The sequence below is a fragment of the Tursiops truncatus genome, chromosome 15 (genome assembly GCF_011762595.2).
Source record: "Tursiops truncatus isolate mTurTru1 chromosome 15, mTurTru1.mat.Y, whole genome shotgun sequence".
Taxonomy (NCBI): domain Eukaryota; kingdom Metazoa; phylum Chordata; class Mammalia; order Artiodactyla; family Delphinidae; genus Tursiops; species Tursiops truncatus.
The window spans coordinates 21,076,325-21,187,858 of record NC_047048.1 but is presented as its reverse complement, the minus strand read 5'-3'; the positions used below and the strand labels follow the sequence as shown (position 1 = coordinate 21,187,858).

The window sequence follows — 111,534 nt, the reverse complement described above, 5'->3', positions numbered from 1 at the left end:
CTCAACACTTTTCAAATGGTAGAGTTGTGGTGTTTGAGAATACATTGGCCGTCATTTTTATACTCAGCAGAACAAAAAAGTTTTCCCTGCCTTTGATTTTGCCACCTTGTTTTTATTATTTATTATTTATAAGGTGGCTGTGACTGATCATAAAGCCCTACTGGTTTTGGCATGTTTGTTATAGAAAAAGTAGAAAATACCGACAGGTGTAAAGAAGAAAATGCAAGTAGGTTTTACCTGTATCATAATCTTAGAGCACCACTGTTAACGTTTTGGTATATGCCCTTCTAGACTTTTTTACATCCATATATGTACCCACACATACACATTTACAAATTAACATTAAAATTTTTGACAATAAAAAGATACTTTTATTCTTCCGAGATAAATCATGTGAAACTCATAGACACCTATTTTCTAAATCAAAAATTGACAAAGGATGGAAGACATTTTCTATCATTTAGTGCTTGAGAGCAAGATTCTTGTTTAAAGGATTAAACCAGGAGCCTGGGGATAAAAGGATGTTTTTGAGGATGCTGATAAATATTATAACTATTTTTAAAATAAATTTATTTATTTTATCGTTTTTGGCTGCCTTGAGTCTCCGTTGCTGTGCGCAGGCCTTCTCTAGTTGCGGCAAGCGGGGTCTACTCTTCGTCGCGGTGTGCGGGCTTCTCATGGCGGTGGCTTCTCTTGTTGCGGAGCACGGGCTCTAGGCACGCAGGCTTCAGTAGTTGTCGTTCTCCGGCTCTAGAGTGCAGGCTCAGTAGTTGTGGCGAACGGGCTTAGTTGCTCCGTGGCATGTGGGATCTTCCCCGATCAGGGATCGAACCTGTGTCCCCTTCATTGGCAGGCAGATTCTTAATCACTGCGCCACCAGAGAAGCCCCACAACTATTTATAAATAATATAAATATTACATTAAAACCATCAGATGAGCAACAGAGCAGTACAGTTGGCCATTTCTGGAGAGGATGTCTAATTTTGCCACTGACAAAGTAATTTTGCATTACACAAAGTAATTTTGCATTACACATTTTAAAAAAGTTATTTTAAAAAAAATTTCAGGCATTGAGATGTATTTCATTAAATGTAAAGGATTGCAAGGAAATTTCTAGAGTTCACAATTATATTTTCATTAGAAAAGACAGTTATTCATCATTTCACCATGAAAACCTGACACTTCAATGTATTTCCTTTCTGTTTTAATACAAGTGCATATAACATATATTACTTCATATTTGGCTTTTTTGGGATATAAAGTGATTTCCCTGTGTTTCTGTTGTACAGTCTTTATTATACCCATTTAAATAGCTGTATAACCCACGAAATTGATGTAGCATAGTTCACATAACCATTTCCTTAATGGTGAACTCAAGTTGGATCTTTTCCTACCGCCCCCCACCCCTTCTTTCTGTATTTATATGTAATGCTGCTGCAGTAAATATTTTGGTGCACAAACTTTTTTACTTCTGAGCATTTTTTTCTCCTTATATAAATTTGGCCATGTTTACTGACCTAGGGGTCTGAATATCTTTACGGTTCTTCTTCCCCTTTCCCTTCCTCTTCTTCCTTTTCATCTTCTTCTTCTTTTAAAAACCTTTTTATTACAGAAAATTCCAAGCTCACGAAAAAGAAGAAAACAGGTAACAATAACCCCTGCTCAGGCTGCAGCAAGTATCAACACAGGACCAGTTTGTTTCACCCAGATTCCTGCCACTCCTTGGTCCCCGTTATTTCCACGTAAATCCCAGACATCATATTTCAGGTTTGCAAATATATATCTGCAAAAGATAAGGACTCTTTAAAAAGAGCCATACTGCAATTGTCACCCCTAAAAAACCTAACCATTAAACATCCAGCGACTACATTGCTGCAGTTGTCCTATCATTTTTAAAATAGTTTGTTTGAATTCAGATCCAAATAAAGTCGCTACATTGTAATTGGTGGATGTGTTTGGAGAGCCCTTCAGCCTCTTTCCTCGCTGCTGTCTCGGAGAGGGGCGAGGGAGAGCGCGTTTCCGCCTGCGTCTTGCACGCTTCGGGATTGTGACCCCCGCTGCGCTCGGTGCCCGGGTTTCCACTCGGGCAGCCGCCGCCGGGAGGTGGGCGCGGTTCCCACCGCCCGCGCGCTGGACTCAGAGCGGCCAAGCGGGGCACCGCAGGTGAGGCGCGGGCGGCCGGGGAGGACCCCGCGGGGCCGGGCGCAGGGACGCGGGCGGGCGCAGCTCAGGCGCTGGGGTCGCGCGGGGGCCAGGAGCTCGACGCGGGCCCGGTGCAGGAAAGGGGCACAAGGTGTGCGTGGGGCGGCGGGTGACAGACAAAGGAGAGGGGGCAAATGGCGGATTCAGCGGCTTTAAGGGCTCGCGGGGGCGACGGCGTCATGGGAGGGAGTGGGGAGGAAATTTCCAAGACAGGGATCCGAAGGCACTTAATAATAGTAAGAAGAAGAAAATGATAATACCAGGAGCAACAACAATAGCATCAGTAATAATAATAGCTACTATTCATCGAGTGTTTATATGTCCCACGCTGGGCTCAGGTTTTTTAACGTATTTTACATATAAGGAAAGTTCTTTGCATAGTTTACATATTTTATCTCATGGCTGTTGCGAGCAAGAAATGAGAGTATTCAGGAAGAGCATAGTACTGACTCTGCATTGCATAAATTGATGAACTTTAAAAATGTTTATACAATCTTTCGGAGGGAGGTACTATTGGCATCCCCATGGGACAGAGGAGGAAATGCAAGCTCAGAGAGGTCAAGGAATTTGTTGAAGAGCACACAGCTAGTAATGGGTGGTTTAAATGAAAACGGGGGCTTCTATCCCTGAGGTGGCACCTCCCACCTGGAGTTTTAGATTCAGAGTTACTGAGCAGAGGCTGGAGAGCAGAGCCAGTATGTGCTTGGAATCATTTAGGTCTGGGTTTGGGACCTGGCCCTGCCACCTACCAGCTGTGTGACCTCGGGCAGGTCACTGGACCTTTTAGAACCCGTTTCCTCGTCTGTGAAATAGAAATAACAGTAATATTTGCCTCAAAGATTCTGCAAGGACTGAGAGAGGCAGTGTGCATAGAGGGGCACGTGCTTTGTTCTCTCTCATTCAACGGTTGCTACAATTATGATTACTAGGGAGTCCCGCCATTTGCTTGCTCTGTGACCTCTGCATGTCCACTGAACTCATCTCTGAGACCAAGTAAAGTAAACCTTCAGGGCTGGTGGATTGGGTAAATGAATTGGTCCGGCAGATGGAAGATGCCCAGTGAGACCAGCATCCTCCTGTCTCTTCTTTTATCACAGAATCCCAGGCCTTCCATTTTGCTCTCCTGAGACTAAAAGAGAGGAAGGGGAATGACTGTCCAGAGTCTCGCTATCAGTGACAGAGCTGGGACCGGCACTTAGGCCTCATGCCTGTAGTCCAGAGAGCTCCTATTCCCTTGAGTTCTACAACCCTTGTGAGCCGGGCAGTTCTAATGCCATGGTTTGAAATAAAATCCAAATCCAGTTCAAATAGCCTGGTATTCTACAAACCAGACAAGTTAGCCCACTTTGCATTCATAGTAATGAAAATAGTCTTGTGGGTTTTTTTTGTTTTGTTTTTTTATTATTATTATTATTTTTTTGCGGTACGCGGGCCTCTCACTGTTGTGGCCTCTCCCGTGGCGGAGCACAGGCTCCGGACGTGCAGGCTCAGCGGCCATGGCTCACGGGCCCAGCCGCTCCGCGGCATGTGGGATCTTCCCGGACCGGCTCACGAACCCGTGTCCCCTGCATCAGCAGGCGGACTCTCAACCACTGCGCTACCAGGGAAGCCCTTGTGTTTCTTTTGATTTTTGTTTCTGGGAGAAAATCTCCAAGATAGTGTCTGTAGGTCCGTATGTATGTGTCCATGATTCAGACCTTAAATGGAGCTGCTTTGCAGACAGTAAAACTTCATGTACTTTTGAATTGTTGGTTTGTGTCTGGGATGGGATGCCCCAGCGTTGGGGGAACCTCCTAGCATCTTTGCAAGTTTCATGGAAGATGAAATGTCTCTCACCCCTTGGGTGACCAGCTCATCCTGTTTTGCCTGCACCTTTCTGGGTTTTAAAGCTGAACCCTCCCTGCTCATCCAAAAGCACGAAGTTTTTTAGGAAACCATGTTCATTTCAGGTTTGTGGTTATTGTTGCTGGTTTCATTTTGAGTTCCTTCAAAGCAGTCCTTGGTTGCCTGATTTTCACCTATCTGCTGGGAGAGGGCCTTTAGGTGGGAAGAGGGGCGGGGTGCGTGGAGAAAACTATCGACCCCCAAATCGCTGTTGCCCAGCTCAGTCCTTTTAATCCTCTTGGCCGAGCTCCTGAAAGAGAGTGACCCGAAGGGCTTTTAATTAAAACCAAATCCCATCCTGGCGATGGGCTGGGGTTTCGTTGGAACGAAGACTTTATGTGCAGCAGAAAGTGGGGCATCTGTTTCAGTAATTGTAAACCCCTTGTATAGTTAATAGGGAGACTGTAGCAATAAGCACAAGAAGCCTCATTGTCTGGGAAACTGGAGAATTGTGAATGAGGCCAATGCCCCAGGGCAGCTGACCAAAGGGAAGGGAGAAAAAAGGGCCAAAGGTTCCCCAAAGTCCCCAAACCAGTAAGAGTTATTATGAGAGTTGAACATACCAGCCTGCGGGGTGGGATTGATGGAGCAGAATGTGTCTACAAAGTGCTTTGGGATCAGGTTCGCTCAAAACCTGTTAGAATGCGCTGCTTTTGGTGTCTGAGGGTTTCAAAAGTTTCAGTTTGTTTTTGCCCTGGGCGGTCAAGTGAGCATACCTGTTTCCAAAGTTGGTTGAGAAGTCCCCTTGGGGGATAAAGAATCTATTTGCATAACAAGCCAGGCAATAGCAGGGGAATCTGTATTAGAGGGTGCTGGGGCGCCTATAATCTCAAGAAACCATGGGTGTGCATTATGGTGCAAGTTCCCAAGGGGGTGGCATCCTGTGACTGAAGTGAGCCTGGGAGTCAGGCACCACCCTCACCTGTTTTCCTACCAGTCCTCTGGCCACTCCTCTCAGCCCCCTTTCCCAGTTCCTCCTTATCTCTCCACTTTCTTTTATGAAAAAACACAGTATCTCTCTCTTTTTTTTAATTTTAAATTTTATTTATTTATTTATTTTTGGCTGTGTTGGGTCTTCACTGCCGCTCGCGGGCTTTCTCTAGTTGCAGCAAGCGGGGGCTACTCTTCGTTGCAGCGCGCAGGCTTCTCATTGCGGCGGCTTCTCTTGTTGTGGAGCACGGGCTGTAGTCACACAGGCTTCAGTAGTTGCAGCACTTGGGCTCAGTAGTTGTGGCTTGCGGGTTCTAGAGCACAGGCTCAGTAATTGTGCATGGACTTAGTTGCTCCGTAGCATGTGGGATCTTCCCGGACCAGGGCTCGAACCCGTGTCCCCGGCATTGGCAGGTGGATTCTTAACCACTGCACCACCAGGGAAGCCCCAAAAAACAGTCTTTTTTGTTTTGTGTTTTCTTTAAAAAAATCATTTATGTGGAAAATTTCAAGCCCATATAAAGATAGACACAAGAATATAATGGGCCTTATGTACCCATCACCCAGCTTCAGTTGTCAACTTGTTTCATCCATCCCTATTTCCTCCCTCCTGTATTATGTTGAAGCCATCTCAAATGTCACATTTCTTCTGTAAATATATGAGTGTAGCTCTAAAAGTGGGCTTGGCAAACTTATTCAGTAAAGGAACAGAGAGTAAATATTTTCGGCTTCATGGGCCACACAGCCTCTGTTGCAACGTCCCAGCTCTGCCGTTGTAGTGTGCAAGCAGCCGTAGACGCTCCTTAAATGAATGAAATGGCTGTAGTCCAATAAAACTGTATTTATGGACACTAACGTTTAAATTTCAAACATGAAATTTTCACGTGTCAAGGAATGCCGTTCTTTTGATTTTTCGAAACTTTAAAAATGTAAAAACCATTTTTAGCTCACGAGCCACACAGAACCAGGTAGCCTTTGAATTTGGCCCTTGGCTTGTAGTTTGCGAGCCCCTTGTAGGAGGTCATCGAGAGGACGTGACCGCCTGTTGACCCTGGAGCTGGACTTGGGAATCAGAGCCTCCTCACCCCTCCCCCATCCTTGGAACGTACATTCTGCTCACTATTCCCACAGTGGGAGCGTTTTCAAGGACGCAGCCTTGAGAGAGCAGTGTGTTCTTGAGATGGTCTGGACAGTATACATGACTGAGCTCCATTAAGGCCTCTATAAACTTCTATATTCTGGGGGGCGGGGGTGGGGATCTTGCGGCCCCTCAAGACAAGCTTACTGTATAGCACAGGGAACTCTACTCAGTATTCTGTAATAACCTTTATGAGAACAGAATCTGAAAAAGAGTGGCTATATGTGTATGTATAACTGAATCACTTGGCTGTACACCTGAAACTAACACAACATTGTAAATCAACTCTACAATATAAAATAAAAATTAAATTAACAAAACAAAACAAAAAATCCCTCATTAAAATATGTAACGGCAACAACAACAAAGACAGGCATTGTAAGTAGGTTTCCTTGCTTATTACACCTGTCCCCTACCAATCTTCCTCAGTCTCCCCTTACCCTCCCTGTATGGGGGCTAGCGTGTGAACCAACATCCCTCCTTTAAAAGATAAGTACTCCTTTAAAAATATAACCACATTTATGTTATCAACAGTATTTCTTTAAAATCTTAAGATAACCACTCGAGGTGCAAATTTCCCCAGTTGTCCCACAGTCTTTGTTTTTTACGGTTTGCTTGAATCAAGATGCAAATAAAGTCTGTATGCTACAAGTAATTGTTATATCTCTTAAGTTTTTCAAGTTCGTCCGTGTGTGTGTGTGTCTGTGTCTATTTCTGTCTGTCTCTTTGCAGTATATTTGCTGAAGAAACTAGGTGGTTTATTCTGGGGAGTCTCCTACAGTTTTGAGTTTGCTGGTTGCACCTGGTCTACCCAACATTTTAACAAAGGAATGCTTGGGTCTCAGTCCTTGAAACTTAGCCACGTCTCCCTACGCTCACTTTCTTGGTGATCTCATCCAGTGTCCTGGGTTCAAGTATATGCTGACTGCTCTGCATAGATAGCTCCAGTCTGGAGCTCTCCCCTAACTGCAGGCTCAAACACCAAACTGCCTACTTGCTTTCTCCACTCGAACAATTAATAGTCTTCTCCAGCTTAGCTTGTCCACATCTGAGCTCCAGGGCCTCTCCCCCAAACCTGCAACTCCTACGGTTTTTCCCATTTCCCACCTCTCTAGATGCTCAGGCCCAAATCCTTGGAGGTTCTGTGACTTCTCTGTCTTTTATTCCTCACATTCGGTCTATTGGCTGCACCTTCAAAATACCCGCAACCACATCTCACCGCCCTTACTGCCATCGGTGACTAAGTCATCATCATCATCATCTCTTACTGCTCTCTCTGCTTTAGCTGTTGCCCCCCTTCAGGTTATTCTCAACACAGCAGTTGGTTTTATGGAGCCAGTTTTTTAAAAGTCAGAGCACAGCTCTTACTCTTGTGCTAGTATCACTTCAGTGGCTCCCATCTCCCTCCAAGTAAAAGTCAAGTTGCTAATGATGACTTAACCTCATCTACTGCTCTCATCCTCTTGTGATTTATTGCATATGTAAATTGCATTCCTAATGTCAAGGCCTTTGCACTTCTGATTCCCTTTTTCTGGAACATTCTTTCTCCAGACTTTCCCATGAGTTGAATTTTGAAAACATCAGTCTGGCTTATTTGTTTATTTAATAAACCCATATGTAGAGCTTTCTTCATGCCAAGCATTGTTCTAAATGATTTACTTCATTAACTCATTTTATCCTCATATGACACTATGAGGTAGGTACCATTTATTAACCGCATCTTACAGATGAGGAAATGGAAGCACAGAGAGATTCAGTAACTTGTCCAACATCACACAGCTACTAAGTAGCAGAGATGAGATTCAATCCAGGCAGTCCTGCTCCACAGTCCATGCTTCTCCTTTCTCTTTTGAAATCAGCTTCTGTGAGGTATAATTTATATTACAATAAAATGCATCCATTTAAAGTGTAGAGTTTGATGAGATTCAATAAAGGTATGTACCTGTGTAACAACCACCAAAATCAAGGTATAGAAATGTCGCCCCCAAAGTTCCCTTGTGTTCTTTTGCAGTAAATTCCTCCCACTGCACCCAGTAGAGTCCCAGGCAACTTATTTGTTTTCTGTCACTGTAGATTATTTTGCCTATCATGGAGTTTCCTATAAATGAAATCATGCCATATGTACTCTTTTGTGATTGGCTTCTTTTGTTTGGCATAATGTTTTTGAGGTTCATCCATGTTGGTGCATAAATCAGTTTATTCCTTTTCCTGAGTTTTTTTTTTTTATCTTCCATGTCTCTCCTTTACATGTTTATCCTTTTCTCTACTTTCCTGAACTTACAGAATATATTTATAAGAGTCATCCGGTCAACTGATTTGATCTTCTGTGTCATTTCTGGATCTCTTTCTGTGGACTGGGTTTTTTTCTATGGTAACCAGCCATATATTCAATTTTTAATTGGATGCTGGACATTTTGGATTCACATTTCTGGGTGTTGTGACACTCCTTTAAATATTGTTGGGTTTTGTTCTAGGATGCAGTCTAGTTATTTAGAATCAACTTGATTCTTCCAAGACTTGCTTTTAAGCTTTGTTAGGGTAGGTCCAGGGCAGACTTTAGGGCTAATTCAGCCTATTACTGAGGCAGTACTTCACTGAGAACTGTCCTTGATGCTCCGTGTATTTGGAGGTTTTCCACTGGTAGTTGGGAATTACTCTCCACCCTGGATGAACTCCAGGGATTGCTCTGCTTATTACTGGTGGTTCTTTCTTCAGCTTCAGGTGGTTTCTTACATGTATAGGCATAGACAGACCAATATTCAGCCAAAGACTCAAGGGACCCTTGTTCAAATCTCTAGAACTTTCTCTCTGTGCAAATCCCTCCTCAAGTAGTCTTCCCTGTGGATTCTAGTTGCCTTGGTTTCCCTAAACCCCTACTCTGTCTCCTCAGCTCTGTTGGGATTCTCCTTCTGGTGCTGTGGTCTAGAGACCCCAGGCAGCGAGCAGGGGCACTTACAGAAAAACCTCAGCTTTCCCTCCTAAGTAAGGAAAACCCCAGTTCTCCCCCTCCTTCTTTGTTCTCTTCCTATAAGCCTTTTACCTGTGTGTCTCCTTTACTACTCACTCAAGACACTCAACACAGAACACATCACTTCTGACCCTCCTGGTCACCAAACGTATGGAGGATTTTCCTTACGCCAAGTGATTCTGTGACACCAGCTGGGTGTCCTACAATTCAACTTAACTCTGACACTGTCTACCTGGAGGTAGCCTCAGGTCCCACAGGTTAAGGGCTCAGTCCCTCAAGACGTCTCCCATCCCACTTCAGACACCAATCTCAAGTAGCAGGTCTCCAAGTTACCCACAACTTCTGTCTGATTTGGCTACAAATCAAGGTTCCCATGACCACCTCCTCGGGTTCAATTAATTTGCTAGAGCAGCTCACAGAACTCAGGGAAACATTTACTTACATTTACCAGTTTATTAAAGGATATGATAAAAGATGCAGGTGAATAGCCAGATGAGGAGACACATAAGATGAGGTCTGGGAGGGTCTCAGGTCTCAGGAGCATCTGTCCCCAGGGAGTTGGGGTGTGTCACCCCCCTGATGTGAATGTGTTCGTCAACCTGGAAGCACCCTGAAACCCCTATTATTGGAGGCTTCCTCACATAGGCATAATTAGCTATTAACTCCATTCTCAGCCCTCTCCCCTCTCTGGAAGATGGGAGGGTGGGGCTGAAAATCCCAAGCTTCTAATCATGGCTTGGTCTCTCTGGTGACCAGTCTCCATCCAAGAGCACACCCAGAGTTGCCTCCTTAGAACAAGAGGGCTTCCCTGGTGGTGCAATGGTTGAGAGTCCGCCTGCCGATGCAGGGGACACGGGTTCGTGCCCCGGTCCGGGAAGATCCCACATGCCGCGGAGTGGCTGGGCCCGTGAGCCATGGCCGCTGAGCCTGCGCGTCCAGAGCCTGTGCTCCGCAACGGGAGAGGCCACAGCAGTGAGAGGCCCGCGTACCGCAAAAAAAAAAAAAAAAAAAAAAAAGAACAAGAGATACTCCTAGTGCTCTTTTCAAAAAAATTTTTATTGGGGTATAGTTGATTTATAATGTTGTGTTAGTTTCAGGTGTATAACAAAGTGAATCTGTTATGCATATACATATATCCGCTCTTTTTTAGATTCGTTTCCCATGTAGGCCATTACAGAGTATTGAGTAGAATTCCCTGTGCTATACAGTAGACTCTTATTAGTTATCTATTTTATGTATAGTAGTGTGTAAATGTCAGTCCCAGTCTTCCAGTTTATCCCTCCCTCACCTTATCCCCTGGTAACCATAAGTTTATGTTCTACATCTGTAACTCTATTTGTTTTGTTTTGTTTTTAAATTCATTTTATTTATTTTTGGCTGCGTTGTGTCTTCGTTGCTGCCTCTAGTTGTGGTGAGCAGTGGCTACTCTTTGTTGTGGTGCGCGGGCTTCTCATTGCGGTGACTTCTCTTGCTGTGGAGCATGGGCTCTAGAGGGCAGGCTCAGTAGTTGTGGCTCACGGGCTTAGTTGCTCTGTGGCATATGGGATCTTCCTGGACCAGGGCTCGAACCCGTGTCCCCTGCGTTGGCAGGCAGATTCTTAACCACTGTGCTACCAGGGAAGTCCCTCTATTTCTGTTTTGTAGATAAGTTCATTTGTAACCTTTTTTTGTAGAGTCCACATATAAGCGATATCATATGATATTTGTCTTTCTCTCTCTGACTTACTTCACTCAGTATGACAATCTCTAGGTCCATCCATGTTGCTGCAAATGGCATTATTTCATTCTTTTTTATGGCTGAGTAATATTCCATTGCATGTATGTACCACATCTTCTTTATCCTTTTCTTTGTTGATGGACATTTAGGTTGCGTCCATGTCCTGGCTATTGTGAAGAGTGCTGCTAAGAACATTGGGGTGCGTGTATATTTTCAAATTATGGTTTTCTCTGGATATATGTCCAGGAGTGGGATTGCTCGATCATATAGTAGCTCTATTTTTAGTTTTTTAAGGAAGCTTCATACTGTTCTCCAGAGTGGCTGTACCACTCCTAGTACTCTTATCACTTAAGAATTTACACGGGTTTAGGAGCCCTGTGTCAGTGATGGGTCAAAACCCAAATATTAGAACAAGAGATCCTCCTAGTGCTCTTATCATTTAGGAAATTACAAGGGACTTAGGGGCCCTGTTCCAGGAACTGGGGGCAGAAACCAATATATATTTTCTGTTATCTCACAGTTTCCCTTCTCTCAGGGATCTCAGTCTTGTCCTACCTGTTATCCAATGTCTGAAAACCTTTGTTTCATGTTTTGTTTGTTTTCTAATTGTTTAAGGCGAGAGAGTTTATCTACTGCCAATTACTCCGTCATAGCTGGAAGCAGAAGTCCAACTCATTCCTTATTTATTGATGAATGGTATTCCACTGAATGGATATACCGTATTTGTTTCACTTTTCATCTATTGTTGAACATTTGAGTTGTTTCCAGTTTTCGGAATGGAACTCTACAAACCTTTGTATGGACGTATGTTTTAACTACTCCTGGGTAAATACCTAGGGGCAGAATTCCTGGATCATAGAGTATTGTATACTTAACTTTATAAGACACGGCCAAACGGTTTTCCGGAGTGGCCGTATCAGCAACGTATAAGAGTTCATGCTGCGCCCCATCATCCTCAACACTTGGTGTTGTTAGTCTTTTTAACTTTTAGCCATTCTACTGTGTATGTAGTGAATTTGTTACCACATCAGACTGGGGTCCGCTTGCCCGCACGCAGCAAAGCCAATCTATTGACCCTGGGTTTTGGTGAAGGAAAGTGCAGCATTTATTGCAGGGCACCAAGCAAGGAGTCCAGGGAGCTAGTGCTCAAAAGGCCCCCCCCAATCCCCAGAGTCTTTCAGGGAAAGTTTTTTCAAGACAGGGTGAAGGAGGGGGGTTTGGGGTGTGTGATCAGCTCATGGACATGCTTCTGATTGGTTGGTGGTAATTGGGAGTCGACATCATTAACCTTCTGGTTATAACCGGTCTGTGGCCTACGTGCTTGTGGGCAACATAAGTTTACTTCTTCCACCTGGTGGGGGTTTCAGTATCTGCAAAACAACTCAAAGGACGTGGCTCAGAATATTATCCACAGTCCTGGAGGAGGAGCTAAAGGTCCTTGACTTTAATGGCTAAAGTATTATTATTTTGTCTTGCTTGACTGTTTTCCTTTTTATGCGTTTTCTCACTGCCCTGGTTAAATTTATTCTTTGGAACTTGGGGAAGGCCTAGGAGGCTAAAGTCTTTGTATAGACAAGAGGCAGGCGGAAGGGAGTGCGGGTCTGTTTTGGGAAGGCTCCATACGGTACGGCTCAGTTACAGTACCTCGTAAGGGTTCAGTTTGCATGTTCCTGGTAACTAATGATGTTGATAAGCTTTTATGTGCTTACTGGCCATAAATGTATTTTTTTTTTTTTTTTTTTTTTTGCGGTACGCGAGCCTCTCACTGCTGCGGCCTCTCCCGTTGCGGAGCACAGGCTCCGGATGCGCAGGCTCAGCGGCCATGGCTCACGGGTCCAGCCGCTCGGCGGCATGTGGGATCTTCCCGGACCGGGGCACGAACCTGTGTCCCATGCATTGGCAGGCGGACTCTCAACCACTGCGCCACCAGGGAAGCCCAAATGTATTTTTTTTTAAAATGAAGTTTAAGTTTATATTTTTTCCCTATTGGCTTGTTTATCTTCTACTTACTGAATTGTTAGAGTTCTTTTCATATTCTAGATATAAGTCCTTTGTCAGATATAACAGAATCCATGCTTTTAACTGCTGCTTTTTGTCTGATTGAGGGGAATGAGAGGTAGATGTCAGAATATAAACAGGCCATTGTAGAGTGAGGAGAGAGATGATTGTGTCTTATACTAGCATAGGGTTTAGATGGAGCAAAGTGGATGGAATTTAAAATTAAAAAAAAAAAAACACCTCAAGGAATTCTGGGTCTATTTTTTCCCCTTTTGTCTTCTGAATGTTCCTAAATATATTTACAGATACAACCTGAATCAAACCTGAATTTTTCTTTGCTTGAATTAACTACAGGGAGAATGTCTCAGGAACCTAGGACATACTCTCTTTTGCTGTTCCTTTTTCTGAGCCATGGAGTGGCAAGTCATGGAGTTCCAGATTCCCGGCAGGGTAAGTCCTGAGGGAGGAATCATCTGTCATGGTTCCACACATCTTAGAGAATGGAGTGGGGTTAGATCAATTTAGGTACATGATGCCGCAAAGTGTTTAGGGATGTGTGTGTGCCTGTGTGTGTGTGTACCCACGTAAGTGTAGAATTTTCAGGATCATTCTGAAAGGGTTTTTCAAACCAAGGTTTTTTCACACTGGCACATATGCTCACAAGTATAATTAAAATTCACTAAACATTTCCTTCACGAGTAACCTTTTCGGGGGCTCTTTTCTTAATACATATTTGTATTTTTGAGGGTCATCCAGTTCAATTCTATTTATACATTCAACGGCTTTGTTGCAGATTTGCCTCCTTTGTTGCAAAAAATGGCGGTGAGTATCCATTTTATTTTAAACAACATCCCCTGTACTGGAGCTGCCAACTTTTGGATGTTATACTCGACAATATCTCTTTGCCTTTTAGGAAGAAATAATAGATGGAAGCTACCTGAATGGTAATGTCCCTGCTGTCCCTGCTTGTTGCTTCTAAGAATTTCAAACAGAATGTGCCTATGATCTCTCTGGCATGATTCCTTTTTAAGTTGTCTTTTCATTTTATTTCCATTGTAGCCTTGCTGGATCTCATACAGTTTCAAAGGTAACTCATCCTAAAGGGGAGGGGAAGGGATGGAATAGATTTTTAATAAAAATTCTTAATGGAAGTCTCTTAACTATAGAAAGTAAAATGTACTCATTACAAAAAATATCACCCAATGAACAAGTGTTTTAGAATAGATACATTCGTTCAACACAAGTTTGGCCCCCTCTGCTCTAACATTTACTGACTGCTTACTGTGTAGCAGGTACTATTCTAAGTGCTTTTATGCATAGAAACACATGTCCTCTTCCCAAGCCTCCCCCTCCTCCCACCCAAGTAGGCCCTATTGTTACCCCATTGGACAGAATAATGAAACTGAGGCCCAGGGAGGTGATTTAAGGTCACACAGCTGGGAAATGGTGGAGCTGGGGTGTGTATCCGGCAGCCTGGCTCCAGGACTCACTGTTACTTTGCTCTCACTGTCACTTTATATTCTGTGTACAGGCTGGTGTTAGATACCAGGGATGTGGAGCAGGGCACTAGATAGTCTTATGGAAAGACAAATATGAACAGATAATTCTAATATAACAAGTACTATGAAGGAGAAATGGGAGCCTTGGGGCCCCATGACAGGAGCACTTAATTATACTAAAGTAGAAGATTCCCATAAACAGTCTTCTCCCCAAGGTAACTCCAGTTGATAGTTTTGGATACATTCTTTCAGGCTAAAATTTTTTATCTATCTATCTGTCTATCCATCTATCTATAAAAAATGTGACTATAAAAGGCCTTCTAACCGTTTAAGGCAGGAAGATTTATCTACTGCCAATCATTCCATCACAGCTAAAAGCAAAAGTCCACCTCACTCCCTTCGACCGGATGAGTGGCATTCCATTCCATACCATCTGTTTAACATTTCACCTGCTGTTGGATATTTGAGTTGTTTCCAATTTTGGGCTGTTATGAATGAAGTTGTGCATTTTCTATGTGTTGGTCAACGTTTTCAGCACTTTACATGTGTGAACAAATTTAATTCTCACAGTTGTTCGCTGTATTACATAGAAAGGGAAACCGAGGCACAGGAAAATTCAGTAAACTGCCTAAGGCCATACAGTTCAGTGGGAGAGCCAGGATTCAAACCCAGGTTTCGAGCCTACAGTCCTAACTGCGCTATTTCAGCCTCTCATGGTATACAAGGCATCTGTTTTTTAAACTTAATATAGTCAGGACACCTTTCCAAGTCAATCTGTTTGGATTATTAATCTGAGTGGATTGTTATGGGATTTAGCTTCAAATTGATCATTGTCTTTGAGAGACTGGTATGCAGGCTGATTCCTGGAATTGGAAACTCCCCCTCACTGTGCCAAGGAAACACATCTCCTACCTCTAAGCACAGAGTTCCTAGCATCCCGGCCCATCTTCATTGTCCTTTCTGAACCTCGGTCCCCTGATCACTCAGCTAGTAGGGGAACTGCTCATCCTAGGCGAGCCTGTCACCATGACCTTCTCCTGTCTGTCTTCAACTGAAGCTCCCATGTGTGGACGGCAGACCTGTCCCACAGAGTCGTGGCCTATCTGAATTCACGGAACGTTGCCTTCACCATCCCCAGCCTGCAGGTGTGTATCTGAGACCCGTCCCTATGTTCCCCTCTCAGTGCTCAGGGGTTGCAAAGTCAGAGAAGTGGGCTAGGTGGAGAGCTAGTCTTCACTTCCACAAAGGAACATGTTCTGTCCAGTGTTTTTAAGCTCCTTTGTCTCTCTTTCATTTTTCCACTTTTGATGGAGACATGGTGTATTAGAGCAGCAGTCCCCAACCTTTTTGGCACCAGGGACCGGTTTCATGGAAGACAGTTTTTCCATGGGTTGGGATCGAGGGGATGGTTTCGGGATGATTCAAGTGCATTACATCTATCGTGCACTTTATTTCTGTTATTATTACATTGTAATATATAATGAAGTAAGTATAGAACTCACCATAATGTTGACAGGAGGCGGAGCTCAGGCGGTAATGCGAGTGATGGGGAGCGGCTTGCCCGCCGCTCACCTCCTGCTGTGCGACTTGGTTCCTGTCGGGCCACAGATCGGTGGTGGTCCAAGGTCACGCACTGCTGTTAGAGTATAGGCTGAGCTACTCTAACAAAGAGACCATAGATTGCAGCAGCTCGAACAATTTAGTTTATTTCTATCTCATATAATAGTCCAGGGCTAGGTGGGAGGTCCAGAGAGGAGAGACAGCTCTACTTCAAAAGGCCATCGAGGGGCCTGGGTTCCTTCTGTCTTGTTGCTTTGTCATCATCTAAGGAGTGGTTGCCCACATGATTGAAACAGCACATCCATTCTCCAACCCAGAGAGGGTGTGGTGGGAAAGAGGAAGTGAAGGCTGAATAGCTTCTCTTTAAGGATGTGACCTGCAAGTTGCACACTTCTTCCTGCTCACGTTTCATTGGCTCACAGTCCACAGTCACATCTTACTGCAGAGGAGCAAGATGAGAGACCATGTACCCAGCTAAAACTTATGGGATTCTGTTCCTAAAATAATTACAAGAGAGTGGACCTTTGGGTATAATTATCAGTCTCCCAATCATGGGTCCAAGAAATATTTTTCTTCCCTTTTAACTCTACTAGAAGAAAAACAGTAGCACAAACATGTAAATGGATGGCAGTGGATATTTGCCTTGGGGAACAATAGGGCCTGGTGGGGACTGCGGTGAATTGGCCAGCACATGCCTCATTAGCATAATCGGTAGCCCAGGGCGTTTTGTTTTGCCTTTACCAATACACTGTGAATAGCACAGAAAATTGAGACAACATTCTTTCAGATTTCAAAGACTATTATTTGATTCAGCAAAGAAGTCATGTCATTGACGAATGAGGTTCTGACATATGTCTTTTTTTGTTTCGGTTTTTACTTACCTTATAGTGAAGATGAAAGTGTCAACCAACATTCATGTGAGAACGACACTCAGAACCCTGGTTGTTATCCATTTACCAGGAACCCGCTAGGTGGAGGTGGCTGGTGGCCTCATGGCATCTGCTTTCTTCGCCATGTTCATCTGTGCAATCTAAAGAGAAGTGATGCCTGCCCTTTCTCTCTAGCAGTAGGGTTTCTCATAAAATGTGTATATTTTAACCTGATTAGGAGCTATACTACCTCTCTTCCTATTTGTATATTCATTTAGTATCTACTTATCCAGCCTCTATTCTCTGCCAGGCACAGTTCTAGACACTGGAGACTCAGGAGAACAGGCGGTCACATTAGTACCCACGTGGGCCTTTCATTCTAAGGGGAGGGACATTGAGTAAACAATCATTGAACTCATTCAGGGCAGAGAATAATGGCTGGCACTTACTGAGAACACTTTACATCATCATTTACTCCTCATGACCTAGGATTCATTCTTACTTACATAGTAAGTTTGACTGTTGTTCCTACCTTTCAGCTGAGAAAACTGAGACCCAGAGATACTGTTGCCCATTTATCAAATAAAAATACAGGTTTCCCAGTTAAATTTGACTTGCAGATGATCAACGAATACATTTTTTTAGTGTAAGTATGTCCCATGCAATATTTGGGATATACTTACGCTAAAAAATTATTCGTTTATCTGCAAGTCAAATTTAACTGGGCATCTTGTATTTCATCTAACCATCCTAGTTAAGGAACTTGCCCGAGGCCGTACAACTAGTAAGTGGCAAGGTGGGGATTTGCACAAAGGTTATCTGGTGCTAGAGCTCACCTTTGTCCATGATGTCACACTATGCTGCCTTTCTAGAGCACCTCTATTTAAGGAAGATTTAGAAAAGAATTCCCCAGATAGCAGAGGAAATCTCTTTCAGGAGAGGCTGCTGGCCTCTGCCCCTCACCCTGGAGGGGGTGCCACGGGGAGTTCATGCTGCCTGAATTTTGCTCCTGTGCTGGGGGCTTGGAGCATGGGAGAGGGTTTGAGCAGTGCCCATCTGGAAGTAGTAAACTTTCCGGGTAGAGGCCAGCTTCCCTGGACTTGAAACCTCAATCACCTGCAGGGACCAGGCAGGCCATGGGGAAATCAGCTACCTGGAGGGTGGTGAGCCGGAAGAGTAATTACAGTGAGCAGCTGTCCCTCTGCCTGTTGATTATTACACAGAAGGGGACGTATGCCCAGCGTTGCCACATCTTTGTGGTTTCCAAGAAAAGTTGGAAATTTGGATTTTTGTGAGGAATTCCATGAATTTTAAACGTTAGCAGCTCATAAAAAATTTTGGAGCCAATTCAACCAAACGTGTGCAGGCTGCCAGCTTGCGGTCTCTGCAGGGAATTAGGTGGCCTGGCTGGGCTGCTGGCCGTGGTGCTGACCATGGGCTCCTGTCCTGTCCTCACTGACTCTCCTAACGTTCCGTATCCAGGCAGTCATGGAACACCACCTGGAACAATGTTTGTACCAGCCCTGGAAACTGCTGGAGGACCTGAGGGGAACCGACGCTCAGCAGTTCCGCACTGCCATGAAATGTCTCTTAGAAGACAAGAAGGACCGCTTGGTGAGGCTCTCTTGGCATCCTGGGAGCGGAGGACATCCAGGGCCAGTTGGTGTTTGTCGAGTTGAATGGAATTGAGCCTCACTCAGGCCTGGGCCCTTCTTTATCTCTTCCTCTCTCCTTCTCCTTCTGCAAACTCCCTGGGACCTAGGTTTCCTCTCGTACTTTCTCCAAAGTTCAGATGAAGAGCCTTATGAGTCATATGCTTATGAGTACTGAGAAATGAGGGGTACTGAGGAGTCCCAGCAGTTTGGCTTCATAAACATCCATGAATGATTACTGTGACCCAGGGGACACTGGATTCAGAGATGAAAGACTGTCTCTGCCCTCAAGGAGCTTATGGTCCAGGGAGACCAAAAAACAGGGACAGAAAATTTCCACAAAATGAGGTTGGTAATGTAAGAGCAAAGAAAAGGCCTCTGAGACCCAGAGAACCCTTGGAATCAGAAAGGTGAGGTGTAGAGGTGGTTTTTTTTTCAGAGGCAGTTGAGTGTGGAGCAGTGTTTTCCAAAGGGTATTGAACCATTTAAACATTTTAATAATCATAAACTTATTTTAATGTCTGTTATTAAAATGCACATCAAAACTGTGAGTTTGGTGGAAATGTAATGTTTCCTTTTGAAATGAATTTAAGTTTTAAAAAGAGTTTAAAGTAAAAATATGAACTAAATAATAGTAGGCAATGCAAAGATATGGCAAAAATGAGGATGGTGGTCTTTGAAAATGCTACTGATCTGTGTTTACTGTGTGTCGGGTATTATTTCCAGGGAACGATCAGCAAGCCGTTTCTGTAAAGGGCCGGAGAGTAAATATTTTAGGCTTTGCAGGCCATACAATCTCTGTCACCACTACTCACCTCTGCCGCTGTAGCATCAAAGCAGCCGTAGATGGCAGGTCAATGCATGGGTGTGGATGTGTTCCAATTAAACTTTATTTGCAGAAACAGACAGTGGGTCAGATTTGATCTGTGGGCCATATTTGCCAACACCGTTCTAAGGGTTTAACAAACCTGGACCTATTGAATTGTCTCCAGGACCTTCTGAAATGAGGATAAATAGACTCTTACCATTTCAATATTCAGATGAGGAAACAGGCTTGGAGAGGTTGAGTAAGTAACCTCGGGTTACACAGCTTGAAAGTGGCAGATCTGAGGTGGGAACCTGGGCTCCTGACTCTAGCTGTGAGCCCTCTGGCATCTGGTGAAGCCCGTGGGCTCCATCTCAGAATAATGTGTTAAAATACAATGGATGACAAAGGAAGCCAATTCTATTGAAATACATTTATCAAAATACATAAGACAAAGTTAAGGGTACAGTAATTTATGTGCTTCTTTAACACATCCAATAACAAGATTTAGTGGCGGGGCTAATAGTTTCTGTAATTTTGAGGAAGTGTTGAGTGTAAGTGAGATTTCAAGACATTTGCAGCAATGGTAGTGAGTTATGAAAGTTTGTGATTTCTAGTGATGACACATCAAAGGTTCTCCTGCCACCTTGCTGGCTTGCTGCCTACATTCATCCCTGAAGGAGATGCCAGGGACCAATTCCATGGCAGTGAAAAGGAGGTTGCAGTTTCCCCCCAGTGTTCACAGATGCCCTAATACTATCCGCCGACCCCTGCCCAATAACCCCTAAGTTACACTCTTAGCCGCTGCACTGTTTGGCCCCAACCGGGAATGACGTAAGTTAGGAAACACATGGGCGTGGTGAGAGGTGTGGGCTTGGACTCCATACACTTGTTTCAGATCCCAGCTTTGTGCAGGTTTGGCCTGGTTAACTAGTCTCTCTTTTGTTCTCATCACCTGTAATATTGAGTTAATTATAGCATGTAATGTTTGCTGAGTGTTCACTAGGTACCGGGCACTCTCCATTCATTATCTCCTTCAATTCTTATCTAGATCTAGGAGGTAGGCCCTGATTTTATCTTCATTCAAGAGGAAGAAACTGAGACTTTAAAAATATAAGTGATTTGCTCAGGGACATACACATGTAAGTGGAGGGCCTGGCATCTGAACCTAGGAATGTCTGACCCGCAGACCCATGGGGCTTAACCTATAGGACTGTTGTGAGAATTACAGGAGGTGATGCATGCTTGCTCCATGCTTGACACAGTGCCTGGAGTGTAGTCCATAGGCAGTAAATTGTGGTTGTTGTTTTCGGAGGGTGTGTTGGGTGAAGGACAGAGTCGTGTCCAGTCTGATTGTACCTACACCCTGTCAGTATTCCTGGGGTCTGTGGTTCAAAAGATTCATTCACTCGTTCATCCTAACAGGCTATTTCTCAATGTCTTCTAGGTACCAGGCATCCCACTAGGCACATGGCTTGGGCCCCAGCACTTTCCTGGCTCAACCTCAGCTACACACTGGAATCAGATGCCAGGGCTCCACCAGAGACCAGTTAAACCAGGCTCTATACAGTGGTGCTGGGGATCACCTCCCTAGTGATTCTGATGTGTAGCCAAGATTGAGATCCACTGGCTTGGAGGAAGGATAGGCCCATAAGCATCTCTAATGCATCATGGAGTTTGGTTCAAGATGCTGTTGGGAGCCCAGAGTGGAGGGAGATTTCGATTGACTTAAGTAGGACATCAGAGACGACTTCACCAATGAAATGACAACTGAGCTTGGCCTTAAAGGATCAACTGGATTTCTCTGGGAGAAGGAGGTGGAGAGGGGATACCAGTTAGAGCAAGGGCCTGGGGTGTGACAGTCATGGTGTATCTGGAGAATGACAAGGTGCCTAGTGTGGGTGAAGCAGGTGAAGGCCTTGACTTTGTTCTTTAGATGATGGAAAGGTCTAGAAGATTTGACATAGCAGCATGGTGTTTAACAGTGGTCCTGAATTTCACCACTGCTGCTAAGTGTGGTTTCTCCCAGTGTTTCCAAATCAAGAGGCAGCTCTCAAGACAAGCCTAAGTTCTATCATTCCTGTAGGAGCTGGATGACATCACTGTTGACTTGGGAGAGATTCGGAAACAAGCCTTGCAGAGCCCGGGCGTGAACCGCAGCCTGTTTCTCATCACGCTGGAGAGGTGTTTCCAGGTGCTGAACCCCCTGGAGTGTGTGGAGATCCTGGGCAGGGTGCTAAGGGGCTCCTCAGGCCACTTTCTCCAGCCGGATATCACGGAGAGGCTCCCCCGGGACCTGCGTGAAGATGCCTTCAAGAACCTGTGAGTGACCCCCTGCCCCCCCCGAGTCTGTCCTGAGAAGTCAAGGAGGTAACCCATGAGGGAGGGGAGAAGGCAGGTGGGGACAGGTTAATATTCGAGGTCAGTTTAGAGATGGTTTGATTAAAACAGAGTCTCTCAAATTTTAGTCATTCTGGTATCATCCTCACAATTTTTCCATACCTATATACCACCTGTATTATTATTAGTTCGTGTTTTTTAAAAATAGATTCATTCTATTTACTTAAAATATCTATTTTAAAAGTAAATATGGGACTTCCCTGGTGGCACAGTGGTTAAGAATCCGCCTGCCAATGCAGGAGACACGGGTCCGATCTCTGGTCCGGGAAGATCCCACATGCCGCGGAGCAGCTAAGCCTGTATCCCACAACTACTGGGCCTGTGCTCTAGAGCCCGCGAGCCACAACTACTGAGCCCACGTGCTGCAACTACTGAAGCCCACGTGCCTGTGCTCTGCAACAAGAGAAGCCACTGCAATGAGAATCTTGTGCACCACAGCAACGAGTAGCCCCTGCTCGCCGCAACTAGAGAAAGCCCGCACACAGCAACGAAGACCCAATGCAGCCAAAAATAAATAAATGAATTTATTTTTAAAAAAGTAAATATGATACACACTACTGTATATAAAAAAGATAACTAACAAGGACTTACTGTATAGCGCAGGGTACTATACTCAATATTTTGTAACAACCTATAAGGGAAAAGAATCTGAAAAACATAGGTACATATGTATGTATAACAATCACTTTGCTGTACACCTGAAACTAACACAACATTGTAAATAAACTATACTTCATAAAAAATAAGTAAATAAATTTTGAAAAGTAAAGGGCTTCCCTGGTGACGCAGTGGTTGAGAATCTGCCTGCCGATGCAGGGGACACGGGTTTGTGCCCCGGTCCGGGAAGATCCCACATGCCGCAGCGCGGCTGGGCCTGTGAGCCATGGCCGCTGGGCCTGCACATCTGGAGACTGTGCTCTGCAATGGGAGAGGCCACAACAGTGAGAGGCCCGCGTACCGCAAAAAAAAAAAAAAAAAAAAGTAAATATGGTATAATTACTGTAAATGGGAAACCAGTATCATTTGTCTTAAGTAATCATAAAAATAAATACAGTATAAAAAACAAACCAGTGTCATTAAATCCTAGCTAGATATGTTGTTCTGAGCCTACGACCTGTTCCCTTGGTTAAAAAAGGAGCTGAGTGTGTGTTGAAGACTCTCTAGCACTAAAGTGAGACTTCCACCTTGAGAGTCAGCAGGACTGACAGACACAGTTGGATCCAGAAGCTCAAATTACATCATCAGGAACATCTCTGGCTTTTTATCTCTCAGCTCTGCCCTCCTCTGTGTTGGCCTCACTCCCAGGCGGGCTCTCTCCACGAGGGAGCATGGGCACAGTTCCAGGTAGAGTCCTAGACCTGATTCTCATTGGTCCACACTGGGTCATGTGCCCATTCTTCTTTTTTTTGGCTGCGTCACTCAGCATGTGGAATCTTAGTTCCTCAACCAGGAGGGATCGAACCCACGCCCCCTGCAGTGGAAGCGTGGAGTCCCAATCACTGGGCCACCAGTGAGGTCCCCATGTCCCCATTCTTGAGCCGGTCACTGTGGCCAATGGGATCTTATATGCTGAATGGCTTAGATGTGGGTCACAGTCCCACCCAAATGACATGGATCAAGATGGGGACATGGGGACTTCGCTGGTGGCCCAGACAAGTGTTGAGAAGAGGGAGGAGTGGACACTTGACAGTCAAAACTCACAGCTGGCCAGCACAAAACTTTATGTAAACCCTCACAAGAGCCTGGGAGAAGGTTACAAGCCTTACAGAGAGAAAGACAACAGATTAATACGGAGAGAACGTTGCCCGACACCAGATTCTCATCATGAGGTGGGAGTCCAGAATATGGCCCCATTTCCCGTTTCTTGATGAGCATCATTTAATCCAACCTCTTCTTTCGCAGATGAAGAAACTGAAGCCCAAAGAGAGGACAGCGTCCTTTGAAGTGACCCCCTGGGGCTTGACTTAATTTGAACTCAAGCCAGTTCTTCTGAATCTCAGTTTTTTTTTTTTTTTTTTTTTTTTTTGCGGTACGCGGGCCTCTTACTGTTGTGGCCTCTCCTGTTGCGGAGCACAGGCTCCGGACGCGCAGGCTCAGTGGCCATGGCTCACGGGCCCAGCCGCTCCGCAGCATGTGGGATCTTCCCAGACTGGGTCATGAACCCACATCCCCTGCATCGGCAGGCGGACTCTCAACCACTGCGCCACCAGGGAAGCCCTGAACCTCAGTTTTGACCTTTTCCTACTCTACCCTCCCGTCCCCTTCTCCTTGTGAGGATGATGTCATTAAGCCCCACCCCCCATTCTTCAAATGAGGAGACTGAGGCACAGAGAGATTGTATAACTTGCTGTAGGTCAGACTGCTAGGGAATGATAGAGCCAGCATTTTTACAAATGGGCAAGCTTTCCCTTAAATAATGTAAACATCGTTTTTTCAGAATTATATCTATCTCCTGTCCCTTTCACGTACTGTGCTGTTCTGAAAAACAAAACAACAACCCAAAAAAGACAGAGAGAGAGAAAGAGAGAGAAAGAAGAAGAGGAAGAATAAGAACCAGGAGAAGAGGAGAAAGGGGGAAAGAAAAACAACCGAGGAGAAGGAGGAAGAGAGGAGAAGAAGAAGAAAAGAAAGATACGGCAAGAAGATATTAAGATAGATTTAAGGGAAAGTTTGCCTCTTCATATATGAAATGACGGGGAGAGTGGTGAGGATAAACTTTAAGCTTAGAAAAGGGCAGATGGGTCATTTGCTGAATTGATTTTCAGTGGTGGTGGGTGGAGGTGAGGGAAGTTTTCCAGGATGAGTAGACTCAGCTATTTTGCAGGTATGAACTGGAAGGGTGATCAGTGCCAAATGCTGTGAAAGGTCAAGTCATATTTGGACCAAATGGGACTGCTGGGTATGGTGACAAGGAGCTCATTCAGGACTTGGGCCACAAGGAGTGGTGTGTTGATGAAGAAACCAGATGTCAGTGTCTTAAAAAGTGACCAAGACACTTTACGCCCATCAGGATATCTGTAATCAAAATGTCAGATAATAACAAGTGTTGACAATGACGTGGAGAAATCAGAACCCTCAGACACTGTTGGTGAGAAAGTGAAGTGGTACAGCTACTTTGGAAAATAGTCTGGAGTTCCTCAAAAGGTTAAGCATAGAGTTGCCATCTAACCCAGCAACTCCACTCCTGGGTCTATTCCCAAGAAAAATGAAATGTGTCACACAAACACTTATACGTGAATGTTTACAGCAGCGTTATTTATAATAGACAAAAGGGGGAAACAACCCGTGTCCATCAATTGATGAACAGATAAACAAAATGTGGTATGTTTGCACAACGGAACAGAATTTGGCCATAAAAAAATGAATTACTGATGCATGTTCCAACATGCATGAACCTTGAAGTCATCATGCCAAGTGAAAGAGGCCAGATACAAAAGTGACATATTATATGATTGCATTTATCAGAAATATCCAGAAGACGTAAATCTATAAAGAGAGAAAATAGATTAGTGGTTTCTAGGAGTTGGGATGACTAGAAGTTCTGGGGTGATAGCTAAAAGGTAGGAGGTTTCTTTTTGAGGTACTTTAAAGGATTCTAAAATTGATTGTGGTGACGGTTGTACAAGTCTGAATATACTGAAAACCACTGAGTTGTATACTTTGTAAGGTATAAGTTATATCTGAATAAAACTGTTACAAAAAAAAAAAGGACCTGGTGGTGAGGAAGTGATGAACAGTCTTTGGAAGGTATTTAACTGTGATGGGAAGAGGAGAAACAGGAAAATCGCTACATCTGTAGCAAGGGAGTGGGAAGGGCTTTTAACCAAAGATAGCTTTGTATACTTTTGTTGTTTGCACCCTGCCTGAAGGCCTTCATATTTGTTCCTTAATTGACACCTATGTGTATGTCATGTAGGTCTGTGGTGTTCAAAGATCTCTACGACCAAACCTCGGCCCATTCCCAGAGGGCTGTCTACTCCTGGATGACTGGGATTTTGCAGACATCTTCCAATGGCACTGGTGAGCTCAGGCTTTGAGGTGGGAACACTTTTTAGGGGGAGTCCATCCTTAAAAGTGATGCTTCATCTCTGAAGATAGGGATTTGATTTCATTACCACTTAAGATTTTTAGCTCCCTCAGCTTCCAAAAAGTGTTTGCTGTGGTTTAGGAAAAACCACATACCCCATTTCATCAGTGCAGTTTTCACACGCTGAAGTCTTGAAGTCAGCATCATCTGTATCTTACAATCAACACCGTGTCCAAGTTTAGCTTCTTAGTGGAACATAAATAATGCTGGCACCTTAGATTCCATGAAAACTTGCTGTGCTGAGCAGCATGCGGGATCTTAGTGCCCAGGGATCGAACCCTGGTAGTGGAAGCGAGGAGTCTTAACCACTGGACCGCCAGGGAAGTCCCTCAATGAAAACTTTTAGAATCAGGTTACAAGTTCAAAGTCTGTATCAAAGTGGGACAAAATAGTTTTTTTTTTGTTTTGCCGTACGCGGGCCTCTCACTGCTGTGGCCTCTCCCGTTGCGGAGCCCAGGCTCCGGACGTGCAGGCTCAGCGGCCGTGGCTCACGGAACCAGCTGCTCCGCGGCACGTGGGATCTTCCTAGACCGGGGCACGAACCCGCGTCCCCTGCATCGGCAGGCAGACTCTCAACCACTGTGCCACCAGGGAAGCCCAAAATAGTTTTTTTAAAAGAAAATATAGGCAATAAAGCACAGAAATTTAGTGCTAAGCTTCCTGCAACCGAAGCAGCAATAGGTCAGGAGTAGTTTATTTGGCAGATGTTCATTAAAAACCTACTGTTTTCTAGAGCAGTGAAATTCATAGAGACAGAAAGTAGAGTGGTGGTTGCCAGGGACCAGAGGGAGGAAGGAGTGGGGAATTACTATTTCATGAGTACAGAATTCCAGTTTTGCAAGATGAAAAAGCTCTGGAAATGGATGGTGGTGCTGGTTGCACAGCAAAGTGGATGTACTTAATGCCACCGAACTGTATACTTAAAAGTAGTTAAGGGGCTTCCCTGGTGGCACAGTGGTTGAGAGTCCGCCTGCCGATGCAGGGGACGTGGGTTCGTGCCCCGGTCCGGGAGGATCCCACGTGCCGCGGAGCGGCTGGGCCTGTGAGCCATGGCCGCTGGGCCTGCGCGTCTGGAGCCTGTGCTCCGCAACGGGAGAGGCCACAACTGTGAGAGGCCCGCGTATTGTAAAAAAAAAAAAAAAAAGTAGTTAAGATCGTAAATTTTATGTTACGTGTATTTTACTGCAATTGAAAAAAAAGGAGAGAGAATGGCTATGTAGGTTAATAACGCAAACAATTTCACAGGTAGCTTCAACTTGTTGAATCTTTAATGTTAGTGATGTAAAGACTAAACTTTTTAAACACCTAAAAAGAGCCTACTATGTGTCAGCCACTGGAGATACAAAGGAAAAGAAGACTAAGTCTTTGTTCTCATGGAGCTATAATTTTATTGTGGGAGAGTAGGTGGAGAAAACTTGTAAGCAAGTAAATAAAGAGAGATAGAGAGAGAGAGAGGACACAAATACTGGTAACTGCTCTGCAGAAAATAAAAGGGATCAATGCCATGGAAAGGGTGACTGCTTTAGTCTAGAACAGGGCTTGGCAAGTGTTTTCTGTAAAGGGCCAGAGTAAATTTATAGGCTTTGTGGCCCTACAGTCTCTGTCTCAACTATCCGACGCTGATGTTGTAGCACAAAAGCAGCTCTAGACAGCAGATAAATAGGCTTGGCTGTGTCCCAAGAGAACCTTATTTATGGACACTGACATTTGAATTTCATGTGATTTTCATGTGTCAGAAAATATTCGTCTTCTTTTGATTTTCCCTCAATCATTGAAAAATGTAAAAACCGGGAACTTCCCTGGTGGCGCAGTGGTTGGGACTCCGCGCTCCCAATGCAGGGGGCCCGGGTTCGATCCCTGATCGGGGAACTGGATCCCACATGCACGCCGCAGCTAGGAGTTTGAATGCTGCAACTGAGGAGCTGGCAAGCCTCAACTAAGGAGCCCACGAACCGTAACTAAGACCCGGCACAGCCAAATAAATATTTTTTAAAAATGTAAAACCCAAGCTCGAAGGTGGGCTGGGTTTGGTCCACGGGCTGTAGTTTCTGACTGCTGGCTAAGGAGGCAGAGCAGAGCTCTCTGGGCAGGTGACTTTTGGATTGAGACCAAAATGAGAAATGGGATCAGACATGCGAGGCTCTGGAGGAAGAGCATTCCAGGCAGGGGAAGCAGCAAATACAAAGCCTCTGCGGTGGGAATGAGCTGCGTGTGTGTGGGAAACAGAGAAAGCTGGTGGCGGTGAAGTGTAGGGAGTGCCAATCAATCCTTTTCCTGGAATTCAGCTCTGAAGTTTGTATATAAGAAGCATTAAACAATGGAATAAATGGCTTCCGTGTGTAGCAGAATTCCCTCTGCCTGATGCATGGTGGTAGCCTCCAAAAAACTGAATCTCACACTAAGTGACCCTGAGAAATTCACTCAACTCACCCTCCAGACTCTAGACTTCCCTTAAGTCCTTGTTGCCGGAATTTAGTTGGAGACAGACAAATTCCTCTATGATACATTTCATTATTAAGCTAAGTGAATTGAAATGAATTCTATTTGGACTTTAAACTTTTTTTTTCATGAAGTTCCTTGAGGTAACTGGAAATACTTTGGGTGTCAAAACTATCCCAAGTTTGGGGATCATTGGTCTGCAGAAATACAGTTCATGCTTACTAATTAATTAGAGGGACTTCCCTGGTGGCACAGTGGTTGAGAATCCGCCTGCCAATGCAGGGGACACGGGTTCGAGCCCTGGTCCGGGAAGATCCCACGTGCCGCGGAGCTACTGAGCCCGCGTACTGCAACTCCTGAGCCCATGAGCCACAACTACTGAAGCCCATGCGCCTAGAGCCTGTACTCTGCAACAAGAGAAGCCACCGCAATGAGAAGCCTGTGCACTGCAACAAAGAGTAGCCCCCGCTCGCCGCAACTAGAGAAAGCTCGTGTGTGGCAACGAAACCCAACGCAGCCAAAAAAAAAAAAAAAAAAAATTAATTAGAAATGAACAACTCAGCTTGGTTCTTGGTGAATTTAGTGGTTTCCCCACAGAATTCTCTAGCCTTCCAGGGCCATCCTTTCTTCTAATAACCAAGTCAAGTGTGCAGAGTCCCCATCGAGAGGATCACAGGTGTTTACCTGTGCGCACCACAACAGCTCTGATTCCTGGGCTGGGGGAGGGCAGCCTCTTGTCCCTGTGACTTGGCCCAGGCACCAGCTGACTTCACTGTCTCCTCTGGGCCTCAACCATTGCCCACGGCCTGCTGCAGCAGCTCTTAGTGACTGATTCACTGCACCCTATAACGGCTCCTGCTTTTTTCATTTCCCCAAAATGCTACCAACGCAATGGTGTTCTGTGTAAATCTTTCACTGGAGGATTAGGGGCAATGGCAGCCAATTCTAGTTCACTGAAACTTGAAGTTGAATCCTGGCCACGATTGTTCTTAAAGCCCCACTGATATTTGCCGATGGGGAATTTCAAATGCCTGAACGGAATTACAGAGTCCTCTGGGAATTGAGAGAAGGGAGAACACTGCTGCTGGCTGAGGAGATGAGAGAAGGCTTTAAGAAAGGAAACACTTGGAAGCTGAAGAGTTAGGGGAAAGGCATTCTAGCTGATGAGAAGGGCCCAAGAGAGTAAAGATTTGGAGACCATTTGGGGTGCATATGAGGAAGGTTTGGCTCATGTACATGGTGATAATAAGGAAGATAAGGATTGTTACTGGTAGTAATAAAAGAGTCAAATATATTTCAAGTTAGTAGCTAACTAAAAATAAAACTGTATTTTGTGGTCTTAAGTATTAAAAAAATAATCTGCATTTCTAACAAGTTCCCAGGTGATACTGAGGCTGCTGGTTCAAGGGCCGCTCTATTGAGTAACGAAGTGGTGGACGTCTGTCATCGCCTGTGTGTAGTGTAGCATCTCATAAGTAGGGGGCTCTCAAAAGATGGTTGTGGAATGAATTAATAAATGCAGAGAGGAGTCCTGACATCAAAGATCTTTTGACTATCATATACCAGTGCACAGCCTTTTATTAATTTTTACTTATTTGTCCACTTATTTATTTTTTGCAGATGACTCTGTTTCATGGGTCAGTGCAGAAAACTTATGGATTTTGGGCAGATATATGGTTCACCTATCCTTTGAAGAAATTATGAATATTAGTCCTATAGAAGTAAGTTGGAAAAGTTCATTTCCATGTTCCCATCACTAATACTTCTGGGGTAAGGTGTATTCTAAACCTCTCACGTTTAGCCAGCTAGTCAAGGTGCCCTGGGAAATGAACACCCACCTCAGCTCAACATAACTTGAGCATCTAAAGGAAATTCCTGGAATAAGACCTCCAGCAGTCAGTCATTGGATTGTGTTCTAGTGTAGAAAAGCTAAGAAAAGAAAAAGGATTGTGGACTGTTAAGATAGCTCTGATGTGAAAAAACATGACCTATAAATGTTGGCTACGTACCAAAAATCATTTAAGGGTATTTTTGTACTCAAGAAAGGCCAAGGACGATAACTGTAGAGTTTCTGGTCCTTGGAAGCACGAACGCAAATGAAAAGCGATGTGGATTAATAGCTACTTCAGCACGTGTGATGATTGGATTTTAACTCTAGAGTTTACAGTGGAGAAATACACATATTCGAGGTTACCTAACTCACCCGTCAGGTGTCTTTCTCCCTCTGATGTTGGCTCGATGACACTAAAATCCCTGGGGTAGCATGATTTTAGAATGCAGCCTCCCAAGAATGCTGCCAGCAGGGAGGCATTCGTAAGCAGTTTGGGGCTTGCCACCAGTTTTTATCCTGTGTGCCCTCACTCTCTGCTGGCCAGTGAGAGAAGTGTTCACATCAAATGACTGGCTTGTTCAAGGACCGATTGACCCAACAATATCTGGTTGTTGCGAAACCAGAGGCAGAACGAGGTTTCTCTTTTTACCTGGGAGGCTGGAAATATTTCAAATGTCTCTCAATTTTATAATTCCCAGTTATAAAATTCCATTTTACTCTCCAAAAGAAGTTGAGTGAATTTCAGGAAGTCGATAGAGGTTAAATTCTTAGGAAACTGGGCCCCTAGCGGGGAATTTCTGAGATTCAGATGCCATTTGCACCATTTCTTCATCTTCTAAAAATGTAGAGAAGGGAGGTGAAGCCACAGAGTGCCAATGCTACGAGGGAATTTCATATGGACGAAGAGTACAATTCTTGAGGGAGAGAAAACTTTTTGAGACCTTTAAGCGCAGAATAACCATGCGTTGAAATATTGGAGACTTCAATGCAAAAAAGTGAACAAGAATAGAAAGAATCTGAATAGCATATTTAATAAAGTTGAATATATGATATATATTTGCATTATATAGGTGTGTTATATATTATGTAAACATACATTTACATATATATTATATACATATATTCAACTTTGTATCTTACAAAGAGAACACACTCTTTTTTTATCACCTGAGGGTCATTTATAAACTGACTCATCTATTAAAAAAATTCTGATTCCCCAAAACAAACAATTTATGGACCATATTCTCTGACCTCAATAAAGCAAATCTAGAAATAAATGTGCTAATATTAGCTTTAAAAAAGTTCAACTGCTCAGATAGTAAAAACAAACAAAAAACTTTCCTAAATAACAGTTGGATTGAAGAGGAAACTAAAGCAGCAGTTACAGACCATTAAGAAATCAATGACACCTATGGTTACCAAAGGGGAGGGGGGTGGGAGGCATAAATTAGGAGTTTGGGATTAGCAGATACAAGTTACTATATATAAAATAGATAAACCACAAGGTCCTACTGTATAGCACAGGGAACTGTATTCAATGTCTTGTAATAAACTATTATGGGGAAAAAGAGAAATCAATGAAAATGAGGCATGGGCACCTCCAAGTGCCAAGAGTAGGGCACAGCACAGACCAGCAGGGCGGGGCTGCACGGGCGCACTTCATCTCTCCACACTGACCTTCCTGTCCTTGTCCACCAGATTGGGCTGTTTATCAGCTATGACAACGCCACCAAGCAGCTGGACACGGTTTATGACATCACACCTGAACTGGCCCAGGCATTTCTGGAGAGAATCAGCTCCTCCAACTTTGATGTGAGGAATACCTCTACCATCCACAGGCAAGGGGCGTGGGCGTTGGCCCTTGGAGCTGTTTCCCAAGATGCCATCTAAGCATCAGCTTCCTCTGAGCAGCAAAAGACCCGGGGAGGAAAGGGAGGTGGCTGGTCCATGTCTTTGGAGAGTTCCATGTCTTTGTGCATGTGAGGGAGGTGTTTCCCCAAAGAGACCCCTTTCAAGAGGTTGTGAAGCGGGGAAGAAAACAAATGCTTTTAAGCATCTCCTATGTGCCAGACATTTTATACAACCTTATCAAGCGCTAAGATTCCAGCTCTGGGCACGAAAATGGAACATTTTAACTAGTACTCCATCCATTCCAAGGTAAATGTGTAATTTCCAAGAGGTTGGGTTGAGTATTGGAAATAGCTCATGGGTTCCCATATCTGTGAACCCCTTGTTATCCAGACTCTCAGGTGGGGAGCCCTGGGATGAGATCAGCTCTAGAATTTAGTGATTGTAACATGATCCCCCAGAACCATTTCCAGCAGGGGAGGGCCAGGAGCTGCACACCTGGTGACCCCAGAAAGGGTTTGAATGTTGGGGGGTGTGTGCAGTGGGGAGGGCTGATGGGCACTGTTCACCCATCTTCTCTCCATCTCCCAGGGCCTTACTGTCACAGTGCTTTCTCTGACATTACCACATGACCTTACATTTTTCAAAGCACTTGCAGAGAATGTTCTCATATAAAACTCTTACACCAGGGCTTCCCTGTTGGCGCAGTGGTTGAGAGTCCGTCTGCCGATGCAGGGGACACGGGCTCGTGCCCTGGTCTGGGAAGATCCCACATGCTGCGGAGCGGCTGGGCCCGTGAGCCATGGCCGCTGAGCCTGCGCGTCCGGGGCCTGTGCTCCGCAACGGGAGAGGCCACAACACTGAGAGGCCCGCGTACTGCAAAAACAAACAAACAAACAAAAATCTCTTTCACCGTCTTGCCCCATCCTTAGTAATTTTCACCATTAGCATGGCTCCCATTTTTTTTTTTATAGTTACACCAAAAATAGCTTAGCTATTAAGAATATGGGACCTAGAACCAGACTTCCTGGGTTTAATCCTGGCTCTGCCACTTACAAGTTGTGTGATCTTGGCCATGTTACTGTGCCTCTCTGTGCCTCCATTTTCCCATCTGTAAAATGGGAGCTACTAAGCTGCCTACCTCATTAAGACCCTTGTAAAGATTAAGAACATCTGCACAATACGGGGATATATGTATATGTATATGTATAGCTGATTAACTTTGTTATACAGCAGAAACTAACATACCATTGTAAAGCAATTTTACACCAATAAAGATGTTAAAAAAAAAGAACATCTGCGAATAGTAAGTGGTCAAGAAATATCAGTTAACCTTAACATGGTTATTAATATTCAGTCTTCACTTCTTCTGAGTCTTCTTTTTTCATCAGACACACTTTCAGATCCTTTCCCTGGCCTGGTTGCTTTCTGGTGGACATGTCTGAGAGTGTCAGTGTCTGATCATGATCGACCAGGTGGTCCAGCCATGCTAAGTTAAATAGATTTCATACTAATGCTAAGAGCATCCACTGATGAAGTGCTTAGTATCCACCAGGAAGTATGCTAATTAGTTGGTATGCCTTTTCTCACTTACCTCTCACAGTATTCCTCATTCCTTCATTCATCATATTTAAGGAAACCTCCCCATTAAAAGCTTAGAGAGGCAGGGCTACCCTGTACAGTAGTACAGAGTGTGCAGTGCACAACCATGTGCTGCAGGCTTTCAGAGAAGTTAAGCAACTTGCTACAGGTCAGATGTCTCGTAGAGCTGGGCTTCAAACTCCAGTTGGCCTGAAGCTATGTTCTTAACCACTAGATACAGTGCTCCCCGTGAGACCAGGATTCAAATTCCATCTCTGCTCCTACGTTGTTCTGCCTCTTGTGTTTTTTTTTTTTTAAAGATTAAATTATTTTATTCAATTCAATAGATTTTTTTCATTAAGAAGTTTATTTATTAAAAAGTTTTTTAAAACATCTTTATTGGAGTAGAATTGCTCTACAGTGGTGTGTTTCTGCTTTATAACAAAGTGCCTTTTGTGTTTTTTCCCTTTTGAAGTCATCATCATCTGGTGATGTTGGTTGGAAATAAACCTCTGCCTCAGAGGATCCCTCAGGGTGGACCAACCCCTTATCTCTGAGTGGAAAATTGGGGTTTTTCTGTGGCTAATTGAGCACATGCTTTCCTTGTGCCCTTTATTGCCTCAGGAGGAGAGATGGCAGAGTTGGTTGGATCTAGATTTAAGGCCCTGCACCACTACTTGCCTTGGGCAAGTCACTTGATCTCTCTGAGTCTCAGTTGACCCTTCTGTGAAATGGGGCTAATGAGAGCACCTACCCTGCAGGGCTGTGATGAGATAATCCGGGTAAAGGGCTCAGCACAGTACCTGGTACGTGGCAGCTGCTATGATCGTGACCTCTCGGTTCTAACTGGGGTGGGGCTGCGGCTGTGGCCCCCGGCTCTGCGCCCTCCACCAGCATCCCTTGTCTTCTCACACAGGCTGGGGCTGCTGGTTTGTTTCTACGATGACCTGGAGCTGCTGGACGCTGCTGTGGCCCAAGTCCTCCTTCACCAGATGATCAAGTGCAGCCACCTGCGGGGCTTCCAGGCTGGTGTTCAGAAGGTGCAGAAGGGCTACAGCGCCCTGGAGCCTCAGCCTCAGTTTCACTAGCCAGAGAAATGGGAAGAACAGTCCTTCCTGGCCTTTGAGAGAAAACATGTAGGGTTTATCAAGATCTAGGTCCAGCCTCGCAGGTGGTATCTCAAACACTGGGATGAGCTTAAAATGGGAAGAAACCACAAAAAACGGTAGGAAAAGCTTGAATAGATCAAAATTCAATCAGAGCAGCCACTTCAAACTTAAAGGTGCATAAGGTTGCTTGGGGATCTCAAACACAGATTTAAGGCCTGGGTGGGGGCCGAGACTCCGCGTTTCTAACAAGCTTCCAGGCGATGCTGAATCTGCTGGGCTGGTGACCATGAGTGGCATAGCAAGGAGACACAGCAGTGGTTCTCGAACCTGGTTCTGTGTTAGTGACACGCCCCTCCCCCAGGCTCTACCCCCCAGAGATTCTTGTGTCATTGGTCTGTGGCCTCAGATGCAGCCAGGGTGGAGAGCACTGGAATGGAATGTATTTGCTGAGTTCCTAGACCAAGGTTTTGGACCAATAGGCACATGGGGACTGTCTCGTTTCCCTCCTCACTCCATCTCTCTCTCCTTTGTTCCCTTAAAGTCTTAATTCTGCCCGGCTTCTCTCACCTCTTTTTGTCTTTCTCATTGTTTTAATTGAAAAGATGACATGAGAGCAGTATTCAAGAAAGTTTGATAACATCGTCAATAATTCCACAGCAGTTTCTCACACATCACAAAACCCTCGGTCCCATTTGGCACTTTACATAGTAGGCGTTGTCTTGGTCAGTACATATTTTTGTTTTCCAGGAAGAGCAGCCTTCCCAAGCAAGCTTGAGCAAAAATAAGAAAATAAATGTACTTTAAGGTCACAGGGGTAGCTGTGACCAAGAAGAAAGTCAGATACAATGAGATATGAGAAAACCCTTTGGATCATCTAGGTCAGTACTCAAACCTGAGAACGCATCAGAATCACCTGGAGGGCTTGTTAAAAACAGCTTGAAAACATACCCACATCCTCCTCTGATTCAGGAGGTCTGGGGCGGAGCCTGAGAACCTGCATTTCTACCAACTTCCCAGGTGATGCTGATACTACTGGTCAAGGACCACACTTTGAGAACCACTGCTTTAGGCCTTTTGCAGGTGTGGGAGCCAGCTTTAGGGAAGGGGAGCTGCTGAATTTGGAGAAAGCCAGGAACTGTGACAGCTGTTTCTTTCACTTTACTCTGCTGCCCCCAAGTGGCCATCTAGAACACTTGCGTACCTTCGTCTGACATGAAGATATGGTTTATGCAAGTTCAGGTGTTAAAACGTGAACCGTTCTCATTTTTTTGTACAGAGGTCACGTTGCAATAGATGAGTTTATCACCTTCTGTACTGGAAGCAGTTGGGAAGCACACTTGACTATAACTAGACAGGCATGTTACAAAAAATAATGAAGGGGATCACAGAAATATGAAAACCTGTAACATAATTTTAAATGAAAAATATAGAGCAGAAAATTGCACTTGTGTTCATGTTACAACTATGTAAAGACTACATGCCACAGTTTATTTATAAAGGCATAAGAAGTTTTGGAAACATATATACCCAATTGCTAATCATAGTAATTTTTTTTGAGGTAAGATTTTCAGGAGACTTTCACTTTCTTGTTACTGTTGAGAATTATTTTTACATAGACTATATATTATTATGAACCCCCCCCCCAGCTATTTCATGAAAGAAAAGCAACCAAATAGACAGGATATAGAGTTCAAGGTCATAAAAATAAAATAGTTGCTACGGGAGTGTGTTTGAGTTACGGGTGAAGTGAACAAAATTTCCTTTTGCCACGCTTTAAGGTTGATTTAATAACAAATTAATATTTAAATGAAGCATAAAGTGAATTTGTAGCATACGAAAGTCAAAGCCAGAGGAGGTGGTGTTCTCAGTGGGGTGACTCACGGTCTGGGCTTAGCAGGAGTCCCTCCCCTTTTGACAGGGCAGGGTCGGTCGAGGGTGCATCCCGGGGTGTAGTCAGAAGGAACCACCATCTTGCTTGCTATCGACCCTCATCCCAGCTTGCTCCCCTTCTAGCTCAAAGCCGACCTCCTGGAAATTGCCACAGAGAATCAGACCCTCAACGAGACCCTGGGCTCTTTGTCGGATGCAGTCGTGGGCTTGACCCACAGTCAGCTGGAATCCCTCTGCCCTGAGGCTGTGCACGGCGCCATCTCGACCCTCAACCAGGTCTCGGGCTGGGCCAAGAGCCAGGTCATCATCTTGTCTGCCAAATACCTGGCCCATGAGAAGGTCAGTTGGAGCTTGAACTCTATTTTAATGCCCTGAGACCCAAGGGCCAGTTATACACACACAACAGGGGCAGCCAATCAGTAAGAAGATGGTGCCAAGGGGGACTACCTGGGTTCGAATCCTTGGTCTGCCACTTATTAGCTGTGTGACACTGGAGAATTGGCTTAACTTCTCTTGGCCTCAGTGTCCCAATTTGTAAGACGGGGATACAGTAGCACCTGTTCCATAGGATTATGTGAGTCACACACGGGAAGAGATTAGAACAACACATGACCTAGAGTATGAGCTCAATGAGTGTTAGCTGTCTCTGAGTTAATCCTTTAAGCTTCCCAACAACCGTCTGAGGCCAGTAGTGTTATAACTTCCATTTTCCAGGTCATTCATACGAGGCACAGAGTGTAAAAGGGAATTGCCAAGGCCACATGAAAGGGGCAGAGCTGGGACTGAACCCAGGGCATCTGGCTTCACATCCTGCTTGCTTTACTCCCATGCTAACTACTTCCATCATGACACCATTACCAATGCCCACCCATTCTTACTTTCTGACTCAAGACCAAGGATAGACCATTCATCTTGTCCCTTCAGGACTTCCGGTGACTTTCGTCTGAAGGCTTTGCAGACCTTCTGTTTTGACTGGGGCCACATGGGTCCACTCTGTGAATCTGATTTTAGGGAGCTGAGGGACACTTGTCTCGTTCCTCACAGCCCTGGACCAAGAGGCTTGTCTCATTCCTGTGTCCGACTCATCCTCCAGAGGGGTGAGGTGACTTTTGCTAAGAAGCCAAGAGCTCAAAAGGTCTTGCCTTCTTTGGGGACAGTAAGAGACTGTCCATTCTACAGGGAGTAACTATAGGAAACCACTCAACGGTTTTTTGCAGAACCAAGGAATGTCTCTGATTATATTACATCTAGCGTCTTCACTCCAAAGGAGTGGGGGGAAAAACCAAGCGTGATTCCTGTTAGAGTGGCCAGCTATAGTTGTATTTGTCATAAAATATCACACTCATGTCCTAAAACACTTCTTTACTTCAACTCAAAGCTTCCACATGAAGGTAGATGAGCGTGGGGCTTTGCCGTGTCAGATGCCTGCCGGTGACATACTGAGGCCGATACTGAGGCCAGTGGGCTTTCTCAGGGTCCCATGAGAGCGGGTGGGCTGGGTAAACTAAGAGTCCCACGACCTACCCGAAGGTTCTTGCCCATTGTTGCCAACGTGGGCCCAGTATCGCCGGATGTTCAGATTTTTTTTTTAATAAAGCAGAAACTCTAATATGGATTTTTATAAGATTCCTCGAATATTTATATCTTGTCAGCTAGTTCAGATTACACACAGAAAAGCCCATTGCCTGGTCAGCTGTGGCACATGGATAGCACATTGCTAGTTGTGCTGTGGCCTCAGTGGCATAGTGATTCCCCCAGTGGTACAGTTACTGGTGTCTTGTGTTTTGATACTTAACTCTCTTTCCTGATGGAAGGAAGGAGGATCTGGGAGGGCAGCTTGTGTCTTGGTCACGGTGGTGCCCCAGCACCCGTCTGGATACTTGGCCTGCAGTAGGGCCTAGTAAACGTCCGAGTGGTGGAGGCCCGGAGCTGGGCCTCATCCTCCCTGGCCGGTGCCCCCAGGTGCTGTCCTTCTACAACGTCAGCCAGATGGGCGTGCTACTGGCTGGGGTGGGCACCCAGGCCTTCCACGCCATGGACCGCAGGGACCTCGTGCAGCTCCTGAGAAGCACCATCTCCCTGCATGTGTCCGACTTGTCACCTGCCCAGCAGCACGGTGTCTTGAGCAAGGTGAGAGGAAAATGTCTGGTCCGCAGCCCTGGGGCTCACAGAGCGTGTGGTTCTGGGGCTTTGGGAGGGGTCTGTGTCTTTAGGTGGGGTTGTTCTGAACCTGGAGAATGCCTTCCCCTGACGCCCACCTTCTCTCCTTTCCAGAAGGAGCCTCTGGGGGTTGTGCCTTATTCTCTCCAGACCCAGGTGCTCTCCCCAGCCAGTCAAATCTGGAAGACTTTTCTTCAATTAGGTTTCTTGCTGTAATAATGTTTTAGGAGTTTGGTTTTCAAATGTGAAAATGAATCCTGAATCCCCCTACTGCCTCTGAACGCCCCTCCTTTCATGCTCTGAAGCCATGTCCCTATTCCTCTTTCTCACTTGCAGTGGGTCTTCTGGGCATCCTATTCTATCAGACCTGCCAGGTCCTATTGTACAATCTGTTAAGAAGCCAACCCAAAGGGTTCAGCCTAATTTCAACCAACACCTTGCAGATAGCTGTCACGCCTATGGTTAAATTAAAGAGTGTGGGTTTTGGAATAAGACAGACTTGGGCTTAAATCTCATGTATCGACTTTCAGCCTTACTCGTTAAGCCTCGGTTTTCTTATCTGTAAAATGGGGATAAGGATCATCTCCACCTCCTTGGGTTGCTGAGCAGACCTGATGGATTTTATTGCCAGTGAAGCACTAGAGAGAGCGCCTGGCCCTCACCCAATGCTCCATGTACCTTCTGCAAGGTCGTTATTATGTTTCTTCTCACTTTTGACAGGTGATGGAAGCAGGAGATACCGCCTCGGGCATTGTGGAAATACAAGGGGCTTTCTTTAAGGAAGTGTCTCTCTTTGATTTATGGAGGGAACCTGGATTCAACTCCACAGTCCTGAAAGAGAAGGAGCTCCGGCGGAGTCAGGTACGACTGTGACTCCCAGAGGTGGTGCCTGGGTTTCTGACTGTCTTGTGGGAAAGGTCTGTTCTAAGGTTAATTTGGTAAAAGAAACTTGTTTCTTGTGATTAAACTCAGGAGACAGAATAGCGGAGTGTTAAGTTAGACGAGACCCGAGCGTGAATTCCGGGGCTGCTGTTTATTAACTTTGGGGTCGCTGCTTCTCCTTCCGCGGCCTCAGATTTCTCCTGTGCAAAACGGGGATCATTTCTCACGAGAATCGTGCTGGGCAGTGCACTGTGCATAAGAGCAGTTATCACTGCGGCCTCCTGTGGGAGGGTTGTGCTGTGGAGGCCGACTTGCGGCCTCGGAACCTCCCCTGACTTGCTGTTCATTCCCTCACTCGTCAGTGTTTGTGGAGCCCCTGCCCCCCAGGTGCCTGTGCGTGGTGCTGGGGACACAGAAGCGAGCAAAACAGAGGGAAGTCCCTGCCCTCAGGGGGCTTCCATGCTAGCGAGGGAGACAGTGCGGAAGGTCAGCAATTAAACGTGTGCCCTGTTAGGTGACAGGTGCTGCTGCTGAGCACTAAGGAGGAAGTAAACCGGGGGAGGGCCAGGCCTTTTAGGGGGTGAGCTGTTTAGACAGGTGACCTCGCTGAGCTCAGAGAGGTTGTGGAGTGGCTGCTGTGAGGACTGCCTTCTACCCTGGGCAAGAAAGGGAGCTGAGGGGCGTCTGAGAAGGGACAGGATCTGACTTTGGTTTTCGAAGAATCACTCTGGCCGCTGCTTGGGGACTGAGTTGAGGAGAGCAGGGAGGAAACAAAGGGACCAGTTAAGAGGCTACTGCGTACAGTGGCCTGGACCAGGTGTTGGCAATGCAGGTGGTGGCCAATGGTCAGATTCTGGGTACAGTTTGAAAGTTAACAGTGACAGAATTGGCTGTCGGATTGGATGCGGGTGTGACAGAGGGGAGGCGTCAGGCCTTATGTGCCCGTGAGCTGTTGCTGGTTACCCACCAGCGCCAGGTTCAGTGGGGCAGCAATTATTTTATCTACTCCCATGGTTCCCAAGGCTCTTGCTTAGGCTTGTTCACAAAGTTGGATTCAGCTGGTGGCTGGGCCTGGCATCTCATTGATGTGTCTGACATCTGGGCTGGGGAGACTCAAACAGCTGGGGGTGTCTCTGTTTGGGTGTGGTCTCTCCATGTAGTGGGTTGAACGGTACCCCCCCCAAAAGTTATATCCACCCAAAACCTGTGGGTGGGAATGTGACCTTATTTGGAAAAAAGGGTCTTTGAAGATTTAATTAAGGTCTCGAGATCCTCCTTGATTATCTGAATGGGCCGTAAATCCAATGACAAGTGTCCTTATAAGAGCGGAAAACGCAGACAGCAGAAGAGAAGGCAGACTTGGAACACACAGAGGAGAAGGCCACGTGAAGACGGAGTCAGAGACTGGAGGTGTGCAGCCACAGGCCAAGCGGAAGCCACCAGAAGCTGGAAGAGGTGCGGGAAGATGCCCCCCAAGAGCCTTCAGAAGAAACCTAGTTTGCCGACACCTTGGTTTCGGACCTCTGGCCTCCAGAGAAGAAATTTCTATTGTTTTAGGCCACCAGGTTTGTGGTAATTTGTTACGGCCTTTCTAGGTGTCGGATACTGTCCAGAATGGTGGGTTTGGGCAGCTGGCTTTATAGGGGTGGTTCAGGGCTCCCAAGGTGTGTGTCCCAAGAGAGAGCTGGGAGAAGCTGTCATCTTTGGCGACCTTGGAAGTCACATAGCATCACTTCTGCTGCGCTCTGTCTGTTGAGGCTGTCTCAAAGCTCCCCACCATGCCACCCACCTCCAGCTACAAGCGGACTCCATCTCTTGATGGGGGAGTGGCTCCGGAAGCTTCTAGAAGAGCATATTAGGCAGAAAATACACGATCACTTTGGAGAATATGTCCTGCCACGTGTGCTTTGAAGATATTTTTGTCTCAGCAGCTGAGTTGATGAAGGCCATTCCCTGAGATGGCGGAGATGATGGGGGGACCCTGGAACTTGATCCTGTGCCTGAGGAAATCTCTGGGGCCACACACAGAGTGCCTGGAACTTACCTCCCCTGCTGCTCCTTTCTCCTGGGCTCAGCTGTCATGTCACCGATGCCTCCGCCTAATGCCAGCTCATAATTTATTCTGTTTAGGGAATTATGTTCTAAGTTTCAGAGTCTATAAAATAGATGAATGTCGTATTTGATTGTATATGCACGTTAGGTGTTCTGTAAAATTACGTTCCTTGAAACAAATGACGCCCCTGCCTACGAGGCCTTGCTCTCCTGGGGGCCCACCTGGGAGGGCTTGAGGGGAGCGCTGTTGTGAGCAGGACTTACTTTACTGTTGGAACTTTCTAGCCCATCCTGGTCTATTCATCCGTCCGTTTTGTTTTCTGGGATGCCGTGTGCTCAGAAACAGCAGGTGGGCATGAAAATAGGGGCTCTAGGGGGTCCTCAACTGGGCAGCAGCTTCTTGGAGCACAGGAAGTAAACTTCCAGGCTTGCTGCCCTGGCTTTGCTCCTCATTCACCTCCTGGAGCGCAGGGTCACCTGGGGTGTGAGAGCATGGACTCTGCAATTACCTGACACCAGCTCAAGTCCCAGCTCTGCCGCTTAGCAATTGTGTGGTTCTGGGTAAGTAACAAAGCCTCCATTTTCCCATCTGTAAAATGGGAGCATAGGACTTGTCACGGTAGGTGAGTGCTCCACCCCCATGGCAATCATTCTCTTCCTTCAGGCCTTGTTCCTGTTTGAGCTTCTGTCAAAGACAACCAGGCGGCCCGAGGAGCTCTTGAGGTAAGCCTGGGGCTGACGAGCCCTCTGGAGTCTCCCTCCCGAGGAGCCTATTTCCCAGGAGGGAGAGTTGGACAGTCCTGCCTGCGGCTGGTGTCAGATCAGATCTGCCTTTGCTTGCTCCTTCTTTCCTCTTCCCTACTCTCCTTTTCTCCTGGGTCCCTGTTTTGTTCTGTAGCGCAGGGCAGCTGGTCAAAGGTGTGATGTGCTCCCACATTGAGGCCATGAGCGTGGACTCCTTTCTGGCTCATTTCCAGTATTTTGAGAACAACTTCTCTCTGCTTTCACCGTATCAGGTACCCTCGAAGCACTTCCTTGTTTCTAATTCTCTCTCCCTACCCGGTTGCTGGGTGAATTAACTGTGGCGTCTGAAGATACTTGTGCCAGGATCATACTGATGCAAGTGACGATATGGGGCCAAATACTGGGCCAGGTTTTCTCCAATTTCTTTTTTAAAAGCTCCACATACCTATGTCTCTACAGCCAGAGTTTCAGAAGATTGGCTATTCTATACCCAGATTTGAACCCCAAAATTCACTTGGAAGGGATACCGTTTTGCATGTCCACAATTATGCTTTCCTGGGCCTGCAGGTCATACCCTCCTCTAACTTTCATACCCTTTCCAGAGGTAGCCTAGAATGGAAATAGTCCTCTAGGAGAATTTAAGTTTTCATTTAAAACTTCATTTTCCAAATAGTTAAGGAGACTCTTTAACCCTTTGGGGAGACCAGAGGCAGTGACTGACTTTCACTGTATCTAAGTAAGTAAAAGCGGGCCTTGGGGGCAGCTTTGGACTTGGAGTGCAAACGGTCGGCTGTACAGAGTCTGAGAGGGTGAGCAGGTGGCCTGGTGCATTTCAGATCTGAATGAAAAGTTTCCAAACAATGACTTTTCTTCCCGAGAGCCAGGAAGGGAAAAGCCGGGTGTATAATCCTTTGAGATCATTAGAGGAACAGGCAAATTTTTAATGCAGCCTGTCATTCCCTCAGATTGTTCATTCTGTCAGTGGTCCTCAAACTCGAGCTTGCATCAGCATTGCCTGGAAGGCTTGTCCACTGGGTCTAACGTTTCAGTTTTGGTGGATGAATAAGTTGTGGAGATGTGCTGTACAACACAACACCTGCAGTTAACAATATGGTATCTGCATTTCACAATTCGCTAAGAGGGTTGCTCTCAAGCTATGTGCTCTGTTCACAAAAACCAAAACAAAGGGACAGGAGGACACGTTGGGAGCTGTTGGCCATGCCTATTACCTTGATTGTGGTGGTGGAATCACAGATGTTTGCATATGCCCAACTCATCGAAGTTTATGCATTAAATATGTGCAGTTCTTTGTATATTGATTATACCTCAATAAAACGGTTAAAAAACCAGAGATTGCAGAGCCCCACTTGCAGAGGTTCCCTGGGGTTTCTGGGGTGAAGCCTGATATTTTTCATTTCTAATGGTTCCCTGGTGAGAACCACTGAACTATATTAAAAGCCTTGCTCCTGCAACACAGTTACACTGTCCAAAATGTCAGTAGTGCTGAGGCTAAGAATCCCTGCTCCAGAATTTAACTACAGAGAAAGTTTGCTATTGACTTGGAGAATTTTTCGTATCTATAGAACATATCTACATGTAATTTAAGACACACAAATGAGCTCATACCATACACAGTGTTCTGTTTAAATGTATGTAATGTGCGCATGCGCACACACGCACACACACACACACCCCCACGCATAAATCTACCGTATGGAAACACAGTAGTTGCATAGTATTCCATTGTATGGCTATACCATAATTTACTTAACCAGTCCCCTACGGATGTATATCAAGGTTACATCTCACTGCTTGCAGTTATAAATAAAACTGTGGTGAGCATTCTCAGACTTAAATTTTTGTGTGCATCTTATTATCGCCTCAGTTTCTTCATCCATAAATTGGGTGCAGTCGTGTTACCTACACTGTAGGGTGTTCTGTTTAATAAGTGAACGTATGTAAAGCACTTAGAACAGTGCCTGACACACCGAGAGCACAGTCTGTGTTTGCCCTTGTTATTATTGGACTAAATTCCTGGCACTGCTTTAATCTTTTAGATTAATTGTTTGGCGTGGAAATACTGGGAAGTTTCCAGGTCCTCTATGCCACCCTTCCTCTTGGCTACACTCCCGTAAGTGAACATCAGTCTCCCTTTCTGGCTCAGTAAGATTGGCAGGTGTCACCAAAGCCAAAGTGATTCTCTCTCCCTGGGTGTTGGTGAGGAAACAGGGGCAAGTGGACAGTGCCTTCGACAGTTAAGTCCTTGAGAATCAGGATTTAAATTCTGAGCCTCACGTTGATATTTTAGACGGACTCTCCTGCTTTTTCTTGTTATTTAAAAACCAAAGCCAAAGCAACCTGAGCCTGAAGGAGTGAGTGCCAGTGAAGCAGGTCACATCTGGGCTGGCCTCACAGCTGTGTCCAGGCTCCAGGGGAATCAGGGCTGATGGAAGCAGTGGGGATTTCTCCTGGTATGTGTGGGTGTTCAGGCATGGGGGGGGGCAGCCCTGCTTTTTAAACATGGTCTGGACACTGTTTCTCTCTTTTCCTCTTTATTTCCCTCTCCCTTCTCTTGCTGCCATTGTCTTCATTGAATTAAAAATATTTATTGAGTGCTTACTACATACTAAGCTCTCAGAGATAAGTAAATTTTCCCCTTATAAGAGCTTGCAGTCTCATGGAGGAAAAACAGACAAGCATGAAGCCAATTGTAATATCAAGTTGATATTTGGTTGAAAGTGACAGAACCTTGACTCAAACTGGCTTAGGCAATAAAAGGTAACTTTAGAGTCAGGAAAGTCCAGGGATGGACTTCAGGCATGGCTGGATCCAGGGGCTCAAATGAGAAGGGCAGAAAGGTCAGGGAGGGCTTGTATGACACCTTGGGGTGTTTTACTTGTATTCTGGGAGAGATCATCACTACTGTCCATATAGAGGATGGAGTGCAGGGGGCCTGGCTGGAAGGAGAGAGACAGTGGAAGCTTATTTCTGTAAACTTGACCTTGGCATGGCTGTCTTCTTCCACACATCCATGTCTCAGCTCATGCCTTCAGAGGGGCTCTCCTGGCTGTTCCCATATCATTCTGCATTACAGAGCCATTTAATTTTCTTCCTTACATTCATCACTAGCTGAAATGATCTGTTTTATTAACTGGTTTCTGTGTTTCTTCCCCCTACAGCATCCCAAAGACAGGGGCCTTCCCCTCATGTCTTGTTCATGGTGGTAGCTGGTGCCCAGCACAGTGGTTGGCATGCAACAGATGCTCTGTATATATCTGCCGAATGAATGAATGAAGAAATAAATAAGATGGTGATACTAGGACTGGAGAGGCGAGAACAGATTTGAGTAATATTAAGATGCTAGCAAGGACAGAATTGGGGATAAAGAGACAAAGGGGTCTGGGATGGCAGAGAGGAGGCAGAACATGTTTGGGGGAGGAGGTTGAATTTGCTTTGGGAACAGTCAGGTGGCCATGATGCCACATGGCTCCAGAGCCGTCTTTCTCAACCTTTATTTCATTATTGCCTCCCGAAGGGGAAAAACTTAATTTCTCCCTAATGAGAGAAATTACAAGGAGTAAGATTTTGTTGAGTAGGGTTGAGCTTTGGCGGATCACAAATCATTGTAATAACTAAGATTCCCTGCCCCCACCCTCCCTCTCCCTGAACCAGTTTCTCCCCACGGGGGTGATATCGCTCCTGTTGAGAATATACGGTCAAGAGCTTGGAGGAGAGTTCTGGACGGGGGTTGACAGAACTGGGAGTCATTTCTCTTACTTTCTCCACTCTCTCCTTCTCGTCCTTTTCCCTCCACTTTGTGTTTTATTCTCTCTTCTCGTTGTCTCTTTCTTCTTCTACCTTTTCATTTCCTTTCTCCTCATCTCCCCTCAACCAGTCCACCAGCCAACCTCTGTTTATGGAGATCCTGTTCTCTGATCAGTGCTGCTGGGTCATGGAAGAAGGGCATGATGGGAAGCTTGTTTCCCACCTGTAGGAGAAGAGCATTATGCAAAGTTTGTTTCCCACCCACAAATTAGGAGAATGATGGGTGGGAGGCTTGCTACCTGCCCAAAGGAGACAGAACATCTCTGGGGAGAACCAGCATTTAAGGAACACCCCTGTGATAAGCTCTTGGGCATACAGACCCCGATTTCAGGGACAAATACAGAGCAGCCACTGTTTTCCTTCCCTCATTCTCTCCATCTCTCTCCAGGGCTCGCTACCTGGCTTCTGTCCCAGCCTCCCAGTGTGTGCCCTTTCTGATCAGCCTGGGGAAGAGTCAGTTGGACTCCTTGGTTTTAGATTCCCACAAAAAGAATTCAGTCCTCAAGAAAGTACAGCAGTGCCTGGTAAGGAAACTCTTCCTGGGTGACACTTTCACTGGTGTCCCTTCCCCTCTAGGTATCTGTGGCCATCCTGGAGAGCCCTCAGGGGATCTGGCTGGGCTCTCAAGTCTGATGTGATGGCCACAAGTGGGCTCTGAAACCACTGGGTGGAACACTCTTGGCTACTAGTTCTGGGGACTGCCATTCTGGGGCCTGAATGTTGGCAGGCCGCTCTGGAGGACAGGAAGGAGCACAGTACACGGAGTCTGGGTTCTAGACACACATCTGCCACTGCCTGGTTAGGTGGCTTTGGACAGGTCACTTCGCCTTCCCGAGCCTTGGTCTCCTCATCTGTAAGATGGGTGCTGTAGCACTTTACTCATGGAGTATTGAGGACATGAAATAGGTAATATATTGTTTAATGCAAAGGCCCAAAGGGCAGAGGTGACAGTTTCTTTATCTTGAAAAAGTGGATGATATTAGTACTCACTCTTTTTTTTTTTTTTTTAGTACTTACCCCTTAAGGTTACTTTGAAGATGAATGGATTCAGGCATGGAAATACTTAGAACAGTGCCTGGCACCTAGTAAGCACTCGATAAATGTTAGCTATTTTTGTCATTTTGAGAAAGAGCTCTGGAGGCTTTCAAGGGCTGTGCAAACTTTGAAGTGCTGTGTTTATTATTGCAGTACTATCATTATAAGGGTTACTGAACTCTGAGGTACCCTCGGAGCAGTCACAGTGATGCTGACCACAGCCTCACTGAGTGAATGCTCACGGTGGGCGTCTTCCACCCACACCCGCCCCCCGTGGGGTCCCCCAGACTTCTGGGGCCGGCACCCCTGGGGTAAAATTAGGCCCCGTGCCTTCTCTACAGGTCCATGGCAGGGTAGGCGATTCAGATCCTGGAACCTTTACGAGGTTTGGGGTCGGGAAGTGTTTTACAGGATCCAGCCCCACTGGACCTTTCCACCAGCTCCGCTTGTTGGTTTCAGAATGACTCCGTTGCTGATGAGTACACCGTGGACATCCTGGGAAACTTGCTCTGTCACTTGCCAGCGGCCGTCATCCACCGTGGGGTGTCCCCCAGGGCCTGGGCCACTGCCCTGCACAGCCTCAGAGACTGCCTGGACCTCAGCCCCCAGCAGAAGGTGGCAGTGAGGCTCAGGCTCTTGGAACAGCACGGGTGAGGAGGGCCCGGGCTGGGCTCCAGGGCTGGGGTAGGGGGGCTGGCGAAGGGGCACCCGGCCCTGGCGCTCCTGCCTCAGAGCAGAGTCTCTAACTTAGGACGAGGTTAGACACTTCGATTGATTCTGGAAACATGATCTTTTTTCTTTTGGCCTCAGATTCCCTGTAAGGTGAGAATGATAGCTGTTCTACAGGCCTCATGTGGTTGCCGCCAGTACATCTTGGCTTGTGGAAAGGGAAAGGGTTTCAAAAACATGGTACTTTACAAATGCGTGGCGGTGTTATTATTATTTTTGTTGGGAAACACCACCACCAATAATACTAATGCAGATAATCGAGGCACCGTCAGCTCTGGGTGAGTGAGAAGTCCCTGGGGGAAGACAGCTGTTCTTTCCCAGGCAGAGTTTTCTGAAGTTAGGTCAGATATTTGAGTAGGGCCTAGATATCGGTCAACGGTTAGACAACAAATGTTTTTGGAGTAATTACTGTGTCCCAGACATTTACTATTATATAGAGTTTAAGAGCTGGGACTTGGGAGCTTGACTCCTTGGGTTAAATTTTTCTACCGTCTGCTGTCTGTGTGATCTGGGAAAAGATACGCAGTCTTTTGCACTTTATTTTTGCATCTGTAGGATGGGGACAGTGAGAGTCCCCACAGGGCTGTTGTGATGATTAGCTGAGTTAACGCATTAAGTGTTAAAGCACTTACAACAGTGCCTGGCATGTAGTACTGAGTATGTGACAACAGCATTTTGACTAGGAATGAAGATACAGTGGTTATTATTAAGTGTGGCTCCTGCCCTCATGGAACTTACAGTCTGTTGGGGTAATATCGTTAATCAAAGAGTTAAGGGAAGGCTTTTTGGCCGGGGGTGGTTTGCCTTGGTCCTAGGAGAAAGGGTCATCATTGCTAACTGGGCAGACCTCCTTTAGAGATATCCTAGTGTGAGGCACTTCCCCGTGGACATTTGAGGTCTCCACAGAACAACAGTGGATCCTGTGTCAGTGCTGTTATTATTCTGCCAGGCTCGAGAGGAAATTTCATCTTGCTATGGGAGGAGACCATTATGGTAATTTAAAAGGAGCCGATATATCTTTACTGTTCTGTTGAGAAAAGGGAGGAAGGAAACACTCTGATGCAAATGACAGAAATTCAGTAGCTCAATTCACACTAAAACATGGGAGTTTACTGAGTTTAGAAATGGATGGGACTTCAGGCATGGCTGGATCCAGGGGCTCAAATGATGTCATCAGGAATGTGTTCCTCCCATCTCTCAGCTCTGTATTCTTGGTTGTGGCCTTTATTTTCTCCATTTGGTGAGAGGAATGGCCTCCAATATGCTTTTTACTGCTAGAGATGCCAGAAGAAAGAGAGAGCTTCTCTAGTAGCTCCATCACAATTGCCAGGGATGACTCTGATTGGTCCGTTTGCATCACATGTCTGTTTTCTTGGTTAGGGGCGTGGGACCAAGTGATTGACAGCCTCTCCAGGTATAAAGATAATCTTTTCCTAAAAGAAAAAGATGCTGGGGGACAAGGACAAGAGCGTGATTTTTCCATTTACTGTTTATTATTATCTCTCCTTAGACTCCCCCAGAACTGGACAGCTGAGACTACAAAGGATTTGGGACCCTTTCTAGTACTTTTCTCAGGAGATGAATTAAGCTCTGTTGCCACAAAGGTACCTCTGCGTTCTATCTTTAGAAGGCTGAAGGAGTTTGAAGGGGAGAGAAAGTGTGGTTAGTTATATTCCCTTGGGTTTTCTGCCAGTTTGTTTTTCTGGAAACTTCCTGCCTGCCTCAAAGAGCTCAGGTGTTTCCAGCTCCACTCCAGGATGCCCAAGGTTCAGGGAAAGGGAGTGAGGCAGCCGCTAAACGAGCTCAGGGTCTTTCACTTGGCCTCTGCCCAGATGTGCACAGGCTGGGAGCTGTCATTTAGCTGCCACTCTGCTATCTGTGTGCCTCCCACATGCACGCCTGTTCGAGGGCTTACACCCACCAGCGCCATATGCACACGCATATGTGTGTCCAGTGTGTGCAATCACATGGGCAAACATATTTAATCCAAAACCAAATCTTTATTGAGCACTAACACTCGACTTGGAGTAACTCTCCAAGAGTTAGACAAGGCCAAGAGGCATGCCAGATGAGCATGTACTAGTCAGCTTCTGCTGTGTAACAAAGGCACACAATCTCACCGGCATGCAACAAGAAGCATTTATTTCTTGCTGACTGGTCTGTGGATCTGGGACACTGAGTTTGCCTCTAGGGCTAGGCTACCTGGAGCGTGTTCTTCTCGCAGTGAAAGTCTGAAACTCTAGAAAAGGGAGTGCAAAGTGCAGTTCTCCTTAAGGCCTGGGCTGGAAAATGGCCGGCTGTCACTTTCTATCGGCCAAAGCAAGTCACATGAGCAAGCCCACCTCAGTGGGGCAGGAAGTCTCCTCCATGCAGGTGGAGGGTGGGGTAAGAGGGGATGTTTGCTGAACAAGAGTTAGATCAACCACAAAGCACGTCCATACACCCTCACCCCTGTACTCACACACGCAAGATGTATGTTGTCACACACGCTCAGGGAGCCTGAGCACCTGGCACGTCACCCAGGTTCACACATGCACAGCAACATTCCAGTGTCCAGTCATGGTAGAATCGTCTCCTGGGGTGTCCAAACCTAGAGTCATAAGCAGCAGCTGCATGTATCTTAAATGCTTATCTAATCTTTTTTTAAAAAATCAGCTTTTGAAATCGAAAAAGTCTTGTATCAACATGGTTAAATCTCAGAAACGCAGTGTATGGAAGTTGCAAAAAAATATGTACAGTAGGATACGAAGTAAATAAATACTAGTTAATTTTAAACACATGCAAAACAATGCCATATGTAAGAGAACTTTAAAAGTACATGAGAATGGTTAATTATCAAATATCAAATTCAGGGTGACAGTTAACTTCTGGGGAAGGAGGGAGGCCAAGGGTGAGGGAGGGAGCTATCAATTATATTTGTGATGTTTTATTTCTTAAGCTGGGTTCTGGGCACATGGGTGCTCTGTTGTATTATTCTCTCTACTTTTGTTTTAATGCCTGAAATGTTTAGTAGAACAAGTAATACATGCTCCTGGTTAGAAAATCCCATCTATACCAAAGGCTATAGGATGAGAAGTTTCTCGCCCCACATTTCTAGGTTCCTAGCTTCTCTCCTCAGCAGCAGTTGCTGTTCCCAGATTCTTCTGCATCCTTTCTGGAAAATCTTCCTCCTGCCTTTACATGTTCTCCCTTTAAAAATACAAAATGGAAAATACTCTGCTGTGCAATTTGCTCTTTAGAAGTTAACTATTTATCTTAGAGCAGTTTTGCTCGTGACCTTAGCTGCACGTGGGAATCACCGGGGAAATTCTAAAAGGGACAGACACATGGACCCCACCCCAGACCAATGGTCTCAGAATCTCTAGGGCAGGGCCCAGGTGTCTGTGGATTTCCCAGGTGCTTCTCACCTGCAGCCTGGGCTGGGAACTACTGGCTTAAACTGTGATTCTGATTCTGAAGATTAGAATAGAAGGAGGAACTATAAAACCCAACGACTTTTGGGGCACACTCTTTTGGTGACTGGGACACAGAGACACACTGCTATAGGGAAGCGTTTGATGAATTCTCTAGACTCTTGGATAGATTACCAGTAGTATCCTGAGCTTGACAAAGTGCATCAGCTCTAGATGAGAAATGGCACCTTCTCCAGGGCAACCAGAGGCCCCCTCATTGCTAGTCTTCTCCTAGAACTCAGAGATAACTCTTTCCTCCTCCTTTTATACATATCAATTTTAACAAAAATGAACAAACACTACCAACCCCAAAAGACGTAGGCATCCATACATTTTATAGATATTATCAGATGGTAATGATGCAGCATCTAACAGTCCCACAGAGAAATAAGTATGCGTATTTCCTACATCTTGGCCAGCATTAGGTATTATCACTTTATTTTGTTATTGACAATCTGATGGGTGAAAAACAATATATACTTACGTTATTGAACACGTATTGGATTAGTACTGAGATGGGGTATTATTATCTATGATTCTTGGTAGAGACTAGTTGGGCTGGGGATTAAATTTACATGAGAAGCTGCTACAAGCGTACCTCGGAGATATTACGGGTTGGGTTACCGACCACCGCAATAAAGTGAATATTGCAATACATCAAGTCACATGAGTATTTTTGGTTTCCAAGTGCCTATGAAAGTCATGTGTACACTGTACTGTAGTCTGTTAGTGTGCAATAGCATTATGTCTAAAAAACAATGTAAATACATTAATTAAAAAATACTTTATTGCTAAAAAAATGCTAACCCTCATTGGAGCCTTCAGTGAGGTGTAATCTTTTGCCAGTGGAGGCTCTTGTCTCGACGTTGATGGCTGCTGTCTGATCAGGGTGGTGCTTGCTGGGGTGGCTGTGTCGATTTCCTAAGGTAGGACAGTGAAGTTTGATGCATCCAGTGACTTCCTTTCACTAAGGATTCCTCTGCAGCATGCAATGCTGTTTGATAGCATTTTACCCACAGTAGAACTGCTTTCACAACTGGAGTCAATCCTCTCAAACCCTGCTGCTGCTTTATCAACTAAGTTATGATTATGTAATATTCTAAATCATTTGTTCCCATTTCAACAGTCTTCACCAGGAGTAGTTCCATCTCAAGAAACCACTTTCTTTGCTCATCCGTAAGAAGCAACTCCTTACCCATTAAAGTTTTATGAGATTGCAGAAATTCAGTCACATCTTTAGGCTTCACTTCTGTTTCTAGTTCTCTTGCTATTTCCACCACATCTGCAGTTACTTCCTCCACGGATGTCTTGAACCCCTCAAAGTCATCCATGGGGGTTGAAATCAACTTCTTCCAAACTTCTGTTAATATTGATGTTTTGACCTCTTCCCATGAATCACAGATGTTCTTAATGGCATCTAGAATGGTTAATCCTTCCCAAGAGGTTTTCAATTTACTTTGCCCAGATCCATCAGAGGAATCATTATCTATGGCAGCTATAGTCTTAAGAAATGTATTTCTTAAATAATAAGACTGGAAAGTGAAAATTATTCCTTGATCCATGGGCTACAGAATGGATATTGCGTTAGAAGGCGTGAAAACAACATCAATCTCATTGAACATCTCCATCAGAGCTCTTGGGTGACCAGGTGCATTGTCAATGAGCAGTAATATTTTGAAAAGAATCTTTTTTGTCTGAGCAGTAGGTCTCGGTAGTGGGCTTAAAATATTCAGTAAACCATGTTGTAAACAGATGTGCTATCATCCAGGCGTTACTGTTCCAGTTATAGAGCACAGGCAGAGTAGATTTAGCATAATTCTTAAGGGCCCTAGGAGTTTTGGGATGGTAAATGAGCATTGGCTTCAACTTAAAGTCACCAACTGAATTAGCCCCTAATGAGAGAATCAACCAGTCCTTTGAAGCCAGGCATTGACTTCTCCTCTCTAGCTATGAAAGTCCTAGATGGTATCTTTTTCCAATATAAGGCTGTTGACTGTAGCCATTTTTGTTAATTATCTGAGTTATATCTTCTGGATAACTTGCTGCAGCTTCTACATCAGCACTTGCTGCTTCATCTTGAACTTTCATGTTATAGAGATGGCTTCTTTTCTTAAGCCTCACGAAACAACTTCTGCTAGCTTCAAACCTTTTTCCTGCAGCTTTCTTGTCTCTCTTAGCCTTCATAGAATTGCAGAGAGTTGGGTTTTGCTCTGGATTAGGCTTTGGCTTAAGGGAAGGTTGTGATTGGTTTGATCTTCTATCCAGACCACTAAAACTTTCTCCATATCATCAATAAGGCTGTTCGCTTTCTTATCATTTGTGTGTTCACTGGAGTAGCACTTTTAATTTCCTTCAAGAACTTTTCATTTGCATGCACAGTTTGGCTAACTGTTTGGTGCAAGAGGCCTAGCTTTCAGCCTGTCTCAGCTTTTGACAAGCTTTCCTCACAAAGCCTCATCATTTTAATTTTAATTTAAAATGGGAGCCTTGTGACTATTCCTTTCACTTGAACACTTAAAGGCCATTGTAGGGTTATTAACTGACCTAATTTTAATATAGTTGTGTCTTGGAACAGTGAGCCATGAGGAGAGGGAGAGAGATGGGAACAGCCTATTGGTAGAGCAGTCAGAACACACACTACATTTATTGATCAAGTTCACTATCTTATATGGGCACAGTTTGTGGTGCCCCAATTACAATTGTAATGTCAAGGATCCAGGATCACAGATCACAGATCACCATAACAAATATAGTAATAATGAAAAAGTTTGAAATATTGTGAGAATTACCAAAATGTGACACAGAGACATGAAATGAGCAAATGTTGTTGGCAAAATGGTGCCAATAGATTTGCTTATCACAGAGTCGCCACAAACCTTCAATATATAAAAAATGCAGTATCTGCAAGTGCAGTAAAGCGAAGTGCAATGAAACGACGTATGCCTGTATAAAGAAAAAAAAGCAATGGAGGCAGTGAAGCAGTGTTCCAGTTTACACTCTGATTTAAGTCTGTGTTTCATGTGCTTTAATTATTATTCATTCCTCCTCTTTCATCTTCGCTGCCCTGCACAGTTTCCTGACATCCTTCAGCAAACAGCTTCCAAGATGGCTGGGACTTTGCCCCCCAAAGAATTCCTCCAGGCTGTCTTTGAATCTGTTCGGAACAGCAGTGAGGAGAGCCCCAGCTCTGACCGCAGCCCTGGTGAGTGTTTCTGGGGGTATCTGAGGCCATTGTCATGGCAGCAGTGTTTTGGTTAAGTCCCTGGCTTCAAGAGGACTCCTTGTCCAGGGGACTGGATGCAATGTTTGCAAAGCAGTAGAATAGCAAAAATCCACAGGGCATAGAATTACATCTTTTTTTAAAAAAATAAATTTATTTATTCTTTTTTTTTTTTTTTTTTTTGGCTGTGTTGGGTCTTCATTGCCGCGCATGGGCTCTCTCTAGTTGAGGCAATCAGGGGCTACTCTTCTTGTGGTGTGCGGGCTTCTCATTGTCGTGGCTTCTCTTGCTGCAGAGCACGGGCTCTAGAGCACAGGCTCAGTAGTTGTGGCATATGAGCTTAGTTGCTCTTGGGCATGTGGGATCTTCCTGGGCCAGGGACCGAACTCATGTCCCCTACATTGGCAGGCGGATTCTTAACCACTGAGCCACCAGGGAAGTCCAGAATTACATCTTTGTAAAGTGATTTGGAATCACATCTTGCATTCCTTATGCAGGCCAGTAGGTTTAATGGGTGAACACGTGCAACAAACATTTCAAAACAATTGATTTAAGGACCAAAATGGCTGTGTGGCTATGAATTGCCATGCTGGGGCCAGGCTGACTGGATTTGGATCCCAGGGCTGCCACTTATGGGCTGTGTGACTTTGGGTAAGCTCTTTAACCTCTCTGTGCCTTGGGTTTTATCCTCGGTAAAATGGGGATAACGAAAATCCCTACCTCATTAGATTATCGTGAAGGTTAGTGGGTTTTAAACCTATAAACATGTACACAACAGTGCCTGGCACGTAGGAAATGCTCAGTAAGTATTAGATATGATTACAAGTATTATTGTGCACCTACTGAGTGCAGACTTTGTGCCACGTAGGAGGGGACAAAGTTAACCAGACCCGAGAATAATTGTAATAATAAAAGTAATCTGTGCTTACTTTCTTTCCTGCCACAAATAATTTTTGAGCACTGAATGTGTGAACAAAACAAAACCCCCTGCCCTCATAGAGCTTACTTTCAGATGGGGTTGGGGGTAGCCAGACAATAAATTACAGACGTAAGTGAAGTACGTAGTATGTCGTGTGATGAGTATCAAGAAGGAAAATAAAGCAAAGGACAGGAGTCAGGGAGCGTGGGATGTGGGGCTGTAATTTGAAAGGAGAACACAGTTAAGGAAGGGCTCACTAAGGTGACGTTTGAGGAAAGGCCCAAGGCAGTGTGGGAGTGGGCCCAGTGGGGACCTGGAGTTGGAGTCTTCTGGGCAGAAGGAGTGTGACAGGAGTGGGGGAGGAAGGAGGAATGAGGGGCAGTGTGGCTGGAGTGGGGTCTTATCTCCTTGTAAAGGAGACCCGAAGGTGGGGTTTCATGGCGGCATCGAGCACAGAAGTGTCGTGATCGGTCTGACGTTCACCTTGGGTCGTCGCCTCTCCGTGCATTGTCTCGTCCTCACCTCTGTCTATGGGGTGGGCAGTTTGCTTTCTCCCAAAAGCAGAATGAGGTTTAGAGGGATTAAGAGATTTGGCCAAAGTCTCAGAGTTAGTCAACGGCAGCTCTTGGAATTGAACCCAAAGCAGGAGATGTTCGCCACTAGCCCGTACGGTCCTCGCTGCCTAACAGTCCGGTTGTCATATCGCCGTGCTCCTACTCTCTGCCTGTGGATACGTGAAAGTAAGACTTTCCGCCCTTGGGGGAGGATGCGCTTAGCTCCAGTGCTTAATTGGAGTTTTCTTTAGTTGGTTCTGGGTATTAATTACTGCTGTGCTTATAGTCATTAATGGATTAGCAGAATTACTACTTGCTTTCATTTTAGTTAATTTTTGTGTGTGTTGATTCATTCAGTGAATATTTCCTGAATACCTACTATGTGTCAGGCCCTATTCTAAGCCCCAGGAAGTGATAAGACCAAGTCTCTGCTGTACTTTTAAACCATTCTGTTCTCTAATTCTGTACTTTCACTGAATCCTGCTTTCATTGGAAAGTGGGGCAAAGGGAGTCCAGGAGAGATGGGTCTTTTGTCTCCTCCAAGTGGGTTGTGATAAAGATGTTTGAGGACCAGACATGTACCTTTGACCTGGTCCAGTTCTGCCTCTTGATTAGAGTCCAGTGAATTTCCATTTAAGATGCAGTGAAAGGGGCATGGCCACAAGGCTTGGGAAATGCCCAGCCCCAGGTGGCTCTGGTGAGTCTGTCAGCATCAGGGGTCGTCAGCTCCTAAGATAAGAAACCCAGGATTGCTCTTAAGGCAAAGGTTTTCTCTCAGGTTGGGCACATCTGGGCTAGCAAAGACAATATCTCATTTGTGTGTTGCTGAGAAAGTGGTTTGACTAGGCATGGTTCAGCTAACTCAGGACTCATATGGATGGGTTTCTCCTGTTGCCAAGGAAAATGTAAGAGACCCATTTCTCCTCTGTCCTGGGATGGGAAGGCCATCGCCTCCACCAAGATTTTTATGGAGGGCAAATCATCTTCCCTTTCCACACTTAGATAGGAGCGCCCCTTCCTTATAATTCTGGAAGCCTTAACTCTGGGTTGCAAACTCAAATGCATGGGGTGGCTATGGGAGGTAGCATAATAAAAATGGCTAACATGTATTGAGTACTTACTGTATACCTGGCACTGTTCTAAGTGCTTTATAAATAATAACACATTTAGTCCTCGCAAAAATTCTATGAGGTAATTTTATACTCATTTTATAGACTAGGAATCTGAGGCACAGAGGGGTTAATAGCTTTGGATTTGAATCTAAAGCCAGAACTGTTCACCACCACCTCCTGTTGCCCTCAAGGCAATTAGCAGTCCAGTCATAATGACGCAAAGCTCCTACTGTGTGTGTGCTTGTGGCTTTGCGAAAAGTTGGCATTTCCATGATTTCGTTCGGAAGAAATGGCACAAGGGGGATTCAAACTGGTCCCTGAGTCCCTGAGCTCAGTTTCTACCCTACACTATTTCTCATGGATAAATCCGATTGGAGAACAACATTACTCATTTCAGTAAAGAAACAGACTCACGTTTCCTGAAATTCTCTTTCCTCTGTTCCTTCCCCATGTCGCTCATTCCTCAGGTTGCCATGGAGTCTCGGCTCCCTCCTCCAATGACATCATTAAGCTGGCTGAAGCCAACGCCTGCTGGGCCCCCGAGGGCCTGCTCTGCCTGGGGGAGGATGCATTCCTCAGGAGCGTGGAGCTGCTGGGGGCCGTCAGGAGCTTCAGCCCAGCTCAGCTGAGGACCCTGAAGGAGAAGGCAGTACAGGTGAAGCCCATCTCAGGGAGGAAGCACTCACAGAGGGAAACCCAACACAGGGTCCCAGCCCTGCTGTGCACAGACCCCTGTCTTTCACTTTCACTTGGGTCATCTTGTTGAAATCTCTCTGCATCAGTTCAGAGCCATAGTTGTGATCTCTGCACCGGAGAGATTTCTAGCTCCTCCCTCCTAGGGCTCTGGCCGGGAATGAGATGTGTCTTGGCATCTAAGGTAGGCTCAGTAAATCAAATTCCGTGGTGCCTCTGACTGAGGTGGTTTCCAGGAACTGTGCCTTTTCTTTCTCCACTTGGAGAACCCCACTGCTGCTTGCAGGAGGTTTTCTCAGAACCTGTTGCAAATTCACCTGAAAACAGAGCAGAAAGGAATAAAAAGATGACTAGAAGTAATTTGCCATCTTTATAAAGATCGCTTGTTTCAGCTATTAGGATGGTTGTGGACTGTATAGTTACCCTCGTGGGGTTAAGACATTAAATTCCTTAAAATGACAACTCTCTTTTTTTATATGAGTAATCCAAGTTTATTGTAGAAAAGTCAGAAAATAATAAAGAAGAAAATCAGTCATAATCTTTTACCCAGAGGTAAGCGCTTGTTAATATTTTGGTATGTTCATCTGAAGCTTCCCAGACTTCTGTGTATGTGTGTGAAATATATTTATATATTTCATACATACGTATATATGCTACAAAATATAGCATCACAGTCACCTACTATTCAATAGCTTGCTGTCCACACCAACAGTGTATAGTGCGTATTTTTATATATCAGAAATATAAATCTATATCAGTATTTTAAATAGCTCTATAATACTTTATGGCTGGTTTTTATTTATTTATTTAACCAATTGGTAGACTTTTAGATTGTTTATTTTTTTTAAGGCCTCAAGGTGCATATTTATACATATTTCTTTGGCCACTTGTCTTATTATTCACTTAGGCTAGATTCCCAGAGATGGAATTTCTGAGTCAAAGAGTTTAAATATTTTAAAAGCTTTTGATGCATGTAGCCAGATTCCCCTCTAAAAAGCATGTACCGATGTACATTCTCAACACCAGCAAATGGGGGTATCCTGTACCCCATATCTTTCCAATTCTCTTTACTCCTTGTCCAATGGTCAGCCAATTTACTGTTCTTCGATTTTTGTTAACATACATTTCTTTAATTATGCCTGAGACTGAACTTTTCCCATATGTTTATTTCTTCTTTTGTGAATTTCCTGTTCATGTCTTTTGTCTGTTAAAAAAATACTAGTCTAATCTGGCTTTTTTTCTCACCTGGAGGTTTGGGACACGCCTTCGTACTGGAGAGAGTACCATCTCGTCTCCCTGGGGCGCATCGTTCTGGCTCTTACTGAGAGCGAGCTTGAGCAGTTGGATCTCAGCTCCATCGACACTGTGGCTTCCCTCAGCCAGCAGACAGAGTGGACCCCAGGACAGGTAAGTAGATGTTGCTGGACCTTTCAAATATTCTACTTCTGTCTTAATTTTGTGTATATTTTCCTTTACGTCCTAGAACATACTTAATAGTATTTATAATAGTAGCTTTAAAAACCTTTCCTGCTAATTCCATCATAATTGTCATTTCTGAGACTCTTTCTGTTAGCTAATTTTCCCCATAGTTATGGGTCATATTTTCTCATTTGCAAGTCTAGTAATCTTGGCGGGCTGATGGGCATTGTACATTTTACGTCTTTGCGCACCCACCCAATTTAGCGGTACTCCTTTAAAGAGTATTGGGCTTTGTTCTGCATACACTTAAATTACTTTTAGATCAGTATGATCATTTTGAGGCTTCCCTTTGAGCATTATAAGGGTGAGTCTAGACTGAGCTTTATTCTGTGGTTAATTTATCCCCATCACTGAGACATGATTCTTCTGAGGACTCTATCCAACGCTCCGTGTATTTCAGGACCTCTTCTCTCTGGCTGGTGGGAATGTGAACTCTTTCCAGCTCCATGTGAGCTCTGAGAATTGTTCAGCCTACGGCCTTCTGATGCCTTTTTTGATATTTATGTGGAGTTTCATTCCTTGCATGTGACCAGCACTCAGCCAGACTTGAGAAGACCTCTCTGCAGATTTCTGGAGCTCTCTCTCTTTCTCCGTGCAGTTTCTTCCTCTCCAGTACTTTGCCCAACAAATTATAGGATCCCTGGCCTCTCTGAACTTGGATCTCTGTATCCTCAACTCAGCCTGACCGCTGGGCTTCTTTGGGTTCCCTTTCCTGCTCCATAGCCTGGAAGCTGCCTCTGGGCAGAGAGCAAGGGCAATTGTGGCGCTCACCTGATTTGTCTTCCTTCTCCCAGGATTATAGGCCTGTGCTCCCTGCTGTCCAGTGTCTAAATACAGATGTTTCATATACTTTGTTCACATGTCATGGTGAGAGGGTGATTCCTGTGTCAGTTAATTCTTCACAGGCTAAAGAAGAAGTTCTGTCCAGAATTTAATTGTTTCAGTTGGGAGGGCAGTTAATCCACTGTATTGCTAGAAAGGAGAGTCTTAGTTGCTCTGTGTTAACTTCATTCTCAGGCAGCCCTCCCTCAGCTGTTGTCTTCAGCGCTAGGCTTACATATCATGTAATTAGCAACCCCAGAAAAAAGTGCCCCTTTCTCATTAATTTTTGAAACAGTCCCAGCATTGACTCCAATCATGCAGTTGCCCGGCCCTAAACTATCTGGTCAGGATTAGAATATGTGGGTTGGCCTGGCATACACCAGGGAGTGGAATCCATCTCACCAGGACCATATGTATCGAGGACGGGGAACGCGTGTGTCGTAACGATCCCCAAAGATGTCTACATCCTCATCCCTGGAGCCTGTGACTATGTTACCTTATGTGGCAAAAGGGGCTTTGCAGGTGTGATTAGGTTAAGGACCTTGAGATGGGAGGTGATCCTGGTGGGCCCAACATAATCACAAGGGTCCTTAGAAAGGACCACAGATACAGAAGGCAATGTGACAGTGGAAGCAGAGGGACAAGGGACACACTGAGAGATTTGAAGGTGCAGTGCTGCTGGTTTTGAAGATGGAAGATGGGACTCTGAGTCAAGGAATTCAGGCAGACTCTAGAAGCTAAAACAGGCAGGGAAATGAATTCTCTCCAGAGCCTCCAGAACGAACACATCTTGCCGACCCATTTTAGGACTTGAGACCCCCCAGAACTGTAAAAGAATATATCCGTGTTGTTTCAGGCCACTAAGTTTGTGGTAATTTGTTACAGCAGCAAGAGGAAATGAGCACAGGTGGTTCACCAAAGGAAAAGCATGGTGTTATCAAAGGGAGAATGGACGCTGGGCAAGCAAAACCAAGGCATCGCCCCTACTCTCATGAGCTTTTTGTAATCAGGATTGCCATGTCACATGACTCTGGGTGATACCATTCAAAGAGAACATGGTGTGAATTGTGCTTCCCTGGAGTTAGGTAACATGGAGGTCCTGGCCATAAGGATTAAGTGAGTTAATACATGTTAAATATGATGAACAATGCCTGCGACATAGTAGTCAACAAAAATTAGTTGTCTTCATCAGCATATTGTCATTGTCACACTCCCTCTCTGGTAGTTTAACACCTTCCTCATTTGCAAGGTGGGGGGGTTGGACCCCCAAGTCTGCAGTTCCTTCTACTCTGACATTCTACAGTCCTGGGGTTCCGTGACACTAAAACTGGTTTTGACTGGTTTGAGAAGTACCACATCACATTTCCAATGTTAAAGTCATTCTGTTCGCAGGTCTGGGAGAAAACAGAAGAATATATCCAACTTAGAAACCAGAGTATCTCTTTCCCTTTTTACCAGTTTTCAGTTCCCATGGATGGCAGTGAGATTTATCAATATGTTTGAAGAGGATATGGAAATCAACATTTGCAAATATCATTTGCAGTCAGTTCCTCAACTTCAGCTCCCGATCAAACGCTTCAATGCGTGTTTCTAGATTAATAGTCAGACCTGGCGGAACTACATTAACAGATAGTTCAGCTTAAAAACCAATATAAAGGGAAAAAAAAAACTATTATAGAGACCAGAGGGATGAACAGAGAGATTGAAATCTTACAGCTATTCACTTTTCAGTGGTTAATATTGCCTAAAAGTGCTGGTATTAATTGTCTTGGAATCATTACAGATACAGTGCTCCAGTCACTCAAGGAAATATATTGTAGCTTATCACCGTGCAGGCCGAGCTTGCATTTTCCAGGTTCCAGTCGCAAGGACAAGTTAATATCACATCTTCAAAGTAATTTTATTTGAATTGTATTTTTGCACTTTCATTTTAAAATGGGCATGCCTGATGGTTGGGGGGGCACAGATTGCTGTGAGTCAATGAATGAAACCTGATTATGAAGACTTAATAAAAGCTAACTTGAATCTCCATCTTTCCTTCATCCCCAAACATCTTCACTGGCTCTGAAGTCAGACTGCCCAGGTTGTAATCCTAGAACCATTATCTACTAGCTGTGTAACCTTGGCATAGTTACTTAACCTCTCTGTGCCTCAGTTTCCTCATCTGTGAAATAGAGATAATATTAATATTTACTTCCTAGGGTTGTTGTGAGGATTAGATGAGATAGTATGTGTAAATGGTCAAAGCAGTGTTGGCATACAGTAAGCATTCAATAAATATTAGCTATTATTACTTTGGATGCACATTGCCATTCAAAGACATTTAAATCTAAACGTTATGTTACTGAAATTCACTTACAGTACCTGTGAGCTTTGTAATCATTGAGGGGAAACTTCATGAAGACACTGACCAGTCCAATTTGCAGAGACATGGGAAATCTCTCTGAAGCCAGTCCATCACATGACGGCAATAATCTGATGCCATTTCGAAGGAGTATATATTGCCTACAACATCTATAGCTCACTCACTCAGATGTTCATTCATTCATTCAAAAAGTACTCATTATTCCCAAAGTACCCTAATATGGGCCAGGCATTGTATCAGGTACTAGGGATGCAGGAGTGAACTAGCTGGCTATGGTCTTTGTCTTTGGAGATGCTACTGGGTGATACAGATGAAAAGTTGAGTGATCAAGGTGAAACATTTAATAAATTTTGATAAGTGATAAGCAGAAAATGGACAAGGTGCTCATGGAAATAGTGGGGAGGGAAGCTACTTGGGATGGGGGAATCCAGGAAGTCTTCTCTGAGCAGGTAGCATTTAAACAGACCTGAGGGATAGAGAGACAACAGCCACGTGAAAAGTGGAATCCCATTTCAGCGTTTCGCAATCTTTGCCAATACTTTTTCTTAACGCTGGAGTGATCTATAGTGTGTGATGGGATGGGAGATTAAAGGGAGATGGGAAGATTCACTGTATCCCTGTGACCCTCACTTGCATTCAGGAGATGTTCGTCCTTGGAGGTCTCCTCCCTATCTTTGCCTTGTGTGCTCTGGCCCTTTTGTAATCTTCTGCATCTGCCTCCATGAGCCCTGAGGAACCAGACAATTATACAGCTCAAGAGATTGACTTGGGTCCTTCCTCAGATCCAACATATCTGGATCAAATAAATCAGGGTTAATCCAGTTACAAGTGACAGAAAACCCAACTCAAAGTGGCTTGAACAAGAATGGAATTGACTCCCATAACTGAGAAGGTCAAGGGTGGAATTAAGGTATGGCTGGATCCAGGGGCTTCAACACTACTGTCAGGAAGCCATCTCACACCAATTTTTTTTTTTTTTTTCCTGCGGTACGCGGGCCTCTCACTGCTGTGGCCTCTCCCGTTGTGGAGCACAGGCTCCGGACGTGCAGGCTCAGTGGCCATGGCTCATGGGCCCAGCCGCTCTGCGGCATGTGGGATCTTCCCGGACCGGGGCACCCTGCATCGGCAGGCGGACTCTCAACCACTGCGCCACCAGGGAAGCCCATCACACCAATTTTTGACCCTGCTTTCTTTTACGTGGGCTTTGTTCAGAGGCAATTTCTTTCTTTCTTTTCTTTTTTTTTTTAAATAAATTTATTTATTTATTTTATTTTTGGCTGCATTGGGTCTTAGTTGCTGTGCGTGGGCTTTCTCTAGTTGCAGTGAGTGGGGGCTGCTCTTCGTTGCGGTGCACGGGCTTCTCATTGTGGTGGCTTCTCTTCTTGCGGAACATGGGCTCTAGGCGTACGGGCTTCAGTAGTTGTGGCACGCGGGCTCAGTAGTTGTGGCGCATAGGCTTAGTTGCTCCATGGCATGTGGGATCTTCCCAGACCAGGGATTGAACCCACGTCCCCTGCATTAGCAGGCAGATTCTTAACCACTGCACCACCAGGGAAGTCCCCAGAGGCAGTTTCTTTCCATGTGTTGAGTTCTAGCAGATTCAGGTGTTTGTCCTTCCAAGGTCCAGTCCACAATAAAGAAAGCTCTTCTCTTCTAATTGCTCCAACCAAAGTCCTGGTTGGTTTTGACTGGATCACATGCCTAATGTAGAACCAGTCACTGCAGCCAGGCTAAGAGACAAACTGACTGGCCAGGACTAGGCCATAGCATCACCTCTGGAACTCAGAATGCAGTTAGCTCCAATTGAACCACATGAAGTGAGAGAGTAGGAGGTCTGGCTCTCCAGGGCAGGTCATGAATAATCAATGGTCACTATACTAAAATTACAGGGACCCTACACTACACATCAGCTCCTAAAGCAAAGCTCATTGAAGAGATTCCTGTGTGGTTTTTTAATGCCAAAGGATTTAACGTACTACTCCCTGGAATTGAAGAGTGAGAGGCAAACCTATTTCAGGGTAGATTTCACGAAGGTAACATTTGACTTGAACTCCCAAATAAAAGGATGGTCGGATTTTAACAGTTGGGAATGCAGGAGGGGCATTTCAGATGGAGGCGCTGACTTGAGTAAAGGTGCAAAGGCAGAAAATTACAAGGTCAGAAAGTTGTGACAACTGTTGCTGGAAAAGTCTGGATCCTGATGCAGAAGAACTTAAATGACCAAACTATGTGAAGGTCATGAGTGATGAAGGGAATAAGCCAGCAGACACAGACACAAGGTATAGGTGTCTTTAATACTGGTGAAGGATACAAGAGCTTCACGGCCTAAAGATGCCTCCATAGATCAGGGGACGTACTCCGTAGAAGCAGGACCTTCAGGAGGCTAACCTGGATGAGCGGCTGGGATGATTTGGAGTGGGGAGTGTGTTCGGAGGAGTAGGGCGGGCGATCAGTCAGGAGGCTGGCTCCGTTATCCCCTCAGACCTTGGGGTCTTGATCATCCCTGGATAGTTCATTTCCTATCCTCCCACATTTTTATAGGCTAAATCCATTCTGCAAGGGTTCCTGGAGGATTCAGGCTATAGTGTCCAGGATCTGAAGAGCTTCCACTTAGTAGGACTTGGTGCAACCCTGTGTGCCATGAACATCACCGAAATCTCACTTATAAAGATCTCAGAATTCAGGTAACCAAAACACTAGTGTGCAAAATAGCAAATGATTGATTGGTTGGTTCGTTCATTCATTCAGCAAGATGTTCTGTGCTTCCTCATGCTTTGCAACTTTTCTGGGCTAAAATAGGGAGTGAGATTAGCTGGATCATTTTTTGGTGCTGAAACCTTCTGCATATCTTTTTTTGGCCGGAGAGTCTCCCAGGCTCACACTACATCCTCCCTCACAACCAGGGTGGTGGTGGCCAGAATTGGGACCCTGGTCTGCAGCACCCGCGTCTTGGCAGAGTTTAAGAGGAAGGCAGAAGTTGTGTTTGGGGGGCCCACCGAGTGGTCCAGCTCTGTCCTGCAGGAGCTTGGGACCATTGCAGGTAAGAGACACCTTGGGTATGCCTTTCTCTCCCTTTCCAACCTTAAATCTGGGGACAGAAACAAACAAAATAATGAAAGAATCAGGACAGAAATAAAGATGCAGACGTAGAGAATGGACTTGAGGACACAGGGTGGGGGGAAGGGTAAGCTGGGACGAAGTGAGAGAGTGGCATGGACATATATACACTACCAAATGTAAAATAGATAGCTAGTGGGAAGCAGCCGCATAGCACAGGGAGATCAGCTTGGTGCTTTGTGACCACCTAGAGGGGTGGGATAGGGAGGGTGGGAGGGAGACGCAAGAGGGAGGAGATATGGGGTTATATGTATATGTATAACTGATTCACTTAGTTATACAGCAGAAACTAACACAACATTGTAAAGCAATTATACTCTAATAAAGATGTTAAAAAATAAAGGTTAAATAATATAGTGTTGAAAAAAAAAAAGAATCCTTGACCACGTGTAGTGACTATCTATAGAGTTATGGTAGAACCCAGATTTCATGACTTCAAGTTGCAGAGGGTGGGGTCTGCAAGTCTGCTTTTTAAACAAGCTCTCTTGGTAATTTTTGTTAGCTAAAGTGGTTTAGAATGTTATTTAATTGGCTCCAAAATAGATTTATACACAATTTGAAATTTGTGTAAAGTGAAGCTCCTTCTGGGCGTACATCTCCTTGTAGGAGACGAATCAGGGTTAACGTGACCCACATTTTTTTTCCTGAGTTGATTAAGGAACCTGATTCCCCAGTGTGATTCTCAGGGACTTTTGTAAGGAAAGATGTTTGCCTAGAACACGCAGATCTGTACATTATGCAGCACCATTAATAAAACAAATGGAGTTCTGATGGCTTGAACTAAACCCTCATGATTCCTTTTTCTCCCCAGCTGGATTAAGTAAGGAAGAGCTCCGAATGCTTGACAAGGATTTGATGCCATATTTCCAGCCATCAGCAATCAGATGCCTTCCTGATGAGATATTCAAAGTAGGTACTCAGTTCCTCAAGGAGAATGGGAGCTTGACCCTATTTCAAATCACACAGGGAGGCAGATGGTGGGCCTTGGAGTCTAGGGACCTGCAACCAGCCTTCTGCTAATAGGGCCAGAGGAGAGCTGTGTGCCAACAGCGGATGGATCACAAGATAATTTTAGGTGTTTTTGTTTTTTTAAGTATTTTTTTCTTCAATTTAAATTTATCTTTTAATTGTATCTATTTTTACGGTTTCCTGCTCTTCGTAGCCACTGGTACTGATTTTCTATTTATGATGGTGTGACAGGTGCATATTCCCTTATCCAAAACCCTTGGGGGCATATATATGTTTCAGAATTTGGAATTTTCCAGATTTTAGGAAGATCACTCTATGAATCTACAGTATTGTAACTTAATACCTTCAGCAGTGTCTGGGGAAGCACCTTGTAAGCCAATGCATTAATATTTCTGTGAAGAAATCGGTGACAGATCACACTAATTGGAATAAGTAGAGACTATAAATGGTCTCACATCAATTTAGATCAGACTTTGCTGGCAAATAAGTTTGTCTTAAACGTTGGAAAAAACTTTGTTTTCTGACTTTTTTGGACTTCAGAATTGCAGATGAGGGATAACATTTCCTGTATAACATTTCCTTTTAAAATAAAATTAAGTAAAATATTTTAATTGATTTTAAGAAAAGTGTTAATGAAGCCACAGTAGGACAGGTGACAAACAGCTATGGAAAAAATTGAGAGGGTTGAATTGGATCAACTGAGGTTAGGGAAGCAGGGTGTCCAGTGAGAGGTCCTTCCTTCCTGTCCATGTACAAGATTAGGAGAGGGTTTGGTGGGGACAGTCTGCTCTGATGTGGAGTGACGCTGGTGTTCTTGCCCGCTGTGTAACTTGGAAACACATTCTGTCCATAAAAACTGGATAAGGCACACACAGGAGGCTAGACAAACTCCCATGATGCAACATCATTGGTTCATTTTAATAAAGAGAGCGGACCTTGAACCGCTTCAGCACCCGGGACAGTTCCCAGCACAGAACAGGTGTGATAGCTGTTTAGGGGAAATAAGTCAGTCAGAGTCCTTAATGCCATTGAGCTTCTCCTCTGGGGGCTCTGCACGGGGTAGGCAGCTTGGTTCTTGATGCTGGCATGTTGCTGAGCACTTTCTCCTGGTCTTGTTTGGAATGCAGTCTGTAGCTTACCTACTCCAAAAATTCCTAGTGGCCACTTACATTGTGGTAGGCTCCAGCCTAGGCACTAGGATGTAGGCTCCAGGCTGGTGCACCTGGGATGCACTGGTGAAGGGGTATAACACAGTGCCCTCAGGGGCTTGAAAAGTAACATAAGGGAGTGCGGTAGCCAGGGTAGGGACTGAAGTGAACTGGAGAGCCCTGTCTAAATCTGGGGAAGCTGCTTCTCATCTCTGGCACATTGATGCAGTGTGACAATGTGGGCCAAGTATTGCTGGATCTTCCTTTTTTATCAGAATTCAGAAATCTCATTTTCATGTGAAATCTCCTGATAATTAAATGTTGGCAACCACTTTGAATCCATATTTTAAAACACAGTGCAATAGGCCTAGAGATTCAATCTGGCCTGTGGGTTGCAAGCAGCAACATTGGAAAAATAGATAATTTTTATAATGCAGACTCTATATTAATGGTAGACGTAAGGTGTAAGCCAGAAGAGCATGTCCTCTGTGTGTGTGTGTGTGTGTGTGTGTGTGTGTGTGTGTGTGTGTGTGTGTTTGTGGTGGGGGGGAGGTGATGCTGAATTTTGCAGGGCGGGTTAGCTAGGTGGAGAGAGAGGAACAGTGTTCCAGCAGAAGGAAGTGCTGCCTTCTGGGGCTGCAGACATGGACCTCCATTCTCCAGGAGTGAAGTGTGCCAGCGCAGAGGACGCTGGAGAGGTGGGCGGGACCCAGAGTTTGAAGCGCTCGTTACCATGTTCAGGAGCTTGAGCTGTGGCCTGGAGAGGTGGCAGGGAAGGGTTCTAAGCAGGGGCATGACATGATTCCAGAGAAGCATCAACCTGGACGGGAAAGAAGAAGGTGAAGGAGAGAAGACGATGGGGTGAAGGAGCAGAACCCCCTTTCTCAGAATCTATGGGGCCCTTAGAAAATAAGCAGGATGAGTTTAGAGGCCCCTGCCATCCCATCTCATTCCACACCTACTGGAACTAGTCACCAAGTCCTCTCTAGGATGGAAGCGACTTCAGAAAACATCTTGTTCAGGGCCTTCAAAGGACTTCTGCTCTCCGCAGAATTTCCTATTTCCGGTGTCCATGGCAGACATCACTAATGGATTACTGTACTTTCCCTTCGCTGAGCCCTCACAGGACTCAGCAGCAAGGGTTAGAATCACTTAGGAGACGAGTTATCTGTGCCATCCACATCTAGTCCAAAAGCCCAGAGAGGCTATGAAACTTGCCCAAGGTCACACAGCTGTTATGTGACAGAGCTGGGACACAGATTCAGGTCTTTGCCTTTTAGGTGTGTGTTTTCTCCTCCACATCAGTGTTTCTTAGGTGGGGGACTTGAAGCATTGGGGGTGGGGTGGGGTGGAACCTTGCACTGCATTAAACAACACTGTCACCTTTTCACCTCTCCTTTACTACTGATTACTTGGAGGAGGAAGTCTCGATTTGGAGCTAAAATGTATTTAACACCTCTATAACACTTTAAATCCCCTTTTTTTTCTGTTTTTAAAGAGGCCTCAGGTTCAGACATCGTTGGCCAACACATAGAGCTACAATTCAACAGTGTCGTTTTATTTATTATGGCATATTTTAAATGAGTACTTCTTGCGAGTCATTCCAATTTTCCACTTTTGGAAATTTCCATTAAATTTTTTTCATTTTAAAATAAGTTTATTTTAGTAGTGAAAGAGTGATCTGGTTTTAAGTAAAAATCCTAGAGGAGCACATGGGTACGATGAAGGTGTGCGGGTGCTGGGCGGATGGCCGAGATTTGCGAAAGCCGCGGAGGGGCGCCTCTGAGGGCGCTGCCCCCTCTCCCCTGCAGGAGCTGTCCGCGGAGCAGATCGCCTTCTTGGGCCCGGAAAACGCCGCGGCCGTGACCCCAGCCCAGCGCCGGCAGCTCAGCATGTTGCAGCTGCAGAGCCTCCAGCAGGCGCTAGATGGCGCCAAGACACGCTCCTGGCTGGACGCGCCTCCGAGCGCCAGCCCCACCCGGACCCCCGCCTCTGTTTCTCCTCCAGGTGAGCCGGACAGACCCAGCCCGGTCCCCCACTCCTAATCCCTTTCCTAGTCCCTTGGTCCGTCCTGCCAGACCCGGGGCAGCGGGAAGGTTCCTAAAATTCAGGGTGGGCTCTCTGACAGTCCTTGGAGATCCTGCATTCCCAGAAAAATCCAAAGGCCCTACCGAGCACATGTGAATGATTCTCAACTCCAGAGCACTTTAAAATCACGGGGGGAGCCTTTTTTAAAAAACATTTATTTTTGGCTGCGTTGGGTCTTCGTTGTTGCGCGCGGGCTTTCTTTGGTTGCGGCGAGCGGGGCTACTCTTTGTTGCAGTGCTCAGGCGTCTCATTGCGGTGGCTTCTCTTGTTGCGGAGCACGGGCTCTAGGCGTGCGGGCTTCAGTAGTTGTGGCACGTGGGCTCAGTAGTTGTGGCTCGCGGGCTCTACAGCGCGGGCTTCAGTAGTTGTGGCGCACAGACTTAGTTGCACCGCTGCCTGTGGGGTCTTCCCGGACCAGGGCTCGAACCCATGTCCCCTGCATTGGCAGGCAGATTCTTAACCACTGCGCCACCAGGGAAGCCCCACCGGGGAGCTTTTAAATACTGCCAGTCCCGTGGACCCCACCCAGAACCCACTGAATCAGAATTTCTTAGGACTTAAGTCCTGTCAGTGGTTCCTTTACTCCTCCCTCCTCACCGTCCAGTGTTAATTAATAAATTCAATTGACATATACTGGGCACCTGTTAATACTATGTGCCAAGCCTGCGGTAGGAGCAGGGAATACAGAGGTGAGTAAGGCAGGTAAGGCTCTCTCATAAATAAAGAAGATTTCAAATCTGGTGAGACCAGGGGAGGAAAGCAGCAGAAGGTGGTGGTGGTGACTAAGGGCTGAGCTGAGACAGAGGGGCCGGGGGTGTGGCTTTCCTTCCTGTCTTTCCTCCCTGCCTGCCTTACTCTCCCCCTCCCCTCACTCTCCCACTTCTCACCGCCTTTGGACTAAGCTGGTGCTGGGCTCTGGGGAGGCAACTGTGAACCAGCCAGGCGTGTCCTCTGTCCTCTCTGAACTCCCAGTCCAGCATGGGGGTGAGGGAAACTGCTGCTCCCCGGCGACCATGAGGCAGTACAAGGAGTGCTGTGAGGGGGGGGACACAGGCCCCCAGGAAATGCTCGGGAGAAGCAGCTACCTAGGCTTGGGAAAGCGGGGAGCGGCCATGGAAACCTCCAGAAGACAGTGATTCCTAAGCTGCAGACCAAGAGAAGAGAAGATGGACCCAGCCAGGTGGAGAGTGTCCCAGGTAGAGGGAAGAGTGAGTGCAGAAACCCAGAGAGCGAAGCTTGGTGCTTCGTTGTCTCCAGGTCTGCCCCCACCTCCCTTGGGGATAGCAAATTGGGGGATTCCCAATTTCTGCAGCCACAAGTGGCCAGACATGGCACCTGCAAACCAGAGCCACTTACTATCATCTTAAAGCCTTTTCATTGAAATATAATATGCATACATTTAAAAGTTATTTTAAAATGTTACAGTGTTTTTTGTATGTTATATAACGCACACAATAGGCGATGCACCTGGTTTAAAACACGAACCGTCTGAAAAGGTGTGCAGTGAGCTATCTCCCCCATCCCCTGTTCCTTAGTCGCCCAGTTCCCCTCCCCAGAGGCAACCAATGTCACCAGCTTGTGTATCTGTCCAGAGATACTCTACACATATCCATAGTTTATCCCTGCACTTTACAAAACTTGTTATACACTTTGTTCTGTGCCTTGCATTTTTCACCTGACAGTGTACCTCGGAGGTAGCTCTACATCCGTACCTAGGAGCCGTGCGATTGTTGTTTCTCTGGCTACGGCATAACTGTAGTTAACTGGATCTCTGTAGATGACAATTCAGTTGTTTCTATTTTTATATTGTTACGAGCAGTGCTGCGGCGGATGACCTTATGTACTTTGCATCTGTTCAAGTATATCTGCGGGGTAAACTCTTCCACGTGGGATTGCTGGGTCAGAGGGTTTGGGCATGTGTAATTTTGATGGATGCTCGCCAGGCAGGAGAAGCCTAGATTCCTTCCCCTTCCTTTCACCCCACAGGCCTGAGCTGGGGCTGGCAGCTGGGTGAACCCTTCCAGTGGGCCAGGCACTTAATCTCTTGTTTTGTAAATTTGCTTCATTATCCGAATCATCTGGGAGTGATACTTAAAATTCCAAATCCCTGGGCCTGGTACCAGGCTTGCCGAATCAGAGCTTGCCCGGGGAGGATCCCAGAATTTGCGTTTTTAGCATTCTCCCCAGGTGACTCTTATGATTAAGGCAGCTCTGGTAGTCGCTGATTCACACAGTCTCATTTAATTCGCCTTTCCGTCCCTTGCAATTTGGGGTCATTATTCCTGTTTAGGAGTTGAGCAAACCAAGGTTGGGTGAGATCTAGTGAGTGGTTCAGGGAGAGGCACAGGGAGTGGTGTGTCCACCCTCCGCGGGCTGCTGAGACCTCCTGTGCACTCTTGTCTTGTCTTGTTTCCTTTTAGGAGCCTGGGTCTCCCAGGGTCTTGGGCTGGGCTGCCCTCTGCTGGTCCTGATGCCCAGGCTCGTGTGGTGAGCGGCATTTGCGCATTGCCCTGGGGCCCAGGCAGCCGCCCAGGGCACGTGGAGACCGTGGGCGCTGCAGACGGTGGGAGTCCCGCACCCCAACTCAGAGCCTCAGTGGGGGCAGGGAGACCCCGGGGCCTTGGAATTGAAGAGGCGCTAAAAGGAAGAATAATTGTTGAAAATGCTCTCGCACGTTCTTAACCTGGCTCGTGTCCTCAGTGGGGAGGCATTCTCTGCCTCATTTCAGTCTCCCTAGTTTTCCAGCTTGGAGACAGAGAAGCTGGGGAGGGAGGGGTGTTTCCTGTCAAAGCATGAAGACCTTGGTACAAGTCACTGCCCTCCCTCCAGAGGGAGATGCCGGAGAGCAGTGGGTGCAGGCAAAGGCGCCGTTTTTGCCAGGGCCTGATATGGCTTCAATTCTGGCTTAATTTCCCCTCCTTGGAGCTATGGGGTGCATTGGATTTCTCCTTCTTGGATACTTCGCAGAGCTGAAATAAATGAATCCCGCAACAGACGCCAATATTCCTGCCTGATTGCTGGGACTAATTGATGTTTTGGTGGGCGTGGCATTGCTTGGAAATTAAAACAGTTAACATGGCTCAACGTTGAATCAATTTTAACATACATTTTCCAGATGCCTTCCATTTCCTTGGGAGGCGGCTGAGTGAATGGCTGTGGAATTATCGGTGAAACTTTCAAAACATTCCTTTCTTGATGGAGGTGGTGGCTCTTCTTGTTTTAAGTTGCTCTGGGCTTTGAGGATGGGTTGAAATCAGAGAAAATAAACTGTGTAAGCCAGTCACTCCTGTGATTTTGGCATAGCAGAACAAACGCACCCTCTGGCCCAATCCTTTTGGAGGCTGGGATGGAGTTACTTCTGGAAATTCGCAGGACGCTCTTGGCCTTTGGTTCAGGAAGGGGCGCGTTGCCGCCTCCCAGGTGTCATGCCTTCTCAAATTCAGCCAACAAAGTTGTTTCGCACCACATCACTTACGTGGCAATTTCGGCATCCTGAGTACTTCTGTGCTGCCACCAGCACGTTCTGTGCCCTTTTCCTGGTCACATCCACAGTAGACGTCTCATCTGGAGACAAGAAGAGCCTGCTTGAGTGTCCAGAAATCTCTGGTGTTCCATCAGAGGTGGGTGGGGCTTAAACAGCACCATAGGTAGATGTTATAGAGGCTGGTGTGTTTTCAGATGTCACATGTGATTATTACAGAAAATTGAAAGACCGGGGTGTGGCCCTGCAGGTGTTACTTGGGGTCTGATCCGGTTTTCTTTCATCCTGGCAGGGACGTGGCCACTAATGCTGCTTCTCTAGCACAGATCGTTTGTCTTGTTACAAACTCGAGCCCCAGTTTAGCTGGGCTGGACCAGCTGCTTGGAGAGGGACGCTGGGTGAGAATGTGTCTGCCCAGATTCCCATCGGAGGGGCCTTGGACCTCGCTCAGTTATTCCCACTTTCTTCCAGCCTTGGATTATCCTAGGCAGGAACAATAACAACAATCTCGTTTGAGGTGGACTTCACGCTGCCAATATCACGTAGTCTTTGCGTCTTACTTTCCCTTCTGATCCTTTGTTTTTGGTTTCATTCCTGGCTTGTGCCTCCCATCGTGGATGACAATAACAGGTCCTGTTTGGGAGGCTAAGTCTGCCTCTGAGGGCTTTAGCTGTGTCATTAGCTCATGTCATCAGCATCACGATCCTGCCAGGTGGATGCTGTTGGCTCCCTTTCTCCAGATGAGGGGACAGAGCCCGAGAGAGGTAAGAAACCCTTGTCTGAGGCCTCTCCGGTAGTGAGGATCTAAATCCTGACTTTTTATCTTGCCCTGTGCTGCCTCGTGGATGGGTATTCTTGAACTTCTCTAATGAGTTAGATCAGAGAGAGCTTCTGTAGATCCCGTCCTCTCCTCCTCTGGCGGGAGGCCAGCTTGCCTCACAGCACATATAATTGGTGATTGCCTCAGGCAGGAAGACAAATCCAGCTTATGCCCTGCAGGACCCCTGGGGTCTGCGGTTGAAATGCTCAGTCCTCTGCACACCGGAACGCAGCGGGTCACAGCACAGGTGCCACTCCCGTTCACCTTTCAGTGTCACCGTACCGTTGGATTCCCAGCCTCCACCTTCTGCAACTTCTCCCAGCTGTTTGCAGAGATCACGGACACTGGCATGCAGGTCACAGTGTGCTGGCCATGGCTCTGATCGGTCAGGACCTGTGCTGTACTGGTTATTAAAATGTTTGAATATCTCGCAGCTATATCCTTTTACAGAACCCCACCTTCAGGCTTGACGGGAGTGGGAGTCTTTCTGCAACTGCAGCCTACCATCCAGTGGGGCTTAGAATTAAGCTATTCTCTCTAGTCCTGGAACCCAGGGCTTCAGCCACAGCTGCTGGGATGGGCTCCACTGCCAAGGACAGGTGGCTATGTGTGTGGGTGCGTGTGCAAATGTGTGTGTGTGTTTACCTGGCTTTACTGAAGAAATGCTGTCATGGAAGAGACAGTAAACAACTTAATATTAAATATTCCGTATTTATTTGTCCTTAAAATTTCTTTGCCCACCCTTGCCTCCTGAGGTCCTTTAAAACATCTATATTGCCTCCCTATAAAACATGTATATAATAAACAATTAAGCCCGGCAGAATTCCAGACCACACAGTGTCTAAGCGGGACGTCTACGAAGTGCATGTCTTGAAGCCTTCTAGAAGTGAGTGTCCTCTCTGCAAATCCATCCAGGACGTCCAGCGATTCTTGGGATTCTCAGCCACCACAGGAGGGTCATTGTACACTTCTCGACCTCCACTGCCCCAGGTACTGATGGTTTCAGAAAGGGACGTAACTTGTCTGATCCTTGGAGACATCTGCAACCTACCTTGTTTGCCTTCCCTTTCATCCTGGCTTTTTATGAGCCAGATCAGATACATGCTGATGAAATCTGGAGGGAGGGGCTGTCCTTTCCCAGGAGAACTCTGGCCCTGAGGAATTCCTTCCAGTCTGAGACCCTCCGGAACACTCCTGTTGGCTGCAGGGTGGGTGGGTGGGAAGACTAGACGATTGTTCTCAAATCTTCTGCTCACTGCCTCTGTTAGGACGGAACATCCAAGCCTTTGCTGTGTGGCTTTGTCATGCAATTCAATAGGTAGAGTCTAATTCCCTACCTGCTAACTTTGGGCTTTGGCCATTGAGCAGACATGAATGACGGTCCACCAGCCGCAGTCTTAGCCGCGCTTGCGCGATTTGGCTTGACCTCTTGGCAATTACTTCCTCATGTGAGGAGACCTGTGGGTGAGGAGACATGAGGAGCAGACCTGAGCCCAACCCACAGCTTGGAGCCAAGCTGAGATCAGCAGAACCCAGGGGAGCTCAGGCAAGCCCAGGAGAGCCACAGCCAACCTGAATACTCATGTGCAAGAAATAAATATTTGTTAAGGGAAGCCATTGAGATTTGGGGGTTATTTGTTACTGCAGCCAAAGCTGACTTATACTCCATGTCATCAACATGCCTTCCTTGCACAGTGCTGGTCCCATGCTGGGGATAGGAAGGTGATGCACTCTATCCCTTTCTTCACCTTCCCATCATTTACCGTGTACCCATGCCCATTTGTGAAGCTCTTTGTCAAGTGCTGTGCTACTTGATACATCGTCATGGCCCCTAACTTCCACTTATTTCCCATTTTCAAGATCAGGGGTCATAGAACTCAGGTCCCAGATGCTCAGGGGTCAGAGCTTATGCCCATAACATGGTGGTTCTGCCATGCAGCTTTCATATCTAATGACTTATTGAACTATTTCCCCTTGAGCAGTCACTGATCCAACATCATTCCCTCCAACCTACAGCTTAGCTACATTCCCTGGTACTGTCAAGACTCTAAGCTGGAGTCTCCCAGAAGAATTTTTCAGGTCAAGTAATAGCACATGGCATAGGTGCGTCGGCCCATCCTCAGGGGAGAACGCCCCAGTTGAAGAAGCCATCTGGCTCTCCCCCAGGTGTGTGTCATCTCCTGCATTCACACTGGAAGCTGGAAGCCACTTTGAAGTGACTGAGGTCAACAAGTCTGGCCTTGAGCTACCCTCCCTTGCGGATCTCTCCCATCATCTTCATCTGCTCCTTGTCATGTCAGGCCCATTGAGACCCCACTCTCCACCATGACATCTTGGGTCAGGGAACCTGAGACTGATGGGCGGGCTGGCGGGTTCCCATTAGTGTCCAGTTAGCTCCAGGACCTCTCACACCAGGAAGGATTTGGGATTGGAGGAATGGGCATGAAAACTCACCAGCATTTAGCCCCTGTGGGCAGAAACCTTGACTGTCTTGTTCACTGCTGTATTCCTCCTGTTCAGCAGTCCCCAGTAAGCTGGGTCATGGTTGGTGTTCATGACATATTCGTTGAATATGTAAATGTTTCATTTTCCTCCTCACACCAAACCGAACTCAGTAGGACCTTTGATCAGGCAAGTATTGGGAAACTTCAGCTCCAGGGGAGCTGGGGAGATATGATAAGAATATACTCATTTAACAAAAACTTATTGAGAACCCACTTTTTGCCAGCCCCCGTGCTGGGCACGACAGACGCAGAGTACACACAAGCCGGTTCTCGTGCAGCTCACATTCTGCCGGGAGCTGGGAGAGGCACATAATAAACACACACGCACGAATCAGATAGTGATAAATACTATGGAGAGAAGTAAATCTGGAGGAAGAATTGGGAACTCCGGGTGGTGGTGGGAGTGGGAGTAGAGAACAAACTTTAGGTAGAAACCAGGTGGTCAGGAGAAACCTCATGGAGAAGGTGTTGACAGAGCAAAGACTTGAAGGAGGTGTGGGCAGCGTGCATACGCCTACACCTATGCCTATACTTACGTCTACATCTACATCTACATCAACATCTGTATCTATATCCAGACAGGATAGTAAGGATGAGCAAGTGCAAAGTCCCAGAGGCAGGACTGAAGCTCCAGGAGTCTGAGCACCAGCAAGGTGACACAGGGCTGGGGTGGGGGAGAGGCAGGAGATGAGGTTGGAGAGGTCATGGGCCAGATCAGGCAGGGCCTTGCAGGCATCACAGGGCTTTGCCTTGTGGCTTTGAATGAAACGAACGTGGCAGGAGGTGGGACCCCACGGGTCTTTCCCCTCTTCCCATGACACCAGGGCCACTTTGAAAAAGTGTCTCTTGCTCCCAGAATTCCTCTGGGTTCCGTCTCGCATCCACGTATTGTTGGGCTTCCCTTGGTTTCCATCCTGCCGCTTCCTTGCAAAGGGGTCTTGTACCAGTTCAGTTTGGTGAACGTTATCTTAGAAGATTTAACTTAGGCTTTTGTTTCCAGGCCCCTCCCTGTATCCCAGACATGGGGGGAGAACTTACCCTCACCTCCATGCTGCTGATTCCTGATGGCATCTCCTCCCCTCACAGCTGGGTGAGCAGTCAGCCTAGCAGGAGCCCCTCCACGTCACCTGTAGGTGGTGTATCTGGAACCTCTTGACTTATATCCCTGCTGAGAGCTGGGAAAGGGTCTGGATTCAGGCCTAGCTGGATCCAGGAGCTCCAACAACATCCCCAGGAGTTGGCTTCCCTCTTGCTCTCTTTAGACTCTGACTTTAGATTTGGTTTCTTTCCTAGGCAGGCTCTACTTTCATGGTGGCCACCATCAGCTTTAGACTCATAGCCTAATACTTTAGCATTATTGAGAGAGAGAGAGAACTTGGTCCTTCCTGGTCATGTCAGCAAAAGTCCCTGGATTCACTTTGATTGGGCCTGCTTGGGGCCGGTGACATCACTGAACTGACCACTGTCTCTGGGATGGTGGAGTATACCAGTTGGCTGAGGCTAGGTTAGGAGATTACCCCAAACCCTACCCCAAATCACACTGACTGAATAGAAAAGGGCTGATTCCAGAAGAGTTCAGTTACCAAACTGTGTAGACAGAATTCTAAGCTGGCCCCAAACTCCCTGGTGTGCACGGCCCATGTAACCTCTTCCCCCCAAGGGCAGGCAGAACCTGTGCATGTGAGGGGATGTCACTCCCATGACCGGGTTACTAGTCAGTTGACTTTGAGTTAATCAAAAGGGCAATTGTCTGGGTGTGCCTGACTTGATCAGGTGCCCCCTTAAAAGGAGCCGGGACCTTCCTGATGACAGAACTGTTCAGAATGGGACAGCCTACAGGGGGACCACATGGCGAGGACCCAGGGTGGACTTTGGGAGGAGAGGGAGGTCCCTGGCTGATGGCCAGCAAGAAAACAGAGACCTCGGCCATACAATCAGAAGGAATTGAAGTCTGCAAACAACCAGCCATCCTGGAGGAGGACCCCAGCCCCGGATGAGACCCCGGCTCCAGTGACACCATGATCTCAGCCCAGTGAGATTCTGAGCAGAGAACCCAGTTGAGCCATGCTGAGCCTTCTGACCTACAGAACTGTGAGATAATAAATGTATGTTATTTAAGCTGCTACGTTTCTGTCCATTTGTTATGCAGCAATAGAAAACTAAGACACAGAATAAGGGGAAACAAATGCAGGGGAGGCGTGACCGAGGTGTACACGGAGCTGAGAGCTGGGTGGCCATTTTTGGTTGAAATAGACTCGCTCTGGAATTTAAGCTTAGCCTGGAAACCTGTCCACAAGCATGAGCACCCCCTGCCGCCTCCCTCCACCCCGGCAAAGTTTCCTTGGGTGGGCATCCTACTCCTTTTCTGTCTCTCCCTCTAGGATCTTTTGCTTCTTGGCAGGAGGGAGGCCTGGTATGTTTATTTATCTTTTGCATTTGTCATTTATAGTGACTTAGCATCAGTTCCTCCTTCCCCACAATACTGTGAATTTCCTTTGGGAACATTCCTCTGGGACTTCTGCTCACGTGGATTAGGTGGAATCAATGCCACCTTCAGCTCCAGTGCTGGGCTCTGATTCACTGAAACCAGTCAGCATTTCTCATTCCCCAGTCCGCAGTGATTGATCAGGGAGCCAGGGCTGGGATTTTTATTCAACTGTTGGGCGAGAGAGAGAGAGAGAGAGAGAGAGAGAGAGAGAGAGAGAGAGAGAGATTCTCTTTCCTTCTGAACTTGAACTGTTCAGCCATCTTGAAATTGTGAGAAGTTGTATGAAGGAATGGAATTAAGAAATGGAATGAGAAGAATGGAGTTAAGGGATGATGTGAGAAAACCCAGGTTCTGGTAATAGTTTTTGGAGCCTGGATCAAACCATACCTGCAGGTCTGCCTGTGGATCATTTCAGTTACATGAACAAAATTGGGTTGGGTTTTCTGATGCTTACACCTGGTTGGAATGGCTTCTCTTGCCTTCCTTTTTCGTAATTTTTGGGTGTCTGCAGATTGCTTTTTATGGTGGGTGCAGCAGATCACAAAGTGTCATTTTCTCTATAACAAATAGTTTATGGATATCTTGGCTTCCCAGGGCCCCTAACAACACTGTTTTTGCCTGAAATTGGCTCAGATGCACCTGAGTGTCTGATGGGTCACAGGGACCCTGGTTTTAAAAACTATCTTTACATAGATGATGAAATAGCCATTTAATGGTCAAGGTTTTAGCCTGGAGCCCTAGGCTTATTGTGGAGATGACACTCATCGGAGGTGGGCCTTCCTAGTTGGGAATTTGGCCTCAGGTAGCTTAGTCATATCCGGCTGACTCCAAGTACTTAAGTTCGGATCTGCTTGTCCAATAGGGTGGTGCCTCATGTCCCCCCACGGCAGCCAATACCATCTCCTGCTTTTTTCCCTCCTGACTTAGCGTCATGCAGGGCGCGAATTCTGGGGTGCAGGGCAGGGGCCTTTAGTCCTCCTGTGCGGCCTGGGTCTGCTGGCACAGCAGCCTGCTCTTAGCAAGGCCGATTTTCTAACTGGCAGCCAGCAGCATCTTGTCGTATGACCTCTGGTAAAGGCCTCCCTGGTCTTTGCACAGAAGGGGTGGGGGGCTTTTCTCTTTGTTGTGTATAGTTCATGACTCTTCCCATAGTCAAACACCCATACCAGTCTTGTCAAGTACTTGGCTAAAGCAATGAAAGAAAGGAGGTTGACATGCAAGAATGCTGCCTGGATCTCTGTGAATACAATATTATGGTTCTTCACTTCCCACCCTCCCCAAGGACTGACACTCTTACAGCATCCCGAGGCAGGCTCAAAAACCTGTATTACACTTCCCAGTAAAGCCTCTAGTCCTGGGCAGTCGTAGCTTTATTTTAAAAGCTATTTTGTGTTTCTCCATGCCGGTTGGAATGGCAGCTTTGGAGAGCTTACCCATGTCTGCTCTTTCCTAGGAGAATTGCTATGACTTCTGTACTTTTTAGAAGCGCAGATCAAGCTGCCAGGTGTTTTGTTTATGTTTGGATATTTTCCTGTGTGGACCTCCAGATCCACTCGCCACTCGTATCATTGCCTCTGGCTTGCATCTGGGATTGGGCAGTGGGGCCAAGCAGGAGATTGGAGGGTCCTGACTCCCTTTCTGCCAGCCCGAGGGTCGCGTCCTCCGTGAAGGCCACAGTTCCTTTGGGCGGCTCTTTCTGACAGCTTCAATGCTCTCTGGGTTCCAGAAGCCTCTCTATCCCTTTCTCTTTTAGCCTGGGGGTAAGGGCTTGCCACTGCTGACCATTCCAGGGTAATTCGCATTCCTTATTTTCTCTTAACCCTGCCTGTACCTCTGCAATACTCTTTTCATTAAACTCTCTTCAAATACCTCATTTGAGTGTGCCATTCTTTTCCTGCCAGGACCAGACTGATCCATTTAGAACATCCAGTGCCAAAGAATGCAAAGGGAGTCCCAAAGAAGTTTCTCCAATGTCCCTCTGATTTGGCGTGGTTGTCCTCCTCCAGCATGGATGAGTCAGGTCAATTAATGCTGCCCTGTTTTATCTGATGAAGTTTGTTATTGATGTCATGAAGATGCATTCCTTTCACTTCTGGCTCAGGAATAGCTAGCTGGGCACTGCACCTGTAGTTAATGACCCTGGATACAATTCTCAAATTAATCTGTGGTCAGCTGAATCTATCCAGCCTGTGAAGAGCCCCCCAGTTTCTTTTTTTTTTTTTGGTTAAAAAATTTTTTTAAACATCTTTATTGGAGTATAATTGCTTTACAACGGTGTGTTAGTTTCTGCTTTATAACAACATGAACCAGCTATAGGAGCCCCCCAGTTTCAGGACCAAGGAAAAACCAAAGCCCCACCTGGGTTTCTGTGAATTCCTGGTGAATCACTGCCTCTGGGATCCTCCTAACTGTATGCTATTTCTGCACCTCATTGCCCCAGGTGTGAATCATCGCAAATAATAACCCATTCACACGAAAGTGCTAGTGGGTAAATGTGGTGGGCAGCTTCTAGGGTGGCCCCCAATGACCCCTGCCGCCTGGTGTTCATACCCTTGTGTAACACCCTTCCCTGAGTGTGGGCTGGGTCCAGTGACTTGTTTTTAATCAGTAGAATGTAGCCAGATGTTGTCCCTGAGATAAAGTTACAAAAGACTGGGACTTCCTTCTTTCGGACACGCTGTCTCTTTGCTCACTCTGCTACACACAGCCGCCATGTTGTAAGTGGCCCTAGGGAGAGGCCCCACGGCAAGGATCTGAGGGCAGCCTCTGCCAGCAGCTCATGAGAAGCTGCCTTCAGCCAACAACGTGTTCCCCAGTGTAGCCTTAAGATGAAACCTGGCTGACACCTTTACTGCAACACGTGAGAGACCCTGAAGCGGAGGGCCCCGTTAAGCCAGGCTCCAATTCCTGACCCACAGACACTGTGAGATAATAAAGGTGTGTTGTCTTAAGCTATTATGTCTTGGGTGACTTGTTATGCACTGATATGTAGCTAATACAGTAATCTAAACTTTACTGATGATTGCAATGGAGAGACCAAAGTCGGATTTGTATTGCACATCTCGCAATGAATGACTAACTAACCCATCCAGCAGGCATTTCTCTGCATCCTCAGACCCATCAGTACTGCAGAATCCTCTGGGTTTTTTTTTGCAGTACGCGGGCGTCTCACTGTTGTGGCCTCTCCTGTTGCGGAGCGCAGGCTCCGGACGCGCAGGCTCAGCGGCCATGGCTCACGGGCCCAGCCGCTCTACGGCATGCGGGATCTTCCCGGACCGGGGCACGAACCCGCGTTCCCTGCACCGGCAGGCGGACTCTCAACCATTGCGCCACCAGGGAAGCCCTGTCTTGTTCTCTCTTGATAGCACTCTTCAACTTGGCAGTGTCCAGCTTCGTTGACTGTTATCTTCCTTAGGGTTTTCAATTCTTCCTCTGTCCACTTTGTAGAGACTTTTAGTTCTTACTAACGTCTACTCCCAAACTCGTTGACAAACTCCTCCAGGTGTCCAACAGAACAATGCCTTCTCTGTCAACAGAGCCCATCTTTCTTGGGGAGCAGTGTGGGTTATAGATCTAGAAAATATCTGTACATAAGTCTCTCAGCTCTTTCTTGCATATATTGCTATTCAACAGCTCAAAGCTATTGAAAAATGCATGCAAACAAAATTTTCATCTAACAAAGAAAATGCCCTAATGACAGTGTTCGAATCATGTTCTCATGTTGCATGTGAAGAAGTACATGCCACTGGAGAAAAGCCTTTTAAATTCTATGCTTTTGGGGCTTCTCTGGTGGCACAGTGGTTAAGTATCTGCCTGCCAATGCAGGGGACACAGGTTCGAGCCCTGGTCTGGGAAGATCCCACATGCCACGGAGCAACTAAGCTCATGCGCCACAACTACTGAGCCTGCGCTCTAGAGCCACAACTACTGAGCCTGCATGCCGCGACTACTGAAGCCCGTGTGTCTAGAGCCTGTGCTCCACGACAAGAGAAGCCACCGCAATGAGAAGCCCACACACCGCAACGAAGACCCAACGTAGCCAAAAATAAATAAATTAAAAAAAAGAAAATATGGTATATACATACAACGGAATATTATTCAATTTAAAAAATAAAGGAAATCCTGCTGTTTGCAACAACATGGATGAACCTGGAGGGTATTATGCTAAGTGCAGTAAACCAAACACAGAAAGACAAATACTGTATGATCTCACATATGTGGAATCTGAAAAAGTTGAACTTACAGAACCAGAGAGTAGAAATGTGTTTTCCAGGGGCTAAGGGTTGGGGAAAATGGGGAGATGTTAGTCAAAGGGTTCAAAGTTTCAGTTATGTACAATGAGTAAGTCCTGGGGATCTAATGGACAGTATGGTGGCTGCAGTTAATAATACTATATTGTATATTTGAAATTTGCTGAGAGTAGATCTTGAGTGTTTTCACTACAGAAAAGATGACTATATGAGGAGGTGGATATGTTAACTAGCTTGATTGTGGTAATTGTGTATACATCTATGAAAACATCACGTTGTACACCTTAAATACATACAATTTTTATTTGCCATTTATACCCTAATAAAGCTGGAAAAAAGTTTTACAAAAAAAGGGAAAAAAAAAAAAGAGTGGCTGACTAGTCAACAGATTGGGGCTTCTATTTGAAACCCGGCTGATTTTCTGTATTGACAGCATCTTGATGTATTTGCATGTGTCTCCTGATCAGAGAGGCCTGTCATAAAACTCCAGAGCATAACAATCTATCTCTTTGAGATTCTCCAGCAGCCCCTGAGGTGAATTCCCCATGTGCCCTGTGTCCTATATTTTAAATCGAACCTATCACAAACATAGCCCCTAACTTTGCTGGCAATCTGTCCAGCTATTTTCATATGATCCTATAAGACAGAAACTTAAATTCCAGATACTGAGGTTCTTTGGTGTTCATCTGGGCACCAGACGTGTGTTCATCTGTAATGTGACATTTTCTTTATCTCTGAAATAACTGTATGGTGCGCTTTACTGTATGTGTCTGTACATGTCATGGGCTGAGTATTCCAGGAAATATCTGTACTTGAATTTCTAGGTAAAATAAGAATCAGAAAGAATGGGTCTTGAAATACATGGAACTGGAAGTTCAAAGTTGAAAATAAGGGTGAAGGCTGAGAGACAGTAGCAGGGAAGGGCTGGATCTGGGGACAGCTGTGGACAAAAGCCTGGTTCTCCCTACAGTGGAACGTGCATCACCTGGGGGTGGCAGACTGCAGGTGTGTGGAGTCCAGGGCCACAGCTGGCACCTATGGTTCTTCAGGTGAATTACAAAGAGGTACCACTTCTGTACAGGTGAATCAAAAGAAGTTCCTCCTCTTGGTAGAGTGGACCAATTACCAAAAGGCATCCCTTCCTTTGGCTGAAACTCCTTGGACCAAGCCAGGTGGCTTAACAAGTGATCCGAGGGAGGACTTGACTTCTGACCTCATTCATCACCTTGGTCAGGTGCCTTTGTGAAGTGCACACACAGTCCAACTGTGCTTGAAGGCCTTGCGGGTACCTTCTATTCCTCCTCATTACAAAACTCAGCCACTCAGCTGAGAGAAGCACTTTAAAATTTAAATGAAGTTAAGGTAAATTTGTGTATAAGTTACAAGGAATGCCATCCTGGTGAACGAGGTTAGATTGGTAATATCTACCTGAATCAGGGTCTAGAAGATTTACTTGAGTTTTCCTTCCTTAGAGAAAGAATTAAATTGTTTATCTGATTGAACCAGGGCTTGTGTGACATTTCAGCAGAATTTGAATGTATATGTGCATATTCTAAGGCTGATTTGGAAATTAACACTTGAATACTGTATATGTAAGAGGGGCCTACTTGGTTTGAAATAGTCTCTTTCATTCTTTTCAGCTTATTGGTAACTATGGGTTGATTTATCCCTAAATAGTTCAAAGCCTTTTCCGTTTTAGCTCTGGGAATAATGTTTTTCTTCTTTTCAAAGATGTAATATTTCTGCTAACAATACAGAAAGATAGCAAAGATAAGAACCTTCAGGGCTGTTTGAAGACAAAATGGTTTTCTGAATTGGACATTCATTAGACTGAAGGGATACACCTCTGAATCTGTGTTATATGATTTTGGGCTTGTTTGTTTAATGGATTTCTTTGCTTAAACTTCAGGTGCATGCGTGATAATTTTAAAGAGCAGAGAGATGGACAAATGCTATTTAATTTATAAATCTTTTCAAAGGCATTTAAAATTTCTCTCGAGTTTATTTTTCATAATCTTGGTTTAAGGCAAAAGTGATTGTACCCCTCCCTCCACATCTCAAAAGATGGGTTTTTTTTACTTATAAGTTCTCTGACCTCAGAGGAGGAGGCAAAGGTTTCCAGAAGGGTTAGAAATGAAGGTGGGGTGGGGAGACAGGCCCTAATTACCAAGGGAGTTGGAAACCATGTGGAAGAGCCACTGGTTTAGAATTGCTGGTTTAACAGTGGATTCTTTTTTTTTTTTTTTTTTTTTTTTTTTTTGCGGTACGCGGGCCTCTCACTGTTGTGGCCTTTCCCGTTGCGGAGCACAGGCCCCGGACCCGTGGGCCCAGCGGCCATGGCTCACAGGCCCAGCCGCTCCACGGCACGTGGGAACCCCCCCGGACCGGGGCACGAACCCGTGTCCCCCCGCATCGGCAGGCGGACTCCCAATCACTGCGCCACCAGGGAAGCCCCTAACAGTGGATTCTTTTATCTAACTCTTGATTGTGTTATGGGAATTAAGATGATGGACGTGCCCAGTGTTAGCTACTGTTGTTATTCTCAGTCCAGCTTGTGAATTTACCGGGCGTATTTGGGGACATTTGTACCAAGGGTTATGGGAGAACGAATTTGTGGTGGACATTTCAGCCCAGTGAACTTTCAGGACTTAGGCTGAGGGAGGTGGGGACGGCCCTGGGGCTGGCTGGCTTGGTGGAGGGCTCTTGCGTTGGGGTCCTGAGAGCCCCAGGGTAGGAGATAAACTTTGCCACAAGACCTGGGGACCACTGCTACCACTCAGGCTTCTGTGAGAATCGGCTTGAAACTCCGACTCTGTCAATGAGGTATTTTTGCTGCCTTGTGTCTGCCTGAGTTTTTATGTGACTTTCCATTCTGCTTTTGCAGCTTTGATGATCTGTGACGCATTTTGTTCCTCCTCAGAGCAAGCAGAAGTACGATGGCAGAGTGTTTCAAAACCAGATTTGCCATAATTAATTTTTTAAGTTGCATTTGCTTTTTCACATTATAACCTCTTCTTTTAAAACAACGTAAGATGTACAAGAGTTACAGATGTTCCGAATACTCGTCACCCAGCTCCCCCAACGATATTTATGTAATCCGATTACATTGTCAAAAACAAGAAATTGATGTTGGCATAATACTATTCCAATTGATTTTAAGCTTTAGTTATTTATTAATTACTTAATTGACTTAATTGGAGTATTGTCCAGAAGCAGCTACCACAAACTCTGTTAACTCCTCGCCCAAGGAGTTGCAATTAAGCTCTATGGGAACAGCCAACAACTTACATGTTAGAAATTTCCGTGATGACATCCCCTTGTTGTGAGGGAGCCGATATGATTTTCCTCATCAAGAGGGAGAGAGGACTCTTCCTTGAGAACTGTGTGTGGGCCATGAGCATATCCAGAATACCTTGTTGGAAGATATTTTATTCTTCATTTTCTTGAGTAAATAAATGCCCTAGCAACCATGATGGGACAAATCTAGCTGACCCACCTGCCATAAAAAATAATGAAAGATGAGGGACTGTTAAATAGATCATAGAACCTAAAGGACCTGCTGATGGTAGAGGAGAACCCAGCTCTTTGCTCAGCATCCCAGAAGAAATTGCCTTGGACGTGGACGTGGACGGTGGGGGCACTTATGGACCGAGAAGGGGTAACCTCATTATTGCACAAATGGAGTATAGAGAGGAGGTTTGGGTGGAGGTGAGTGGACAGGCAAAGAGAGGACAAAGTCTAGCTCACTTGAAGAATAGTAATATTACAAAGGGCAAGGTTGGCAATATGGGGCAAAAAGGGGATGATCATAAGAAGACCATTTTCGAGCATTGCCCATTGATGCTCTCCGTGTATTATCCTCTTCAATCAGCACGACCACCTGAAGAGGTAAGTAGTGGTGTCCTTGTTTCATAGAGGAGGAAACTGAGGCTTGGATATGATGTTGGAGAGGGTCTGGAAGACTGGTTTCCAAAGGGGATGCGTCATATGCTCTGCTGTCATTCACGACACTCTGCCTCTCTCACTCCTCTGCTTCTGAACAGACGCTGTCTTTCCAAGTATTGTCTGTTGTTCCTTCAAAACCTACCTTTGATTCACCCACTTCTTTCTGTTTCCTGTGTCATCACTCCAGACTACCATCCTGTCTCAACTGTCCATGGCAGCAGCCTCTCACCTGATCCCTCCACTTTCTATTTTGTCTCCTGCCTGGACTGTTCAACAAAAGCCAGAGAAACCTCAAACAAATACACATCTGCTAAAGTGATTCCCTTCCTTTTAACCATCAAAGTCTCCCTTCACGTTACCGTAAAACCCCGAACTCTAATCGTGGCCTGTGAAGCCCAGCAGGGTCTGGTCCCTGCCAGCCATGTGTTTCCAAAAGTGTTCCCTTCTGCTTCGACACTTTTCCTTCCACTTTGGACCAGTGAAATGACTTATCTTTCAAGTCTGTTGTGGACTAAATGTCTGTGTCCCCCCCAAATTCATATGAGACCTTACCCTCCAATGTGAGGATATAAGGAGGTGGGGCCTTTGGGAGGTAACTAGAATTAGATGAGGTCAGAAGGGTGGAGTCATCATGAATGGCATTAGTGCCCCTATAAGTGTCACAAGAGAGCTTGCTCTCTCTCCCTGCTCTCTGCCGTGTGAGGACACAACGAGAAGTCAGCCATCCATAACCCAGAAGAGGGCCCTCATGAGAATTCAATCATGCTGGTACCCTGATCTTGGATTTCCAGCCTCCAGAACTATGAGAAATAAATGTCTGTTGTTTATAAGCCAATGTCTGGTATTTTATCAACCCAAACAGACTAAGACATGGTCTCACTCTCACCTTAAAATATCACTTCTCTAACTTTCCAAATTAAAGCAGGCCTCCTATTCTCTTGCAAGAGTGATATATTTTTCTCAGAACACTTTTCACAGTATGTAATTATTTGTTTTTTGTGATGATTTGTTTAACATCTGTATCTCCCTATTAGATCATAAGCTCCACAGGATCAGGGCCTTGTTCTTATTGCCCAGCATTGATTTTATTTCCAGGGCCCCGGGTAGCGCCCAGCATGTAAAGAGGCACTCGATAAATATTTGTTGAATAAATGAATGAACAAAAATCTGTAGGGTTGCTGACAATTCTAGCTTTTGGATTTCAGTATCATTTTTCATTTACTTTTTTTTTTTTTTTTTGCGGTATGCGGGCCTCTCACTCTTGTGGCCTCTGCCGTTGCGGAGCACAGGCTCCGGACGCGCAGGCTCAGCGGCCATGGCTCACAGGCCCAGCCGCTCCCTGGCATGTGGGATCTTCCCGGACCGGGGCACGAACCCGTGTCCTCTGCATCGGCAGGCGGACCCCCAACCACGGCGCCACCAGGGAAGCCCTCATTTACTTTCTTAAACAGCAATATTTTAAAGTTATACTTTCAGCTAGAAGGTGTAAGAGTTTGAAGCAAAATCTCAAAATCAGTGACTTGTAACATGGAAGGATGGATGTCCACACAACCCAAAGTTTGTTTCTGACCTGGATATGATATGACTTTGCTTCTGAGTTTGCTAGTGAACTTGACCACAAAGACGCTGAGTGCACTGCCAGCCACAATCAGCAATCATCGAGTAGTGGGCGTTGGTGTCAATCTTAGAAACATGAGATATTCTTAGATGCTTATTTTTATAATTGGTTATATTATGGAGTTGCTAAAATGGGCCCAAACCATATGTCTCCGTCGAGAAAAGTCTGAGGACTGATTGCATGAAACAAAACGCTAGCAGAGACATTGAAAAACCAATTGTGTGACTTTGGAGGCAAAGCCAAGCACTCGTGTGTTTTGTAACTGAAAAGAAACGTCTTGGGTTGGAGCAGTACAATCAAACAAACAGCTAAAAAAATTGTCTCTTCATTAAAGGTCAGTTTAGAATCGCTGTGAAAGGTACCTGTGATAATAGAAAACCTAGTGGAGCCTGGAGCTGTAGAAATGGTTGAAATTATTTTGGGTCAAAAAGAGGCAGCCAAGATGAAAAAAGTGCCCCTATTGAGTGACACCATCGAATGGGTTCAAAAGACACACTTGGGCAATTGGTGGAGAGGCCCAGGGGCAGCCAGTGCTTTACATGGTGATGAAAGGGGAAATGTCAGTGGCTTGGGCGTTTCACCATCTTTAAGATAATGAAGTCCATGACGACATGCTAATTTGCTCAGGCTGAATGGGATAGCAGCTGGTGAACACTTTTCATCAAGATATAATTTTTCTCCTTTTCTAGCAAGTATCGATACTTGCCACGTGGTTCAGAAATGTACTGTGTCTGTGTTCCTGGAGTCCTCTGACCCTGAGAGAAAGGACAGCACTGAACCTATGATGGCCCTGCACCTGGACAGAGGCCGCATTTTCTGAAATGGAAAGATCAGTGTAATGGTGTCTTGCTAATAATAATTTTGTGGGGAATTTTTAATTGGTTTTTCCTGATGGCAAGTAATTTATTCATTCATCAGAACAATTAAACAACCTCTTTAATGCTGTTCTTTTGAGAGGGGGTGTAATTACACGCACACGGCAAAAAATTTAAGCGGTATCAAGGATGTTCAGTGAAAATTAAGTCTCTCTTCTCAGCACCAGTGTTTTGCAGCTCCTTCCAGAGATTGCCCACACCTATCTGTGCACGTAAATGCATTTCCCTTTTTATTAACCCAATAGTACCACACTCTGTTCTCTTTCTTTTTAAAAAAACATTGAGGTGAAATTCACATAACAGAATTAACCATTTTAAAGTATACAATTCAGTGACAACATTGGTGGGCAACCAAGGCCTCTGTCTAGTTCCAAAACATTGTGTTCTCTTTCTCTCTTTATTATTTCTCACTTAACAATACAGCCTGGAGACTGTTCCATACTAGGAAGTGCAAGTTTCTCTCTTTCTTCTTTATTTTATGGGTGACTCTTGCGCCAGACCTGCCTTTGAGAAAGGACTGGCTGCCCAGCTGCAAGGAGTGGGGAGCTGACAGCCTTAAGCTGGGACTTTTTCAGGGTCCCCCCTTAGTGTCGAGTTGGGGTCACACTCTTCTTGGGGCAGCCTCCTACCCAGGACTGAGCAAGGTGGTGGTTCAAGGGCCTGGCTGTTTCTCTAACAGGCAATCTTGGCTTCCCTCTGGGCTGGTGGGGACCTAAAGTGGGCTCTGATGGCACCCTTCCCTCACCCACATGCTCAATCCTATTTCCTCTCCTTTTGCTTCATAACTGTCACTCCTCAATAAACCTTTTACACTCTGCCTGGCATCTGCTTCTCAGAGAACCCACCCAGAACCTACCGCCACATACCCACCCATTGCATCTCATGTATCCGGTCTTCTATTGACTGACACAGAGGCTGCTTCCAGTCATTTGCTATTACAGATAGCGCTGAACGCAATCCTTGCACACGTGCCTTTGTACGCACGTCCAGGAATGTCTGGAGAACGAATTCCCAGAGGCTGAATTTAAATTTTGCATTTAAACTTTCGATACCTATTGTCTAACCACCCTCTCCTCCCACCAGGCTGTACCAGCTTACAGTCCCACCAGGCGGGGAGGAGAGAATTGTTTTCTCATACCCTTGTCAACAGAGTGTAGGATCACGTTTAAGAATGTTCCCAATTTTATAGGTGAAAAATATTATGTTATCGTAGTTCTAATTTGCTTTTCTTCTTCTTATGAGTGAGGTCGAACATATTTTAATGGCTTAAAAGTTATGGCAAACAAATGAAAACATTATTTCATATTAAAGCAAGCAGACTATGTAAACCATTTGCATTGGAATTTTACAGATAAAATATAACACTTTAAAGAAATGCCCTGCTTGTGGAGGGCTACTTTGTGTTAAATCCCTAAACATCTTTGGGTACAAATTTTCTTTCCTGCCCACTTAAGGAAACTGTGATAGAAAAATTTGAGAAATCCTGCACGTTGGTGTAAAAAGAGCTTTTCTTAAAGTTCAGGAGACCAGCTGTCCACCTGTGTAAGGAATCTCCCGGGTACAGACTCTGTTTGGGTTAAGACATTAAGTATGTTTCAATTTAAAATGTAGAATGAGTTAAATATTTTTTTGGTATGAGTCATCATGAGTTGGTGATTAGAATGTTCTAATTCCTACCACTGTTAAACTCTGTCAGCCTCAGCAAGATAAAGGGTTATACCAAAAATGATTATGTGTCCTACTTTCCTGAGTGAGTCTTAGGAGGACCCAGGGCAGTAAGCTCTCACTCTAATGTAAAAACTGCAAGGGAAAAGAACCACTGGAAATTTGTCATCTGATGACAGGAACTAGGTGGGGGAATGTGGAGAAGGAACATTGTAAGATTCTGCGCTCTGGTCACTGACCAAGACTGGTGGAGTTGATGTTCTATATCCATCTCTTTCCTGACTCCCCCAGGAATAGGAGACTTGGTGAGGTGTATTGGTTAGACCACAGGCTGAGCTGCTGTAACAAAGAAGCCCTAAAATACAATGCCTCAGAAACATGATTAAAGCTTATTTGTTTTCCATGTTCAGGTCGAGGTTGGTCCAGGGTTGAGTAGGCAGCTTGGTTCCATGAACTCATCCAGGGTCTCAAGTTCCTTCTGTCTTATTGCTCTGCACACCCCTGGGGGTTCACCTTTATCCTTGTGATTAAAGTTGACTCACCAGCACCGCATCCTAGTTCCAGCTCATAGGAAAGGTGAGAGGAAATGGAGGACCAGTAATTTCCTTTTAAGGAAAGTGATGAAGATGCTGGTACATCATTTGCACTCACATTTCCTTGGTGAGAATTTAGTCATGTGGTCATACCCAGTTGCTGAGAAGTGAGATTCCGATAGGGTGGCCATGTACCCTGTTAAAACCCCATGGGGGAATATAAAAGGAAGGAGGAGGGATAGATGTTTGTGGACAATTAGCTTCCTCTGCTACATGGGTTCAGAGCCCGGCCGAATCATGGTCCAGGAAAGGCAATAATTCTATATCTGTCATCAGTCACATCCATTCCAAGCATCCTGAAGTGGTGCCAGGAATGGATAAGATAGTAAGGAAGAAGAGGAGGTACCAATTTCTTCTTTGATCCTTCAAATAGGCTTTTGTTTCTTTCCTTAAGGATCTGGTATTAAGGATGCCCAGTTGTCTAACTTGGAAGCCATCAGTCATTCATCAGATAATTAATGGAGCACCTGCTATGTGCCAGGCATTGCCTAGGTGCTGGGTACAGAGAGGTCCTCATGGAGCTTCCTGGAGACTGGAGGATGTAGACATTAAACAAAGAATCCCACAGGTAGATGTATAATTGCAAATTATGATGCATTCCTTGAAGGAAAAAGTAGAATATTCTGTGCAAGAGTATAAGATATGGATCTAATTTATATTAGAGATTGAGGGAGGTCTTGGCAGAAGGAGTCTTTAAGCTGAGGTCTAAAAATAGTTGTGTTAGAGTTGGCTGGTGGATGAGGGAGGGGAAAGAGTGATCAGGTAGAGGGATTAGAATAGTGAATGAGGGGGAGAGAAATGAAATATGTGGCTGGAGAGAGAGCAGAGAAAGTTCTCCTACAGCTTTGTTGGCCATGTGTAGCCGTATGCTGCATATCAAACTACTCCACAATGTAGTGGTTTGAAATGGCAGTAATTTATGGTTCATGATTCAGCAGCTTGGAAGTTTAGGCTGGACTCAGCTGGGTAGTTTTTGTGATCTAGGCTGAGGTCCCTTTTGCATCTGCGGTCAGCTGTGTATCAGTAGGTGCCTCTGCTTCTAGGGGTAGGTTGGCTGTTGCCTGGGGCACCTGGGCTTTCCTCCATCTGGTCTCTCATCTTGCACTAGGCTAGCTCGGGCAGGCTTGTTCCCATGGTGGCAGGGTTCTAAGAGAAGGTGGAAGCACGCAAGACCTCTTGAGGCCCATGTTCAGAACTGGCATTCCATCATTTCCGCCACATTCTATTGGCCAAAGCAAGTCACACAGCCACCCCAAACAAGGGCTGAGGAAATTGACACTTGATGGGAGGAGCTGCAAAGCCACACTGTAAAGGGTGGGATACAGGGTGGGGTGCACAACTGAGGGCATGTTTGCAACCACGTAAGGAATTTGTGTGATTGGAAGGCACGGGAGATTTCAAAGCAGGAGCAAGCAACAACAGGGCACATGGCCAAGGTGATTTGTGCTGCACTGTGGAAACTTTTGAGAGTTTATCTTGCCTCACCATATTGGTGGCGGGTTCTTTGGAGGCAAGGTCTGTGGTATCCTTTCCCAGGGCTAGACACAGCGCCCATCTGCCGGCTCAACCCCTGCGGCTGGAAACAGGAATAAAAAGCTTTGTGTTCTCAGCAGCTCCAGGCTTTCCGGCGAGGTGCTGCCAGGTTTTGTACAGACAGCTTAGCTTGTTTGGAGTTGCAAAGCTAATACCCTCACCACAAGCTGAGCTGCGAAGAATCCCAGACTTGTCTAAATTATAATTTGTTTGTTGGGCCTTGAAGGGGTCTGGAAAGCGTGTTCCAACTACTCTCTCTCTCACAACACACGAGCATATTTGCCCAAACAGGCATTCATCTTCTGAGCATTTGTTATGGAAGTATTTTATTTTGCCAAGTGTGGCGTGCTGGTTGTGAAGCTATTGTCTCTCAATTAACCCTTCCTTCTAGACTCCACTCAGCGATTCTGGGGCTGGGGATCTGGGAACCGCATTTCTCCTTTGCCAGCGGGAGGCTCTGTGAATAGGGAAACTGGAAGGAAGGAGGAAGGAGGAAGGAGAAGGGATGCCTTTCTTCTTATTTGTTTTCTTTTCCCGCCAGTATCACTCCAGTAATGATTCCATACCTTGGCAGCGGCATTTGATTACACTAGCAGGTGTTCCAGTTTCCAGTTTCGTCGCCCACGCTCCCAGAGCCAGCCTCGGGAGGCCCTTCACAGACACCAGCACTGTCTGGGCATCAACTCCTTCTCAGAGGTCTGAGTCTCAGCTCCTAGGGTCTCTGCTCCCAAGCTTCTAGGTTCTCCTTCTTCTTTTTAAAATTTAATTAATTAATTTATGTGGCTGCGCCAGGTCTTAGCTGCGGCATGCAGGATCTTTTAGTTGTGGCAGGTGGGATCTTTTAGTTGTGGCATGAGAACTCTTAGTTGTGGCACGTGGGATCTAGTTCCTTGCCTAGGGATGGAACCCAGGCCCCCCGCATTGGGAGTGCAGAGTCTTAGCCACTGGACCACCAGGGAGGTCCCTCAAGCTTCTAGGTGCTAATAACCCCATACACTTCCCTCTGTTCCTTCAGGACGGTAGCTGCTTCATGCAGTTACTATTTCTGTGTTAACTCAAGTGTTCCCTTTTTGCATTTTTAGTTCTCTGCTTAAAAAATTCTGATAAAATAAACTTGTTCAGTTTTTCTTGTCCTGCCTGAATCTTGACTGTTACATATGGTATGTAAGATTATCTTAAATGGTACTAAGTTGAACATTGAAAAAATATTTGAATGGGTATTTAGTATACTGTATATTAGGAAAAGAAATATATAACACACCAGACTCATTAGCTCTTAGATATTATTGCTTAAGATTAAAAATATAAGTTACAAATGACTTAAGAGACAAGGCTAAGAAAATAATAGAGTAAATGATACGTAGTCAAAATAGTGAAGGTGGTTTAATGGAAGTTTGAAAGCACTGAGTTAAGGCATGTGCACCTTGCCCATTGCCCTAATAAAATAACCCTTGAAGCAGGAAAATTACCTTGGTGCCAAAGAAGAATCAAGATAGAGGGAAGATTAGAAAAGCCGTAAAGTCAGATTTCCTGCATCTCTTAACAGTCCCATGTGTGCTGGGTTCCAATGGTAGCAGCCAAACCTGACCTTTCCCTTGGAGTACAGCCAATAGGTGACTTTTTGTTGGATCTAGAGGATGAGGTTTAGATATTCAGATCAACCAATGATTGAGAAGTTTGGCTGCCAGTTTGAAAGGCTGTCCCTTGGTTATGTGGAAGCAGACCTGCACTAAAGAAACCGATGGAATCATTTAAGCTGGGGCCTCAGATTCCCGTGTTCTAGCATCATGAAGTTGCTGGACTCAGAGTCCCTTTTCTGTTGGCATTCTGGAGGTCACATTTCAGATGTGGGAACACTGTGTAGCAAGGCCAGCAGAAGGAGGGCCACTCCAATGTCCTACCTGTAGCTAACAAGGGAATGACATCCTGTTCTGAGAAACTGATGCCATCCCCTCTTGCTTCAGTGACAAGGAGTTGAGGTAGTTATTTTTGTTCCAAGCAACCCAGATGGGGAGAAACTCAACCCACACAGTCTGGAGAGGGGGAATAAACCTTTAAATGAGAGACTTCTCAATGAATTACAGAGGTGGCTAGGCCTAATGAGGTCACTGCAGTGGAAGCTGTGTATCTGAAATATGACTTTTGGATTATGTGAAAGTGAGTAGAAGAGCAGCGCAGTGGAGGCTTGACGTCAGACAGGTGTCTCTGCAAACACTTCAGCAAAGGCAGACTTGGGCACATGTCCCTTCATGACTGACACTCAGTGTCATGGACTTTCATTTTATTTCACTTCTGAGAGAATAGTTGTCATAGGTGAACTACAGACAGGAAAGGAAAGGGATATGAAGAACTATTTCACTTATACCTGAATGTGACAGCAGAAACTTTTCAATTTAGACATTCGGTACTTTCCAGAGGCTTCTTAATCTTTAGAGAGATTCTGATGTGCTAAAATTTTCTGGTTGAATGTTTTCCTTTAGGAAACAATCCTTTAGGAGTAGAGGTTCAGAGTTAGAGGTAAAAGCAATTCAGAACCACAGTCTTTCTAAGATAGCTAACAGTTCCACTGGAATGATCAATACGATATAGAAAAAAATGGTTCCTTGGTTTCTGCACTGCTTTTAATCTTTTTGGAATTATTTCCACACATTTTAAGACACAATGTCTTAAAAAGGATCAGGCTTGCTATTTATTGATAGGTTTTCCTGAATGTCTCACTACCAAAACTTTTTTAAAAAGCATTGTTCTCTTAATCACTAAAGTTTGCCAAGTGCAGGGACAAAGCACATGAGGGCAGCTTTCTCATTCCTGAATTCTGAAATATTTTTGACTTGTTCCTTTTCTCTGCCTTATGTCCAATCAGTTCTCAAATCCCCCATACTGGGGCCATCCATTCATTCAATAAATGTTTATTGAGCACCCAATATGTGCAGCCTTTTCCCTCGATCTGGAGATGTTTATCCTTTAAGCTTTCATTCAGTGTTTTTTATTGGGGGTTCTCAGGATCCTGTGACATGAAGTGTCTGCCATTGGCACGGGAAGTCTCTAACATCTTTGGCATCAAGGATAACACTTAGATGAATACACTGCCTCTCTTGTATCCAAGCATAAATATGATAACTATCAGGTTTACATATATCCATCAATTTAAATGGGGAAATAAAAGTAACACTAATTTCCATTTACTAAACACATAATGTGCCAGGTACTACTGTGGTCACTCTGTAAAGAGGACAGGGACTCCCCCCCCCCACCCCCAGTTTAGTTCCGATATCAAGATTGATGAAAAAGGTGTATTGTGCACACAGAATGAGGCTTTCTAGGGAGAGCAGGGCAGACCCCCAAGCAGGTTCAAAAATGGCTTGAGAGCGAGGAAAGGAGACTGACAGTGTTTATGGTGGTTCAGGGTTGGGACTGGAGCGAGGGATCTTGTGTGAGGGCTGAGGCTGTGAACTGTGTGCTGGCTCCAAAGGAGAGAGCGTCTAGGTTTTCTTATCAGCCCGCTTATCTGGGGCAGAAGGGGAAGAAGCAGGGGTGGGTTGGGAAGACGTCAGCAATCCAACATCAAAAATGGAGACAGATTCTTTATTACAGTTCATCCTTGATGTTTGACTAATGACTGAAATGTGTTATATTTCATGTAATTGAATTTGAACTTGTTTAATTCAGCGATTGTGGTTGCTATGAGCCTGTATCTTGAGATCAGTAAGGGAGATGAAACTTACATTGAGTGACTCATTAAAGAGCCCAGCATTGTGTATGTTGAGAAGTGAAATGAGTTTTGGTCAAATTCTGAAGGAAATAAGTTTCTTGATGAGGCCTTGTACTCTGGCTTTAGTAGGTACACAGACATATGGGACTTATATTTTGGGGATCTGTGAGGCAAGAGATTCATGGAGTTTTCTTACCCCAAAGGGGGCAAATATGGATAAGGAATCATTGTTTCTGCCATCGGTAAGACCAGATGGCCAGACCATCGGCAGTGGTCCACGAGTCTGTAGAAGTGTGCAGATGGGGCTTCCAGCGCTGAAGTTCAACCAGTTGTACTGACCCTTGGGTCCCATCCTTTTGCAGGGATATCTTGGTTAGGGATGGAGACCAGCAGCTTTCTAGCATGTTCCATCACACACGTGATTATGACCTTGCCTGCAAAGATTGTGCACAATGACAGGGCTTTGTGATACCCCATGTGTAGACAGGTAAAGCTGTATTGCGTTCCTTTGATGGTGCTGACACACTGTGACTGAGAGGCTGTTAAAACAGGCACTGAATAGAAGAGATTTAGCCACATCTATGACTGCAAAGTATTTACCAGCTGCTGATTGGATGAAGTCAGTAATTGAAATAATACTGGGTGTAGGGGCCTCAATGGGTGGGATCATGAGACTAAGATTGCAGTATCCATGGTGAAGTACCACTCATTCCTTCCTGGGTTAAGAAAAAGGCAAATTGGGCTATTAAATGGAGCAGTAGTGGGGATAATCACCCCCTTCTCTACATAGGTCTTGTATAATGGGTTTCGATTTCAAATGCCCTGTTTTGATATATACTGGGTCTTATTAAATATTTTAACCAGGCGCAGAGAGGTCCATGGGGTCCCAGTTTTGTTAAGCTGATTGTACGCTTAAGACTTAGTTTAACTTTATCACACATTGAGTCAGAGCGTCCATGTCCCCTATGGGATATTTTAGGGCAACGGCACTTTGCTTATTAGGAAATCAGGCAAGGCAGTACTTCTGATGGGTTAAGGAGAGGCACAGCATTTTGTCTTCTATTTTATGTTCAGTAACTACCCTAAGATTATAGGGGTACCTTGTTTAAATTAAGTGGGATTCCCAGGTATGACTATAACTTGAGTCTCAGTGTGGATTAAGGCCATGAAGGTTTGCCGACCGGCGCATCTCTGTAGGTGTTATAGTTAATTCAGAACCTATGCTGTAGGGCTGCAAAAGCCAATCTGCCCACGCTTATCTATTCATTGTACAAATTCTTGTAGTGAATTTTGGAATTCCAATTGAGCCAAACTGTGGATCTCTGTTTCAGTTTCTTTGTTCCCTCCTCTCCAGGTGGCGCTCTTATTATTATTTGGTGGTGGTTACTAGATCTACTTTGCGAGGGGGTCCTCTCTATCTAGCTCATATTTAGAAATTTCTTCCTCCAGAGAATCTCAAATTAGTATCATCAGGTTTAGGGGTCTCCCCCATGGAAGTGGTTGCTTTATTGGGTTTTACGGTCCATGGCTTAAGCCATGGATTAACCCTTTGGCTGTGGCATGGGGAGCCACGAGTGTTTTTTCCTATAACCATGAGGATAAAAATTTTTGTTATGATGAAGGCATAGACAGCAGCAAAGGCATTTTGAGGGTTCTAGTGGGCTGTTTACTTTTAGGAGTATGACCGTAACTCCAGATGAGTCATCACCCTGCAAGCACACACACTGCATAAGGGTATCAGTCTTTCCCCTGAGCCCTCCCTTAAATGGGAACTAAAGCCTGGTGGAGACATATACAACGGTCACAGGGTAAGAGCCATTCCTTGCAGCCTAGTGGCAGTCATGTTTCATGCTGGGATTGAGACACACAATTCAATCTGAGACATGCAGATAGGTCCAGTCCAAGATCCACGACCCAGGGCTGCTTTAGGAAGGGCCCCAATTCCATACTCCTGTTCCTAAATGCCAATGAAATTTCTGATTTAGGTTGGTTAAATGTAACAGAGGCTTGAAAGAACTCAGCAAAGAGGCCCTAAGCAGCTCAGCTCCAAGTATGAGCCAGCCAGTAGGCAACAGCGCAACTCGGGAGCATGCTAGCCAGGAACAGTTCGTAAAGCATGAGTTCCAGCAGGCAGGCGAGCCAGTGAGCAAGCCAAAGCAGGTGAGGATAGACCCTGCTTTGGTGGTGTCTGCAGTGGTGGTCATTGCCTAGACATCCCGTGTCACCCTGAAGAAGTGGGATGAGCTCCATGACCCCAGGTTTGGTTCATATGCCACACACCCCCCCCAAGAGGTCTGACAGGTTTATTACTCACATGATGAGGCTTTCTGGGGAGAGGGGCAGCCTTCCCCAAGAGATCCTTGACAGCAAGGAAAGGAGACTGCTTTGGCCTTTATGATAGTTTGAGGGTAGGGCTGGGGTAAGTGTTCCTGTCCATATGTCAGGGCTGGTGTGGTTTCAACTTCTTACCATCACCAGAAGAAAGAACACCCAGGCTTTCTTATCAGCTTGCTCAGCTGTGCGGCCAAAGGGAGAGGGGAAGGAGTGGGGCTTGAAAGCTCTTTGTGGTCAAAAATAAAAAATAGAGTCCGACTCTTTATTCCAGATATATTGTCTCCTTTAATTCCCATTTTGCAGCTGAGGTAACAGCCTTAGAAGGACTAAATAGGCCATATAACTATTAAAGAGATAAAATAAGAGTGGAAATGGGAGTCAAACCCAAGCCCATCTGACTTCCAAAGCTGTTCACTTGGCCATGGGGCAACACTGCCTCTCAGGAGGAAAGGGAAGAGCCCAGCTCTAACAACCTGGACTCCCCAGGATCCCAAAGGGAATCGCAGTTATCAGTGAAGAAACCTATAAATAGGGAGTTGGACAATACTAGAGTATAAAATGGTGGGAGATATGGGCCAATTTGGGCTTGAAATATATGTCGACTGTAGATGTCCGTCCCTCAGTCTGGTTGCCCAGAACAGCTCACCGCAATTCCATTTGATTATCCCCACTTGAAGGGCATGTCCCCATAGACTGTACAAGCATAAGTGGATTAGTCAATGTTAACTGCAGAGCTTCTTAACCTGGTGTAGGGAAGGGGGACAGATATGGGGCCAGTGGACGAGTGTCAAGCGTTCTATGAACGAGACACACACATACACACACATACACACACACATGCATGCACATATGCACACAATGCTTTTCTCCCAGCTTTCTTTCTGTTACTTTGAAGTAATAGAAGACATCTCTGAAAAAAACTTTGCTGTCGAATTTAGTTGCTGTTTCATTCCAAACAATTGTGCCGTGGAATGGGATGCTTGCTTTGTAAGACAATATACAAAGTTTATGTTTGTTACATGTCAATGCCTGGATTAATTTCTCATTGATAGAAATTATAGAAGGTACACTTTGTTATAATGCTTAAGGAAATCTTCAGTTTAGCTAGTTTGGGAAGTTTTGAGAAATAAAATCACAGAGAAATTTATGTATACCTCGGTTTCACTTTCATTACTGAACATAATGGGTCACCAAAGCCGCAATGTGTCTTGGAATGTGAATTTCTTGTCAAGGGGCCCATAAAACACACAACGCTGAAGGAGCAGCTTCCAGCCCAGCATCCCCCCATAGCATCCTGCAGTACAGGTGTGTTTCCTGAGGAGAAGGTTTGGAAAGGATGGAACTTCACCTGTATGTGCCTTTGCCTCTGCCCCGAAGTTGTATCTTGGAACACCCCACAACTTCATCTCTCACATTGCCAAACAACAGAGCATCTGTGCAACAAGGGATGTCTTAGAGAAGACCTGTGCCCTAGCAATGACCAGGCTGCATTATGACTTGGGGCGGAGATGCCAATCAAATGCCTCTATCAAATAACCTCACCTACTCTTAAGAGATGACTCCTACTTCCTGATGTCTTGCAGCAGGAATTACAATTATTCCTCTTCCCTTCAGCCTGCAATTGATCGAAACTGCCTGTACTTTTCAGTGTGGATCTATGATTCTTCTTTCATTATGTGTATATTAGTGTAATCAGAAGAAAGGTTTTCTTTTAATGGGTCACTTTGGAAACGTTAATGGCTGAAAACTTTTTTTCTGGCACGACTTTAACTGGAAAAAACATCTGGGCATGGAAGGGAGCATCTGGCATGCTTGACAACCCATGGCTTCCCTGCTTGGGTGGAGATGCTGCATGCTTCATTGCTGTCTGCGTTGACATCAAAGACTCCAACAAAATCTTTAAAGGAGCCTTGTCCAGTGGCATAAAACTGGGCTTTGAAGGAGTTTTTGTCACAGTATGGATGCATAATATTACGTTTTTATTTAAACACAAATGTGTGGCCTTTCCAGAAAACAAATCCCCGAGCTCTTGATTGAACACTGGACAGAATTTTCACTTTTAAAAGGGAAGGAAAAGCCCCCTTGCAAAATAACTTGGCAGCAAAGTCTTTCACCACTGGGCTCGCTTGGAGGAACTTCTTAGCCATCTGAATGAAGCAGATGTTTCCATTCAAGGTCCTACCATGATGGATGTTGCAGAAAAACCCTGAGCTCTTTGGTCAGTTACCTTGCAGGTGGACAACACTCCAAACTTAACAAAGTTGAAAGAAAGAGCTTCTGCAGACTGGAGTTGAGAATGTTAGAGCCTTATCCATTTCTTGGTGTGTTAAAACCTGAAGATGTGGAGGAACTAAATACACTCTGGTACCAATTCCAACGTGGAGGGGGTGTTCCCCACATCAAAACGCAATTCTCCAGACACAAGCTGGGTGTCCTACAATTATATATATATATTTTTTATTTTTGGCGACATTGGGTCTTAGTTGAGGCACGCGGGATCTTCGTTGAGGCGTGCGGGCTTCTCTTTGGTCGTGGAGTGTGGGTTTTCTCTCTCTACTTGTGGCGCGGGGGTTTCAGGGCACGTGGGCTCTGTAGTTTGCGGCACGCGGGCTCTAGTTGAGGCGGGCGAGCTCAGTAGTTGCGGCGCGTGGGCTTAGTTGCCCCGCGGCATGTGGAATCTTATTTCCCTGACCAGGGATCGAACCCGAGTCCCTTGCATTGTAAGGCAGATTCTTTACCACTGGACCACCAGGGAAGTCCCTAATCTTTTCTTTTCTTATGAATTTTTTGGTTTCAGGATTTTTGATCATTCAGGTGCCACTTAAATGAAAAATTGGAATTGATTTGGTATAGATACCAAAGACCACTCCACAATTCCAACTTTTTATTCAAGCCAAGAAATCATAGCAATTTCATACATGTGATTTGGAGAAGAATTGAAAATTTCTGTTTTATGTGCAATTTTAGATCTATTCCCTCTACCACTCAAATAGACCTTGAGTCTTAAAATAAGTTATAAAAAAAAAGAGACCAAGACTTTTTTTTTAAAGATTGCTTTTAACTTCTCTTCACGTGCAGGAATACATTTCCAATGTAGAAAAAATTTAAATGCAAACGTTTTGGTGTATGTATTTCTGTGCATTTTTCTGGGAAGGAGGGGCATAGCTTTCTTCAGCTTTTCCAAGAAGTCTGTGATGCTCAGAAAAGAAAGCATTGTAGCATACGGCCAGGTTGGGTGCTCTGGCCTCTGTTCCACCTGGTTTCAATCACTCCCAATCATTGGTCAGGCTGTTGAGTTCTCAGCACGCCTTTGCACCCCAGCCAAGCTACCCTTTAAAAACAAACCAGGAAGGTTAATCGGTCGGGTCCGGGTCCGTGGTCCTTAAATCAATCACTGAAGTTATGCGTGAATTTCCCAAAGGTAAACAGATTTCTACTTAAATGTTATCGCTCTCATTAACATCAACTGTTTTCATTATACAAGTGCTGAGATGTTTTCTAATCTAGTTCATAAGTTATGCTCGTTACTTTGAGGTGTTGAAAAGAAAAGAAGTTTTTTGGTTCCCAGTGTCCTTTTTCCTTTATGCCTTTAATTTATTCTTTTCATTCGTGAGGAGATTTCCCTACATTTCTCAGTGGTCCCTCTGCCTGTGTCCCCTCTGAGTCTCTGTTCTTATAAATGCCAGTTCTCCTTCTGCCCAAAGTGTGTCTGCTTTGACTCATTTACTGGCGTATTCTTCTTCCTTCCACAGGATTACATGGGTATCCTTCAAGATTCAGTACTAACCCTTCTGCTTTAATCTCTCTACTTTTTTTTTTTTTTTTTGCGGTACGCGGGCCTCTCACTGTTGTGGCTTCTCCCGTTGCGGAGCACAGGCTCCGGACGTGCAGGCTCAGCGGCCATGGCTCACGGGCCCAGCTGCTCCGAGGCACGTGGGATCTTCCCGGACCGGGGCACGAACCCGTGTCCCCTGCAGTGGCAGGCGGACTCTCAACCACTGCGCCACCAGGGAAGCCCTCTACGTTTTTTACTGTAGAGAATTCGGCTACCAAGTTTCCACCATCCTTCACCTCCCCTGGACCTAGTCTTCTGCTCTCTCCACTACAACCCGGCTTCCTGAGGCGTGGTAGGTATTTTTAGGTGGTATGTGGTTTGTTTTAATAGTTACATATTTATTTGATTGTTGGCATCCATCTATGGCAAGGAATATTGGTTTCCAGTTACATCAGTTATATGACGTTTCCTGTTTTAAAATGCATTTAGATTAAAAATGAGTTGATTGAAAGCAGAGGTCAACACACTTTTTCTGTAAAGGGCCAAATAGTAAATATTTTCAGTTTTGCAGGCAAATAGCTCCATTGCAACTATTCATTTCTGCTGTTGTAGCTTGAAAGCAGCCACTGACAGACATTATGTACACGAATGGGTGTGGCCTGTCGGCTTTGTTTGCTGACCCCTGATTGGAAGAAAATTTTTATGAGAACAAGAATTCAGGGAGTAAGTAGATACAGTAGAATTCATAAAGCTGGAATATAAATGCCTTAAGACTGAGACACCTTGGTTTAAAGCTGTCACTTTGTTCAATATGTGTTCTTTTTCACAACTACTCTGTCCATTCAGAATGCTGGGGGCACACATCCCCTCTCTTTAAAGAGCTTAGTCTACACAGAGAGACAGACAAAAGGACAAATAGTTACAGTAGGCTGTGAGAGTGACCTCAGAAGTGCCGCTAGGGGTGTGTGTGTGTGTGTGTGTGTGTGTGTGTGTGTGTGTGCGATTTAGGAGGAAGAAGAGGGGCTGTGTTGGTCCAAAAAAACTGCCCTTTCTCATCTTCCCCAGACTATTCCCTAATACATTATTCAATAATTTATGCCAGACTGTGCCCATTTTACAGAGGAGGAAACAGGTTCAGAGAGGTTATAGAATTGCTGAAAGTCACAGAGCTGGTAAAGGGAGGGAGTGGGATTTGAACCAGACAGTCTGACTCCAAGACCCTTGTGCTTAACCACAATGCTACCCAGGCCCCAATTACCTAGATGAAAGAATTGGTTCCTCCCCTCAGGATGATTCTGTGTGACAGAGACCAGCCCCGTCTTTGGAAAGTTGTCAACTTACACAAATGCCCTTGATGCCCTCCTGCTCACAACCCCCCTGCAAAGGGGACTCAGGCAGCATTAACGGGAGAACTGGGTCTCTTCACCTGCCCCAGAGGTGGACATAGGAGTTACCAACCGGAAGCTCCAGGTTCTGTGAAGATGGGCGGTACCCAGTCTGTCCGTCTGTCAGCTGTTACTCAAATATGGTGAGGGACGCTTGCCTGCTTATGGGAAAAAGCAACCACAGCGATAATAATAGTAATAATAATAATTAGTAATGAGAATGGTGTTACATTTCTGTATGACTTGCTAGACATTAGACACTCTCGTGAGTACCTTGCATGGCTTGTGTATTTAACTAATCCCCATAACGATGCTTTGAGGGTGTGTGTTAGTTTCCTGGGGTTGCCATAACAAATTGCTGCAAACCAGGGGGCTTAAAACAACAGAAATTTACTCTCTCATAGCTCTGGAGGCCAGAAGTCTGAAATCAAGATGTCAGCTGGGCCATGTTCCCTCCGAAGGCTGTAGGGGAGAATCCTTCCCTGCCTCTTTCATCTTCTGGTAGTTGCCTTGGCTAGTAGCTTCATCACTCCAATTTCTGCCTGTGTCCTCACACGGCACTCCTCCCTGCGAGTCTGTCTCCATGGCTCCAAATCTCTCTCTCTCTCTCTCCTCATAAGGACAGCAGTCATTGCGTTTAAGGGCCACACTAATCCGGGAGGGCCTCATCTTAATCACATCTGCAAAGACCTTATTTCCAAGAAAAGGTCACATTCACAGGCCCTGGGGGGTTAGGACTTCAACTTTGGGGGATACAGTTCAACCCACAACAGGTAGGTACTATTATTATTTCCATTTCACAATATGGGGGTCCAAGGTACTGAGAGGTTAAGAATCTATCCGAAGTCACACAGCTTTATTAGTGGAGCCAGGATTTGAACTCAGATATTCTGGGAGGCTGTGCCCTGAACCGCTGTGTCAACAACTACTTTGCCTGCAGAGCTGCCCGACCTGGCACTTCAGACACTCGGCTCACCTGCAGCATCTGGTGACAACAGACACGCACTGAATTAGCTGAACTTGTGGAAAGCCCCATGGCTGTGTCGGGTGGCCCCCAGGAGCCCAAGGACAGGTGAGGGGCTTGGCAGTTGGTGGGGATTCTTGTTTATCTCAACAAGGAATCAGGCTCTCAGTGTGGCTGGGTGGGCACATGACCTCCTGCTGCCACCTGGGTAATTGGTTTTCTGTGTTCATGTCAATAATGAACAATATTAAAGGAGGCTGGAGATGCAGTGGAGATACAAGCATTGTGGAAGGAACAAAGGGATTTTAATGTGTTGAGTCGGTTGTGGGAAGATGAGGGGCACGATAATGAGCATGAAAACAGAAGCGATTATGCAGCGGTCCTCACACCATCCATCATGGCTCTCGTCCGGGGCTGGTGGCAGAGCTGGAGACTTCCGAGATCTGGGCATGATCTCCGCTCTTTATTTACATCTCAAATCAGGTTGCACTGACAAGGAGCGAAAGGAATTCCAGGGAAGAAATGTAACTACATGATATATTTCCTACAGAAAGTGCGAACACAATACAGACTATCTGGTTAAATATATCATCCCAGAAACGATCCAACTGCCGAAAGCTTAAGTCTGCACTTTGTATTCTTGCTGAGAGATCATTAAAGCGGTCCCCCCTTAGCCACAGGGGATGTGTTCCGAGAACCCCCGTGGATGCCTGCAACTGTGGATAGTACCCAACCCTATATACTGTTTTTTCCTATACATACATACATAGGTATTATGATAAATTTTAATTTATAAATTAGGCACAGTAAGAGATGAACAATAATAACTAATAATTAAACACAATTATAACAATATACCATAATAAAAGTTATGTGAATATGGTCTCTCTCAAAATAGCTTACTGTACAAGTTTAATGCCTTTTTTAACTAAGCACGTATCATGATTTATGGCTGTACCTTTTGCAGTTTGTTGAGGTGCAATAGCAAAACCAGCACGGATTTCTTTTTCTTTCTCACAGTTTCACGGATAGAAGATTTGTTCTTACCATAAGCAAAGTTAATATATGATTTTTTTCCCTTATTAAGTCAAGAACTTTCACCTTTTCACTTAAAGGGAGCACTTTACGGGTTCCCTTTGGCATATCCGAATTGCCAGCATCACTACTCTGTGCTTTGGGGCTACTATTAAGTAAAATAAGGGTTACGGGAACACAAGCACTGAGATACCAAGACAGGCAATCTGATAACCAAGAGCGCTTCCAGGTGATTAACGGGCAGGATATGCTGGGCAAAGGGACGTTTCTTGGGATGGAGCCGGAAGGCGTGAGATTTCATCACGCTACTCAGACCAGCCCACGATTTAAAATGTATGAATTGTTTATTTCTGGAATTTTCCATTTGATATTTTTGGACTGTGGTTGATCGCTGGTAACTGAAACTGCAGACAGTGAAACTTCAGACAAGTGGGGAAGACTGTATATACCCTCTGAGGCCACTGGCCTCCCCTGTTCTCTTCCTGACTGCACTGCATCTCCTCCCCTTCGCCCGCCCTGTTCCCCGGGTCTGTCTTCCACACCATTTCCTTCTCTCCACACCTGCCTGGACAACCTCATCTTCTTCGTGGCTTTGACTTGTGGCTGGCTGTGTGCTGATAATTCCAAACTGTACCTTCCCAGGTGCCCGACACCTGTTCTTCCCTTCTCAGTTCTTCACAGTCTTTATGACCAGGTTCTACATTTTCGTAGTTAAAACCGAGACAGTATAAACAGTCAGTATAAATTCTTCCTTCCTTCTTGGTCTTGCATCTGCCTAGTTCCTTCCTTCATCAGAGATCATTGCTGGTCTCTTATGACTCCTTCTAGAGGTACACATGTACCAGAAAATATAAATGGTAGTTTTTCCTCATTTTCCCTTCAAATGTGACACCAGTGAAATCTCTCTGTCTCTCCATGACCATGGAGGAAGGGCCATGTGAGAACAGAGCAAGAGGCAGCTGTCTGCAAGCCAGGAACTGACCCTGGCACCTTGATCTTGGAGTTCTAACCCCCAGAACCATGAGAAAATAAGTGTTTGTTGTTTAAGCCCCCCAGTCTATGGTATTTTGTTATGGACCCTCAGCAGACTAACATACCCATATTGTTTCAATTAATTTTAGTTCTATAAGTAAGGCATACTTCCACTCTCCTTGTAAAAAAAATTAAACATTAAAGAGTCTTTAATCAACACCTCCCATCTTGATTCTCTAGACCAGGAGTCGCAAACTATGGCCCACAGCCCCAATCTGGCTCTCTATCTGTTTTTGAAATAAAGTTTTATTGGAACGCAGCTCATTCATTTATATATTGTCTGCATTTGTACTCCATAAGAAGAGCTGATTAGTAAGACCTCGTAGGCCTAAAATATTAACTGTCTGGCCTTTACAAAGCAATACTGCTGACCACTGCTCTAGACCATGTCCAGAAATAAGCACTATTACCAGTTGGTGTGAATTCTTTCTGCATATATAGCACTGTATTATTTGGGGGGTGTGTGTGTGTGTTACAGTCATGGTATCATCTCTTTCTGTACCTTTTTTTTCAGGCAACAATAAGCCTTGGATATTTGTCCACATTGGTAGACATAGTTCATTATTTTAACTGTTGCATAATATTCCAAAGTATGAACATACCAGGGTTTATTCCATGATTTTATTAATGGACATTCTGGTTGTTTCCAGCTTTTTCCACAATAAACAATGCTGCAACAAATACCTATATACATCTCCTTACACATGTGTTTGAGCGATTCTCTGTGATTAATACTGGGATTGCTGGGCCATGATGCAGATACATTTTTAAATTTAGTCCTACTTTTTGAATAGGCCGTGTATTTACGTGATTCAAAAATTAAAAATAATGTACAAGATATACATTGCAAAGCCTCACCTCTCCCTCTTTTCTAATCTATTTCACCATCTGCCACCCCTATACGTATTAGTTTCTTATACATCCTTTTAGAGTTTCTTTATTAAAACAAAGCAAAGAAGAATATGTATTTCTATTTTCTTTCTTACCCAAAAGGTAGCATACTATATATATTCTTCTTTATTTCACTATTTTTTTTGCTTGACAATATATTCTGGAGATCTTCCCATAACTATAAATCTTCTCATATCAGTATATAGAATGTGTGCTCATGCCTTTTTAATATAGCATTTGGTCTGTGTAGTATTTCTCTCCATCCATGTACCCTAGTTTATCTAACTTGTCCCTTACAGAGGCTCACTTTTTTCCTTTCTTTTGTGACTACAACGAGACATGAACATTTTAAGTGTCAGTAGATGTAGCCATGTTGCCCTTTAAAGGGGCTGTGCAGTTTGTACATCTACCTGGGCCCCCTTTTAAGGAGCCAAAACAGAGCAGACGCTTGCTTGTACCTTAAGCTCCAGCAGTTCCCAGAGCACGACATGTTTTGTCATGTGTCCTTACTATTCTCTTTGTTGGAAGCTCCCTTTCTACACCTTGTCAGTCTAGCTGACTCTAAAATCTTCCTCTAAGTTTTGACTTGAAAATCTGTGAAGCTATAAACCCCTGTGGTAGAGTTGATTATTCCCTCTCTTGGACACTTGCCCACATCTCTAATTTTGCACTTCTCACATTGTTCATTTTCTTTTCTTTCCCAGTCTTGTCTCCCTTCCTTCGTGGTGGACTTCTTGAAGGATGAGACCACATCTTCATTCATCTTTTATTCCTGAAGCCTAAGACAGTGTCTGTTGTGGAATAGATGCTCAATAAAAGTTGGCTGAATGAATAAATTGACAGATAAGTGATCACTAAAAACAGAGATGAACCAACAGAATTGAATTTGGACAATGAATTCATGGGTGTGTTTATCCACTCATCTGCCAATCATGCAGATGAGCTTATCTGTGTCTGCTGATGGAATTTCGACGTAATTTGCATGCTGGAGGGGGAGGCTGCCAGTTCACAGAGAATTCTTCTAGGCATTTGTCATTCATTATAGAACATAAGCTTGCGTTGGAGTTTATGCAGCACAGCGTCAGCCAATTAGAGGAGATTGTAGCTTTGGAAGCAAACATCTGCTTGGTGCTGGGTAAATAATAGTTAGAGTCTGGTGTTTTACGACAGTGTGATTAATTTGAATCTCATGTAGTTTACTACTTGACCATGCGGGACTCACAGAGATCATGCCCATAACCCAAGTTACAGCTGCAAAAACCATATCTGGGATTTCCTGCTATTGGCCTCAGGTACTCGGAGATGATTTCTGGTTGGTGTGACACCTGGGACGAGGGGTAAGAGTCCCATTCAATGGGAGCTACCTCACTTAAACAATAGTAGAGACGGACACCTGTCTCCAAATTCTATCCTGAATAATCCTCTACAATCCTATCCCGAATAACCCTCTATCATTGTATCCTGGATAACCCTCTGTAATTCTACCTTGGATAACCCGCCTGTAGACAATTCATAGAGTATTGGGAAAACACGAATGCATTCTGTTGGCCTTCGATCATTTGTCCAGGGGGAAGGAGGGTAAAAGAAATGTGGTAAGGAAAGTGCCATCAGTCAAGCTCCTTTTCTATGGCAGGTTCTTTTCCAGATGCTTTTCCCCCCCTTTTCCCCCTTTGCAATGCACAACAATATGAGGTCAGGATGATCAATTCTTATTTTACAAAAAAGCAAACTGAGTTGGAGGGACTTGTCCTGGGCTCCCAGCTGGCAGGTGGCCATGCTGGGAGTTACAGCTCATCTGCCAAAGCATGTGCTGCTCTCAGGACACCACCCTGCCTTCCCAGAGGATGTGGCCAATGGGATTCGACAGAGCCGCTGGCTGTGACGTAGCTCCGATTCTCTGCAGATAGTGCTGGGTGGATTGGCTGTGAACTCTGCCTGTCTTGCTTCCAAATAAAATAATCAGATGCGCTGGCATCTTTGCCTGTGGGGTTCTCAATAACATCATCCAAATGCTTCGTGTGGAAAGATGAGGGGCCTGGTGAAAAGCTGGCTGCTGGCGGACTCGAGCGTGTAGCAAATGACAGCCAAGTGGCCAGGAATGCAGAGTATTTGCTAAGCTAATAATGCTGCCTAGCTCCATAACTACTACAGAATTGAAAAAATAATCAGGCCGCTGGTTTGCAACAGAATCATCTATGGAGCTCTGAAAAATCAGCATGTCTGGTCACCACCCACAGATATTCTGATTTCATAGGCATTTTAAGCAAGCCTTCCTTCTATTCTGATGCATAGCCAGATATTGGAATCTGTGGTCTAGTCGAATGGATCGTTTGAGTCATCAGACCTTGAATAAGGATTGCTTTCTTTGGATACACCTTTTCTTTATCACATTAAGTCAATCTCTCTCTCTCTGTGTCTCTCTCGTATATTTTTTTTCTAGCAGTCAGAAATTCTTAAAAGCTTTTTGCCACTAAACCATCTGCTGGTGAAATCTCCCACTAGGTTTCAAACGCCAAACTGTTCCCGGTAGCAATTTTCTTTATTATTTTGGGGAAAAGAATGAATTACATTTCTTCCCTCTGAACGAAAAGCCTTTAAAAATACTCACATGGACCAGTAGCAGTTGCTTATATTTTTAAAAGAAATAGCTTTATTAGACACATGTTTTGTGAGTTTACTGCAGGTTTTCCTCACAAGCTTGATTCTTGCCTCGAGGACAGGAAGTGTGGATGGGTCCAGCACCGGGATGCCCTGGCCGGCAGTGGTGATATAGAGAATGGAGACCAATTTGGCTCAAAGAATTACAGGATGTTTTATTGAGTTCCTGATGCCCGCAAGCTTTATGGAAGTAGCCATGCAATG

General features: G+C 45.3%; 1 protein-coding gene across 1 annotated transcript; it reads left to right on the top strand.

Annotated features, from left to right (window-relative positions):
• The first annotated feature begins 2,009 nt into the window (after positions 1–2,009).
• OTOA (otoancorin) lies at positions 2,010–73,001 on the top strand. Its single transcript, XM_073792214.1, has 30 exons — positions 2,010–2,163; positions 13,192–13,287; positions 13,631–13,659; positions 13,751–13,781; positions 13,897–13,924; positions 15,394–15,481; positions 18,248–18,379; positions 21,309–21,544; positions 25,539–25,642; positions 29,769–29,869; positions 31,678–31,836; positions 31,984–32,000; positions 34,325–34,448; positions 36,531–36,746; positions 38,370–38,537; positions 39,288–39,428; positions 42,166–42,224; positions 42,400–42,517; positions 44,303–44,376; positions 46,459–46,594; positions 47,565–47,755; positions 49,345–49,438; positions 54,359–54,488; positions 57,559–57,746; positions 59,036–59,191; positions 64,992–65,134; positions 65,354–65,490; positions 66,379–66,476; positions 69,496–69,691; positions 72,193–73,001. The coding sequence occupies exons 2-30, from the start codon at positions 13,197–13,199 to the stop codon at positions 72,261–72,263; spliced, it is 3,456 nt and encodes a 1,151-aa protein (XP_073648315.1). The 5' UTR covers positions 2,010–2,163; positions 13,192–13,196; the 3' UTR covers positions 72,264–73,001.
• Positions 73,002–111,534: the final 38,533 nt, after the last annotated feature.

What these genes read in the sequence shown, in the direction of transcription:
- OTOA (XM_073792214.1), top strand. Translation starts at nt 13,197, where the DNA reads ATGTCTCAGGAACCTAGGACATACTCTCTTTTGCTGTTCCTTTTTCTG. An exon ending in CAGCTCTGACCGCAGCCCTG is followed by an intron (nt 54,489 to 57,558) that starts GTGAGTGTTTCT and finishes CTCATTCCTCAG; the next exon opens with GTTGCCATGGAGTCTCGGCT. An exon ending in CGCCTCTGTTTCTCCTCCAG is followed by an intron (nt 69,692 to 72,192) that starts GTGAGCCGGACA and finishes GTTTCCTTTTAG; the next exon opens with GAGCCTGGGTCTCCCAGGGT.